The sequence below is a fragment of the Desmodus rotundus genome, chromosome 7 (assembly GCF_022682495.2).
Source record: "Desmodus rotundus isolate HL8 chromosome 7, HLdesRot8A.1, whole genome shotgun sequence".
NCBI classification, from domain to species: Eukaryota; Metazoa; Chordata; class Mammalia; order Chiroptera; family Phyllostomidae; genus Desmodus; species Desmodus rotundus.
The window spans coordinates 124,261,394-124,405,572 of NC_071393.1; the positions used below are offsets into that span (position 1 = coordinate 124,261,394).

The following is a 144,179-nucleotide window of genomic DNA, read 5'->3' on the forward strand; positions in this document are numbered from 1 at the left end:
TTATTTTAAATGGAATTGTTGGGAATATCCCAGTGGAGAGTTTTAAACAAAGATCTAGGGAAAATAAAGGAAAGGGCCAGCAGATGGCTGTGAGAAGAGCATTCAGTGTGGGTGGATAAGCATGAGATGGAAGCTAGCCCGACTGAACAGGGAGAACAAAGAATCATTGTGATTGGAGAGCCGTGAGCAAGGAGAAAGCAGTAGCGGATGAGAGGCTGGAGTTGAGAGCATCTAGGTTACAATGCAATGACTTTGACTTCTACTCTGAGGAGACAGAAAGTCCCTGGAGGATCTGAACGTAGGAGGGGTATAATCTGACTTACAAAAAAAACACAAAAACCAAACCTAATGCCCTAACTGCTGCCTTGAGACAGACGGCAGCAGAGCAAGGATGGAAGCAGGAGACCAGTTAGGAGGCCTTGTAATGACCTAAGCAAGACATGCTGGTGGCTTGGCCTTTCTTGTAGAGTGAAGATAGTGAGCCAGATGCTGACTGATTTGGATGCGGAGAGGGAAAGAAAGAGAGATCCAGAATAGTGTATATAAGCCAGCTAGTGCAACACTTGGAATCTAGAAATCACTTCTTAAACAGTCACCCTAAACATTAGTATGTACCAGAACTCCATGGAGGGACTCTATGAAAATTCAGAAACCTGAGACGCATGATCAGAAAATGTTCATTCAGTATATCCAGGATGAGCCCTCGCAGGTGTAGGGGCAAAAACCAAAAATTTTCTTCCACTTCCTAAATTTTTCTGGCCATTTTAATCATCAAATTAACATGATACAGATTAGCAGGAGAAAATAACCAAATCTATTACATATTACATATGGGGTACCATAAGAATATGGAGTCCAATGACACATTGGGCAGTTGAGGCTCATATTCCATCTGGAGCTAAGAAGGGATGCTCATGTTTAGGGATTTCAAAGGCAAGAAAGGCAATCCACCTGGAGGCAATTCACACTCAGAAACAAGAGAAGAGAGGGGAAAGACTGCCTGTGTGCCCATCCTTTTGCCATTCTTTTTTTTTTTAATTTATTGTTATTCAATTACAGTTGTATGCCTTTTCTCCCCTTCCCTCCACCCTACCCCAGCTGAACCCACCTCCCTCCCCCACCTCCACCATCCCCCCCCAAATTTTGTCCATGTGTCCTTTATAATAGTTCCTGCAATCCCCTCTTCCCACTGTCCCCACCCCACTCCCCCCTGGCCACTGCTAGACTGTTCCCAACCTCAATGTCTCTGGTTGTATTTTGTTTGCTTTTGTTGAGCTTAAAATTACATCTGTATGTCTCCTGGGGCAAAATCGGATGAAAAGTGTCTGTCAAATCTCAATCTGAACTTGGAGAGTCATACTAGAGGAGTAAAAAGATACTTTTACATCTCTTTCTTCTTACCTTTATTTTTATCTTTCTTTTAAATGTGCAAAGTAGTCAATGCTCTCCACCAGGGTTTGTCCATTTGTAGATTGAAGATTGTCATATGGCTCCTAAATTAAGATTCTTCTGTGTCCAAAATAATATGTCTTCCTAAACAAAGCCAAGTGACAATCTGTCCATTGTAATTTTTAATTAAATACCAGAGGCTCAGGAAGAAAAGTTCTCTGCATGTAGCAATTTCCCCAGATTAGCTAGTTTTCCGAAAAGCAGGAAGCCTCGTGACAGAGGTTGCTCTCTTATTTCCAGCTCAGTATATGAGATTTGAGATTCAGGAATCCCAGTTCATTCAGAAAAGGTTTAAATGAAGATCTTAACACTTTAATGCATTTGGAACCTTTTAAATTCATCCCCTCTATCTACAGTGGGAGTTGGGCATTTGTGAATAGAGCATAGAAATTGCCAGTACAGATGGAGTATGCCCACAAACATCCAGGTTAATGACAAAAAATATCTTTTAGCAATTTCTATAAATAAAAATAAATAGCATCATCATTATTTTGGCTTGAGGACACTTAGAAGATTATAAACAACCTTATTATGTAGTCAGGAAAGTTAAAGGCAGAGAGAGCCAAAAACAGCGTACACCCACTGACAAAGCATCTCGGGTTGGTGAGTAACCCAGGAAAATGTAGTTCAAATGCAGGAAGACTCACGCCAGGCTCCAATGTTTACAGATGACAGCTCAATGAGAATTACAAATGAAATGTAATTATGACTTTGATGAGTCTTTATGCCACAAGACAACTCTCTGTAAGAAGGAAACCGAGATTTTTTTCTAAAGGATAAAAAAATCTCTGGAGACAAATCGCTATGTATCATTAATGAAAGAGAAACACAAAGAAAAAGACAAATCAATGCAGCTAAGGGGTCTTAATGCCTCAGTTGTGCGTTCACTTCACCAGATCTGAACACTTGAGAGAACAGAAAACGAAAGCCGACTTTTGAATAACAAAATCCGAGATGTGAGGAATAGACATCAAAAGCCTGGGTAATCTTTGAATGGGGAGGACCCATCCTATACCCTCTGAGGTTTGCCTTTGATTAATCTAACATTAGCACGTAATGATGCTCACCAGTTACCAAATGACAGCATTGTTTTAATATCATGCTTCATCCTTTTTTTATTTTTCTCTTTTTCCCCCTTGTCAACTACAGCCAAACCTTCAAGGGACAAATAAGAATAATAATTCAATTTCTTGAGTTCAGTGAATGCATCAATTCTAGCATTGGAGCTAGTGGTTGCTAAGAATATGGCTCCACAAACAGGCTATTTGGTGGGCATGGGATGAAGGCCAGGGAGATGACAGTTTTAATCTGGAAGAGCGGTTGGTGACCACAGGCAATTGTGGCACCCAGGAGACATTTGACAACACCTGGAGGCATTTTTGGTTGCCTTGACCGGAAGAAGGTATTAGGTACGATCAGCATCTGCAGGTAGGGGCTAGGAACCGTGCTAAACACCCTACAGTGCACAGACCAGTTCCATACAACAAAGAGTATGCAATTCAGAATGGCAATAGCTCCAGACTGAGGAACTCTGGACTAGATCCTTAAAGAGGTTTCTATCTATGTACATGAATTAAACATGTGGGGAAGAATATTCAAGGTGCAATGGGAATATGTCTGGTGTCTGAGGGAGTGCAGTGTCTTGAGAGATGTGGAGAATGTGCGAGGAAGTACTTCCCACCTACAGTGATCTTTGAGTTGCCTTTTAAATATGAATTTTGGTTGACAAAGGTAAAGAAGCAGGCAACTTCAGGCTGAGGAAATGAAGCAGAAAGACATGAAATTGAGTGAGAGCGTCAGTGTCTGCTGAATGACAATCAGAAAGACCTGGAGCCAAGCAGAGGCAGATTCACTGATGAAGTGCCTACTATGTGCAAAGAAATACTCTCTGCCTTGTCAGTATAACTGATAAAGATGAGTGGCAGAGGGAACCTCAAGTTTGAACACAATAGTCAACAGCTGGATTTACTCTACAACTAACCATTTAAGGTTTTTGAACTCAGGGGTGATATGACCAACCACGTAATTTTATTTATTTATGTATTTATTTATTTATTTATTTGACTATGTTTATTAAGTGGTTGCTCTGGCCCTTCCCATAAACTTGGAAGAATCAACCTGGTTTTTTAATTAAATCATTTTAATATTTATTCTATTATAGTTGTCCCAATTTTTCCCCTTTTGACCTCCTCCACCCATCCCATCCCCACTCCCACAGTCAATTCTCACCCTGTTGTCCATGCCTGTGGGTCATTTTAGAAAGATAATTCTGGTGGCAGAAAACAGGATGGGTCGAAGGCAGAAGAAGATTGAGTATAAGAAAGTGACCAAGTTATTGGAGCATCTCCCAAAATGTGTTGCCAGACTTGTCAAAAAGTATCATTGGTTAAAAGTTTTCTGTGGTCAAATAAGTTGGGAAATGCTTGGTTCAATTACATCATACAAGGTTCTCTAACACAGCATTTCTTAAACTCTTTCCTTAGCTATCACACATTGTTACTCTTCCTATGGGGCTGGAGTAGGTGCCATTTGTCAAGCATATTTGCCTAAGAAATATTTTTCATGGCATATACAACAAGAATCATGTCCCAAAGAATGTTGCAAAAAATGTAAGGTAATATTCAGAAAAATATGGATAATGGCGAATTAATCTAAGAGCCGGTATGATGGAGAATTAACATGTTGACTTCCAGCTGATGACAATGAGCAGAGAATGATAACCCAAGAAAAGTAAAGAATCAAGACATTCCTATCAGATAGAAAATGAGGAACTCTAAGGAAGGGCTAGAACGGGGATGATGATGCATTGGTTTAAAATAGTGTGCCAATACTGCCCAATATTGTAGCTGTGTCTGATACACTAGCTGAGACAGACCCTGAGGCTCTGTCAGATATCAATGAGGATTACATGAATGTAGTAAAACCTTCAATGAAAGCAAGGAACAGAATAAGTAGTACTCATGTCACATGTTTGTCACATGTAGACCAGAAAGTAGCTAGCTGGACATGATTTGTGTAATGGTTTTAAAAATGCTCAGCTTATTAAAATTCTCTTCAAAGGAAATCTCACCTAGAAAATTAAACAAACAGAATAACTAAAGGCAAAGCTAAGTGATGCCTAGAAACTCCATCTACTCTATTTTTCCTCTAGACCTTCCTCCCCATTGACATCAGTACCCACAATAGCTTCTAGAGCTATCTAACTAGTTAAGAAATAAGGTTAGCAAATGCTAAGGGAAGCTAGATATCTTATAGGCACATACTTCTACCTTATCAGGGGAAATATTTCTCTTTCTCTTTGGTTTTCTAGATTCAGGTCCTATTTGCTCTCTATTAGCATTCAGTAAAGATCTGAGAACTCCCAGAGTAAGATTGATCAACAGTCAAAGAGAGGAATTTGGGTCCTTTTGCCTCGATGTGGACATGAAAGTAAAAGGTTCAAGTTTACAGCTGAGGGATGCAGCGGGTATAGAGAGAAAGTTGACAGTAGTAGTGAAAGTAGGAAAACCCTAAGAGAGAGAGAGATGCTAAGACATACTGCGGCAGGCAGAGTGGGCAATCTTCTCTCTTTCTGGCATTTACCCTTGCTGAACCTTAGAGATCTTGACATTTATTTAATTACTGGGAGATACTTTCTTTTAGCTTCAGTTGTTAACTTCATGGTGTGTCCTGTAAGCTCACAAGGAAGTGTAAAGCACGAGAACAACATATTTTAAAACCATACTTTGTCTTGAAATCAACAAACATTACAAAAACAATTTGTCACTTTGATAAACTTCACATAGCTAATAAAATTAGCAGATACCTGCTTAATAAAAACAAAGTTTTATTAATTTGGAGTAGCACCTTAATTTAAGAGTTTTATCTGATACATACATACCGTTCTTGCCAACAAAAGAGTCTTAATGTTTTTGCTTCCAGTTTCAACCAAACAAATTCTGAAGGATCTTAACAAGGAGAGCTTCTTATTCAGCTTTGACCCCCAGTACTAATCGTAGACACGTGTAATCATGGCACATGTGTAGTAAGTTATTATTTGCTGAGGTAAAGTTATTGCTTTATAAATGTCTAGGTTATGTGTGATAACAACAGGTATGTTAATTCTGAGATGCTTAAACAAGGTTACTGAAAAACCCGCATCTTCTTTTTGGAGACCTGTAGATATCCCTGGGGGCAAAACTTTTAAGTTCATGTAGATGCAAAGTCTGGGACACATGTTGACAATGTTTTTTGATGTTTTTTGAATAAAGGAGCTAGAGGATGCTGGGAGTACAATTCCATCCAGAGACTGGTTTAATTAGCAAAGTTGACATAGATGGGGTAATTTTTGCTACATTAAAAATTCCAACCTCTTGTAATATAAGCATATTCTAAGCAGTGAATTGGGTAGGTACTTCTTAAAACATGACTTTTTAAAATGGTGTTTTTAAAGCATTAAGTTCATGTTTTGAAGTATCTAAAATGTATTTCATGGAATATAATCAACAAAGGAAAAAAAGCAAACAAAATATAACCAGGGACATTGAAATTAAGAACAATCTAACAATAGCCAGAGGGGAGGTGGGAGGGGACAATGGGGGAAGGGTTTTCAGGAGCTACTATAAAGGACACATGGACAAACCAAGCGGAAGGGTGGAAGCAAGGGAGGTGGGTTTGGCTGGGGTGGGGGGGAGTGTTGGGGGAAAATGCAGACAACTGTAATTGAACAACAATAAAATAATTTTAAAAAAGAAAAAAAAAAGAAAGAATAAAAGAGATACCCACATAAGACGTACTTGGATTCCTGACCCATAGAAAGTGTGACATAATAAATACTTGTTGTTTCAAGCAAAAAAATATATAAAATAAAATGAAATGTATTTCATGCACTGTGGCCATGACATTTTGAAGGATTATAGTCTTGATCACCTACTGGATTTGCTTCATCCAAAGATATAAGTTTTTACAACTAATTCTAAATATCACCTTTCAGTGGTTTTAATGAACCTAATAAAGATACATGGTAATTTGCCTGCTCTCTGCAGACAGTTGTGAGAAAATTAAATTAGGGTTAAGCCATATTAATCTCATTGTGTAGTCAGAGTAATGGATATATTAATATAATTTAAAACAAATAAAACAATGTCAAATATGAATCTTCAGACTGTTTCAAGTAAACACATATAATATTCTTTATAACTCTATTTTAGATGTGATAGAATGGAAATATTCCTTACACTTTGAATACAGTGAACCAACTTGAGGGGAACTTGAAATTAAACCTGGATAGACCCAGCCACATTCTAACAATATACTAGCTTAGAAAGTTAGTGCCTTGTCCCTCTTTTTAAAAAAGCTACACCTTGTTCCATTAACATGAACCACGTCGTTAAAGAAAAGAGCTTCAGGAGGCTGTTGGGCCTGTGTCCTTGTTCCCACGTGACAGGCAGTGTAACCAGGAGGATCTTTTGAAGTTGATGAACATTTTTTTTAAAAATCATAAGCCTTAGGATCTGCTTTTTGGGACATTGGGAATCCATTTATTTTACTTCACTTTCTGGACAATGGATATTTTCCCCCTCTGGAGATGTGAACGACTGTATATATCCTATATGTATATATAGGCTCTAAATAAACAGCCTTCAATTGTATTCCTCGGAGTTCTTTTTCTGGGCAAGTTAAACGAAACCTTACCACATACATCTGGAGGTACTCAGGGGCTGTCATGTTGGAACTAAGCCCTCGGATGGCATCAAACTTGCTGTCACTGGTTTTTGACATTTGTATCAATGCCCTCCTTTAAAATGGAGGCATTTAGACAGTTCTGGGAGGGGTTCTCAAGATCTAAAGCACATTGACGTGACTCAACGTACATGAAAAGGAAATGTTTCATTGCTTGGTGGTGGTTTCCATGCCAAAAGTTTCCAGACGCTGAGGATACTGACACCAAGTTTTCAGAGAGTGGGGGTGGGTGAAGTGGCAAGGAGGGAGGGGTACGGGCAGGATATCTGGATTGTGGATGCTAAAACCAATAAAGTTTGAAGTTCCAAGTTATATTTGCCAAGAATTTAAAAGCTACGTCTTCTCCCATTGATGATCTAACTGTGACCGCTAAAGAGGAGGCTGCCAAAAGAGAGGGTGAAGGGATTTCCTTTACTCATCGTACATAATATCTCTCAACTATTTTGCAGAAACCAGTACTAGCAGTTGTATCACATTAGGGTACATCCTCACTGACTTCATGCTCATCTGCAGAATATGAAGGAAAGGAGCAAAAATCGAGATGGAGTGGGTAAGAAAAAAATGGCATGAGCATCGTAGGTCTCTAAGGTGAAAGCTGTGACATTATATGGGAAACTGGTAAAATTCCAAACTTGAGTAAAGATAAATTACGGATGAAATACTCCCAAAAGGAAAGAAATGGAATAAAAAATGTAAGTAATGTAACTTTTTGAAGAAAAAGGGCAGATTCTAAACTCATCTTATCTCTTAAGAATGAGAAATTGCACCATCTGCTCCCCAAACAGTTATTTCACTCTGGATTTCTCCTAGGTCTCCTCTCTATATTTCTCTGAATTTTCAGATTGGCTCTCCTCCTGTGAGTCACTTCCTTTCTTTAACTGATTCCATATTTACCCCCTCTTTCTGAAGATTATGTGTGACTCTTTGTTAAGCATTTCAAAATATTACATGTTACTGTGTCATAATGCTTTGCCTGTATCTAGCACCCTTTAATTCTTAGAACTCAGTAATATTCTAACAAATAATGTCTTCCTAACTGCTATGGTTTTAAAAAATGATTATTCGTTTTACAGGTATAAAGTGGTATCATAATTTCTTAAAAAGATACAATGAGTAGTTTACACTTTGATTCTATAGTACTTAATCTAATTCATTTGCACAACCATTTAAAGGTATCTTCCAAGTTACAATCAACTCTCTGACTGTGTCATTGCCTTCTTCTATGAAATTTTATATGGTATATAAATTCATACACCTATAATCAGACTTAGGGTCATCCATTGGAAGTTATCCCTCACACATTAATTAAGCCAGAAACTTGGCATCTCCCTTAATTCTAGCCAGTGACCAAAACCTTGTGATTTTACCTCATTGGTAGTTTACTAGTTTTGTGTATTTGTTTTTTTTAATGCTCCCCCAAAGATATGTTTATTGATGAGAGGGAAGGAGGAAGAAGAATAGAGGGAGAAAGCGAGAGAGACACTGATGTGAAAGAGAAACATCTATCAGTTGCCTCCTGTATGCCCCCAGACTGGGGACCAAGCCTGCAACCTCCTCTTGGTGCCCGAGACAATGCTCCAACCAACCGAGCCACCCAACCGGGGCCGTAGTTCTCTAGTTTTGCCAACTGTGGCCAGAGGGTTAATTTCTGCCAGCTGTCTTGTTTTCTAAATAGTTTTATAGGAACACATCAACACTTGTGTTTACATATTTTCCATGGCAGGGATAAGTAGCAAAAGCATGAATTGGATCTTAATACTCCCTTATTTAAAAACCTCCGATGGCTCCCAGTTTCCCTCTATAAAGCTCAACTTCTTAAATCCAACTTGCAAGCCTCATTACTGCAAGAAAGGACTCTTGACTCCAAAAGATTCTTCTGTGCTATTCCTTAGAACTGGGTTTCCCCTAATCTAGTACTTAACTACAGCGGCACTGTAATTCTTCATATCTATCTATTCCTCTGCAGTAATCTACTTCTTGCTGCCACTTTATCAGCATTAAATATAGTGCCCAGCACATAATAGGGTTTCAGAAATATTAGGTTACGTAAGCAGTGAAACACAGATACCGTGAACGTACTAAAACAGATCTATCATATATAGTTTATAACAGTAGAAAGAGAACAATCAAATTTAAAGAGAGGTAAACAAGGCTTAAGAGTGGTAGAAAGAAAATGGAAAATCAGCTAACTTTGAGTAGGCACTATGCTCCAGCTATGAGAAAGATAATGTGATAACAATACATTGTTACCGGATTATAACATGCAAGGGTCGGGAGACAATGCCATAGCTGCATTTCATGCTGCTCAATCCATTATTACAAGCATGTTGACATAATCACATCCATATTATCTTGCTATAATTCTAACTGACCCACTTCAATTATTTAGATATGCATTGTAATTAATTATTATTATTCTTTGTAATTGCTTAATTTGAATTTCACTATTTTGAAATACATGAAAATTATCTATTAGTATGAAAGAGGCAAACTTAGAAGAGAGAGAGACATTACGGTCACCAATGAATCTGGATAGAAAGTACATACTTTATTCTTCACAAACATCTTATTAATTGTGACTCCCTGTTAGCATACCTTGATTTGTGTATGCAAGGTCATTAAGGATTGCCTCTGATTCAGCCACATGCTCTTTCCCTGTATTATAAGTGTCATTCTACTGTAAGACTCACAAAGATTTCCTTGTTATCCATATGGAAGGAAGATAGCTTTCTTATTAAAAGAATGCTGACATTTGCCTTATTAGTCCAATGTCTAGCCACAATATCCATGGCTTTTCCTGGGGTGTAAATAAGTAAAGGGGGTCAAAAGCAAGAAAAGCATACTAGAAATTAGTGATTTTTCTTCCATTTACTTTATCTGGACTTCCCAAAACATCTTGGAAACTGGGATTTAATATACTCTGCTTCATATGTACAATTAATAATATTAAAACACACAGATATGATTCTGTACAAATTTCACTCACACAGTTATTTAAATGGCCTCTGTAACAGTAATTCTGTTAGGATCTTTGTTATTTTAATTTCAAAAAGCACTATATTCCAATTGACAGATGTGCTTTAAAACATAAGAAGGACAATATTAATAAAATAAAAATAAATAATAAATAATCGCAAATGGGAGGATTGTAGAGACTTTGGAAACTAAGTGTAACAAAAACACAAGGAGGGACCTTAAGCAGGTGAGTCCTAGTGAATTCTAACTCTACTCTGATTCATAGCCCCAAAGGTAGCCTGGTGTCTTTGCTGTCCAGAATAGCCCGTTGATACTTAAAAACACTTTGCCAGTAGAACGTATAAATCTGTAAGAAATAATACTTGCCTTTTAATTTCATCTGAACTATCCATAAGGAGCACTGCCAGCAGGTTTTTTTTTCCCAACTGTAACTTTATTAGTTTCCAAAGGCAAAAAAAAAAAAAAAAGAGTAGAATATTATGGGATTCACATAAATTATTTTATTTATCCTGAGAAAGGAAACCCCCCCCTACTGTTCTTAATGGTTATGTGACTGGGACAAGCTATGTTTGTACTGTTTGAATACATATCCCCTTACTCCTGCCTGGTGGGATTTGGAGTCACCTACTACGCAGGGTTAACTAATGACTGAAATGAAATCCAGTCATTTAAGGAAATCTCAAAGGCTTCCTGCAGTTAGGGTGGAAAGATGTCACTAATAGAAGGGCTGTACTTTATGCTTTTGCAATGTTTACAGAACCTATAACACAATGGAGCATGATTAATGAGGCTCTCCAAGCTCGAGCCCAAGCATAAGACTTTGTACTTGTCACATCTAAAGATCAGCCCTTTATCGCCTTCATAACATGTGAAATGTAAACCAGAACCTGATCTTTTCCTAGAGGAGTTACACTGGCTTTCATCCTGAAGTAAACTAAGGGGTTAAAGAGGAGACATTCTCATTTTTTAACGAAATGACACCTTTGCTTAGAAAAATGTTTTTTCCCTTTCTTTTACATTTATCTTTTTATTCTATGCTTACAAAACAATGGAGAGCTAGTTTGCCAGAAATTATTATCATCTATAAGGTGAGACATCTGGGACCTAAGAAAATTGGGTGGCTTTCCTAAATACTCAGTTGGGAACATATTTGAACGTATTTGATACCAGAACTCAGCCTGATTCTATTCCAAATAGACTGAAACATGTTCTTATACATAAACACATCCTATAAGGCATTGGCAAAAAACTTGGCCAATTAACAAATACTCTCATTCTCTTCAAGCCCAGTCTGTACTTTTATCCTAAAGCCTGAGAGTAATGTGAAACAGGAAAAAAATATGATTTATATCTATGATAAAATATTTTTTCATTTAGTTGGTTTAAGAGGTTGCTCTCCAAACCTTCAGAATTTTGTTTTTCTGTCCATTCAAAGCTCACACCTCATTAAACGTGCCTCCTCTCATCTCTCTTCCATCTGGGATACTGTTGTGAAGGGGTGATGGATGACTCACAGGTCCAGTAGATCTATTCACAGTTCTAACCTCTTTCATTCTATCAACAGTTTCCTGAGGCCTGAAAAACAAGATCTTCCTGGCGTAAAAAGGCCATTAAAGAACACCTAAACTCGATTTCACAACACCTAGTGGGCAAATTCCTGTTTGAGAAAAATGAATGCAGAATACCAATCAGGACCCATTTTTTAACTGGCAGAATGATGTCAGTTGTTCTGAAGCTCTGTGGGTGAGGATTATAAATGTGTAGTTGGGATTCTTCTGTGTTGTTGGAGGTACATGTAGATTATTCTTCCTGGACATTCGCATCAGCAACACCCACAAAGGCACGATGACCGTTCATCTCAGAGTGATAAACACGGCCTGCCCTCCGAGAATTTTCTTCTTTTGTCTTGGTCTGCTGTGGCAAGTTTTGTTTTTAAAGATAATCCTTCCAGTAAAATGACATGTTTATTCCAGACATTGCAGTGGAAACCATGGAGAAACACCTTTGGTGGTTTCTTTATTTATTTTCTGGTTGCTCGCAGCTCTGGAACTTCCATCATTAGAGAAAAGAAAGACCCTTGATCTGAGCTCCTTGATGGACAAGATGTTGTCTTTATTTTTTTTCTCTCTTTTGGAAGCTGATTGTGTGTCTGACTTTCTTCTTAACCCATCTGTCTTGAGCTTTTTCTTGTTTTGCCAGGAAAAAAAAATTCCACATCCTTACAAAATGATATTTATATTGCCCTAAGTGGACAGAAAGGATTCCTGATTGATGAATATTGGAAGGAACTAAACTGTTCAAAGGATATGTTAAAATAATTGATAATACTAATATCAAAGATATATTTTTATTAATAAAACATCATGTTTCCTTGAGCCATAGTAAACAAATGTGCAGTGGGCTGTAAAAATAAAAGAATCTTTGGGCAGAGGAGTCTGGTGAGAAGAGAACTTCATACAAAAGCAGAACATTGTTTTCCCTTCTTGATTCAGAGACATTTTTAAAATGTTTTCTATTTTTTCAGAGAATGAGGTGAAAAGAACATATCACTCTTCACTTTGTTTATTTTACTTTTGAATTTTATGGATCATGTGGGTGGATTTAATTAGGTTGCAAAAGGACCTGCTGTTTTGAAGAAGTAAGAGATAGGAGGAATTGTTTAGACTTGCACATTAGTTTACTATTTCTAATACTCTCCATACTCTTTATCACTCTTAAGATAGCTCAAGTCCTATTTGTTGGTGATGTGGAGGATCTAATAGAAACATTACCCAGGTTAAATTTCACAGATACTGACACCAACCTTCCTGATATTTAAAAAATAAGTGAAATAAGCCAGTCAGAGAAAGACAGATACTGTATGGTTTCACTCATATGTGAAATCTAATGAATAAACTGAACCAACCAGGAAAATTGGGGCAGACTCATAGATGGAGAGCAGAGGACAGCTAGTGGTGAGGGTTAGGGGATGGAGGGATTGAGCAAAAAGGAAAAAGGACGCATGGATATGGACAAAAGTGTGGTGATTGCTGGGGGGAGGGGCACATGAGGGCACTAAATAGTAATGGGAAAAACATAATAAAGATCAATGCAAAATAAAATAAAACTAAAAAAATTATTTAGACAGATAGAGGTCTGTCCAGAAAGTATCCAGCCAGATACTACGTATAATAGAGATATTTACTGAAGAAGATACAAGAAACATTGTACATTAGACAATGATGATTCAGTCCCCTTCAAAGTAGGCACCTTGGAACCTCACATAGTTCTCCCAGCATCTCTTTCACTGTTCAAAACACTCTGCAAAATCCTTTGTTGGAATCACCATTAGCTGCCCTGTCGTATTTTCCTGAATCTCATCAATGGTCTGAATCTCTTCCCTTTCAAAGGTGATTTCAGTTTGGGGAAAAGCCAGAAAATTGCAAGGCACCAAATCTGGGCTATAGGAGGGCTAAGTCACCTGGGCAGTTTGATGTTTTGAGAAAAAAAATTTGCATGAGACGTGATCCATGAGTGGGGCATTGTCGTGATGAAGCTGCCAATCACCAGTTGCCCATAGCAGTTGCCGTTTTTGTCACATTGCATCTCTCAAACAACGAAGAACATTGAGGAAGTATTCCTTATTAATTGTTTGGCCTGGAGGGAAGTACTCATGGTGGACAACACCTTCCCAATCAAAAAATACAGTTAACATGGTCTTGATCTTGCTGCAAGACAATTGTCCAAATTTTCCCCCATTACTCTCCACTGCCCTACCCATCCTCCACTTTCCATTTTCAAACTCCCCCCAACCCCTGTTGTCTTTGTCCATGGGTCCTTTATACATATTCCTTCACTTGACTTTTCCTCTTCTTTCCCTTGATATTACCATCCTCCCACCCCTCTGATCACTGTCAGTTTGTTCTTTATTTCCATGTTTGATTCTATTTTGCTCACTTGTTTGTTTTGTTGATTAGGTTCCACTTATAGGTGAGATCATATGGTATTTGCCTTTCACTGCATTGCTTATTTCAGTTAGCATAATAATACTGTCCAATTCCATCCATGCTGTCGTGAAAGGTAAGAGTTCCTTCTTTCTTCCTGATGCATAGTATTCCATTGTGTAAATGTACCACTGTTTTTTTTATCCACTAATTTACTGATGGACACTTAGGCTGTTTCCAGCACTTGGTTATGGAAAATTATGCTGCTGTGAACATTGGGGTACATAGGTTCTTTTGGATTGGTGTTTCAGGATTCTTAGGGTATAATCCCAGCAGTGGAATTGCTGGGTCAAAAGGCAGATCCATTTTCCTTTTTTGAGGAAATTCCTTACTGTTTTCCATAGTGGCTGCGCCAGTCTGCATTCCCACCAACAGTGTACTAGGGTTCCCTTTTCTCTACAACCTCACCAGCACTTGTTGTTTGTTGATTTGTTTATAATGGCCATTGTGACCAGTGCGAAGACCTGAACAGACACTTCTCCAAGGAGGACATATAGAAGGCTCGGAGACATTTGAAAGGATGCTCAGCATCACTAGCCATCAAAAAGATGCAACTAAAGATAGAGGTATTTTTAATGCTAACTGCTTAACTTTCTAACAACTTTAATTTATAATTTGTTTTCTCATATCTACTTCACTTAATAATCTAACACTGTAAGCTTTTTATAAAACATTAAAGTAAGAAGAAGAGGAAACCCTACTATATAAACATGAAAACACCGAATCCCTATAAATAAAAGTAAATACACAATGAAAGAACAGAACAATTCAGATCTTCCTGTGGTTTGACATTGTATTTGGGACTCACTAGACACCTGTTCAAAACACCATGAAAAATGGGAAGTTTTTTTCTTTTTTTTTAAATTTTTTATTGTTATTCAATTACAGTTGTGTGCCTTTTCTCCCCATCCCTCCCCCCCACCCCATCCACACCCCCTCCCCCCCCACCTCCACCCTCCCCCTTGATTTTGTGCATGTGTCCTTTATAGTAGTTCCTGTAATCCCCTCTCCTCACTGTCCCCTCCCCACTCCCCCCATGGACATTGTTAGATTGTTCTTAACTTCAATGTCTCTGGTTATATTTTGTTTCTCTTTTTTTTCCTATTTATTATGTTCCAGTTAAAGGTGAGATCATGTGGCATTTGTCCCTCACAGTCTGGCTTATTTCACTTAGCATAATGCTCTCCAGTTCCATCCATGCTGTTGCAAAGGGTATAAGCTCCTTCTTTCTCTCTGCTGCGTAGAATTCCATTGTGTAAATGTACCATAGTTTTTGGGAAGTCTTTTCAAAATCGAGTGCTTAATGACTTCTTCAGAGAAGAGAACTCCGGGGACTTTGTCATCTTGCAGCAGACTGGTGAGTCGCAATGGCGACTCCATTTTTAGGAAGGAGAATTTAACTCCTGCCCCTGTATTATGACAAAGAGTAAAAATCAAATGATAATAAGTTCACTTACATTTATAGTATATGACTTTCTGGCATGTTTACCAAATATTGTACCAATAGAAACTTTCAAAGGTGAGACAGAGACACTGTGTGAGGAACTATCTCTTTAAATGTTTTTAAATCGAATTTTAGTGTTAATTGTATTTTTCAAAAATGTTTCAAATGGAGAAAGTTTAAAACCTAAATTCCAAGTTGTTCCAACTGAGTAAGCAAATGAGATGACTAAATCCAGAAAACTCAGGCACAAAAATAATCTAACAATAAGATTCAAAAAAATAAAAGCATCACTTGCAAAACTTTAGTTACTTCTATTAGCTAAGTGGAGAAACTGTGGAAGAAAGTTGGCTAACTGCAATTTGTATTAATTTTTAAATGATATAGTGCAAAAATAAACTAAGAATTCTCTGTGCTGAGGAAATTTATATTTTTGGTAGTTCAAAACGTGGTAGCGAAGGGTGGCACCTAAAGTATTGTGCAGAATAGCTTCACAGAAACTAAGCAGCTTTGTATGATTGAATCTTTGAGGCATCATGCAAAACAAGGTTTACCAGAAAAGCAGAAAATAGCAACACAAATAAAACCCACAGTTTAAGGTTATACAGAGTAGAATACTTGTCACATTAAATGATGTAAAACACAATTATATAAATAATGACTTTTTATTTTGAACTTAGAAATAACTCACCTCATTTATTCTTTATACATCTACCTTAGAAGATAGTTTTTGTTTTACTTATTTGATAGAAGAGAATCTGAGGCTTCGTTCAACTCAGTGTTTTCCCTAATAAAGTAGTAGCATAGTAGTGGGGTGTTGTACCATCTCCCAAGCCCAAGTTCAGGGCCCTTACAAATGCACAAAGTTTAATGGATACAATATTTGTGTCTATAATGAGTCAGTCTTGAAAAGTCTATCTGGCCTTCTAAAGAATCCAACTGTGGTTTTCTAATATATTAACAAATAATTACAAGTGTATATGTGTGTGTGTGTGTGTGTATAAATATGTATATACTGTAATAGGAAGTTTCAAATATAAATATGTATATATTTACATGTGTAAATCTAAGTATATATATTCTAATTCAGAATCTTATATGCTCAATAATTTAAATGTGTTTTCTCAGATTAAAACAGCACCTCACTCTTCATCAGACCTATAGTGAGATATGGAAGGCTCAGTAACATTTTCTACAACGGTCATGTTCAGGTTTGAAGAAGTCCTTGGGTAGATATTTCATCTCTTCTTAAAACAATTTATGCATAAACAAATCAACAGACAAATGTTAGAGAGAATGCAGAGAAAAGGGAACCCTAGTACATTGTTGGTGGGAATGCAGACTGGTGCCGCCACTGTGGAAAACAGTATGGAATTTCCTCAGAAAACTAAAAATGGAACTGCCCTTTGACCCAGCAATTCCACTGCTGGGATTATACCCTAAGAACCTTGAAACACCAATCCAAAAGAACCTGTGCACCCCAATGTTCATAGCAGCACAATTGACAATAACCAAGTACTGGAAGCAACCTAAGTTCCCATCAGCAAATGAGAGGATCCAAAAACTATGATATATTTACACAATGGAATTCTACACAGCAGAGAGAAAGAATAAGCTTATACCCTTTGCAACAGCATGGATGGAACTGGAGAGCATTATGCTAAGTGAAATAAGCCAGACTGTGAGGGACAAATGCCATATGATCTCACCTTTAACTGGAACATAATCAACAGAAGAAAGAAGGAAACAAAATATAACCAGAGACATTGAAGTTAAGAACAATCTACCAATATCCAGGGGGGGAGTGGGGAGGGGACAGTGAGGAGAGAGGATTACAGGAACTACTATAAAGGACACATGCACAAAATCGAGGGGGAGGGTGAAGGTAGGGGAGGGCGGTGGGTTCAGCTGGGGTGGGGTGGAGGGATGGGGAGAAAAGGCAAACAACTGTAATCGAATAACAATAAAAATTAATTAAAAAAAGAAAGAAAGAAGCAACTTAAAAATGTTCATTTTTTTAATGACATAACCTTGGAAATTAATTAACTTGTAGGGTATATTTTGGTAATAAAACCTGTATTTAATATGTTTGTAAGGAAAAAACAATTCTGGTCAACATTAAAGAAATACGCAATAAAACAATTTATGTTTTTAGATCACCCTATACCCTATTTAAAAAGGCATTTCCTGCTCTGCTTATTCTTCCTCAGTGCTGTTGGGGAACGTTTGCTTCAAGTTTTTGCCAGCTTCCCTTTAGAACAGAGCAGTTGCTTAACAAATGGCAGGTTTCTATAAGAGAAAATCTCCGTGGTTCAATGCGTGTGTGTTCCTGTCATTATATACCTTCTGTTTTTGTTCCCTAATAACCATCTTGTAACTTGCATGGAAAGGCAAAGAAACCAACCCTTGGGGAAATAGATATTCAAGCAATTATTTCCTCACTGATTTTCCAATTTGGGGCCCAAAGTCTTTTCTATGAGACAGGGGACTCCAGTTAATACCTGAGGCTGCTGGATGTAGGAGGCTGGATATAAAAATGATGTTGCGAAGTCCCTTGTAAAATCAGTACATTGTCAAAATAAAGCATCATTGCTTCAATGACGTCTTCCCTCTAGAGAGAAACTATTTCAGGACACTAAAGTAATTTGCATATACCTAAATTGTTATATTTACCTAATGAGCATATAACTACTTGTCTACGTGACTCCACCAGACTGAGAGTTTTGACAGAAGAGGGACTGAGTCTATTCATCAAAGTCCTGCTATGTGTTTTGTGCTTTCTACACGTGACTATTAGATGAATGGATGCATTATACATTGTAGCGTGGTGTTTCAAAATCCGAAGGTACTGAAATAATGTCATGGATTCACACGAAGCAAGCCACACTCACCAAAAAGGTGTCATACATTAAGAGTATTGTATACGCAGGAGAGAAATGAAAAGCTACCTATCCACAGAGTGTTGACCATGAATTTCCTTACAAAGTTCCTCCTCTTGGAAGGAAGGAGGCACTTATTTATGAAATCAACAATTATGTTTTGAACATTTACCAGGAGAATAGTAAACTAAAGACCAACTCAGTTCTTTGAGATACTTAGATTTAGTCCAGAGACCAACATGTGCATAGCTATTGTCACTTTAAAGCAGAATAATATGAACACCAAACCGTCAGAAAACCATGAGTGGGAAAAAGGGCTAGGAGGTCATGGATGCCATCTTTTTACAGGGAAGTTGGAATTATGACCAATCAGATGTGGCAATGAGGACTGGACAGGAAGGGGGCATTTCAGAAAGGAATCAATTGGATTTGGAGAACGACTGGGTTGGGGAATTCTAAAGATGGGTTCAAAATACATGGTCTGATAGAAATAACACCTGCTTGCATGTGGTTAATAGGGTAATAATATGGATGTAATAATTTATAGTTTTAATTTGAACATTTCATCTATGGTGTCATATAGTGTGCTTGAGTGTATTGTTATGTTGTAGAATTGCTATGTTGCATGTAATGTTATAGAATTACATGCTTATTATTTTGTAATGAAGGATTTTGTAATAAAAAAGAAGCTTTATTTGTGTTGGGTCCTATATATAGCCAAGAGGGAATCTCTGAACACTTTCCTAAAGATACAGAATACAGGAGGAATTTCCCAGGATGTTATTCCTGGATGAATTTAATATCTGGGGTGGAGGGATGGGGGTGAGGAGTGTTTACAAATTGAAGTAGATGATTATTTGGCTCATTTTAAAATCTTAAATTCAATCAGGACTTAGTGATGCACCGCCAAAGAAAAAAGTTTGGACAAAGACACATGTTTTTACAGTGGATATGCCTTGCACACAATACCTTGCAGAGGCGTTCAACCAGTGGCCCATGGGCTACACGTGGCCCAACACAAAATCGTAAATTTACTTCAAACCTTTTTTGTGCTCATCGGTTTTCTTTAGTGTTTGTGTATTTAATATGTGGGTCAAGACAACTTTTCTTCTTCCAGTGTGGCCCAGAGATCCCAAAAGGTTGGACACTTGGAGAGTGATAACGTAATGTTATCATCAGTGATAATATAATGTTATCAGCAGTGATGTCATGCTGATACCATGTACCAGCTGATATAATGTGAGGAGAACACATTCCACCTCTGTAACCAGCTGCCTTCTGCTAAGAAAGCCAATATTCCAGAGGCAGGTGCTGATGTTAAAAAAGTGATTTATTTCCCATTGCTGGCCATCTGGGGGATGGGGGACTCATGTCTCAAAGCCCATCTCCTCAACTTGGTGGAAGCAAAGGCTTTTGTAAAGAAGGAGAGGAGAACCGAGCAAAGAGATCAAGGGAGGAGGCTGTAAAGTTCTCTACGTGCTGACTAGCACGGTGCATTCCGGTAAGGCAAGTGATGGTCCCCTGTGCATCATCCTGGTTCAGTCATCCTGGATTGATGTCATCCTGGCTTCATGGTTGAAGATTGGCAAATCTTCTGGAGCAGGGACGCCTGAAGGTTGGAGTCTGTATCTTTTGAAGTTAATTCCTAGGATTATCGTCCAAACATGCTGTTCATCTATAAGCTACATATTAGTCAGAGTCAGCACTTACAGAAACAACGGCAAAAGAATGATGGGGTGGGTTACAATTTCTCACCGTCACAATTTTCCACTGTTATACCTCCACGGTATTCTTTCCCAAAACCCATGACTAGAGTCTAATCATGAGAAAACATCAGCCAAACACAATCAGAGAGACAAAACACCTGACCATTGCCCCTCCAAACTTTCGAGTCACAAAAAAGCAAGACTGAGGGACTGTCACAGAGCACAGGTGATATGGTGACTAAAGGCAAGGTGGTCTTCTAGATGGGATCCTGGACAGAAAAAGGCCATTAGTGAAAGAAAAAACAAAAAACCGATGAAGTGTGAATAAACTGTGGCGTTTAGTTAATAGCAATGTGGCGGTGTTGATTTCTTATTTTTGACAAATGTTCCAAGGTAATGTAAGACAATCATGTTAGGGGAAACTGAGTATGTTTAGACTGATGTAATACTTTCCCTCTGTTTTGAAGGCTGGGGCTGTGTGATGCAATGATAATAATATCATGAGCATTAACAACTCAAATTTCTAAAGCAATTTTACATACACTAACTGATAATGCGACAATGTTATGAAGCCAGCAGAACAGGTATTTTTATGTCCATTATACAAATGAGTAAACAGTGACTCAAAACGAAATGTATGCAAGATAAAATTTTCAGTGCCTTGGGCTTAAACTACAATTTAGTGAATCAAGGAAACTCGTGTTATTTTTACTTTCACCAAATATTAGAAAGACAGGCCAATATATGTGTGCACACATAGATGGGGAGGGTACAAGAAACACGGAGAGGGGCGCAAGAAGATTTGAGATGCCAGTCAAATTTCAACTGACCTGAAAAGTCCATTGAGCCTTAAAGACCTAAGAATAATTAATGTGCTGACTTTCTGTTTTTTGAAGCTCACAGATTTGGGCTTTTTTTCCTCTATACTTCCCTACCCTTATGTAGGAGTGATAGTTTCCTTAATAAAAAAAAAAGTCCTAATTGTCACAGTTTTGTGGGTCTGCAAAGTCATTATGCTCTGGAGCCCCTGAGCACATTTACTATTTGCTTCTTCCTGCCCCACCATCACCCATTTCTAAAGCGGACTCACAGGCCCTGTGAATGAGAAATTTGTTACTTCAATCCTGTTCATAAATTGGTTGAGATATTTTTTCATACTTAATTTTCCTTGTTCTGATTACAACAATAGCATCAATACTTTTGAATAGGAACTATAGCCACATGACATTGTTTCCTTTTAATTTAGGAACAGCGATAATAAAAGGCAAATTTTGTATGTTTGCAACCATCCTCTCTCCCTTTTTCAGTCTTACTCATTTTTCAGGAGCATAAATCAGAAAGTTAAACCTGTGTAAATTCTGTTTTGCCTTTAAACAAAAATGCATTCTTAAGGATGAAATAATTATATTGTTATCTCAGATCAAGGTATCAAAGAAAGAGCCTCATGTGGATACTTATGTAACTTACACACACACGAAAATGAATGTTTAAAAACAGACGGATATGAGCGTTGGTCCTAAAATGTGGTCTTCTGTGTTGATTCCGCAGCCCGAGGAGCTATCCCTATGCTTTGCTGCCCCCTTGGCAAACTAGGAGGATTTACAACGGAATTCTGCACCGGGCAGGCTGGAAACAGCGCTCCTTCCCACTGCCTCTGTGGGCTGCTGGCCTGACTGGAGGCATTTGAAATGGCTATTACAGATTGCCACTGGCTTGGGTGTGTTGCAGAGAAATTAAAGCATCTTCCCGTGGAGAAACAGATTTTTCTCTTTTTAAAATAATTTAGTTTCCGCAAGATCCACGTGTTAGCCTCTGAGTTATTTTTAAGGGCTCAGTATTTCTTTCCTTCTTTCTTTAGTCCGGAGTGGAGATGGAGAAAAGAAGGAATCGGTCGAAGATGTCTGAGTTTTGCGCTCTGGGCGACGTTTTGGCTCATTTGGGTGTGACGCTGACAGCAGAGGCACTGGGCCACCCGTTTTCTAGGGTCTAAGCTTCCATTCCGCGCCCAGGAGGTGCCTGGTCTCCAACTCTGGTTAACTGGTTGAGAGTCCAGGACACTTAGTTGAAGCTGCTAAAAAATGCAAAGCATCTGGGTGGCGAAGGCAGAGGCCTGTATTCTCTCTCTCTTTTTTCTTCTTCTCCCAAATCGCTTCCAAAGGAGCTAAGGGAGTAAAGATGATCAAAACCTAAGCTCTTAAAGCTGACCCGCTGCTTTCAATGTTGGGACTGCGATCTATTTTCTGCATCGTCATTCCTGTTTGTGTTCCCTCTATTTTGCCATTCTAAGGCTCGGTGCCGCTTTCTCTGTCCCCCCTCCAACCTTTCCAGCTTCCTAGTCACATCGAAAACTCCCCCAAATCCGACTCCTCCCCCTTTTCCCGGTGTCTAAGTCTTATTTGAACCTGCGGTCGTTTAGCTTAGGCGGGCGCTGGGCAGGAGGCAGCTTGCTTTGCTGTTTTATTTCAATTCGGCGTGGGTAGGTGGGTTCCTTACACAATTCTGTAGCACACGCATAACAGTTAAAAAGCTAGGATCGGAAAGATCGGAGAGTTCCACATCTTCAAAGCGCCGCTAGGAAAGGAAATAATACGGGGACAGCGTGGGTGGGTGGGGGTTTGACATAAAGAAAGAGAACACAACTTCCCTGGCAACTTCGAGAAATCTGGTAACTGGAGGCAAAAAAAAAAAAAAAAAAAAAAAAAAAAAAAAAAAAAAAAAAAAAAAAGATTCCGAGGTCTGAGTCTGGTCCGGATGAAACGCGAGGGCTCCTTTCAATGCCAGAGTCTGTTGCTGGAAGATGGCCACTGGCGTCTTGCCATTCGAGTGGCCCCAGACAGCAACACACCCACTGGAAACGCACGTGAACAAAGCTCTCGCCCCGGGAACTGCTGCCTGCGGCTTCCCAGTCTATTCCGGCTTCTCCGGGGAGTGTAGGGCGCACAGAGAGTTAAGTTAGTTCCCTCCCCCGTAGGAGGGACGGGAAGGGGAGGGGGAAAGCAGTCCAGTGTCTCAGGCTGGGTACCTCGTAGTTAGTTGTACGTTCGAAACCTGTCGCCCTCACTTTCGAGTTTGGCATCTTCCATTGCCACCACAGAAGAACGATCGCTCCGAGATGTCAGTCGTGGCCGAAATCTCCACGCCAAGACATTGAGCTGCTACCGCGCGGGTGCGTCCCTGGCTCTCGGTCCCGCGTGTCAAGCAGCAGCAAGGCAGCAGCTACGCTCCGGCCCCCGTGTCCACCCAGCCCGGGACCAGGTTGACAGTTCTCAACGATGGGCAGGAGGGACCTTGGCGGCGACCCCTAAAACAATACCATGCCCCGGGAGCCCCGCTACTGCCGCGCCAGCTTCTTCCCTTTCCACCTCCCCGACCCTGTCGGATTCGGATGAGCCCACAGCAGGGGGACGCGGACACCAGGTACAGGGGCTGAGGTGCCAGGCGGAGCTTCCAGTAACCACCAGGGCTCTGATTACTCGGGCACCACGCGGTCTCGGGGGGAACAGGGGAAGATTTTTTTATTATTTTTTTAAACCAGAGGGGGCTGGTCATCGGGAGGGTGGGTGGGATGTTCCCGTCTTTATCTTCCATCCAGAGAGAAAACAGGTTGCTTAATTCATCCCCGAATTTAGGGAGGTCTGTTTTCAGGTCTAATCCATCTCTTCTAAGGAGTTATGTTAACTACGCTCCGAGTCAAAACGCAAAATTGTTAGCCTGCTGGAGCAACGTCCCAAACTGGGGTTTCTAAAGCCACCAGCCTTGCCAGAATCGGCCTCTCACTTACCTAGAATGGATCTGTTAACTTCTAGGAGTAGCATTTCCCCGAATCCCCCACCCTCGCGCTCACCCCAGCTGCTGTTAATGTCACCAGCGTTATTATTAAGAGCTGGCGTCTAAAGCCACCAGCACGCCCCCTGCCCGAAATCCTGGATCTATTAGTTGGCTAAGAGATGCGGGGTGGGCGTGGGGGTGGGGGAATGCTAGTTCCTTTCCCTCCGAGCTGGGGAGGGGGTTACTTCCCCCCAAACCAAGTCTTTCTCCAGCTCTGCTGGTCTTCAGGGGTTGAGCACTAAGCTAGAACCAGCACGACCTCATCGCGCATAAATCGGGTCTATGAAGGCGCGGGGGGGCATACCAGCCTGAACCTCATTGCTTTCTCCGTGGCGCGCGTGTGGGATGCGGGGAGTGGGCGGTAAAGCGTCCAGACGCTAAGTGCAGGGGCGAGGCGAGGCTGAGGAGGGCGGGAGCAGAGCGGTGCCAGCTGGTATCGCGTCCCCTCGAGGGCTTGCAGTCGGCTGGGCTGGTCCCTGCGCCGTGCAGATCAGATCGCGCTGGTCCTCCCGCTTTCAGCACCGGCGCAGTCACTTTTCTTTTGTAATCGGGCGCGAGATCAAGGTTGCCCGTTGAAGTCGGGGCACTAACCAGGGAAAGGAAGCGTCGGGGAAGAGGGTGACTGGGGCAGGCTGGATCCACACTTGATGCCGGGAAACTTCTGCAGCGCGTGGGGTTCCGGCCGGCAGCAGATGGGGTTGGAGGCGGAGGCCACTGCTGGTGTGGTAGCTGGCGCTTGGCTCCTGTTACCCCCCAGCAAGATGGCATTCAGTGTCTGCTCTGGTCCAGTTAACTCCCCCAGCCATTCCCCCTTCTCCTCCGGGCATTAGTCACACATTGAGTTCGGGCAGAAAAGCAGCTATGCATAAGACAGTCAAAGCATTTTTCTAGCCACCTTTGCATAAGGTAACAGGAACAGCAACTCCCGGGCACGAACCCCGGTCTCGTGTGCATTTGTGCCGGCTTGCGTCTCTGGCGTGCGTCTGGGTGGATCCGTACGTGGCTCGTGCTTGGGAGGCAAGTCGGGCGTTTTTCCAAGCCGTCTTAACACAATTTAGGCGCTCAAATACGTGAAGGCGGTAGACCCAACTGGGATGCGAAGAAAATAAAAACAATTGGGAAAGTGATGCCAAGAGACGCAGGCTGTGAACTGAGGACGCGGAAATCTTCGTGAGCGCGTCGTGGCCACTGCCCCTGCCCAACTCTCGTGCGGCGCTAGCCGGTCGGCTCCCTGGGGAGTTGGTCCTGAGCCAGTTTGAGGCTCTCGGGTGTGCTTTTGGCCGAGCACCACCGACGGCGAGTCGGAGCGCAGCTCAGCGGTTGGCGCGAGCTCGTTCTCCCTCTTCTGTTCAGATTCGGCCTCTCTACAGACTTGTCAGAACACGACAGTAACTTGCTGGAGGCAGGAGCAGCGGCAATGAAATGAGAGGAGAAAACCAGAAGCCCCTTTTCCCCCCAAGAAAGAGACGTGCACCTGGTTGTTTTACGTTATTCTTTCACGTTTACAAAGAGATCGCGAGTGAAACGTTGCCTGTTTACAAGTGAGGTTTCTTTAGCTGTCAAGCCTGTTTCCTAAATCTCTGAAGTTGAATCTGTCCGCTGTGATCTATGGGGAAAGTGAACAAGGGTCTTTCCAGCGGCCACGGTGAAAGGACAAAACGGGGTGTTTAAAATAACCACATTGAATGTTTTATTATATCCCCAATTAAAACTAGTGAAGACGGTCCGGGACCAGGGAACTAGCGATGGGGCGGGGGGCAAATCGCCGAGAGTGCCTGAATTTGACATAACGCCATCTTGGTTGAGAGGGTTGTAATATTTTTACCCTCTGATCTCTTGTTTCCATCATTTCTCAATGTCTCCATAATAGACCCCCTGGCTTGGAAGTACAACGTCAAGTGGGCAGAGAGGAAATTGACTTTCAGCTTTCAGCTGGCGGCATTATCCCAAGAGTTGGGGAGACAGGCGGAGCGGTGCAGGGTGGAGAGAGGAGGTGGTGTGCAGGGTCAGAGTGGCATACCCGGTGTTAGCCCCGTGATTTTTGCAGCTCACTTCAGGGAGGACAGGGTTAAGAGACTTTGCCTCTCGCAAAGCTTTGGGTTGCGGCCGCGCCTCCCAAGCATTCTTTAAACCAGAAATGTGGGAGGGACTCGGAGAGGGCGGGAGTAAAAGAGGGAGGGAGAGAAAGAGGGCTCGAGCTGGGGAGCGCGCCAGAGCGCGAGGGACGAGGGAGAGGAGGAGCGCAAGAGCGGCGGAGGCGATCCCGCGAATTCATTACTGTAAACATCTCCCGGGGGCGTCAGGAGGGGTGGGGGTGGGGGCCGCGGCGCCTACTTAGCCCGGCCGCGTCGGATCCAGGCAGCAGTGAGGTCGGAGCAGCCTCCAGACCCACGCGGGACCGACGCACCACAGAGAGCGAGCCCCGCGCAACGTCCCACGCCGGGCTCCACGCGGTGGGCACCGGGGCATCGGAGGCGCACCCGCCCGGTTCTCCACACGTCCCCCGGGGTCCTCCGTCTCCGAGGAGCCCCGGCACTACGCGGCCGCTTTGCATTGCCTTCCACGCTCGTCCTCTTTCTTTTGGGACTGGTTGGCTCAGCCGAGGCGGAGAGGGGGAGGCGGAGGAGCAGAAGGGGCGGGGGCCGCGGCGGCCGGAGCCAGGAGAAAGTGGCATGCCCGAGCCCTGGAGGCGGAGGTGGCGGAGGACGGGGGAAGACGATGCCGCGGCTCCGTAAAGGAGAAAGGCAAGAGCGAGCGTGGCGAGTGGGGTGCCCGGGCGCCAGCCGGCTGCGGGGAGGATCGCGCCGCTCTGAGGCTGCAGCCTCCGCATCCCCGCGCCCCGACGCTGCAGGCGACAGGGCCGGGCTCCAGCAGCCGCCACCTTCGCCGCTGCGGCCACCAGGAGGACCGAGCAAAAGTTTGGAGCTGAGGGAGGACGCAGCGCTGAGCGGGATTAACACCAGGGCTAGAAGGATACCTCGAGAACCTTTGCAGGTAACAGGCACCTTCAACCCTCTCTCTCCATGCTTCTCTGCTGGGCTCCTGCTCCCTCCCAGCTCCTTTCTGACCTCTCCAGATCTGGCTGAGAGTAAGAGGCAGGCGAAGTTCCCGGGTGTGGGCACCTAGCGCCGGGAGGTCTACAGCAGCGTTAGAGGGGCCGGTGGTGCACCTCGGCACCCGCTGGGCAGCTGTGCAGCGAGGCGAATCTCTCCTGGGAATGGATGAGAACCCTCGGCCCCAGCTGGTGTCTGATCTTGTAGCTCTCGGGGAATTTAGAATGTGGGTTGAAAGGCTTTTAGTATTCTTAAATCCAGAGAAATGCTGGGTGAATTTCACTCGCTTTCACCCCGATCCTCTCTTATTTAGCTTATTTAAAGAATGGTGTGAACCCATTCGCAGTCACCCACCGAATTTAGCTGATGCAGGAAAGCAAATGGGTGCGGGGGCGGGGAGGTGTGTGTGAAAATTTCAAGGAAAGGAGAAAAATTTTCCTTTCCCCCTTTGATATCTCCGTGGTCCCCCCTCCTTCCATTCACCGTCTGGCGTCATAAAATAGGAACTTCAGAAGTCACATTTTGATTGAAGGGTGAGATGAAACACACTAACCATTGGTGACGTGAATTTGCAGTGCGTATGTGTGTTCGGGGGTTGTTAACGGTGGTGCGGAGGGGTTGGTTTTTGCTAGGCGGACTGGTGCGCCGTCGTGCGGGGCGGGGGGTGGGGGGGGGCGGTGAGTGGTCCAGTTTGTATACTGAGGAGGGAGCAGCAGAGAGAAAACATTCAACGTTTCCAGAACAGCAGCCTTACTTGGGCTAAGAAAATAGCTTCCGCCTTTTACTCAGAGAGAGAAAAGATTCCAGCCCCAGTTACCCCATGTCCCCTCTCCCCCAGTCGAGTTTTGAGTTTCCAAGCGGCTCAACCTTTGCTGCTGCTATCATTTTTTAATAGGATCAATATTAATTCACCTGGAAACTCATCGTGCCTTCTCTTGTAAGTGGAAATCAGCCTCTAAGAGCTTTTGATTAATTTTAGTGGAGGGACTCTTGCAAAGCTTACAGTAAGCTAATCAAGTGCAAAGCACAAATCCGTGTCAATGCTCGCCCAGGAGTGCAAGGTGCTGATTAGATTTCTTTACATGCTGCATTTGCTATGCAAAGCCTCTTCTAAATGGGATCTATTGCTCCCCACTTAGCTGGGAGGTTCTTTCATCACACAGGGCTTTAGGGAGCTTTGGGGCATGCCCACTCTCCCTGGGGCTTATTGCTAAATTTATTATGTCTAACTTCTCCCAGCCCAAAGCTAATATGAAGACTAGCTTCCACATGGGGAAAATAGTGTCTTCGGTCTTACGCAGTATGACCTTATTAAATCTCCAGTGAAAGGATCCCCCAAACATTTTGAGGTAAATAAAATGCAGCTTAGCATTTGTCCAGGGATATATTTGGTGGTTGCAGTATGCATGTAAAATTTTAGGTCCGTATGTAAAGTGTTAGAAGTGGGCTTTATTTTTTTTATTAATCACTAAGCAACATGCGTCAGACCATAAGATTGACAGGCCACCATGTTAGAAGAGAATAAACCCTTGGGTAATACACACGCCCCGTGGAAAGCTGTTTATTTCCCCACAATCGTACTGCTCCCCAGAATACTTTTCTTCTTCCCTTCCTCAAAAGCCCTAAACAGGATAGGGTTAAACCATCTAAGGATTTCTGGTGGTCAGTGCAACACCATCCTGTCATGTTGAGTTGCAAATATCTGTGACCGGAGAAGGTTGGAGATGAAATTTCTAACGTGATTCCATGTCTCTGCCAGTGGCTATAAGACTTGTAAAAAGAATTGGGCTAGCTCTACTGTAGCTGAACCTGTAACAAACCTAGCATGGAAAGAATGCTTTTTTTTGTTGTTGTTTTTTTCTTTTTTTTAATACCCCTCTTAACACTTCAGTACTTCTACTGCAGTTTTAGAAATTTCAGGGGCTGCTTTTGACAGAAGAAAATAGATTCCCAAATGACACCATGCTGGGCACCTTGGAGTCCCCAAGACAGTCCTGGTTTTTCCTGTGTGCCTGGTTTCAGATGATGTGATCTTGTCTGAGTTTGACTTTGACCTGCTGGATCTAATTTGAAGCTCCTCTGGTGCCTCTTACATTTATATTCCGGCCTGCTGGAGAGTTTGACTTAGGATTTAGACATATCTCCCTAAGGCAACCCTCTATCTTTCCAGTTTGAAGCTGTGGTTTCAAAAAAGGCTCCATCCAGTACGTGCAAGTCCAAAAGTCTTAAACTGTAGAGACTCAGCGTGAACGTGTGGTCTAGTTTGAGTCTTCAGCTTTGTATTGTACAAGGAAGCATTTCTGCTTCTAAGATCAGCAGTGTCTGAAGTTAAAAAATAGCAAGGGTGCCAATGGTTTTGCTTTCTGTGTAGAAGATTCCAAAAAGGTCAAGGTGATGCCATTTTATTTCTATTCAGGTCAGACCTTCCTGGATAATCATCTTTGGGTATCTTTTCTCTAATTTCAATACAAGTTAATTTTTCACTAGATTACTTTAATAACTTTGTGGTTGCTGCCACAGTGATTCAACTTCAGTCCATTAGTGACCTCTGTCTGCGAGAAGTGAATACTCATTGTTTCTCTTTCTTCTCTCATCAGAGTCTACAGATTATGTGAGAAGAAAAGCAGCAGCTCTGTAGTTCTTTCTGGATATTTAGATTTTTGAACTTGATTTTTCTAATGCAGAGTTCAGTGTGGGTACGGATATTTAACAACAGTAATAAAAATGTTACATCCAGGCTAATAGGCTTGTAAACGGTTCCTCCATCCAGCATCGACGACATGATCGACATAAATAAAATGCCAGTGCTCTCCGCTGTCAATAAAGGGTTGTACGGTCAGGTAGACTAATGTTTTGAGACTCACAAAGCTGCTAGATGTCAGGGAAATTTTATTGCCCCTAAGTGCTTACATAACAAGGGAAACTTGATTGAAGCCCAGAACATGCACGAGTATGTGGTAACTAGACTTCATAGTAGCAGCGTGTGTATGCTTTTCAGTTCAGCTGTGAACTTGTGGTCCAGAGCAAGGGTGAGGTGGGGTGTGAGAAGGCTGTCTATAAACTGATGGTCTTTTATGGAGACTTTTCAAATCTGATTCCTAATCCAGCTTCGTCTTCTCAGGGTTTTCAAGTCAAAAATTCAGTTTCAGTCAATTATTCTAAATGGTAATTGAAGACAAAGTTTGCTGAATTTCTTAGGTGGGCGGATACCATTGTCAGACATTTTCCAGATGGTTTTTGATGTAGTGGTATTTGAGGATGTGGGATTTTAGGAGGTTTTCTTTCTTTTCCCTTGGACAGGTTTTGTGCAAAAGACATTTTTAAAGACCAATTATTATTATTATTATTAAAGTTAAACAAATATTATAATACCCCAGCCAACTTTCTTATTTTTCTCCACCCTCCAAATTGCTTCACTTTTTTAAAAATTATGTTCCTCTTCTAAAAACCACATGTTGGGGATTGGAGTAAGACTATCAGTATTTTTTTTTTTTTTTTAGTTTTTTCAGCACTGTGGCCTCCAGTTAAGTATCTGTTTATAGTATAACACGCACACTCATATACATATACATCAAGAGCCATTTTAAGACAGGGATTCTTTTCAAGGTTTTAAAATATGTTCCTTTTAAAGAACTATGACACAAATGTTGTAATAAAAATATCCTGTGTTCCGATGAATACAGAGACTTACTTCAGTCAGCCCCATGGAACAGTAAAACACTGTATTAGCAAAATAATCAGTAGTATTTTCAGTACATGGTCAAAATCTGTTAGAACCTTCATAGTTTTTTTTTCCCTTGGCGAATTTCACATCCACTGGTGTTTTGGGTTTTCTTTGATTTCTTCGGCTGTGGCTCTTTGAAGTGATTCAAAATTAAACAGTAGCTACTTCTTTAGGGAAATTCTTCATGTTATGTTCAGGATTCCAGAAGAGTTAATGATGCAGAAAAAGTCCTGTAAAACATCTTTCTAAAAGAAGTCCTTCTCTTGCAGCCTTCCCACTTACTGGCCTTCTGTACCATTTGCAGTGACTTGGAACTCCGTTATTTATTTATTTTTCAAATACCACCTCTAACTTAATTTAATGCGGGATGTATTTCTGCAGGAGCGTGCGGTACCGTGTGTCCTGGGTCGCCTGAACAAAGCAGTGTCGTTTTTATGGATCTGGAATAAGGGAAGGTCAAAGAAAATATCCTTGCATAGTTTGGGAAGGCAAAAGGCCACATTCATGATTCTCAAACACTGGTCAGTTATTCTTCTGATAATAAGGGCACACACATTTTTTTTTCTGGCAGTTTAGTAGTTAAAGATATGAGCCTTTTTTTTTGAAGCACTCACAAAATAAATATCTGGTGTTCCTACCCATTAAGTGCTCATTAGAACTCAGCTGTTTCTCTCACTTTCTTCCCTGGTTGCTTTTAAGAGAATATGCAAGAAACTTGGCAAAAGGTCTCCTTTCCCCTCAGGTCACAGATCATGCGTTATATTTCAGTTCTCTTTATTAGAGTTTTCAAGACACAGATAAAAGAATCTTCTACCTGAACCTTTTAAGAACCTTAGGACTTTTGGATTTAAACCCACTGAAAAATATCAGGTACCAAAGTTCATAGATGCTATTAGGTCTCAGAACACTGAAACCTGTTTCAGCAGTAGCTCTTAAAATTGGTTCACAAATTTATTGTCCATGGAGGTCAACAGAGGTCATGTGGCTGAATGGAAAGCATTAGACTCGTATCAGTCCCAAAATAGGTCCACGTGTTGGTGTCACTCTTAGTCCCAGCTGCCTATGGGCATCACTTTTGTGAAGTCCAGTGTCAAAATAGCCTCTGTGCTAGTTTCCTGTCCCACTCTACTCCAGACTTGGGACTTTATTTGGAAGAAGGAACTAATGCAGGAAATAGTAATATTCCTCATAGATACGAGATAAAGAGGAGGCGAATGTTAGGGGAGTAGATTGGCCAAGCCTTTGCCATAGAGGCTCCAGGACATTTTTTCTAGGCCCTGAGGAATAAAACTGATTTTAAAACACATTCATGCCTGGTGTTTATGTAGCTCCTTGCTTGCATTTTCCAATTCTCACAACCAGGATTTCATTTATTCATCTCACCTGCCTCTGAATTGGTATGAGAAAGCCCTACTTGCCTAGACTCTCACTGGGTAACTGGAGCCAGAAGGAAGTTGAAGCCTATCTAAGGTTATACAGAGTTCTCCTTGAAACCAATTGACATTATACAAGATGGTGGACACTACACTCTATTGCATAGATATGAATTCTCCAGATACAATTTAGAAGTCCTTCTTTTCAAGCCACCCAAAATGGTCAGAGTTGTATTTTTTTTATTAAGAGAGTAAAAAAATATGACAACCATGTAAATATTTAGATTTAAAAAATAGGATTTCACTCTCTCTCCAACATTCTATAAGATACGAATTTGCCTATTCTGGGTAAGGATAATTTTATGATATAGTCATTGTGATTTGGAACCTTGCTTGTGGTGGGGAATGAGCAATGGGGAAGTTGTTTGTGGGGGGGAAGCAAGGATGTATTTCTAAAAATAAAAATAAAAAACCCCTGCATTCTCATGTCACCACACTCCTTTCTGCATTTATGACCTTGGACGAATTACTCAATCTCTTGGAGACTTAATTTCCTCTCTGCGGAGTTCAACAGGGTTGTCCCAGGGTCAGATAAGATTAATGTGTGTGAAAATACCTTGATAACAGCACAGTTTTATATTCCCATAAAGAGGCATTATCCAGATTGATGCCATTTATCACTTTATGACTGTCATGTGCTAGGGTAGTTCCAGTTTCAGATAAGTGAAATGGTGACAAGAGAGAGCGCCCTGCTCTCCAGGAGCTTTTTGGGGGTGCTATGGGACATTGCCCAACCAGTAAAGTCCGGTGGCTCTCTTCATTACTTCTTCCACTCATTCGGTGGTGCGTTGTCTCTCTTTTGTGAGTTCGCTCTATTTTGATACAAGTACTTTTTTAAAGGATCAAGGGTAAATGGGGTGAGTCGGGCGCCAGGGCCAAACTTTCCTTCCCTGACAGCTTGGAAACTGAATTTATCACAGATAGATTCCACTGAGGATCTTTTGGAAAGGAACCATCAACATTCACTGAAGTAAAGTTATATCCCCTTTTGGCTGGGTTTGTACTTTGGCCATTCAGGTTACCTTTTGCAAAAACATAGTCATTAATAAAATATATGATAACTTCAGTGACTTTTGTTTTGTAAAATAGGCAGGTTAGTGCAAAAGACTGTCTCTTCAGTAGTTTGGCAAACCTCCTGAGCCCATTACCAATAAATGGAAAGACCTGGTTGTTTTTGACACCAACATAATCTCCAAACTTGACCTTACTTTGACTTAGTGTCACAAAACCCTTGTGGGACATTCTTTACAATTCACTTCTCCGTATTTTGTTCAGTTGTTATTATAATTGTCAGACCTGAGTGAGCGTGTTGATTTTATTTTCCTAATTTGCGTACATGTAGGCCTTTGTAAAGGTTAAATTTTGATAGATTTAAGGTTGCTTAATTGAAGCCTGCACAAAACGCTCTCAAGTGAAGTGTGTATTTATAAAATGTGTGGTTAGGTCACAATTCTTGGTCAGAAGGAAAATTTCAATCAGTGATTGGAATGTATGACAGTATGTGTTCGACGATGTTCTTTTCACTTTCTAATTTGTATTTGCCAAAGGTCCGATGCTTTTTTTTTTTTTTTTTAAGTTGATTAGTATTTTAACAGTGCATTGTAAACTATCTGGCCATAGCACTCTGTTTGAACATGATAAATAACTCTCATAGAATCTGAATACCTTTTGGTCTGGCAGTGCTGAATGATATGACATTTGAAGAAGAGAAATGTTTACTGCTACTCTGAAGAGTTCTGCTAATGAAATGAGATGAATCTGTAGGTACATGTGGAGGAAGCTAGTGTGTGCACACCCACATTTTTAAAATGCACAAACCCATCTACCGTTAGGGAGGGAGTACTGGTATACCTTTTAGCTAGGGGTGCTAATTGAGCCCATATGTCTTTAATATAATATAATGAGACAACCCCAATTATTTTTAAGTAGAGATGTTCTTTTTCAAGTAGGTCCTAGGGAAACTCTAGATAAGAGGGAATACATTTTTGTGTGAATGTCTTGCTACTCAAGAAGAAGATGCTATTCTTGTAAATGCAGAAGGTATACACCAGGTAATGAAGAAAGCTTTTTCATTCATGCAGAAGATGATTTTTAGCACTTACTATGTATCAGGCATAAAGTAAGACTGGGAAGATAAACAGGTAATAGAGGATCCCTCCATTTGAGGCTACCCAGGTTGATGAGGTCTAAGGGAGACACAAAACCTGATTTCATCACAGTTTTATACATGACTGAAAACAGCATAGCCAATCCCAATAAGTGTGCCAGGAATACCTGGCATTAATGAGATGAGCTTTACGTTTGGAAAGGGAAGGTCTTGAGTTCTAATGTTGACTGTTGTTAATTTTGTAAACTCGGGTAAAATTTTACGTGTTTTAGACTGTCTTCTCCAGTATAAAATAGGAGGAAATACTTTCTATTCACAGTGCTATTATTCTGAGGATTGAGATAATTATGTAAAGTGTCTAATTGTTTGGCACACAGTAGATGCTTAATAAATGCTGACTGCAGATCATTCTGTCTCTGAAATGATAATGTTTCCATTATGTTGCTCTCTCCCTCTACAAATATTTTTGCCATTCCTCTGGAATCCCAAAGAAAGCTTTCAACTCCTTGAACCTGTTCACTAACAGGATACAGCCTCTTCTGCAAAATAAAATGGTATTTTTTATGCATGTAACGGAGCATGAAAAGACAGCAAAGGAGACAAAAACTCCGAGCAGTGGCAGAATGAGCTCATAGCTGGTGGTGCATAGTATATGCTGATGCTGTGAATGGGGACAGCGCAGGGGGTGGAGGGCAGAGGGGACCACTTGTTTCAGTTTGGGACATCAGGAAGTGGTGGCAGTTGGGTCCTGATTAATTTTTTTTTTTGACCATTGAAAGCATAGCCTTTGGCAATTAAGGGGTGCTTCTCCATGCACCCCCACTCAGTTCCATGCACCCTTCCATGGAACCAATACATACAACTTGCAACAAGTTCTGGTCTAGACTGTGACAGTAGGCACAGTGAGCTTCGGTTATTATGTCTCTGCCACTGTTCAGAGATTTTTTTTACCAGATCGAACGTTCAACACTTTCTTCACACAAAACATCACACACATGACTCTTGGCAGTTATGAAAATATTTTATTGCAGAAGATTAACATGTAAATGTTTATCATATTTATATAATTTTTATTTTGTTCTTAGAGAATGACGATACCTTGCTTGTTGGATGAAAGATGCTAGAATGAGAATGGTGCTGTTGGGTTATCAGTTCAGTGTGAAAATATTTCTTTCAGAAAGTAATTTTCAATTAATGTAAGTAGAGGAGCTTCTTACTGCTTCTACAGCAGGTGCTTCTGAACAAAGGCAGTGCTCGGGAGCACGGTTGGGGCACATGATGCTAGGGCTAGTTTTTATCATTATAATTGCAGGTATATGTAATATAACTTGCTCATTCTATTCAGTAATTGAAACTTGCTTCTTTTTTGACACTATGAATCTGTTGATGTAAAAAGTTATATTTAACAAGATAATAGGTATGCCTCAGACCTCAAAGTTCATAAGCACAGAAGTTTTTCCTATTAAGATCACATAATTTGTAATGTAGTGTTATATACATATAACATTATGTATAATACATTTTCTATAAACTCCTTCTTTCTCTCTGCTGCGTAGAATTCCATTGTGTAAATATACCACAGTTTTTGGATCCACTCATTTGCTGATGGGAACTTAGGTTGCTTCCAGTACTTGGCTATTGTAAATTGTGCTGCTATGAACATTGGGGTGCACAGGTTCTTTTGGATTGATGTTTCAGGGTTCTTAGGGTATAATCCCAGCAGCAGAATTGCTGGGTCAAAGGGCAGTTCCATTTTTAGTTTTCTGAGGAAATTCCATACTGTTTTCCACAGTGGCCTCACCAGTCTGCATTCCCACCAATAGTGCACTAGGGTTCCCTTTTCTCCACATCCTCTCCAACATTTGTTTGTCGATTTGTTTATGTTGGCCACTCTAACCGGTGTGAGATGGAAGGAGCTTATACCCTTTGCAACAGCATGGATGGAACTGGAGAGCATTATGCTAAGTGAAATAAGCCAGACGGTGAGGGACAAATACCATATGATCTCACCTTTAACTGGAACATAATGGATAGAAGAAAAAAGGAAACAAAATATAACCAGAGACATTGAAGTTAAGAACAATCTAACAATAGTCAGGGGGGAGTGGGGAGGGGACAGTGAGGAGAGGGGATTACAGGAACTACTATAAAGGACAGACACATGGACAAAATCAAGGGGGAGGGTGGTGGGTTCAGCTGGGGTGGGGTGGAGGGATGGGGAGAAAAGGCACACAACTGTAATTGAATAACAATAAAAATTAAAAAAATAATAATAATGCATTTTGTATATATATATATATATATATATATATATATATATATATATATATATATATATATATATATTCCAGTTGGAGCAGAGAGAAGCAGTCACTAGACTGCATTTTGTAAATTGTTAATATCTTAGTAAGTAGCTTCTGAACCAACATTTGAACCAACATAAAACAATCAGACCTTGTTTTATTTCTTTTGAACACATAAGAGAGATTAAAATTCTTTGGAAAATGGCTTAAAATGTTTTTTTTACCCAGATAGGTAAGGAACAAGTCCAATAGTGCTGACAGCAGTGGAATTTAAAACTCAATTCTAATAATCTCTGAGTCCTGAAGGAATGTGAGGCCTACATCCGTTCAAGTCATGAGCTGGTAACTGGGGATTTGACAAAGATTCATCCTTTACTGTGTGCCAGGCACCATACTGAGATTCCTGTTGGACACTTGGGATATTCTTTCAAAGAAGAACTCATTCCTGATTGCGAAGAAATCTGATGGGTTGGCCCACAGTCTTGCTCTTGAAACATAACTCATTCATTTAATTAACTGAAGGAAGTGGTTAAAATACAGGTTCCTGGGCCATAAACTGTAGATTAAATCTAACTGATTAAATCTATGATGAAGCCTGGGGATGTGGATGCTCAAAAGCTCCCAGCATTGGAGACCATGGACTTAGAATTTTAGAATTCTAAGAATTCTTTAGGATTCTTACATTTTAGAATTATTTCTGATCCAGAGGCTCCATGATAATCATCTGGTTTACCGTCATGTGTGAATTTCTGAGAGTATTTTTTCCTGTGTATTTTGCCACGTAGGAAATATTGGTAGATTTAACCCAACTCTTCTAGGAAAGAACCTTCAGAGAGGCCAAATGTCGGGGCTGGCTTCATCCGTGGTAGCCACACCCTTTTGTGTGGTCCCTCCATCATCCATCAGTTTCTCCTAAACCATTGTACAGTGGTGTTCTTCGTGTTCCAGAGTTAATTTCTGAAAAAGACAAATCACATCATATTACCTTATTCCCTGTCCACCTGGATAAAGTCCATCCAAATGTTATGATACTTGTGAGATTTATGACAGTCTGGGTCTCGAACTTTCATTAGGCCTCATACTCAAGCACCCATCCTATGTAGCCATGTTCCAAAGATGGTAAAGCATGTTCCTCTCCATACTTAGCATTCCCCATGCTGCTAACCCTTCGCATAGGATATTACTTGCTTACTCTCCATCTGGCAGTCTCTCTTCCTTTAAGACCCACACAAATGTTACCTTCCCTACTGGTCAAAATGAATCATTCCTTTCTCTGGGCTTCTCCAGCATCATGTTTGTACTTTTATTAGCTCCTTCTTTGTGTTGTAATGTTTCTGTTCATGTGTCTGTCTCTCCCATTGTTCTCTAAGAACCTTGGCTTATTCATCTTGTCACCCCAGTGCAAACAGTGGTGCCCAATGCAGCAAATTCTGCACAAATGTAGTTGATTGAATAACGGCACAATTGTGCTGGCCAATCCTGGAAGAGAAGAAGAATCACAATCTAGCGGTAGGGAATGTGTCCTCAGAAGTGCTTTTTCCTTTCCATATGGGGAAGAAATTCAACCACTACCTTTCCTACCTTACTCTAAGCAGGTTTGTCAGGCAAATGACTGTTGGTTAACCTGTCCCAGATCAGCATCAAGCTCTCCAAACCACACATGAGTCAATTCAGATGCCACGCTGCAAGATCTGTTTAAAGAAGAAATGAGTTTGCTTGATAATGTATCTTTCTTGGCATCAAGTAAAACTATCGGTTAAGTAGATGTTCATGCAGCTGTGGTTTTCATAGAATGAAACATTTAGCTCATCAAATTAACCTTGTGTATCTTGACATAATTAAAGAGAGCCAAGAATTTGTCAGGAAATTTATTCAGTTTCTCTTTATTTTTAGTTTCTGTTCTGTGTTTTCATTTTGTTTATTTCATCCTAGGCACAGTATTTCCTGGTGGAGATCTCTGAGGCGCCAGGACCCTCCAGAGAGAAAAGAAGGCTAGAAATGATAACTGATTAAAGTCTGTCTCCACAAAGCAGGACCCACCTTAGCCTTCCTGATCTGACACCGAACACAGCAAAGAGCACGCAAAGGTTACAATACATTCTCAACTTACAGGGTTTAGTGTGATCGTGATGGTGACAGAGTTGGACTTTCCATCCTTCTTTTTCACCAAAAGAACATTCTAACAACATCTTGCTACTTTCACGGTGGATTCCAGATGATGGGCAGAGAAGATGTGCATGCACGTGGGGTGTGGGCACGCCCATCCAAACACACTCCAGTCCCTTCTCCCCATTCCAGCCAAATATTCAGTGACTAAAGAGAGTGGAAGGTGATGGAACATATTTTGATCTGCCCCTACCTTAACCCTTAGTGCCCTCTGGGCTGTCTATACATTGGCAACCTTTTTATGCCAATGGAAACACACGGAATAACATGTGACATGAATGTTTTGACAAGTGACTGTGCTTTAATACTGGGAGCTTACAACACCACCACAGAAGATCTTATAATTTTTAGCACTGTTTACAAACAGTATTTCTCCTGTTTCTTGAATTACACTGAATTATCAGCGAGGCCATGTTCTCATCCAGGGATAGTAGGAATAATAATAATGATAATAAGCACTATTAATTGTATTGATCGTAGGTAAGGTTGATTTCGAGAGTTGTTGATGCAGTTCATGTATATTATCACATTTAAATCTTAACAGAAACCCTGTAAGGTAGCTTCTGTTTAGTAATATTGCTATTAACCCCATTTTACACATAGGGAAACCAAACTAGAGAGAATCGCCTGAGGTTGCATACTTATTTTGTAGCTGTTATTAATTATTTTTATAAGATAGGTGAGGACTGGGTAATTTCCAAAATCAACTCTAAATTTCTTTTTCTGTGCCCTAAAAATCCAAGTCAGAGTGATTACTCACTGGTCAGTGGGTAACCTGTGGTCCAGCTCTTTATGTTTGCCTTTTTCATAGATGACAATCTAAAAAATCATTATTTATTCTTTGCCATTTTTAAGTCAAAAGGACTCTTGGTTTCCTCAATGCGTATCTGTAAAATAAGAAAAGAAAAGAATCATAATTCTAAAGTGTGAAAACCTGTTAGCATGCTTTCAGTATTAATGAAAGTCTATGGACAAATGCCTAATGATTACAGAGTGCATTTATTACAGAAAATGTGCCATTTTTTGCCTTTACCGTTTACCAGAACTACTAATAAATAGTTAAATGGATAGATTTGAGATGCGCCCATTTTTCCCTGTGGAGGTGATAATGGACAATGGAATGACCAGAGGTCAGATAATAACATAAAGTGAGTAGCCTCTGAGAGAGCCTGGAAATAGCGGAGAATTGACTGTGTTCTAAATAGGTCAGATTCTCTCCTTTTCTGCATCTGTGTAATTGCTCAGGCAGTAGACTTTATTGGGTGAAAACATGACCCAGAGATGGGCTGCTTGTTCCAAACTAAAAATTTGAAAAGAAGCATAGTGTGTGCTTGCAAGTCTTCACCTTGTTGAACTGAGGTTTTGACCATCATTCCCTGTTCCCACTTTCTGTTGATGCATTCATCTCTGTATGTGTCAGCGTCGTGTTTTATGAACTCAGAGGTTATAATTGAAGCCCTTCAATTATTTGTCCTTCCTCGTTCCATGTTATTATTATTGATCCTATCTAAATTAAGTGATCTGTTTCTCAGTTCCTTCATTTTCCCTGAGGCAGCAGGCCTTGGCTGCCCTTATTCCCGTGTCCTTTTGTCACCTTATGTCCATTGTCATGAGGCAACTGTGGATTGGGTGGCATGAGATTATTGTTGATTTAGGTCAGTCTGGATGGGTTCATTGATGCGGTTGTTTATGCAAGCAGGCTCTGCCCGGGTATAGTAGCAGTTTGCTGAATGGCTCTCTAGACAGCCAGCTCCGCGACCACATGAAAACACCAGCTCTGTTTGGCCCTCTGGTGAATTCTGCGGTCTTTCTGTCTATGGTGGCGGGAGTCTAACTGAATTGGGTGGAACCAAAATATCTGCTCTCTGCAATATGCTAGTGAGATGTGATTAGGCCACGTGAGAGAAACCTAAACATTCCAGTGTCACTCTTAACTGGAAGTAGCTGCCTGGTTTGTCTGGACCACAGGCATCTGTGAAGAATCTGCCTGTTACCCAGTGTTACTCTTCTTTCTCCTCTCTGAGTGCTGACCTTGCTGGGATTTTCTGCTGGACTTCAGTGGTAGTTTGTTTTATTTGGAATGAGGTAATCACTCCCAACGGTGTCCCATTCTACTTAATATTTCTCTGTTAAATAAATATGCTGTCTAGAAGCGCTATTTTGAGTCATCTTAATTACTCACTTTCGTTCATTTTCAGCTGTCCTATTCCTAGTTTTATGCACCATTAAAAAATTCTGTTCTTGTCCCTCTACTTTGGTTCTGTTGTGTCCCTGGTAGTTACCAGCAAGCTCTGGTGTATCTTTCTGCCCCTGACCTTCCCACCTTAGTTCATTACTCTTCCTCATTCCTGCACTGATGAGATTACCCTCCATTGTTTACAGGATCAAGTCTCAACTTCTTAGCTGGACACTCCAGGCCTTTCCTTCTGTAGCTTTTCCTAATCTGCCCCCTATGAATTAATCTTCTTTTAGTAACTAAATTTAGGGTGTGTCCCGACTTTATCTTTATAGGGGTCCCACTGTGATGTAAAATTCTACCAAGTGCTTTGTCTTCACTCTCTGTGAGCTTATTAGGACAAAAGCTTTCCCTAAAAAATGTCTGAGGAGCTAAACTGAACAACTGTATCTGACCCCAACCCACCTCTGTGAAACGTAAGTACCCACAAGCCTATGTCTCCTCTCTGCATCCTACTTCCCATCAAATTTTAAAGAGTGAACAAATTGGCATTAACAAAGTTTGCACAAATAACTCCTGTATTTGAATGGTAAAGTTATCTAATAGAAGAAGCTTCCTTTGTTCCCTCTGAGGAATCCCTTGTCAAAGCATTGCACCCTTGCTCCGAAAACAGGAAGTTGGAGAATTCCAGCAGTATCATGAGCCTTCTGTTTATATTCGTAAAACCTGTAGTCTTTCCAGGTCTTTAGGCAAGAGCAAATTCTAATAATCACGGTCATTAGAACTTGATTATGTTGAATTGGATTCTTGTAACTGAGGCTTGATAGCAAGAATCAGTGGCTTGGTAGCTTATACTGAAAGAGATGCTTGCAATATTGCAAAACCATAGACTCTGGCTTGCTGGAAACTTTGAAGACATCTGGATGTTTTGAAAAATACAACAATCACTTGTTTTTTATAATCTCTGTAATGATGTTCTTTTTAAAAAGGAGCTGCAAAAAGACTCAGGGTGAGGGGACTGGGGAGTCCGCGGAGTTTGTATTTACATGGGCCGGATTTGTTCTGCCTCAACAAGTCATGGTAGCTCAAGCATGTTCCTTCATCTTTTTTCCTACTTTCTCAATTTTAAATAGAGCAAAAACAATACATGTCTCATAGGATCATCGTGACACACAGATTAGGTGATGCCCACCACCCATCAAGTACTAGTAAGTATTGGATCCCTTCCCCTGTGCCCTTCAACTTCAAATAGTATAGATGCTGTGGCTTACAAAGGGGCTGTTTTTTTTTCCCCTCCCTACAGGGAGAAGCCAGTTCTGTAATACAGTGTCACTATTTCCCCAAAAGAGCCCTTTCTGGGGCTCTGGTGCCTCTTGCCTAATTTCTCCATAACAGCACTTATTTCTGGGGTCCAGAAGAGGATAGGCTGGCCTTGAAATAGTCATCTTTCTCTCTCAATTAGGATGCTCACTGTTGAAGAACTCTTAAAATCACTTTTCTTTCTGGGAAAAAAGGAAATCTTACCAGCAGTCTCATCCCCTCGAAAACAGTGGGTATCATGAATTATTAGAAAAGAATTACCCAAAGAAAGTGCTCTTAAAAAACAACTGCTCGCAGAAGAGTCTGACTTACCGACAGGCACAAAGGAATTTTTTTCTACTAAATTTCAGCTTGTCACTCATAAACATGAAAATTGCAGTGTTCATAATATATTCTGTGGGGACAGTGTTGTGAGTGTTTCCATGAGGTGAAATTCTCAAGTAAGAGCTTCTGAAAATGAATATTTACTCTGAGAGAACCCTGGGGAATGTCTATTTGGAAACAGGTGAACAACAAGCAAAAGCCATTATAAAAAGAGGAAAGCAAAACAGGCACATCAAGTAAATAATTCCTTTGCAGACCACATTGTGGGAAAAAATGAAGTGATGTGAGACACATTTCACTTGACATGAATAACCAATGTAATTATAATTGGCTGATGAATATTTTTTCTTTTTATGCATAATATTAGTGTCATCTGAACTGATGAAGGTGTTCTGCATATCAAAACCTCACAGTCATGCACAGTTATATTTATGGGGTTCTTTTCTGGTGAAGTCAATGTTGTTTTAGCTTTTATCTATATTTCAGTTTAAAGGCTTATCCATAGTCCGGAAGCAAAATGTGATAGATAAAGTAGATATGTACAACATGATTTTTTTTCCCCTTTAACAAATAGATATTAGAGTTTTCTCTTGATTATATTTTTCCATGTGTAGAAATATTGATCTTGTATAAAATCTAGAAAGGGTTTTATGGGGAAATTGTATCATGGCTGTCACTAGCAAATTTTATAAGAACAAAAATAATTATCTCGACGACTTAGCTTAAATTTGTTCTTTATGGTAGGCACGCAAAGTGGCCGGCTTCTCGTTGCCCTTACTTGTTCTATGAGTCAGTATTACTAAGCAGTTAATGGAATTTCTATGAAAGTAGATAGCAAACAGATTCCTGAAAAGGATTCATATGGCTCAGATACTTCTTGGTGCTTAAGTGATGGAGAGACTTATAAATAATGAAATCTAGAGAGATATCCCTAATTTAATTTAACTGGTAGTTGGATTTGATTCGGACTCTACCTTTTGACTGAATGCTTAACAAGAAAGATGAAGGGATTTAAACTTCAAGTCCCAATTCCTTTTGTCTTCAAAATTTAGAGCATGTTGCTGGTGGAGGAGTGGCAGCTGGTGTCTGTGAAATGTGAACAGGTCATAACTGAAATGATATAAGTGATGAGATTGTTTGGAAAATTAGGAAATGGCAGTGGGGGAGAAGCTTAAGAAGGGCACAGGCATGCCACTGTAGGAATGACCTGGAATCTCCTTTTCTGCATATATTAGCGCTTACCTTCTCCAAAGGATATTTATTGGGGATTCATAAAAAAAAAGGCAATGTTTTCTTTTTTCATGTCACTCCGTGATTTAACTCTAAAGCCCAAGTGATAGCAACAGCGGTTCCAATGTCACCTCCAGTTGTTCTGTTTCATAGGAAGGGAGGGGAGTGTCAGTACCCTGTGGTGATGGGCACACCCCACAGCGTTCTAAGTGGATGGAATTGCAAGTCCTGCCTGGTGGTTCTGTGTTGGAATTAGGTGAACCGAGTTTGAATTTCAGCTCTGCTGGTATCTGCCTGTGGAACTTTGGGCCGCTGATAAATTTCATCAGTCTCTTCTGTAAAATGAAGACATTAACCTCTTCCAAAGGTTATAAACATTAAGTAAAGCACGTTAAGGAAGTTATTATATGTAGCATGATCTTAGTTACATTGTTGTTGGTTTTATGTGTATTTGGCTAAATACCACTGAATTCTAAATTCTTTCATACATGGGTGGTGAATGCATGCATGCATGGATAAATGGATAAATGCATGAAATAGAAAAATATGTATATGTATTCTGCCCTAAAATACCTAAAAGATTCATTTTGTTTAAGATTGCAGTAAACCCTAATGGGATAAGTGAAGATCTAATTTAATCACTTCCAGAGATAAAATATGGTATGAAGTGAGAAATTTGAAGATGGAAACCATTTTCATAATTCTTTCCATTTTTGTAACTCATATTTCCATTATTTTGTATTTTGGATATATCATTTTACTTTCGTATCTCCTGTACTAGGTAGGGCACGTGTAATTACTTTTATCTCTTAGCCTCCTGGAGAGGAAAATGAATTAATTGCTGGAGGTCGGTCCCTTTCTGTTTTGTGGAGCTATGTACCGAATCATCTTATCAGTGATTGATGACATGAATTGAGTTGGACAAGCGGTGTGGGGTACTCAAAATATCAGGAGGTTGCTGTGCAGAGGGCCTGAGTTCTAGTTTTTGTCTTGTCTTGAAAAAAATCTTTGATTTCTGTCCAATTACTCAACTTTCTTGAGGTCAGTTCCTTTATCAGGTGGAGACTGAGCATTGCCAGGCCAGACATCCTCTAATGACGGGAATCTAGGGAGCTAGCACTGGCGGTGAGGTACACAGCTCAGGATATCATCTGCGTGGGCTTGAGCTGCCTTCATGGCATCACAATTCATCTTGGAAAGGTCCTTAATCTGTGTAAGCCTCACTTTCTCATCTTTGAGAAAAGTGCCGTTGGGATAGGAAAATCAAAACCCCCTCAATGAGCTTTGTGAGGACTAAGTGAGGTAATACTTGTGGGGTATTTGGCATAGTACCTGGTGCAATTAAATGCTCAATGAATATTAGCAAGTCTTCCAACTTGGCTTATTCAAAAGTAGGTAAGGTAAATAACACTGATGTTGTCAGAGGTACTAGACATTAATGTGTCCCTGTATTACTGACCCAATGGCCTAAGTCCTGCCCTTCACAGCTACCAAGGGCAGATGATCACAGAGGAACGTCCCACAGGCCTCTTCAAAGAGAGATATGGTCCCTCTAAAGCTCTCTAGGAGCTCCGCAAATGTCGAATGATGATAATATTAATGATTCTGTTACAGATGACATGGAGTTTCCTGGTGCAGACAGGTAAGATACGGAGACCTTTTGGATTATGGCCAGATTTGGAAGGCTGATTGTGAAAGCTTTGATATGAAGGAGCTATTCCAGAAATTCTTCCAAGAGGCCTAAACTGCCATAACTAATGAGTTTTGTTGCTCATATATCTGATGCTCCTGCCACTGCATTTAGTGTCTGAAGTATTTGCCAGCCTAACCTCCCAGATCTAGTTTTAGAAGACTGCAGGGGTAATGGTGGGTTTTTTTTTGTTTTTTGGGTTTTTTTGTTTTTTTTGTTTTTTTGATGCAATGGCTCTGTAAGACACATTCAATTTTAACTATGGGACTTTTATAAATTCAAGACTTTCAGGCACACCAGACACAGTGACTAGGACAAGGAATACTTAGAGAGCAGCCACCTTTTACCTGCTGTCCCTTTTCTTTTGATTTGGGTTAAGATTGTACAGCTATCTGCATTAGTCATAGTTATGAAATGCACACCCACTCTCCTCTGCAGCCGTCAGGCAGAGCAAAAGGATGTAATGGATATTGAAGTGATAAAGGTTTAGTGGCCAAGAAACAGGAAATTAGGACAGATGTGATGGAAAATCTTCTTAGAATGCCAACAGAATATTTATTAGTGGCCAATTTTTAAATGCCCCTCTCTCTCTCTGTCTCTGTCTCTCTCTCTCCCTCTCTCCCTCTTTCCCTCTCTTTTACCACCCCTCCAGGGGGCTGTGCACTAAGATCATCTAAAGGTCATTTCTCCTCATTGAACCCCTAGGGACCACGGCCATCTGAGCCATACTTTTAATCTCAGATCCCAGCACTGACCAGGTATACAGTAGAGGGAGCAGGAGGGAAGGGAAGATTGAGGGCAAAGTAAAAAGGGAAGAAGATTTCTGGTTACCTCCCATGGGTGATTGAAAATAGTTTTGTTGGTGATGGTAGTGGTGGTTCTGCATTATAATTTTGGGAAAGGACAGAGCTGTTTTGTCCTAACTGAGGAAATAACATAACAGATGAGGTTTGTGTTCAGCTCTGCTTATGTGCTTGACATAGTTGTCCAGATTACTATACAAGTAGAATAGATTCAACTTCATATTCATTCATTAGCTTATAGGGTGAAGTGGACACTTTTCAAAGGTAATTTTGAGGGTTTAAATTGGAAAGAAAGTCTCATCAGGAATAGAAAGCCAAGCATCCCTTCTCTTTTTATTCTCATATAGAAGAAAGGGGAAGACGTTTTATTTTATTCTTTCAAAGAGTTCAACTGATTAAAGGGCTCCATTATGCTCTGCAGGACACCATGTATATTTAAGTAAAAATGATTCATCATGGGGCCAGCAATCAACAAGTATCTACTGAAGTCTCAAATGCCAGAAAGTTCTAAGTGCTAGTTTAGTGGCCTTCCTGAGGGACTTAATAAACTGTCATTTTGCAAAAAGACATCCTAGAAGATAAACATTTGACAGTGAGTGATCACAGGCTGCAAATGCCCTTTCTTCAGAGTGGGAGCACTCTGTGTTTCATTTCCTGACGTCCTGGGACACCTGAGAAATACAGTCCGGGATGCACAACATTGTCATTTTTCCGAAGCTTGCCAGTGGCGTTCACACGACTCCGAGGTCCTGTCAGACCACTTCCGTGCAGTTGGAATACCTGTTTTAAATCTTCCACCTCATTTCTTAATTGATAACTTTATTTGTGAAATTTAACTTACTGCCTTTGACCGAAACAGTTAGCATTGTGCATATTGGTGTGGTGTTTAATTCAAAGAATGCTTATGACGCTTTAGCCATTTCTCTGAATGAAAAAAGAGAGAGCTGCTGCTATGTGGGTGTTAAACACTGTTTGCATCACTACGGGGTGACCTTTAAGGTCTGATTCTGAGGTCCTTATTCCCTGAGGTGGCTTCCTGTCCTGCAGAGTCGAAGGTGATGCTCAATCACATGCCTGCTCCCACACCCACTCACCCGTTGGGTATATATCACACCCCACAGAATGCACTGATGTGGATTAAAGACTTATAACATCATCTAATAAGGCCTGTCTAATGGAGATAGGCATCATTCTGATAATGTAATTTGGGTCCTTAGAGACTTGGTGGGTAAGTTGGAAATTTGATTTTACTCTTTGTGTAAAAGCTACCTTTATTGAAAAGGAGAGTCAGAAGGTCTACAGGTGGCAGAGCAGTGCAGGCTTTTCCCATCAAACGTCCTAGTAGATTGAGATGCTCACGTAAGGACCACGGGAAGGTAGCAGCCTTAATAATCTTGCTAATAGCTGAAGAACCGACTCATCAGTATGTCAGAATATGCCTAGATTTCTACAAAATGCGACAGGGCAGCAATGTAACTATTTCTTCCCTATCGAAAATCTTAAAGTGCATCAGGTAGGAATAGAAGAAAATGGGAAGAAAGCCAACTATTAAAAATCAGAAAAGAGATAACTGTTAAATCTTTTAACAACTTAGAGGACGATGTACATGTTGGTATTTTCTAGCAATGAGATGTTAACAAAATACGGAGAGAAGGCATATAATTAAGAAATTTACCATTAAGTTGATAAATTCAGTTTTGTGAATATAGACATTTTGTACTTACAGGAAACCGTCTGGAATATACAGATGGTTCCCTTAAAATTAAATCCAAGCAAGAATAATAAGCAGTGCTGTCTAGATGTTTAAAGTTTTTATAAAGTTTGGTATTTCAGAGACAATTATAGATTTATTCTGCAATATCTGCCCTTCGGAGACGGCGCCCACTGGGTTTTGCAGGGGGTATGTGCCAGGCACAGTAATTTCTTTGGTAAGGGCTTTATTTTTACATATTTACTTACCTTTTTGAGATCAGGTGCATTCAGGGTAGTGTGGCCTAACGTGCTGGTTATGATTTTGACTTACCTTTTGACAAGCTCTGTCCTGCATCCCAAATACCCTGCTTTCTTCCTCTATATTTCACCAACAAGGGGCATTCTATCATCTCAAAAAGTTATTGATAAAGTTCTATTAATAAAAAATTATTTTAGTTTTAAAAATTGACCCAGAGCCTGAGCTTGGTCTGGGGAGCACAGGTGTCCCTTGAGGAGAATCCATTTTTGGCCCAGGAACATGGCCTCTGCAGGGAGCACCTGTGCCACGAGGCGGCTGTAGAAAATCGTGAATCTCATCCTGGAGCCAGACTCCTTGGGTTTAAATAGCATCCCTCCCCGTACTCAGCTACCTTAGACAAGTTAGTTGTCTCTGTGTGCCTGGGTTTTCTCGTCTGGAGCATAGAGATAAAGTCCACCTTGTAACGTTGTTCAGTGGATTGAACAAGTTCATACATACAGTGTGTTCAGACCAGGACCTGGCAGGCACTGTGTGCACTATTAAGTATTAGCTATTGCCATTAGTTATAAATAATGCTTTAGTAGCACAGTTTCTGTCCCGTTTGTCATTGTTCCAGTGAATGACTTTGTGAATGCTTCCTGTTTTTTAAGTGACAGACCCCAAAACACGGACACTCTGACTCACTTGGAAGCTTACAGCCATGACTAAGTCACAAAGCATTTTTACTAGGTAGCTACATTACCAGTTTGCAGATACCTTGAGAACAAGGTTCACCATATTCATCATATGAATATTCATCATATTCATCATCTTGCAATACCTCCACAGCTCCGAACTGAGGACTGAATGAAGTGATGAATAAATCTGTTTGAAATTCTTCCCTAAGTTTACATTATGAGTATTAGGTTTCATGAGTAGGGTACCCTGATTTTCAGAAAGGAGACAGACTAGGTGCTGTTCCTACACAGACTCAGACAGTATAAAAATAAGGGCAAAATAAGAGTTTTGAGAACTATTTTGTGTATAGCGCTAGTTCATATTAGAAGGGATATGGGGAGTGTGAAAACAGCAGTTAAACTGGGGCCCTCTTCAGGAAAGCATGTAACAGTTCCATAGCAAGTGTCTCATACGATGTTCTAAGCCCAGAGGTGAGAATAGTGACACCTGGGTGTACTCAGCTTTGCTCTTGAAATACGTATGTTCTGTGTGCGTCTGTGTTTTCAGCTAGGTTATGACATTGTCATTTTGAAAGCAGAACAAGAGGCAAAGGGCGCTCAGGTTGTCAGGCAATTGGTCTTTTCACCCTGCAACAGTTATCCTTGCTTCAAAAATTAATTTGAAAAATAAGTAAAGAGAACAGAGAAAACACATTGGGTAGGTGCGGGACAGTGGGGTGAAGTCGTGGGGCTGCGTTGGTGCTTAGCTGATTTAAAAGGAGAAGGGAAGCGGCGGCCGATGTTCCTGGGTAAATGTCGATATGCATTATTAAATGAAACGGGTAAAATACAGACTGTCAGAAGCATTTTTCTTCTAGAGACACAGGGAGAATGGAAATGCACTTTCAAAGGAGAAGTTTCTTTCAGTATTCAATCATGTTCTGTTTGAAGCTTTAATTACGGTGCTCCTTGCTACCTAATGCTTTCAGTTTAAAATCACATTACAAAAGAGGGGAAGATGCAGTTGCTCAGAGAACGGCAGCTGTGGCATCGGCGTCGAGGTGTTTATTCACCACGAGGTCCTGCTGCATGATTCCTTTCTAGATTCCTGTTTTGTTTTGCCAGTGCTTTCGTACCGTGCATACTGGGCACAGCGCTTCTTCAGAGTAATTGTCATGAATCGGCCATCGCCAGAGCAGATACTAAGCTTGGGGAACTAATGTATTCTGAATAGAGGACCAGCTATCAATATCGCCTCTTCTGGAGCAAGTGGTGTGGGTGGCTGGTGCTTTCCTAAGGGTTTAGTATCCTAATCCATGTAAGCTGTATTTAAAATATGTGTATCCAGACAGATAAATGAACATGCAAGCAGTGCATACACGTGTGTGCATATAGACACATACATATAACTGTCATAGGTACTCATGCTGAAGACTTCGTCATTCAGCCCCGTGACCACATCCTTTCTGAGCACATACGCAGCCGAGGGGTACAGAGGTGCAGAGGACTCAGCCCCTGGCTCACCATTGGCCGTGGACAGACAAGGGAGCAGGTGTGATAAGCAATGATGGGGGGTTGTAGACAGCAGCCTGAAGCAAAGTAGAAATGGGGCTCATGCCCCCTCTGTGACCCCCAGGCTCCATAAGGAGGTAAACTTTGAGCTGACCCCTGATGAAGGAACACAAATAAGCAGATAAGCAAAAAAAGGTCATCCAGTTGCAGTAAGTAATCACTTTGGAGCTAAATTTATACCAAAATGAGTATGAGTTCTTTTGTTTCTGAATAGTTCAGGTGTTCTTTGAATGTGCTGTTCTTACTGCCCAGAGAAAAGGGAGCCAGAGAGCTAAACTGTAGTTGCTTGTAGAAATGGTTATATATGATATGCAGTATATGTACATACAAGTACATGTAACATATACGTTGGTAATAAAGCCCTTTTAAACTTTTTTTCCTATTATCTGTGGCAGCTGCAGCAAGTTAGATGGATAAGACTGTTTTTTCAGAAAGGAAGGCACAAAGGTGTGTTATCAACTGCACAGGGTCACATGGCTCTATCCCTTCCAGTGATGTTTTCGGGACTCACCTCTTTGTTCCCAAGTCTGTGATGCTCCTTGCCACCCTGAGGTTAGAGGGCCGGTTACAGGTGCGACCTCTGACCCTAGGATCCCTCTGGCCATTAGCAGTACTTAGTCAGTGACTTTCCTGGGCCAGTGTCGGTCACTCTCACTTCCTGTCGAATGGGTGATACTTTGTACCTGCTGCAGGAAGCCCAAAGGATTTGAGCAAAAATGTGGACTTTCTTGCGGCTCTGTCAGGTCTGCTCCCTTCTCCCCCAGGCATTTAGATGGATCTTTCAAGGCTTGGTCCTCATTTCTGTATTTCAAAGTGTTTCTGCAGACGGACTTTGTCCCAGCTTAACTCTTCAGGGATGGGTAGGTTGATTTACTCATTATAAATTTTACTTGTCTCTGTGTGGATTTATAACTGCCCAGGTGAAACAATTTTGTTTTTTCTCATTTTTTTCCAGTGAGACAGTGTGATCATATGATTTATTTAAAGTAAGTCCAGAATCAGGAGGCATGAAGGAGAAAAACATCTTAACCTATTAGAATTAAAAATATCACATTTGAAAAAAAGACTGACTCCTACTAGACTGTCTTCACACATAGACTCTATGCTGTGACAAGGAATTTGTAACAGCTAACAAAAAAATTATGAGAAGAAAATTGAAATGTGCTATTTACCAACGTGACTAGTCTGGCTGCTTTTGGGTTCTATGATGCTCGTGAGAAATTTAAAAAAAAAAGTGAAGAATGTTCTTTTCTTCTCTTTTTATCTACAATTAGATCTTTTTGACTAAGAAAAATGCAGAAAAGCAATTACTCTGTTACTTTAATTACTCCTCTAATTATAACGATAACCTTGTCACATTATCATAATTCCCCAAACACAAAATGCAAGCTCCAAATTGCACCAATATTGGGTAATTTCACCTTGTTAACGGCTCACTGTCAGTGCCGAGAACACTAATTTCCCCCATTACCTTTCTGTTGTACGGCATACTGTAGATTTCTTTGCCCCCGAAAATGGTGTTGCGTTCTTTACAGCATGTTTGTATCCCACCACCCCGTGATTTGAATGCGGCTTTTGAACATCTCCTCACCGTTTCAGAAGCGAACTCCCGAGCAGTGCGTAATTCTCTCCCAGCTGTGTGATGGTAATGGGAGCTGTGCACGTATCCGGAGAGAGCAGAGTACAGCCTGGGGTGAGAAAGTAGCTATTTATCAAGGTATCTTACAATCTCAGTTTATGTTGTTGTAAAACGTTACTGTGCATGTTCTGTGAGATTATATCCGCCAGAAATTTGTCAGCCGTTGTCAACATACTGTAAGGAATGAGGTCGTGTATTATTCTAGTCAACTTCATTTTATTCTGCATTTCTTCGCCCTCAGTTTCAAAAAGACTGACTACCAGGGACTCTTACTTAATGGTGCCATCTGTTAGATTATGAATTGTGCAGAACAAGGGCTGGAAATACACTTGAACGCTCACAGAACCCTGGCAGGTTGACGGCAAGGCATCCTGACGCATGGCCTTGCCTGCGTGGAAATTCTCCCTCCATTAGCCAGCAGATGATATTGTTGACAGCCAAGGAAGTTGCAGAATGGCTGCCTAGTACATGCAATGATAAAGTAGGAGTGAGACAGAACAGAAGCCTTTAGAGCCCTGGCTGGGCAGTTCATTTGGTTAGAGCATCGTCCCCATACACCAAGTTTGGGGGTTCGATCCCCAGTCAGGGCACATACAAGAAGCAACCAATGAATGCATAAGTAAGTGGACCAACAAATTGGTGTCTCTCTCTCTCTACCTGCTCCCCCTACTACATCCCCTTCTCTCTAAACCCAATTTTAAAAAAGTGGAAGCCTTTTCAAATAGAATGGTAGATTTCCCTTATTTTAAAGAATGGAAACAAGGAACAGACTGACAGTGACCAGAGGGGAGGGAGAAGGGGTAATGGTGGAAAGAAGGGGAAGGGTCTAGTTAACGATCATGTATGAATGATGCGTGGACATGGACAACAACATGGGGACTGACTGTGGGAGTGGGGGGATGGGCAGAGAAGGGCAGAGGGAGGAAAACTAGGACAACTGTAATAGAACAACAATAAAAAAATCTTTTAAAAAACATACAATAATTTAGCTTTAAAATCATCAGTTCTTTACACAGCCCCCGGTTTTGGTAAAGTTCTGAGATTGTTTCTGTTGTCATTGTTGTCTTTGTATTTTATTGTTGTTGTTCGGAGTTAATGTTCCTAGTGTTGCAGAGCCCTCCCCGTTCTCCCCTCTGTGGGACACTTCTGTCACCACATTTCTTTTCTGTCTTCAAAGCTGCCTAACCAATACAACCAGTCTCCAGATACATTGGAAACTGATTCTCACTATAGTGACTATGACTGACACCAGTGCTAAACGTTAGTTTTCTGAAAGTATTTACATTTTCAAACTATGAGTAAGGCCTTAGAGTAAATCCAGGTAGTTTCTGAAAGGGAGTGTTCAACAACTAAGGCACACCTGGGGAGAAAGTTCATGGCAGGAAAGGCGTGTTCTTCTGAAAGTTTCCTGTTCATTTGGTCCGCTCATTGCGTCCCTCTGACTTAGGTTTTCAAAAGGACATTTCGCTTCACCCAGACATAGATATTTCTTCAGTTTAAACCAAGAAAATTAAATTCCTATTTGATTTCTGGATTTTCTACGGGAGATGAGCTGCTGTTGGCATCAGGGAAACCAAGCTTGGGTGGAATCATCGTCATTTTTTTGGCTGTGGAAACTAAATGCAGGTTATTTGATTTTTTGGAAACCCAGTATCCTTTTCTGTAAAATGAAGTTAATAATACTAACTTACAGACTCATTCTGAGGATCAAGTGAGACACTATTAGGATTTGGAGTGAGGGAGAGAGTAGATGGGTATACAATGTAATAGCAGCTACTTGAGGTTAATTCCTAACGATCCTAATTTATTTCATAATTGAATTAAAGGTTATGACATTCACAGGCATCAATTATTTTTGTTCTTTGAGTAATTCTTCAGGAAACAACAGTTCAATAACAGGAAAGAATGCCATCCCGTGATTGCAGCATGTTCTTCAAAATGAAATCTATTGATGGTCAAACAGTATAAACAGCAAGGATCATAACTGGTCAGAATGACCCAGGGGAAATAGCCCAATGAAATTAAGCAAAGGAAATGTTATGCCATGAGGAAAAATCAATAGATTGTAACAGGACCCTGCAACAGACACGGCTCTTGAGTCCCTGAGACCTAGAGGCGATTGAGAAGCCAAGTGCCCTAGAGCGCGGGCTTCTTGTTCTACTTTTCCAAGACTATTTTCACAGTGTTACATGCAGAAATAAATTCTAAATAAATGCATTTTTAAAATCTGTTTTTTCTTATATAATGTTAGGTGCCCAGAAGCATCTATAGGATATCCACTCCTTAAAAGAAACATATGTCATTTTTGAGGATTATGGTTTTCTGAACACTGTTGCCTCCATTTAACCACTACAGAAGCATTATGAAGTATAAATTATCATGGTTTTGCCCAAGTAATATTACAGCAGTTATCCCTCTCATCAGGGCCACACAACCAGGAAGGGATGATGAGACTGGATCAGGGCCAGCTGTATCTGATTCCAGAGTTTATGCTTTTTATCAAATGCCGGATGCATTTAATGCCCGTCCCAGACGCGCTGAGCCTTTTACGACTGACGTGGTTGAGATCTTCTGTTATTTCCAAACCCAAGTACTTTATGTGATCTTGGGGGAGAAAACAAACACAGATAAAGGGACTTTCCTCTGAAAAATGTGAAACGTTGTATCAATTTTCTCTGAGATGGGGGTATGGATCTGTGTAATAGTTGTATATAACTTAATAGATGGTAGTTGACTCTAACTCTCCTTGAAGATACTACAGTTAAAAGAGAGATGATGTTGATGTGTAAAAATCCTAGCATGGGAAAGCCCTGAAAAAGGCTGTCTTCAGGCCCTGGATGGGTAGCTCAGTTGGCTAGTGCGTTGTCCTCACACACCAAGGTGGCAGGTTCTGTCCCCAGTCAGGACACATAAAAGAATCAACTAGTGAATGCATAAATAAGTGGAACAATACATTGGTGTTTCTCTCTTTCTCTGTCTGCCTCTCTCCCTCCCCCTCTTCCTCTCTTTCTCAAATCTTTAAAAAAAGGCAGTTTTATATATAACACTTGAATGGACAGACAGAAGTCGGGTCATTGGCCCCCTTCTTTTGATTGATTTGTAATATGATATTATCAAGGGAAGTGTAGGGCAGGCAGGCCATTCCATTATTCAGTGGCTGTGTTTTCAATGTTTACGTGGCAGAAAACCAAAGTAGCACTTAACAGTTAGCTGCCCGCACTTCTCTGCCTGTATATGGAGAATAGTATAGGCAAGTGACCCTTATTTCAAGTCTCCTGAATTGATTACACCAATGACTATATGTTGCTTGAATGGGGTAGATAGGTTCGCAGGCACGAGTGACTTTTTTAAACCATTTTGGTGAGTAGCAATTTGGGAGTGTTAAAAGAAACATTGGTTTCCCTCGTTTTACAAATGAATTGTCTTAGAAAAAGAGAGGATAGTAAAGAACTAAACAAATAACAACCATTACTAACAACCCAAGTTAAAAACATATTTAGGTACTTGAAAGTGTGAATCATTCCAACTCTATTGGGCCACCCAAGACCATTCCCAATGCATTCATGGAGCATCAAAGTGAACACATTTAGACTTTGGCAAAAAGGGCTGGTTTTCTGAGTGCGCCGTTGGACTCAGAAAACGTAGAAGAAAGTATTCGAAAGTAAGATTCTGTCATACAAACCATTTTCTCTGTCTTTTGTAGACACGGGTAACACTATTACAGAAAACTACTACGATGCCTGTCATGATTCAAACAAATGACATGTAATTTATGTAATAGTTCTTAAATTGTGTCACTCTACATTCTTTCTGCAAATCAGCTTCTTCATCTCTACGATGAGGGCTAAAATAGTGCGAATCTCAAATTTTTTTTGTAGTTATCTGATGTGAGACTGTAACTAAAAGTAATTTGCAAGTCGAAGACAACTATTCTTCTGTAAGTCCTGGGGTGATTGCTATTGTGATTCTACGGGACAGTTCATACATTATGTCATATTTCATGTGACTTATCTTGTCATATCTTTAGTGTATATAATAGGACCCAATGAAAATTTATTTCCTTTTGTCTCACTAAATTACTCTCTCATATTTCCTGTATGGCCATGAATTAGTTCTCAAGTGCAATTCTGGACTTATTAAAAAATTTAATTTTATAATTCAATCAACTCTTTGGGATTTTAACATATTGCTGTCTCAATATTAAAGAAAACTTAAGCTCCTGAATTGATGGGTTCCACCTAATTTATATTCAGTAATGGAAAGCTATGGAAAGTACACTGGTCATATTATAGTAAGAAGATATATATTATATATACATATATAATACACACACATATATATAGTAAGAAATTATATATACGTGTGTGTGTGTATATTTATAGTTGTATTTATGGTTGTATCTTTTCTCCGTCTTACCATTTCTAGGACAGCAAGAAAAGAATAGTAGAGTCAAGAACAATGTCAGTTTCAGGAACAGAATTGATAAGATATTACACAGAACAGTCAAGGTACAAAGCCACAGGCACCCTAAAGTTTATTTTAAACTAGACTTCCAATTCTCTCATCTCCATTCTTTTCAGAGATCTTAAGAAAAGTAAATGAAATCCTCTGCTTTAGCAACTGTAGTTTCTGGGATTGAGCACGGGCCTGCCAACCAAAGTGTTGCTGGTTCAATTCCCAGTCAGGGCACATGCCTGGGTTGCAGGCCGGATCCCCAGAAGGGAGTGCATGAGAGGCAACCACACATTGCTGTTTCTCTCCCTCTCTTTCTCCTTCCCTTCTCTTCTCTAAAAATAAATAAATAAAATCTTTAAAAAAAGGAAAAAAAAAGAAAGAAACTGTAGTTTTTGTCTTCAGAATAGGGACAATGGGGATAATGGGGATAAAGTCTTCCTGACCCAATGGCATGTATGTAGAATACATATATATGTATATAGAATATATATGTTTTGCATAGGTAGAGTGACATTAATATCCTCAGTATGTATGGAGTCATAAAAATAGCTTTTGTCATAATATTTCTTGTGTGCTGTTACTTTTCTCGAACGATACCTGTCACATTTATTTCAAGTTGCAATGCAGATATGAGACAAGTGGGTTCTGCAGTCGTTGGAATGGGCTGGCTGTGAAAATAATGACCTTGATGAAACTATTCAGAGTAACATTTGGCATCTGGAACTCCGGTAGTTTCTTTATTTTATTAATAGACATATTACCACTTCTTTAATATGCATGGCTGGTGACCAAATTTATTTATTGTTTTAAGATTTTCAAATTATTTCAGGAACCAAATACATAGAGATGTATTAAGATGTACATGCTTGAAAGGCCTTGTGCTTATTAGGTTATTGGTTTTAAAATACAGGTTGTTAGCTCATAAAACAGAGTTGCTATTTTGAGTTTATGCTCAAAAGACACTTGGAAATAGCATAAAAATACTCCTAGACTGAAAGAGCTGTTCAAAATCAGGAGGGAAAATATATTTGAGGTAACTGCTATATTCATACCTATTGAATCCATGGGGCCTTGGGAAGGTTTAGAACCAATAATGGAATTTATTACAAAATGCCTATCAACAGGTCATATCTTAAGGCAAAAAAAAGTAATTTATTTGTTCGTCCTCCAGAGGGAAACTTCACTGCTTGGAAACTCCTTTCACTAGAGGATGAACAAGAAAATGTCCCAGTTTTTGGAGGGTTCTCTCCTGCAGCCCATCATTAGTATAAGAAAGGTGGGTCTGCATCCTGCCAGATCTAGGCCATGCTGACAGATACACCAGAACAGGAAGATGGCAAATGTAGGGGAATTGGCAAATGCTACTGTGCCAGCAGTAGTTTTCCTATGAATCATCCTGATGATTCACTCATGCAACAGAGAGTAGAGGACAAAGGAGAATTTACCTGGGAGACCCACTCCCATATACACTTGCCTAATTCACCCTCTTCGAGAGCCTTCAGGAGTGCGCACGAGCCAACAAACTACACTTTCTAGATGTTCTAGAGGGGGAGAAATATCAGAAGTGTTGTGACCAGAAGCACCTGGCAAGCCTTGCATGCGTGGGTCAGGGAATATGATCGCACTGGGTGATTATTGAGTCTGACTCTAGAAACTCGGAAATTTCATGGAGAAATAAAAGTAACACATTATCACTCCATTCAAGACGGAAATCAGAAGTGGTTCTCTAAGAATAAAATGGCTTCCTAAAGGAGTCCAGAGGCTCATCCTGATTCGTCAGCCTGAAAGAGCGCATGTGGTCAATTCTCAAGTCTCCTCCTGAAGGAGCTGTGCCCCCGTGTGGTGCATGTGAGTGTTTAAAAGAAAGATGGAACTGTCTGCTTCTATTTTGGTGGGAGCATTTGGAAAATGCAGTGTTTGGTATTGTTCAGTAGTTGATCCAAATGAGTATGGTAGAGCACACTGGGTTTATATTCCTGGCCTTGTTGCAGGGAAAGAGAATGGCATGTGGTGGCTGAAAAAGAGTCTGTGTATTAAGCACTATCAAATCTTTGGCATGAATAAGAAGGAACATATTCCTTCTATGTATCAGCTTCCCAGGAATGAGGCAAGCGTAAATATTTTTCAGTTTGATGGGTTGTGAATTACTCATGATGAAAAAACAGTCCGTTTCTGCCAGATGAAGGGTAATGCGGTGTAGAACTTTCAGACAGTATTGGTATTTGTGTTGGGACCAAACAGTAATGAAAACGGTTTCTGCCGCTAACATCACGCCAAATTTCTCATGATTCAACCAGTGTCGTTGGAAGTTGCAGGAAGGACACAGCTATTGGAAACCATTCAAGGGAAAAATGTGATAATACTTGTGCTCCATGGTCAATTATTGTTTTGTGAAAGAGCTGGGGTCGGGGAAGGTGTGTGCAGACACATCATAAATTGGGAGAGTGTGGTAGCCTGAGCTTTACAGAAATGGTCGGAGCCACCCCAGTTCAGCTGCCGCATTTGACATGCCCCCTCAGGAGTCCCATGGACCCCTGGGGCCGTGTCTTGAGCACCAAAATATTCTCATCACTGGCATGGTGTCTGCACATAATACAAGCTCCAAAGTTACTTGGAACCTCTAAGCTTCCTTTTGCACGCTTTTCTGTTGGCCCAAAATGGAGCTTTCTAGGAAAACGTACACTGTTTGCATGCATATGCCATGTGCTTGCTCTGTTGCCATATTATATGGATTAAGAGCATGAGTTCCAGAGCCAGACTGCCTGGGCTCAGACCTCAGCTCTGCCCCTTAGCTAGGGGGTTGGGCAAATTCCTTTATCTCTGTGCTTGAGTGTCTTTCTCCGAGCAATGCAGATGCAGTGCCTATTCACAGGGTTGCTGGAGGGATCGAATGAGTTAATATCTGTAAAGGGCTCAGGGTGGGGCCTAGCACCAAGCAAATACATTATAGGTGAAAGTTATCTTCCCAGAGCAGAGATCAGTTAGCCCGATTAACTCTCCTGCACAGCACAGTTTACTCTCGTCCCAGCAGGTGAGTTACAGAAGGCTTGCACAGAATCCAATCACAAGGAGGCTCTGTCACTACTTATGTGGAAATCAGCCATCCTGTTCTCCTTGTTGTGGGCACCTTGGGCATTTCACCTCTTCCCTGTGTCAGAAGGGGACAAATAAAGGGTAGTCAGTACTGCTTCTTATTCATAGAACCGTGTGGACCTGTGGGAAGGAGGGTCCTGGGGGAAGAACATGGGCCTTTGAGGCAGAGCATGGGTTTTTTTTTTTCTAGTTCTACCCTAGATAAGTCACTCAGTTCCCTCCTGGTCAGTCAGTGGACAGGGTTACTGTAAAGAGAGTGATCACCAAAATTAAAAGATGATTCAGAAACCTAACAACCCTGTGTGAAGCATGAGTACCAAGACAACGGTCATCGCTAGGCATATTCCCAAATGAGTATAATTTTACTTCTGCTATATAATGAAGATGGGGATTTTCCTTAAAAATGGGCTCATATTCAGGAAGCCTGGAGCAGTTGTGGACCAAACAGCCCCAGAGATAAGGACTGAACTTCATACCCTGTTTACCTGCAGTTTCTTTTGTCTTTTCTTCTCTGTTTTCATGAGCTGCCTAAGGGACCCAGTGTCCCCTCGGATTAACAGGACACCTCACTGTGGAGCTCCACCTTGTCTGCTTCTCCCCCTGGTCTTGGGATCTTTACCTTTCTCCTGTCAGTTACTTAACCCTTTACAACCCAGGGTCACTTCCATACAATGAAGGAGCCGTCACCGTCACCCACCGCAGAGGTTAATGGATATGGTGCGTTCACTGTCTAGCTCCCTCTCCCTGCCTCTCACCTAGTCCATCTCTTTTTTCTTCTGACATATTCTTCCAAGGATTTGCAGGTCAGCTTATCTTTCATCTTAGAAATCTGGCTAGGATACCAATGGATCAGTCAACTCTTTCATGATAAATAATAACATTGTAACAGTAATTTCTTAGTAGCTGCAGCCTTTGCTTACAAGAAAGACTGTATTAACGGTGAAACTTTTTGACCATTGTGGCAAACTAGTGAGGGCTCCAGGGCGAACAGAGGGCACTGTAACCATTACCCATGACTGTCATTTTGCCTTTGGGCACTGTTCCCCTAGCAAAAAAAGAGGAAATGTGTCTGCCCAAAGCAGCTTTGTCATTACACCACATTCTTGGCAGCTGACCACCTATTGTTCAGGCCATGATCATCTCCGCAGGTTTCCTTTCTCTTTTTTTTTCTTTATTTTATTTTCTTTATTTATTTTTAGAGAGTGGGGAAGGGAGGGAAAAAGAGAGCTTGAGAAATATATTTGTGAAAGAGAAACATGAAGCAGTTGGCTCTTGTCTGAACAGGGACCAAACCCACAATCCAGGCATGTGCTGTGACTGGGGATTGAACCTGTGACCTTTTGCTTTGCAGGATGACACCCAACCCTCTGAGCCTCACGGGTCAGGGCTGGATTCCTCTTTCTTGTCTGGGATGGAGTGAAGGGGAAATCTGAGGTCCTCTGGTTCCCTGGGCTGACTAGGAAATGACACCAGGAACGATAAGGAGTGCAGAAACCAGTGTGGAGTCCTCTGTGCCAGGACTGTGGATCCCAGGGCGGGGCAAAGACAGCAGATGCAGGAGATCATTTCCTGCAGCAAACACCGCATTGGATGCATTGCACTTGGCCCTTAGAGACAAGGAACCATTAGAATCAGGGCATCGTGAGTGCACTTTAGACTTCTAATAGAAGTCTGCAGACGGTCACACTGAGAAGTATGTTTTCAGAATTTCAGATGAGGTTTATTTTGTTGCCAAGCCCTTTGGTTACCATGGTTTGCTTTGGTTTTATCAAAGCTATTAATGAATATGTTTATCTTGCGAAAAACCAGTGACAATGGCAAAATACCAATCCTAGAATATTATTAAAACATTTTTTCCTGTGCTTTTGGAGCAATTTTACATTAGCTATAGAAGTGATCCCTAAGGTTGTCATTGCCAAGATTATTTCAGTTCTGGGATCACGCTCATTGAATGGCACAGTGAGCCTTAGTGGCATTTGTAAGATGTTGGTGTGTCCATTTCACTCGCCACAGTATTCCTTAAGCAAGCTTTCTCCAAACGGTCGTATCAGCTTCCGGCCTTAGGAAAAAATCAAGAACAGAAAGTGACAAGCTCTCACACCAAATAAAATCGTGTATCCCCAGTATTCTCTTCTCTAGTTTCTAGTGTTGACAACTGTCACCCAAGAGGCTAGAGCTGTCATTTTGACACATAAATTATACTTTGGCTCCTTCAAAGATGGTCTTTCATTCATTTTCCCAAGTTTGCATTGAGTATGAAAGGGTAACCCCCTTGGTTATGCTAGGTTTCAAATTCCAACTCTGAATTAGAATATATGTGAGAATGTTGTAAATAACTCATAGATATATTTGAAAATTAAACATAATGATTCAACTCCTCTTTCATTTTCAGCATTAGGTTTCCTAGTTTTACCTTCTTACCTCAACCTGACCACAGTATTGGCAGCGGTTAAACGAAATCACATTTAGAGGCCATTTTTTTTTTGAAACATCGTGTAGATGTGCTTTAATTCATATACTTACACTTAATGGAAAAGCAAAGGGCGAAGTGTGTGGTTTCACGGTATTCTTTATGCTTGTTTTCCTTTGAATTGTCATTATTTCTTTAAGAACATTTCTGGTAACTTAATGTATTTCATTATCCCTCTCTTTTCATTGTGCTCTACACCGAGTCAAGAGTTTAGATTTCAAAGCATTTGTCCCTTCGAGTGTCAGTAAGACCCGTCTCTTCAGAAAGTGTCCGTTCCAGTTCTCGGTGGCATTGTGTTTGAGTGCTGTAAGGTGAGAGTCGTGTGTCTTGGGTCCTGGTGACATCTTAAGGATTTGAAACCCAAGTTTCTTCATCTGTTTTCCTCAAGGCTGAAGTGGTTTGAGATGGATGAGGTTTTACCTCCACACAGGATTAGCTGTCTGCTAATGTGTTTCCCCAGAAGATCTCAGCATTTTAAGCGTTGCCATAGTGTTACCTTGGGTCAGCTCTGTGGATGCAAACAGGGTGCTGCAATAAATCATAACTTCCTACCTGGGCAGGTCGTGGTGGATAGGCATGCCCTAGGCATGTAACTTCTTAGCTGGAGGTTTTTCTTTGCCTTAAGCCTTCTCCATTTTCATGTGTGCGTGTGTGTGTGTGTGTGTATCTAGGTTAACACATCTTTGAGATGCCCTTTTTCAGACCACTTCTTCTAAAACCTGACCGCCCATTCAGACCCTTCCTTCTAAAGCACGCCCACTCTCAAGAAAGTACCTTATCTTGTTAACTCTCCTGTGAGTCAACCCACACCTTGCCTCCTCCCACCTCCAGGTAATCTTCCTTAAATTACCTCAATATCAAATGCATAAAAGAAACTATAAAGCTGTTATTCTCTGGAGAATTCCCAGTATGTGTCATCGGTTTGGTTCAAATAAACTCTTATAAAAGTTCTTTACAGGTTTGGATGTTTCTTACATTGGCAGCTATAATGTTTTAAAATTTGATCTGCTGTACAATTTTTCAATTCCAGAATTTCTTTTAAAATGGAAATTATCATACTAATACACTAATTTTAGAAACGTTAACAAACTGTAAGCATAAGGGAAGTTGCGGAGTAGGGAGGACATGGATGTATGAGGTGGCCCAGTTGTGCATGTTATGCCATGTTATGTTATGTGCATGTTATGCCATTTTTATGTAACAGTTCCAAATTGACAGTTTGAAAAAGTATCACCCAATGGATGGGGCTATTGGTGTGGGCATAAAAAAGGGGGAATGGGTTACCTAATCTCTGGCTTTTTCCCTTCTATTGAAATGTCCAAAGGCTAGATCAAACATTCCAAAAAAATAAAAATAAAAAATAATCATTATCCATCTGGCACTAAACGTTTCTTCGACTCTCCTCCCATGGTGCAGTGGCAGGAACCTTAACGAGGTGGGCTGGCCCAAATCTGCCGGGGCGGAGCCACAGAGGAGGCGCGGTCCTTCTCTGACTGTACATTTGAGGACAGAAGAACACAGCTAGCACCTTCTGTCCTTATCAAGTGTCTCTTGATTGCACTTACCAAAGCTCTTCCTGGCTCCTGTTTCCCAAGGCAGCCAAGAGACACCGTTGTTACACAGGCAGTAAAATGGAAACGTGTGTGTGTGTGTTGAGGGAAGAGGATGTTCATGCCCGTGGACTAGGATTTTATATAATCTACAACCAATCTTATGCAGCCCCCCCAAATATTGGGGTGAAGCCTTGACAATAATCACTGTTATCTGACCGTGGTAGAGCGGTGAGACGAACAATGCGATGCTGAGAACCATGGGCCTAAATAACAATGGTGCAACTTTTGTGCCTGGCTCTCAATGCTATAAAGGACATGGGTAACGGACCAGATTTTTCTATGTCATCCCTTAGCCCTGTTTTCTCATTTATGTGGCTTTCTCATATCAGAAACCTAGGATTCCCTCCTCTTGGCCTAACTAAATCCTACTCTGTTTCCAAGGCCAACCTCCAGTGGCTTATCTTCCATGAAGAATTCCCAGACTGCTTTAACTCATGGTGGTTCTTTTTCCTTTGATTCATTGGCAGTATCTTCTCTGACTATTCATCAGCTATTCATCAACTGCCACTTCTACTTCTATGTGCCCTTTTGTTGTTGTTATTTAACTGTCATTTTCATGAACTTCTGAAGCAGGTGTGTGTTACCTGAGCAACCAAGACAAGGGGAGCAGGACAGCGTGTTTGAGAATTTTTGGGATTGTCTACATCAATGAATTGGGTTGCGTGTCCATGGCAGGGGTTGTTATTAAGCATGCATTGACTAATTGCTTAATGGATAATTGATTATAAGACAAGTATGTGCAGATAGTTGGTAAGTCTTGATATTCTTTTATAGCTCATTTGTTCTGCACATAGCTAGACACAGAGTAAGTTTGTACCTAAGTTACTGGCAAATACAAGATGGCTTGCTGACCCACTGAGTCCATAGAAATGCACACTCTTGCTTCTCATTCTTCCCAGTTAATAAGCCATGTGCCATATCCTGTGGTGGGTACTTCCCAGATACGGTAGCCCCCCACTGTACTGACTTCCATTGCATACAGGCTTATGCCTCAGTTTTATTTTTCCAGTTCTTGTTCATTTATCACTGATTAGCCACAGTTTCGGTGTTAACATCTCTCCTTGCTTGAGTCATCGTTTTGGACATTTTGAACCTCAGAGTTAGCAACCCATGGGAAGAGAGTTCTTATCAATTGTAAATGGAATAGTGGTGAGGAGTCCTTTTCAATGGCCACTGTACCACAGAAAAGAGATTTTGCTGGTGATTGGAGAAGAAAATACTCCCTTCTCCATCATTCCCTACCAGAGACCATGCACACACCACACGCACACACACACACATCCTTGGAAGCAAAAAGTAATTGAATTTTATTTTCAGTGAAGTACAATTAGATTTTTCTTTATTCACTTCTAATGCTATATTATTAGCATTTACTCATACAAAGAAGAAGCAGCTTACATCTGTTGAGGTAATTTTCCGTTCAAATATGGATTTATTTATGTTATATTTTGACTGGACAGTTACTTTGTAGTGAAGTTTACACATTAGCTAAGGGGAGAAGAATGTCTCAGCTCCTTCTGCTGGGTGTGCCAACTCTCTCAGCTGTTCAAGGAACAGGACGTAAGGAGTACTTGTTTAGAAACGACAGCATGAGATGAATTCTGGCATCAGGTGTCAGATTCTATTCTTGGTTGTGCTTCTGGATTGCCAATTTAGAGTGAGTGATTTTCCTTCAGAGTCCTCATCTAGGAAATGTAGAAGAGGTCCATGACAATACTTATTTAACCAGTATTTGCATATTACATTAGATCTTCCTGACACTCTCAAGTTAGCACTGTCTTACGATTTAAGGCACCTGAGCCACTTCTAAAAGCCTAATGGAGTAATTTAAGCCATCAGAGAAATCTGGCTTCTTGTGTCTTCCTCATTTCCTTTTAGTATCCTGGGTTAAAACAGTTCTTTCGCAAATGTGTGTGCATTAAACCTCACCTGGGAGCTTGTAAACGTGCTGGTGTCTGGCCCATAGGAGAGCTAATCTCAAGGGAAGGGTCCCGGGAGTCTGCATTCTCAAAGAGCTTCCCAGGAAACCATGAAGTTCACTAGTGATTAAGGAGGCCCTTTGGTTGCACCATTATCCGGGTCAAAAATAGTTCATTCGAAACTTGCTCATGACTGCTTGATTGTTCTATTATAGGGATGATAGATTTAATAAATAAAAATGTAGAGTGCCCGGTTAAGTTTGCATTTCTGATAAACAGTAAGTGTGTTGTTGCGTACCTCTGCCCCGGGAACTGTGTCTTATTTTCTTTCACCTGGTAACCTTTCACGCCAGGACAGTCTCTGGTTTTTTCTGTGTTAGTACCGGGGAGTCAAAAAGAATCCTGAGCCAAAGAGATGTTTGTGGAGGCCTTTGTCCTGCCCTGTAACTGTATCTCGATCCTTTTGGGAACCATAATATTAGAAAAAAAATTCAAGATGCTTTTTAAAAATCTTTCATTCATTTTCTTCCCTTTATGCTGCATTTTGCCATTACTGCATTCACTTTCATTTCTTAATTAATTGGAGGCTTGTTTTTAGAGTGCAAAGGAATTTAGACACATGGCTCCTATTGAGCCATCACTTCATGTGGAATTTTTTTCCCCAGTGTTTCTTATGTGGGTATAACCACTTTCTCCTAAATTGCACAACTCTATTTTGATGTGAGGTTTTACGAGGAATCTAAGACCTCCCTGTTTACCAAGTTGTTGTCTTCCCAAATAGTTATTCTTCCAAGCGGAATGTTTTCCACTGGTGTGGAACTGCATCTCTTTAGTCTCTTTTAGAAAACATTCACTGCGGACATACCGGGGAAGGTAAGAAACAGAGGTATTGGCTCTTGTTTAAGAGCAGACCAGGTCAGCACTAACAACACTAACAACCGTTGCCACTGAACTTGATCTCTGGGCCCCTACCTCTTGTGCTTATTATACACTGACTTAGCAGAAAAAGCTCGTGGCCTTCAGTAAGCAAATGTTCTTTCTTTGGCATTTATTAATAAGTTATAGATGGGATTTTCTATGCATTGAATGGGCACACTTGTCTTGTAAATATAGTGGATACTAGCAGGAAGCCTGTAATGGGTAGCGGTGATTGCCAAGTTCAGCTAACTGGGTAACCTTATTATCTGTCTGTAGGTTGTTTATTCCTGACCTTTGCCCCCCCCACACTTCTGCCTTCTCACTGAGATCTTTAACCGCAACCCAAACCATCCTAGGCAATCTTCCTCTAAGACAAGCCCTGCATTACATTGCGGGTAAATACTAAATATGTATGTAGGGTACATCTCAGTACCTGGGAGTGGAGTGGGGGTCAATGGAATAAAAGAATTTGACTTAGAGCCCCCACTTCCCACTTCTTGGGGCTGATGTCAGTTTGATTTGTTCTTACTGAAAAATTTCTTCAAAATTAAAACTATCTATCAATACCTCTGTTTCCTCTGAAAACATTGTTTTAGGATAGATTAAGGGTTTTGTAGGTCTAGAAAGGAGTAATGTGTCTCCAGATTGACTCACTTTTTTTTAAGTACATGCTAAATTAGAACTGGGGAAATGAAACAGCTTCACCAAAATAATCTTATGCCAAGGGTAGCTAAATGGAATAATGAGATATGAATAGCTTGGATCACTGAGGCCCCAAACCAGCATTGTTAACAAAATATTGGGAACCCTGCCACAGACTGCACTTCTTTCCCTCGGGGCTGATGGGCTAAGGAATGAATAACTTGCGGCAGCAAGGCCACGCCCTCCCCTAAGAGCTATGTAAAATTAGAGTGTGCGGGTGGGAAGACCCAGGGGAGCCCGCCTTTGTTTGCCCTCAGCCACCTTCTAGCCATAGTTCTGCTACTCAGCGCCTTCCAAGTGTCCAGTTGTTCACCTGCAAAGGAATGATAATACTGACTACTTGGCGGGGCTATTCCAGAAGATTAGAGCAAGTAATACATGTTAAGTGATTAGCACAACGTCCGGGAGGGACGTGGCTCTTGTGGAATTCAGTAAACCTTAATTCCCGCTTGCTTGTAAAATTCCATTTGTGAGGGCATACTCTGGAATTGGGAAGAATGTTACTGCACGAACTCTTTAAGGGATTGTTCACGGACTTGGTTATCCTCTGTACTTCCTCTGATTGGCAATCTACCGCAGAGTTCACCAGTCACCAATCTCGAGATGAAATGATCTTCCTTTACTCTAAAACTCTGCTGTATGCAATTATTTATTTTTAATTTTTCATTACTAGAGAAAAAGAATAACTTTATGGTTTTTTTATAATAAATATTTCTTTTAAGAATGTTGTTGAAGTATAACTAGCATGTGCTATCCTGGGAGTTCTAGGTGTGTATATCATAGTAATTTGATATTTACTAATGTTATGAAATGATCTCCACCGTAAGTCTAGTTACCATCTGTCACCACACAAAGTTGTTGCAATGCTGTGGACTATATTCTTTATGCTATACTTTACATGCCCATGACTTACTTATTTTGTAACTGGAAGTTGATTATACTATGTTTAAAATTCTGGCTGTCAGAGGCAGCAGCCTCAGAAACTCCTTACTAAACCCCCAGTTGTTTAGACTTCTTTCAGATGTGTTGCTATTTAATTATAAGTGTTGTCTTAGTTTACTTTCAGGATTAGAACTATGTCTTTTTATCACCATGGGTATCTTCTGATGCCTCACAGCATTTGACTGTTTTCCTCTATTCGGGCAGAGAGGCAGAGGCATTATAATTGGTCTAAACGTATTTTCTGTCTCCAAACAATAGACAGAGTGTCTTACATTTATAAAGTGCTGAGCCATTATCATTGTTTTGCTTGGTGCTTGCAAACTCAGAACTTTATATGTTATTAAGAGCTTTCAGCACCTTCTTTTCCTCCTTCGAAAAATAATCAGTGTATTCCTTGCCTCTGGCATTCTTTCAAGGAAAGCCAAAGACTGTTTTCCAATTCTGAAAATCTAATTCCTAAAGCAGAGGCAGTGTGAACTGGTTGCACTTTCTGTGGGCAAGTTAACAAGCCATTTGTCCTTCTGCTTTCAAACTCATTTTGGATGTGCAGCTCTCCATATTAAAACTAATTGCTTGCTTGATGGCGGAAATAGTCTCTTGCGCTGGAGAAACGGCAGGGCAGACATACCTTAGAGGAGTTCCAGATGTGTCCCCAAGAACATTCACACCCTGAGCTCTGAGGGGAGCAGAAATCCTGATGTCAGACCCAAGCCCTGGACGTGAAATGTACCCAGTGTGCGCAAGCTCTATGTTTCTGTTAAGAGAGAGTGAAAAGCCAGCTCTGGCCCTGTGTGCTCCTGATCTTAAATATTGCTATTCCTCTAAATATAGCTCAGGACATTTGTCAGTGAACCGTGAAGCTCTTGTTAAAAATAAAATGGAAATTCAAACCTCAAAATAAATAAGGAGCAAGTGATTTGTAACACTTTGCCATTTGCATTTTTCATTTTGGGTTTGGTGAATCTGAGGTCCCTGGAATTCCTTTGTGGGTGACCCCATTTACATAATTATTCAAAGGCTATTGGATCTTACAATTTTGATGTCTGCTTTTGCTGTTGGAGGAGAAAACTACAAAGCTCAATCGATTTCTTAAAAATCTATTTTTATATTTTGTCAATATGTGTAAAAATCGAGGAGAGGAAGTGAAATGATTCGTTTTAAGTGACGTGTGCATCCACTTTCTCCTGCAGCGCTCTTACAGGCTTCCTGCCGACGTTAAGGAGAGTTGAGTGCATGTGTGAAGAGAAGAATTCTAGTCACAGGCCCACTGCCACTGACTTTTAAAGGAGATGTGTGGAGTTGTATTGATTTCCTGCAGCCTCGCTCCACTTGATTATTCTGCTTTCTGGACAGCAGACTCCCTTTTGGTCAGTTTATCAGTCTCCCAAGGCCATGGATGCCCCAACTTCAATATGTGTGTTCTACTTCCCCTACTGTCAATAGGGGTTGACAGTGTGAAGGTCAAGGACAGATGTTGGCCTTTATTCAGCAAATGGCAATCACGACCCTTGGAGAGTTTGTCAGATTGTGAGTTGAGGAGCAAAGGGCCAGCCACTTTAAATGGCACGTGCAGTGCATGCCTTTTTATTGTTACCTATGTATAAAAGGACACCCAGTTTGTTAAAAAAAAAAAAATACATTGGTGCCCTGGCCAGGTGGCTCAGTTGGTTGGAGCATCACCCCGTACACCACAAGGTTGCAGGTTTGATTTAAGGTCATGGAACATACCTAGGTTGCAGGTTTGATCCCTAGTCAGGGCACATGACAGGAGGCAACTGATTGATCGAAGCTTTGCCCCAACATTGAAATTCACCCCTCTCACCCCACCCATTTTCTTTCTCTCTAAAATCAATAAATATATCCTCAAGTGAGGATTAAAAAAATACATTGGCACCTGTCTTTTCCCCCAGTGCTTTGTATGACCATTAAGAAAACTGCTAATCATTTCACTCTATCTGTCAGCTTTTGTGACTTCTGCCAGCACAAAAATCATAGGCACACTGTGTTAACTTGGCAGTGTAGAAGCATACTGCAGACATTATTATCAGAGAGCATCTTTGTTAGTCTATAATGGTTTTGAATGATATTGGCAGCAGTAACAATGATAACCAGGGGATGATAAACCAAGACTGGATGGCTAAGTGTCTGTCTCTAAGAAGTCACCTTGTAAATCACAGACAGCACAGAGGGAAGGATGCATTGGCCCAATTTCCAGGCAGAGCCTCCAAACCTCCAACACAGGCAAAGAAAATAGATAAGGCAGCAGTGTGTGGCAAGTGGGGGTTGGGAATGTAACAAACTATTTTAAGGGACTTTCTGATTATCTGGCATATTTACTTGGTGTGGTTCAATTCAGGAGTGCTTGCTTATAGTAAAGTATTGCTTCAAATGATAGAAATGCAGAAAGTCACAGATGGCTGTCTTGGAGCGTGAGATACTGCTGTCTTGCCATGGAGAAAGGGGTAAATTGAGTCTAATTGACTTCTAGGCGGCTGTCTCTGCTCCTCAAACACAGACTGGCGCTCACAAACCTGGAATTAACTTTCAAACCTGGGACATTTCTGGGCAGCAGAAACACATCCCTCCCAGTTGGACCTTCATGCCTTCTGATCCTCCCTGGCGGCCCTGATAGAAATCAGCTCTTGGAAAACACTGACATTCTTTTTTCGAGATCGCTGGCATCTGCAGTGAATCTCAGTCCTTTTCCACCCTCCCCCAGGCAAGAGGTCCTTTTTCCAGCTGGCACTGAGCGAGCTCAGGCTCCTCCCTCCTTGGCTATCTTTGAAGTCAGGGGAGGCTGTGGCGGTGGCTGATGGGAGTGGGGAGCAGGAGGGCAGGGGTGGGGGCAGCTGAAATTCACACTGCTCAATGGGATCATGGTTTCTCTTTCTCCTCCGTAAAAAACAATGTATATTCACTTTTATTCTGAAATGTGTGCTTTCTCTGGGATACAGTAGAACAGGGAGAATCGGTCTGGTTTTAAAGAACACCTCCAGAGCCTGGCTATGTGCCTAGAATTGATGGTGACAGGTAGCCGCCAAAGCCATGAGTGCCAGGGTTTGGAAATTGGACGTATACCCGTGTCATTTAGGCTTAGGTGATTCAGGGGGTGGAGGAGGGCTGGGAGGTGTCGGAAAATGTATAAAGGACTCCTGATGCGCTCTCCTTTGTAGGGTCTCATCCCCAGCTAGCCGAGGAAAATTACTTTACCTCCCAGAACCTCAGTTTTCCTACCTGTAAAACGAAAATAAAACTCTCGGCTGGCGGGTTGTTCTGAAGGTTAAGATGTGCAGCATGCGAAGCACTTTCACACAGGTTCTGGTTCATCTTAACTGGTGAAAAGTTTGCATACTTTGTTGTGATCAGGACTGTATTTATAGGACAGCAAATTTTGCTGGGTCTGGCAAAAATTGACAGGGTTCTCTTCAAAAGCAACACCCCTGGAATAATAATGAATACTCTTGTGACATACATACCATAGTCCGGATTATGAGGGAGAGCCCCCCCCCCAATGGAATTTATTTATAAAAAAGTGTTTGTGTATTCTTACACATTTCAACTTTAGTCACCTTCAAAGTATTCTCTATTTGATGCAGTACACCTATCGAGACATTTTTTCCACTGTTCAAAACAGTTTCCGAACTCATCCATTTTGATGCCCTTTAGTGCTTCTCCGGTTTGTTGTTTCATCTCTTCCACAGTGGCAAAAAAAAAAAAAAAATGTTGTTCAGAGGGAGGTCAGGTGAATAGGGAGGGTAGAGCATGGGGTTCATGCTGTTTTGGGTCGAAAACTGCTGAACACTCAGTGCTGGGTGGGCAGGTGCGCTCGTAAATCACCCATCATGAAATGGGCAAATGCATTGAAAGTCTTCAAAAAAAATTCACTGAAGCTGAACACAGCCTCTCACAACAATGCCAGCTGGTGCATTGATACAGATGGGTTCCTAGAACACTCACCTAGAAGGGGAAGCCTGTTCTACAAGGGGCCCACCCTCCAGAAGATAATTCCATTTTGGGGGTGGGTACCCCCTCATAGGAAGGGGTGGTCGTTCAATGCATAGGCTGTTAGTATTTCCTAAACTAAGTAGTAATCAAAAGCGGATGCCTGGGCCACATGTAGGTTTGACCTTGAACGTTCCCCAGTGTCTTTGGAGTTGTTTCAGGTTTGTCACTCAGATTTGCATCTTGTCTTTCTTTCTGTTTGCAGTTGTTTGGATTTCTCCCAACGTATTTGTAGCTAAAATTCCTTTTGGACTCCGAGCTGCCTTTTTTGCATAACCTTTGGATTGGAATCAATAGAATGTCAAGATGCCAGGCACATTCAGCCTAATAGCAGGTGGATGTCTGCTGGCCAGTGCTTCTGATTTGCCTGACAGTAGCAAATTTAGGCCAGAATTAATGAGCCAGTGAAGGTGCTGTCAGTGGTGCAGGTTTTCTGGAGTGTTTTCAGAAGTAATTTTGTTTTTGCCGAACAGGATCATGTTTGCTTGAGAAATAAGTGTTCATAGGCAGGCTCGTGCGCGTGTGTGTTTGTGTGTGTGCACTTATTATGCTACTGAGCCACTTTATTCTTGGAAAATAATATTCACACACACTGAAAAATCTTGCTCAAAAACCTGAATCGAGCTTAGTTTAATAGTTTGTCTCAGCCTGTCTAACGTTCAAGGGCAAGAAACCACTCAAATGCTGAGTGAATTGCTGAAGTTTTTGTTTACGCTTATTAGGACACATTTCTGTTACATGAAGGGCTAATTTCAGAAAACAGCAGGTCAGCAGAAGGGGTCACCTGGAGTGGGGTGAAGGGAATAGGCTACTGCCTGAATCTGGCTTCTCTTGCTTAGAGGATGTTTGACATTGAGAAAACCACCTGCCTGTTGACTTTCTTTTTCCTCTGGGTCTTCAATCTGTATCAGAGACTAAAAACAGATTAAATGTGGACCTGAAAGTAAAGTGTCTGGTGTAGATCATAGTCTTCTTTAAATAGTGACTTCGTAGCTCATTAGTAGAGATTGAAGACCCTCGCAATGGTTCTGGTTTCTTCCATGTTTATACTTTAGCTGATCCTTTGTTTTTCTTCCTTTCTGTATTACAGCAGGCTGACTCTTGTTTCAGCTTTTAATTTCAAGAAACTCTACTCTGGAACCCATGCCTTCTAACTGTTGACCACAAATGCCCTTTAAATTGCCACAACCTCCCACAGTGGGATGTTAAGCATCCTGATCTAGACTTGGGCAGCGGGTGAATGAAATGAAAATGTGACTTATTCAAATTAGCTTCCCATTTGTTTAGAGATGGTCCGGAGGCAGCAGCAAGTCGACCAGTTGTCCAGGATTCTAGGACAGAGCAGGCAGTGCTCAGAATGACAAGCCTGTGGCTTCATATGGCTTCATTACAGCTGCCACTTATCCCCAGAAATATAGACCAGCCTCTATATTTAGCGGCCAGAGAAAGGAAAACAATAGTTGGACAGTACCACTGAATCTTAGTTCAAGCAGTTTAGAAAATTCTACCAAAGTCTCCACTTGCAACAAAATGGTGATTGTTCCCTTCTTTTAGGTTCAACGCCCCAAACCTCAGGGGCGTTCGTAGTCACGAGTACAATAATGTTAGTGTTGGAGATTGATCCGGGATGAAGTCTTCCATGTTCTTCTGAAATAAAATAGTAAATTCTCTCTATACAACGGGAACATTATAAACATTTTATAATATTTGTTTCATGCCATCAATTATTTTAAAATCCATAGAAACAGATTGTAAGTGTTTTTTTTTTAATTTTTGAGCCAGAAAAAAAAATGTATGTTTATTTATGGGGGTGGGGGTATAATGAGGATGGTGCCTACAAGTTCCTTTCTATATTTTACTTGAATGAAAAAGGTCTGACGTTTGGGGTTATTCTGCAGTGCAATTAGGATGTGTGATAAATGTGATTCTGTCCTCTCATTTCAACCTGGGCCGTTGCCTTTGGCGGGATGAAGTCTTGGCTGTGGGTGTCGGCTGCACCGACGAAGATGCTGCAGCTTGGCACAGACTTATGTATTTCCTTTCATGGGCCATGGTGTAACATTATGCGGTATGGCTTTCTTTTCATGGAGTGCCGAGTTTGCACTGGCTCGTTTTTCCTTGGTGGGGTGGCGAATGGGGAGCAGAGTTGGTTCAGTCTGTTAGTGGAAAGAGCACAGGCTTTGGAGGAAGAACTAATCGTAAATATGTATTTGATCTTATTTTTCTGAGTCTGGGATTTTGTGTTTCTAAATTGTACATAAGAATTCTTTCTGGCATGCTCTCACGAAGTTTATTGAGAGGGTATTTATTGGGAATGGCACCTCTAACGACGGAAGATAATAGCAAGTACTGCTCCATATCCTGTGTCATATACCGGGTTTAAAGGCCTGCTCTTGGGCCTATGGGCTGCTTAAAGCGGAAACTGAAGAAATACTTTTAAGCCATTCCGAATCCTTGCTGCTGGTAAGCTGGAGTGGCAGATTCCCCAATAGTAGCAACCAAGGAGTTAATCCATTGAACGTCAGATGGACATGCTCTGTCCCATGAACAGAATTCAGATATGGGCGACAGCAATGAGTTTTAGGGGCAGAACACTCCTATTTTGGCAACAGTTACTTGGAAGCTCCAGCTATGCCCAGAATCAGGCAGGAGATGCCAGGGGGAGAAGCTCCAAGCATTGCCTTGTCAGCAGAAGTCAAGATCAGACACCCGGCCAACTTAACCATATTTCTTAGAGGCATTGTGCAAGGAAGAAATGGAGCTACTTTCTATGACAGGATTGCTGCCTGCTGATTGTGGCACTCTGGTAGCTCAGCTACCCCCTGAAAATCAGAGAGAAGGAAGAGAAAACGGCCCTTTTTTAAGGTAATCGGAATCTGACAATGATTATATGGATACTTTAAGAATAGGTGGTGATTGGCATCAGAGTTTTGTTACTGATTGGTTCCTGTGGGGCACTGGACTGTTTATCCCTGCTAGAGGATTTATTTATTTACTTATCCCTCAAGGCATCTGGGCTCTCACCTGGGAGCTTTCCATCTCTGGAAGAGTCTGCAATTAAATTGTTCTGTTGTCCTAACTTCTCTATTTAAGCCCAGGTGAGCTACGTCCTCCTCAGCTACGTGCCCCACAAAATGTAAGGGTTGATTAATATTTGCACAGGACTAGGAAACTCCTCTTATGAATGAAATGTTCACATACCCGGCCACGTAGTATTGACTCAGCACATTGCACTTAGTTCCTTGTTTAAATAATTAGCAGAAGAAATTACACGAAGAAAAATCTGCTGAAAAGTGTAAATGAGACAAATGTGGGAGCCAATGAAAGCCATGAAAGGCTTTTTCTCTATGATGGCTTAATTCTGTACTTGTGTAAAGCAGTAGACTTGGAGTGCCTAGGCTGGGTGACTCAAGACACTCAGAATTGGAAGTTCTTAGAGATTTCTGTACCTCTTTCTCTCCTTCCCGCCTTTCAGGACACGACAATATGCCCTCCAGAGCCCCAGAGGACAGCCATTCTTCTTTGGGCTCCCATGCCCCTTCTCTGCTCACACGGCAGCCCTGCCTGGGCTCAGCAGAGAATTACTCACTGTGCGTGGGCCGGCGCCTCTGCAGATGCCTGCTAACACAGGGTTCTAAGTGGTGCTGAAAGCTGCTTTATGAGCCTTGCAGAGTCAGTGTGCATGTCTGCAGCTGCACATTTGCAAGAATACTGGTGGGTTCAGGCGTCTCTGGCCCTACCCTAGTCAGGCCTTCTGTGTGGGAGCTATATGAGGCTTTTGTAACCCTGCTTACTTTTCATTGCAAATGGAGCAGCATCCAAAAAGCATGGAAGGGGGGTGGGCTGGAAGGGGGAAGCATGGTAGAGACCATGAATAAAGATATGAAAGGGCTCAGGAAAGGCACGGGAAAAGGATATTCAACTCAGAGCCCGGAAATGTAGTTGGTATTGTACCATGGCTGCTGACTGGCTATGTGACCTTGAACCCTGGTTTCCTTAGTTGCAAAATGAGGGTCCCAAGAGCTCCCTATAAGGTGGAGATGAGATGAAGGGAGATGATGCTTGTCAAGTCATCTGTCATCAACAGTTAATAAGTGTCTCCAGCCAAGAAGCCTTTTGAAGCCACCGCTCCTCAGGTTTGAATGAACTGAGTATCTGCCGTCTAGTTAAAAGAGCAAGATCGTTTGCTGAAATGTTTTATTTCTCTTACTAATATTTTTCACATTTGTTTTATACCAGACGGTCATTTCTCAGGGCAGTATTTATTTCCGATCACAAATGTAAGGCAAGCTTATTGTAGATAATTTGGAAAATCCAAACTTAAAGAGTTAAATCACTAGCAATTATAATCTCAGTATACAGAAAGAATCATTATATACATGTATGTGTGTGACTGTATTATATATGCAAGAGAGTTAATATGGCATGTATTACATTACTTACTATATTATTTAGGGTTCTGGATCCTGAAAAATAAAGTTTTTTGAGGTTGAGGATGCATGGATTTTATTTTCTTCATATTTAGATATATCTATCACAAGAGATTTGCCAATTCCATTTGATCCTGGAACCTTCCAGAAGTCTAGGTAAAGAGCTGAGAACCCAAAAATGAATAGTGCATTCTTCTTTTACCACCTTCCCAACTTTATTGAGGCATAATTTACAAATGTAATTGTATATATTGTACATTTTCCTTTCTTAATTAGCTTTGCTGGTTGTCAACGGTAATGATGGTGAATATTTTTATATAATGTACCTTCTTGGCATTGGTTTGACATGCCACACACACATGCATTTATAATACATACACACATATATGATATACATACATATACACACATTTTTAACCTATATGTGATTAATTCTTCTCATAGAAGAGTGGTTAAGAACTTGCCCATGGGTCCCACAACCAGTGGACACTGAAGCCAGGCCTCCATCCCAGGGGTCTGAGGAGCGAGTGCTTTCATCTACTCCACCTCCCGCATTAACAGTGCTGGGCTGAGAAATACCGTAGCTCAGTCAACAGACAGAACATTCCCATCACGCAGGACGAGTAGACTCCAGGCATCTGCGGTACAAAATTCTTCCTGGACTAGCAATAGTGCGCTGTACACTTAACATTTGTTCAGAGAATGTATGTGAAGCAGTCTCACCCCTACAAGGTTAAATTTTTTAAGAAAAGAACATAAGCGATGCCCCAAATTGGTGTTTCACTTCTATTTGTCAATTCTTTCACAGTTTAGGAACTGAAAATATATGTCTCGAGGGAAAAAAAAGTAAAACGGAGTCTTTGTTTCATATTATTTTAAAACAATTGAAGGTAGAACACCAGTCAGGCCAATAAATTCGTACGGCCAGGATTGTCCAATGTGGCGGTGATATTTCTCGAAGTCAGAGCAAAGAAGTTCACATCTGAAAGGTCAACACAGGCAGGTAAGCTAGTTCTCATGAAGTTTAAGTAAGTCAAAGAAATTTCCAGGTAGTGTATGAAAATTTAAAATAGTGGATAGCTTTTTTTCTTTTAATTTTTGGAGTTGGCTTTCCTGTATAGATCCTTATTCTCTGGTTTGGCTGTAGGAAAATCTATACTATTTTATATAACCAGTATCTTAGTTAGGTGTTGTAACTTCCAATTTTGCCATCAAATTGGGAAGCTCAGTTTTACTCTGTTTTCAAAAGGATATTAAAAAAAAAAACTTACCACGTTTACAATCTTTCAGCATTTCAGGAAATGGGCAAAAGTAGATTTTAGCCTTGAAACTGCTTTGTCATCAATTCGTAGCTGGCTAAAGGAAGGACAAAAAGCAGAGCTCATCTTGGTCACACTAATTGGCACCGACAGCAGACACCAGTGTGCCCACAGTTCCAAGGAAGTCCTGGGGAAGAGTGACTTCTGCTCGCCTAGCATTGCCCGATTTGTTTTGTTTGCTCATTTAATGTATAATCTTGTGGTTTCTGGCCCGCTTCACCACCTAAAGCAGAAAAACATATTTGATTCTTAGGTCGTTTGAACTGGAACTTGCTCTTCAAGTTCTAACTATTTCAACAAATTAAAGGACCTGAGTGTGGAGGTTTTTTTTTTTTTTCTTTCTTTCTTAAGTGAACACTGCTGTTACTCAAACCCTACCACACGTTCAGTGGACAAATGCAAACTGTCTCTTTAGATGTGGTCTTCACAGTTGACAGTTCAAAAGAACGAAATCCAAGCCCTTAAGACTTGAAATAAAAGTGCATCTTTGGAATGAGAGCTCATATTTCAAAGATGATATTAAAATGATAATAATATTTAACAGCCCCTTTTAGCATACATTTTTCCTGATTAAACTCTACCACAAGGCTACATTATCTTTGCCACCCTACTGAGATAGATCTCTGCAGCTCTCCCATGGTGAATGATGAGGGAATGTTCTGGAAGATTTTTTTTTTTTAACTGATGGTGATGAGGTTAGATTAAATGTTCTAGAATAAACCAAATGGGACTATTCAAGTGCTGAATTGTATTTCTTAATACTATCGTCAATATAAAATGAGTGATTATTCTTGGGGTGTTTTGTATTTTTCTTTTCTCTCTTCATGTACTTGTTCAGTGAAAGATACGGGCATTATTAGTAGTAAAAATAATAAAAATAATTGCAATTCAATGAGCATTCCAGGACCTGGATAAAATGCTTTGCTTGTTTTATCTCTTACAGTTCTCTGACCCACCCTTCGAGGTAAGTACTGCTATATTTATTAATATTATACAAAGAATGAGTCTTGGGATTCCAGAAGTTCAATATCTTATTCAGTGTCATAGCACTAGATCAGGGTCAGCAGTTGGGATGAGTGGGTCTTAGCTGTGGGGAGCTGTGCGGTGCCTTGCCAGAGACTGAGCAGCACTCACAGTCTCTAACCATAAATGCCAGTGTCACCCTCGGTCAAGACAAACATTTCTCCAGTATTGCCAAATGCCCCCTAGGGGAGGAAGGCAGGATTTCTCCTATTCAGAACTATTGTCTTAGGCATGGGGCAGAGCTTGCTTTAGATGAATTCCCTTCTTCATAACTCTCGTACGATATCGTTTCTGTCTTTATACAGTGCATAACTACAGTTATCACCTTTTCTTATGTCTCCCCTCCCCTTTCTCTCTCTCTCCCTCTCTCTCTCCTGAACAGAGAGAGCTTTAGACCTTAGTAAATGACCACCAATGTCAGCTTGTTATCTCGCAGATAAGCTCAGTGCATTAATAAATACCTTCCTATTCTCTTTGTGGGTGTAGTCAGTTAAAAATAGCAGAGATCTACGCATTGTGAAGACGACACATAGGCATAGAGGCACAGGTGAGGAGCCTGACAGGAAGCATTTTTTACATTGCTCATCTCTCTTCCCTTGCTGAACGCATGCTTGGGGTACAAGTCATGTGTTCACTGACACGTTTGTTTTGTCATTGTTTCCTCAAAATTGTGAATGACCTTGAGCGAGTCACTGAATCATTTGTGTTTACTTCTTTTTATTTTTCTGGCAAAATGAGAACCATGGTTCTATCATAAGGCTGCTTGCTTTTGACTTTAGAGAGTGGTGGAATATTAACTGCAAAACACTTTGAAAGGAAGTCTAAGATATTCCATTTATTGAAAAGTAAATATAATTTTTGAAAAAAGGCATTGTTTATTGGAATTAATTTTCAAGATGAAAATATCTGTATTCCATGGGTCAGGCATCAAAATGCAAAATACTGTACCAAGAAAGTGAAGAGGGAGCACACTAGTCTTTCCCAAGCTACCCTTAGATTGGTTTGGGCTTGCTCAGTGGTATGTGGCTTCTCGCCTTTCTAGTCTCTGAGTGTTTGGAGAAATACAAAACCTTTTTGGAAAAACAGGATGAAAGCACACGTCAGTGGTGTGTTGGTGCTAGCATCATCTGTGCATTTCGCAGAAGCTGAGGACACGCGGTGTCCTCTCTCAGTCTGCGTGCGTTCGCAGTGCATTGTCTAGGGGGGATCCATTCTCCAGGTTAGAAAGGCTGCGTGGAAAAGAGCTTGGACTTGGATGACCTGAAGATGCGCAGGCAGAGGGAAGACCACAGCCCTGCCCCTTGCTTGGGGCAGTCATACTGCAGGTTCTGATTCAACACTTGAAACATAGATGAATACTTAGGTGATCAGAAATCCCATCATGCCTGGATGGTGTGGCTCAGTGGATTGAGTGCTGGCCTGTGAACCAAAGGGTCGCCAGTTAGATTCCCAGTCAGGGCACCTGCCTGGGTTGCGGGCCAGGTGGCATGAGAGGCAACCACACATTGATGTTTCTCTCCCACCCTTCCCCTCACTCTAAAAATAAATAAATAAAATCTTAAAAAAAAGAAATCCCATCACTTCAGGCCTGCAAAATACCCATCTAATTGTTGTGCAAAAAAGTAGTTTGCTGAGCATAAAACAAATCCTTGTCCATCCACCTGAGTAGGCAACGAAAATGGTTCTTCTGAATTGCTTTGTTTTGTTATTGAGTGACAGGATTACCTGGCTACCTGATTTATAAACGAGTTGGAGTTTTGTCCTCGGAATATATAGCATTTTTATTGCTTAATAAATATTTTGTGAGCTCAGTCCTGACTCTTAATGGATGTGGGGAATACAGGGGCATTATGCTTACGTAGAATGGTATATAACTTTAATCTGCATTTATCTTACTGTTTTAAACATATAAATGTAAAGAAATGAATGACTCTATTATATTGAAATAACAAAGTAATTGCAAATTTATTTCTAAAATGTCCAATTAATATTTTTCTATATGGAAGTTGATTTCACTCTTCCTGAGGTGGGTCATTAAAATCAATGTGACAAGAAGAGAACAAAAATCTTCTTTTTTAAAGATTTTTTTTTGAAAAGCAAGTGATAGGATAAAGATGGCTTTTATATTTGTTAATGTTTATCAACATGCACAGTGATGAGGGAAGACAAAATAGAAAAGGAAGGAAATGACTAGAGAAGGAAGCTCCTCCTTTTTTCTGTTCTTTCCATCCAAATAGGCACATTTCTGTTTTCTCTCTGAATTTGGTAGCAACTGGGGCTCACAATAAATGGAGACCTCCCCTTCTGTCTTTATCCGGTGAGATAACTGGTGCTCCCTTTTCCCTTTGGTGACAAAGTGTATCAACTCTGAGAAGAATAAGGGTGTGGTGTGTGCCAAGAAGTATCGGCATTGCTTGTTCAGTCAAAAACTAGCACATCGATTCTGCACCTGTTCATTCCGGATGCCACACAGAATGTTGTGGGGGAATCAGGGATGGAGAACGTTCTGCACTGGAGTTTCATGAGCCCAGGGCGTTCTTTTTGTCAACCCATCACATTTTCAAATCACATGAGTAGTAGGCATACTACTTTAAAGTCAGTGGATGGGAAATACACAAAATACATTTTTTTCCACTCTACGCATTCGATCTCAGTTCACATCTGGATAACATTTTCTTTTTCTCTTATGCTACATAATTGCCACTGAGTTATACTATGATTCCTAAAGAACATGTAGGTTAATTTCAGAAGAAAGGAGAAAAAGGTTATTTACTAGGTGTCTATATAGTATCTGTAGACTCACTTTTCCTGTCCTTGTATGTGGTTTTCATGAGGTTAATTAATGAGTTTTTGAACTTTTCTTAAAATTTCTATTTTTTTTTCTGTGATGTCTTTGTAGCTTCGTTCTGTGTTGCTTTTGAAATTGCATTAAGTTAACGGCTGCCTCTTCCTCATGATATGCAAACTCTTTTTTCATACTTCATCTCCTGGCTCCATATGGGGCCAGTAGGTTAAGTGAAGGCTGGCCATGTCTGCCATATGATTTCTCTTCAAGTACTAGTGAAACCCTTTTGATCTGATATGATTGAAATGTGTTGAGACAAAATCAGTAAGTGCTGGTAGGATTTTGAATATGTCATGTATTTGTAGGGGACTGAAACCAAGGGATATTGGTGGGTATTTACAGTCTGCCTGGGAAGCAATTACTAATGTTTTATAGACCCTGAACTCTTTACACCATTGCCAACCCTAACAATGTCTTTTGGTTGTATAGCACTATTGACATAGTTCTTAGTTTCCTGGGTTCTTTTTTTTTCCTTGAATTAAAATAATTTTACACCTGGGCTTTGAGCATTAAAAGTACTCAGCATCCGATTTTTAAAAACAACGCTTTTATAATTCTTACTCACTTTATATTCTGTGAATCCCATCATTTGTCTGCTTATTTACAATAAAATATTCAGGGCACAAATATCTATTAGTAATATGTTTCCAGATGTATCTAACAATAATGTTATTTAATATTAAGTATCTTTTTATTGAAATAACACCAAGCAAACAAATAGTGAAACTTTGGACACTGTATGAGCACAATTTTTTTTACCCAAAATAATTTAAGGTAACACATAATTTCAACTGTAGTAAGATTTTAAGTCTGTTCAAATTGTGGTCTTCTGAACATTTTAATGAACCGACTCTAGCTTTAAGCTCCCCAATCCAGTTTATCTAGAAAAATTCAAATTGCAGTTGGCAGATGCAGGTAATTCAGCAGTCTGGTGAAAAATAGATCAGGTTCTGCCTTGACATGACCGAGATGAGCATCTTCCTGTGGCTGAGAACACAAAGTGTGGGCTAGTGAGAGGAGACACATGGGCTGCATGCCCTGCCCCAGACACCAGCCCCGCTGTCTGTTACCCCTCAGCGTGGCTTCCTTCCTTTGCATCCCCAGGGCTTTTCTGCAGATAAGAATACACTTTAAAATAATTTATCTTGATTAGCGAGGGAGCCCTGATACTAATGAGCCCTTAAAAATGGAACAACGTTGACTTCTGATTTAGAAATAAGAATACGCCCAAGAAAGGATTCTGGGGAAGAGGACAGACGGAAGCATCCATCTGATTGAAGGACAGCAAAGGAATAACAGAAGAAATTCCACAGACACGAGAGACAGGGGCTTGGCCCTGAGGAAAGCTACAAGTCTGTAACAGGAAGTGGCGCTCTAGGAGCACGTAGGAAATGCAGGTCACGATGGAGTGACTGGAGATGGGTACAAGGGTCTTGTTCAGGTCTTGTCTGTACTTCAGATTTGCCCTCAGTGAAGGGAACTGTATAATCCCAAATTCAAGACCTGATGTTTATAATCTGTGTGGATTTGAGCAAATTATCTTAATTTTCTTAAAGTTAGATTTTTAAAAGAGGTCTGAAAAATGGGTTATGAATAACGACTTACCCATGTTTTGTGAGGATTAGTGAGAAGATGTAAATAAGTGCCCGACATGGCTCTTGGCATTGACAGTGTGCTCAGTCCTTGGTAGGCACGTATTTTGAATGTACATCTATGTTTGTTTATTATGTCTGTGTGTGTGCACATAGCTATGAAAAATTATGATTCCTTTCCAAGATAAGGACAAATCTTTTGAAGTCTATATGGAAAGAACTTGGGGTTAATGTCTTGCTTTTATCCAATGTATAAGTGTCTACCATGTTCGAAGGGCATCGGTAGGATTAATATCCAGAATTTTCTTTGAAGTCCTAATATAGACAAGCCTGAAAGTAAAACCCATGGCTATTTCTATAGCGGGTAAGTTCTCAGTATCAAATAGCAGGCCCAGTGGGAAAACTGGGCCATTTCTGGTTCACTGTATTTTCCTGTTACAAATACATACTTTCTTGGTGCCATGAAGAAGGTTTAGAACAGTTCAGTTAACTAGCAAGAGATGAGAATGTTCCTGGCTTGGTATGTCGCTCAGAGTCAACCTCGACAAGTCCTGTGGGGAGCTTTTGGAGGTCTCTGAGATTTCTGCAGTTGGAATCAGGCTATTTTTCATTCATCTTTGGACAGGATTGTGGCCACATCTCTCAGGAAATTACAGTTCATTTTTGGACTGTTCAGGAAGAGCTTTTTTAAAATACTGGTGTCTAACAAACAAACAGTCTTCTTCCCTGCATAGGGCAGTGAGGCCACATCTCACCCAGGGGCCAGGAAACAGGCTCCTCTGAGTTTTACAGTTGTTTGTTTTACATGTTATCTTCTTGTCCACATCTGGAGAATGACATAGAACCTGTCCTCACAGATTTAGGTGGGGTCAGTTACATAGCCGCCAGCCCTCATCTTCACAAGAAATTTAAAATGAATCACGGGTTTTTGTAAATATTAAAACACTTGAACATATGCTCTTTATGTAGAGTTTTTTTTTTTTCTCTCTCTTTTTTGGGATGCTCCAGCACCCTTATTTCTATTTATCACACTTATGCCTTGTACAATAGTGGACTAAACTAAAGGTTAGACACAAGAAAGGACTTCTTTTAATTGCCTTTTTTTTTAATGTGATAAAAGGACTCCAATATGAGAACTAATTTCCTGGATTTATTCAATGTGTAAGAGGATAAAAGAATTTCAGATTTAGACATTGTAAAGTAACTGAACCCATCATTAAATTGAAGTGTTTTTTTCTTTTCTCTCTCTCTCTCTGTCTTTCCTTTTTTTTTTTTTAACCTTTTCACTGTTGAAACTCTTTCTGCCTATCCCCGTGGTACCAGGGAGAATTTAGATGTTTCATATGCGAGTCGTCACTAGGCTACTGCTCAGATCGGAGTTAACTGTGCCTTGTTATGTGAGGTGCCCACTTCCAGCTGATTTGAAGCACACTTTAAACAGTAATGAGCATGTAGAGCTTGGAGATAGCATACGGTTTTAACAATTTGATTCTAAGAAAGCAAGCAAACTTTAAAAATTATCATTCATTATTCATAATACTGCAAGTCAAGGTAAAATCAGTGTTTGATTTTAATTGTATAGACACTTAAAAACTGTTCTCTTTTCTATTATTTTTAGCTATGGCTTTATTTCACTGTATTGATAGGAAAATATAAAGAGGCAAATCAGAATTTGCTACTGAAATCTGGATCATATTAAATATGACATAAGGCTTTGCTCAAAAAGTATGGCTACTTTGGTGCTCTTCAACGCAAAGCATCTTTTCAAGCAAAATTTAATATGAAAAGTTAATTAAAGTGTAATATGGAAAAAGGTGGTTCAAGGAGCTGGAAAATGAGAGGGAAATATGTCGAAGTATGAAAGAAAGATGAAGAGAAAAATCAGCTATTTAGGCATGAACTACATTTCTATATATTACCTAGTACATAGTATCTCATTAAATGAGAGAAATGTGTGAGTAACTGAGGTGAGCCATTAAGAGGTACTTGACTTCCTTATAAGGAAAGACACTATAGAGGTGCCATTATAAGTTTCGTTTTTAATTTATTCTACTCGATTTTGCTGGCAGCCATTCCCAGCTGAATGACAAAAGTCAATGAGGTAATTTTTACTTATGCTGCACTATTTTCATAGTTTTGAGCTGAATACCAGAAATGACAAAATGCACTTGACTTTAAGACATTTAGAGGGTGTAAAGAATTTGTGAGAAGTCTCATCATTTCACAGAGACACGATGCTTTTCTCCAGTTCAGTCATTTCTGCTTCTGCAGAAACCTAAAGGCGTCAACAAATTATACAGTAAGATGTGTGGCTTAGAATTACATACTGACTGACAGGATGTTAAAGCTGAGCAGGTCTGCAGAGATGATAAGGTCTGTTGGCATTTTTTACACCAGCAATATTGACTTATTTACAGTCCTAAATATCACTGTCTGTGCTTGGTAAATAAACCCTTGATTCCTTCAGTTTCAGGCACTCTTATTTTTTTTTCCCATTACCATTTATCCCCCGTATAAGCCCTGCCTGCCTTCAATCACCATATCGTTGCCCATGTCCACGAGTCCTTTTTCCTTTTTGCTGGATTCTTCCACCCCCTAGCTAATCCCCCAAGAGATGTCAGCCTACTCTCTATCTATGAGTCTGTCTCTATTTTTCTTGTTGGTCGAGCTTGTTCATTAGGTTCCACATACGAGTGAAACCATAAGGTATTTGTTTTTCTCTGACTGGTTTATTTCACTTAGCATAATGTTCTTCAGGTCCATCCATGCTGTCACAAAGGGTAAAATTTTCTTGTTTTTTACAGCCAAGTGGTATTCTGTTTTGTAAATGTCCCATAGTTGTGTTATCCACTCATTTCTGACACTTGGGCCGCTTCCGTATCTTGGCAATTGTAAATAACGTTCCAATGAACATAGAGGTGCTTATGTCCTTTTAAATGAGTGTTTTGGGTTTCTTCGGATAAATTCCCAGAAGTGGAATCGCTGGATCACAGGCATTTCCATTTTTAGTTTTGAGGTCTCCATACTGCTTTGCACAGTGGCTGCACCAATTTGCATTCCCACCAACAGTTCTAAACTTCCTTAGATTTTGGTGTGAATTTGGGTTGCAGTGCATAAGTGATACTTACTAGACACTAGACACTGGAAAAAGTTTCAGGAAACCAAGTCCCCTCTATCATCATCATCAACACTTGATGACCACTCTAATATCATAGAACTTAGCGTCTCTGCTGGTGACATTCAGATGCACTGAATTTTTCAAATCTTAAAGATACTTCTCAGCTGGACACAGTAAGTGGCAGTCCATTTCTGGAGTTCATGGGGTTTTCAAGTTGCAAGAAACCATAGGCATTATAAAAATGCTCAAGTCCAGAGAAATGAAATGACTTTCCCCAAGGCCACACATCTATTTTGTGACAAAGCTGAGACAAAGACCCAGGTCTCTGGAATCTGTGACTTCACCTCTTTCTACAATTCAGATAGTGTCTCTTTAAAAAGTAGTGTTGAGCCATAGATCTAATCATATGCAAGGCATTTTATGTGGCCATGCACTAAGATGAAATAAGCGAAAAAGTTTTTTTTTTTTTTTTTAAATGCAGATGACAAAAGAAAAGGCTTTTGGCCCCTTGAAACATTCTTCACCCAATGGGCTAAAAATATTTTCCAGTGTCAGAGATGGTTGCTATTTCCTTAAACCATTCTCAAAAATAATCTTAATAACTAAAATCAAGTTGGCCACAGATACAACCTGTTGCTACACTTAATTTTTAAAGTAACCCTGTAAGTAAGGTTATCCCCATTCACCAGGAGAAAACCTCGACTTAGTGATATCAAATGACTTCAATATGGCATACAGATACTCATTAGAATGTTCAGGAATTGAACACTGATTTCTCCAACTCTCAAGGTTACGTATCTCCCTCTGTACCAAATTGGACTAACAAAATTAAAGCTAAGATTAAAGTTGAAGAATTATCAAGTAAGTTTAACAATGCAATGCACAATAAAATTATTTCATTTTTATGTTGCATCTTAAATATTTAGTTTAATCCATCATTCATCAGTGAGTTAGCAAATGCATGTGTGTTTTACAAATGCGGAAATTAGGTCACAGGAAAAGTAAGTAACTTCCTCAAGGTCACACAAGAAAGTGGTAAATCTGTGATTTAAATCTGAGACCCCAATAAAAATACAAGCTGCATCCCACAATAAAAAAGTTGAAAAGTAAAGTTTTGAGTTGGGCAAACAATGGTAGTTTCAGGATGTTTACTTTTAAGAAGTTGAGGGTGACTAGGAAAGAGACTGGAGACTATGAGGTACAAGGCAAGTGCAGGTTCAGCTCATTTATGGGGGAGGCAGGAAATATATAAAGAGGGAGTTGTCAATAAAAAATTGTCATCACTAGTGACTCACTTTGATGGTAAGTTAGGAGGACGTAGGAGGGGTGGTGACCTCTGTACTGTGGGTAACAGAGAGGATGTCAGTGCCATTGGACAAAATGGAAAAGTCACAAGAAGGGCCTGAAAGACTTGGTTTGAGCTCCAAATGCATGAACGGCTGTTCATGTCCATGGTTACGGAAATATAGGACTGAATCTCTGATTGGATGTTGGAACTGGTTGAAGATTTCGGATCCTGCTTTCTTCAAACTTAAGCACTAGCATTTCATCCTGTATCAAAGAGAAGGCAGGTAAGCTAAAACTATGGGGACTGTCTTCATTGAGAGACTGGATAAGAAACAGATGTGGTGAGAAAAGTAAGAGGAGATCAGAGAGACTGACAGAGGGGAGAGTTCAGGGAAAGGAAAAGAGGTCGGGAATATCAATCCTTGCAGGGAAATCAACACAAAAGATCGAAAGAATCCTCTAGATTTTGGATTTTGAAATCACGTGGTGGACCTTTTAGGGAGGAATTATAAAAGAATTTCTGGGTGTATAAGACTGATTATAAGGAGCCAGAGAGTAGGAAATAGAGATAATTTACATGCATGAAAGGAGGAAGACCTAATTTGAAGTCAAGTGTTTGACTAATGCTCAGGAAGGCAGTGAAGGTGCAGAGATAGAGCCAAATGCTAATGGGTGTGTAGAAAGATATTGAAGGGAAGCAAAACATGGAAGAGACTGACTGATAAAATGTGGCCCAAGGCAGGGTCTATAGGGGCGGTCCAGACCCATCAGGGCTGAGTTGAATTCGCCATGGACTCAGTCCATTCTTGAGCCGCAATAACAGCATTGTTTACAAGCCCCATAGAACTTTAAATGGCACAGCATGCTCGTAATAAAGAAATCTTGGTGCACAGCCAGACTGCCAGGACTAAAATTCTGCCCAACATTACCAACATAACTGCAGGCCTCTGGATAATAGAGGTCAGCAGGATGGATGCCCTAGCTGCTGGTAAATGACAAGCTGCAGAGAATTAGTAACCTGGGGAGAAGCCCTAAAGATCACACCCCAAAGGAAGGAACACAAGCCTATAATCACTTGAACTTAAATCCCAGTTCTGCTACCCACTACTTAGGTGAGCTTGAACAAACCTTTGGAACTGCCTGAGCCTCAGCTTGTCACTTTTAAAATGGGATCAATGACAAGACTTGCCTTATAGTGATGTATAAGTAGGTGCATTGCAAGTTGTAAATTCTGTGCCAGTATTGACTCTTTAATAAATTATCATTATTATTAGTAAAGCCACAGAGGTGTGGAATTCCCAAGAAATTGTATTCGCAAAGGATAGCCTGTGTCTGACATTGAATATTCAGAAATGGGAGACCTATCCTTGAATCCACCATGGTATATTTTGAATACCAGCCTGTGTAAGTGGTCAATCCTCCGGGTCAGGTAGAAGAGTTCATTGTCAATGACAAACAGTGCTTCTTGGTTGGTATAGAGGAAATATTCTTTTCACAATAGACACTTTATTAAAGCATATTTAAAATTTGTCATAATATTGTAGCAAGGGGTAATAAAATGCATCTTTTGGATATAAATGTATTTGCAGATATATTAATATATTCACACAAAAGCATATAAAAATTTACATGTGTGTTACATGAAAAGATCTGTATAACTACCTTATTTTCTTTGCTCACTCCTAATAAAACAATTTACCAGTGATGATACATTTATCCTGGTTTCTTAATGTGAGCCTCTTGCTAAAACAACCTATCTTTGTGCTCCAATGGAGTTGTCATTGCAGAATCATTCCTGGTAAGGAATGCTCCTGGCTCCTTTCCCTACCCAGCTTCCTCATCAGAAGGCGAGGTGGCACTTCCAATTTCAGGAAGACACCCTGAACCTCGGGGAACAAATTGGAGAAATCAGGATTGATTACGTTCTCTGCTCTCTTTGTCAGGGTTGGTCAAAGCCAAGTTAGTTTCCAGAGCGAGAGTAGCTTAAGGGGGCTTTACATTCAATGTAAAAAAAACTATGATTTGGTAAAACATTCAATTATTATGAAGATGGGAATGGAAAGTTTAGGCATAATTTTGTCTTTGGAACCATTCATTCACATCAATGGCAAATTCGCTTGGTAGCTGAATAGATTTTTTTATTAGGAACCAAGTTGCTAGAATGTTGTAAGTGGATGCTATATCCTTTGATGCATGTGAGTCTGCATGGGGACGCTTCATTCATGTATAAAATAAAACTAATAACCATTTGGAAGACATATTGCAGAGAAAATCTCCCATAACCCCAGATTAATGATCATCGCAGTTCTCAGATTTATTTTTGCAGGTTTGGGGAAATCTTGATTTGATTTTCTTCTTTACAACTCAAATGATACTTTTATTTCAAGTCTTTCAGATATTGCCAGTCAAACATTCCCTCTCTTTCCCACCTGTATATAATTTTGTGTATACCTCTACTTATTGAATTTATGACCTTCTGCCTTCCGCTATTCATCTATCCAACTTCTTTGTCTTCCTCTCTCCTAAGGAACTTGCAGGCAAGGACTTGAACTGATAGGTTAGTGAATTCCCTGAAGGCCCTTGGTACAGAGCCCTGCACTCAGTGTGTGCTGACTTGGTAACTGAGGTAGCTGCTCAATGACATGAGCTCCAGAAAACAACAGAGAGGGGCTCCTTTGCCTGTGTCTGCGTGGAAGAGCAAAGTTGAGGCTGTGGGCATCGATCACCGGCGGTGAAAGAAAAGGACTGGTGTGATAAGGCTTTCTAGAATAATGGCATTGACCGAATAACTGATAAGCTCAAAACCAGCATATGAAGAATGAGCTGTCTTATTGCTCATTGATGAGTGAAGCCCTCTGCTCAGGACAAGAAAAGAACTCATAAGAAACTTCTGATAGAAGATGAAGGGGTTCCTTCTTTAATATTTCTTCTTCTTCTTTTTTTTTTTTTTTTTGTTGGTGTTGTCAGAACTTGGCAAGGTATTTTCACCTGGGTTAAGAACAGAGAAAAGTTTAGCAATTAAAATTATACAGACTTCTGGGTAACCAAGAGAGTGACTTTTCATTGCATCTTGATGAGACCATTTTGATGTGGTAAAATGTGCTGCTTCACCCTGACTGGTGTTGCTCAGTTGGTTGGGCAGCGTCCCACAAAGCAATAGGTTGCCATTTTGGTTCCTGGTCAGGACACATGCCTGGGTTGCGGGTTCAGTCCCCAGAAGGGATGCATAGGAGAGGCAACCGGGATGTTTCTTTCTTTCTCTCTCCTCTTCTCTCTAAAAATAAGTAAATAAAACCTTTAAAAAATATGCCACTTTCATTGAAGCTGGCATTGTATTGTAGATTGCAATACAATGATTGTAGATTCATTGAAGATTATATTGTCTTCTTTAATATGTTTCTATGAACGCAAGAACTTCTGATGCTATCCTCCTAAATTAATCTCACCCTGCCTTATTATTTAAAAATAAAAAACAGTGTTGTGAGGGCTTATTTTGTTGACTGCAGGGGGCTTATAAATTTCACTTATTTTAAAATTGGAAAGGAGCTTATACATAGTTGAATCCATCTCCTTCCAAAGAGATGCAAGACATGAAGCCTAGGAGAGTTAAGTAGCATGCCTGTTAGTGGACTGTTCAGGGGCAGTGTTTCCAAACTCTAACCCCGTCCTCCTTTAGTTACGCTTTATTTATTTCACTTATTTTCCACATGTCTATCTGTTGCCTGGTAATCTTCTCTAATGTGTGTATTTTTATTTACGCAACTAAATCGTAAATTTTTCAAGGACTCCATATCTTTAACTTCTTTTGATCTCTCACAAACAAGCCAAAGTCTTTGAACATTGTTATTCACAGTAGGTCACACTTTAAGGATTAATGATAGCTGTGGGCAGCATTTGTTTGCAAAATTGCTGTGGGTGAAGGAATGGAGAGATAGAAAACTTCACTGAAAAGGAGAAAAAAACACATTAGAGGCAAGATAAATAAAAGATTATTTTAAAAACTGAGAATTGTTTTTTTTTTGTTCTTACTGTTTTTGAAATTGAACTCATGGTAGAGGAAATAAAGGATGCAGATAAACTAAATTGCTCTAAATAGCTGTGGTTCAGAGCAGTACTTGAGAAATATCTTCAAAGAGAGTTTAGAACACGGGAAGAAATGAGTTTTTCCTGCTGTGGGTGTGCACTGAGTGGTGGAATGCAGGGATTAGCCAAGGAAATGGGGAGACCCGGCCTTGGCCGTCCCAGCCTGGTCTGGCTGTCAGTGCTGGTTGGTTAGCAAAAACTTGACCCTTTGACATGAAGAGTTCAGAGTCATCACAGGTTACAAAGAAGACACCGCTTAGAACCCATAGCTCTTTGGGGCCTAACTACAGTGCAGCTGGTATGAAATGCAGGTAGTCCGAAGTGCAAGAGTGTAGAAGACTTCAGCTGTGCCGTTTCATTGCTCTCATTCATATCACCCCAGGCCTTTCCCACTAGTTGTATTTAAACCTACACCTCTCCCTCTGTCTCTCTATCTCTCCTCCTCCCTTTCTATCATCTCTATCTCTATCAGTTTCTGTCTCTTCTCTTTTGATAAGGAACACAACTTGAGGAGCCTAGTGTTTTGTCTTCTCTCAGCTACATTTGGCTTTCAGTAACTCAGATATACAGTTGGAAATAAGGAGCATTACTTATTTTGGTAATTGTAGCTCTCTTCATTGGATGATGCTCATCACTTTTGCTTGAGTTTTGTCCCCAAGAAACCACAGGTTTTCTGTTTTAAGGCTGGTAGAGTCATGTTATACATTTGAAAATGTATATAGGATATGATTCATCTCATATCCATTGGGAAGTTATTTAGTTAAATAATTGGGAAATTAGTTAAATTAACAGCTCGTTAAATATTTAATAATAACATACAGACACACACACACAAACATTTAAATAGGCATGAATTTGCCAGGCTTTTGATGTGTAGTGCCCAGGTATTTGTCTGCCTATGGAACCACTGATTGAATTAATATTGTTTTCTCCACCAAAGGCATCAGTTCTGATTTCCTGTTTGCATTCGTATATTGGAATGAAAACATTTAAACACTTGAAGAGTGATCTGATTATAGAATCTAAACAGATTTTTAAGATTCTGTTCTCTCACCCCCCGATAATTTGCCAGCAACTGATTTGCCATGAATGTTTTCCTAAACTACTCAACTAGGTTTCCATACAAGTAACTCCCTTTTTGTATTCTTATTTATTGCTTTACCAAATATTTGCTCTTTTTATACATATACAATACAAAAGCATAACTGGCATAATGTGGTTTGAATCTCTTGGTAAACATAGGGCTGCCAGTCAAGAGCATGTGTGAAAGCGCTAGAAGAATACTGAGCAGCTGCAGCGACTAGGACGTCACGGGCGCCGTCAGTGCATTCATTTCATTAGGGTGCACCAGCACAGCACTGTCTGGCACACGGAGCAAAATATCGATCGAGTGAAATAGTGGTAAGAAACTTTCTGCTGCATGTGTGCCAGCTACTATATACCCAGGTTGTGTAATTTGGGGCAAGTCACTTAAACACTGTATGCCTCAGTTTCTACATCGCTGAAATGGTAAAATGATAATACTGTCTATCTCATATGGTTGCCATGAGAATTGAATCAGTGGGCAAATCTCAAACATGTGGCCTTGTGTTTCACAGTTTCACACGGCACTCAGCACGATAGCTGTTATTATTCGTGCTTCCATGCTTGGTAGGCTATGGCAGTATCTCTAGAACATCATTTCCTTATTGACCCCCGTAAAGAAGTTGCTTATTTTCTTTTTCCCTAAAGATCCTGTTTGCTCATGACATTTTAATACTGCAGATATATTGTATATCTGTTTAAGTACTGCGACCGCTTGGAGGGCTATAAAGTCTCATAATATCTAAGATTTTCTTCCTCTTTCCACAAGTCCAAGTTTTTACCCATTGGGGGTGATATTACTGTCACCGAGAATGCATAATTTATTGGATTTCAGATGACATCTCTCCCACCCAAGAGATCAGGGCACTATGTCAGACTAGGGTTGACTCTATAACACAAGCTTAAGCCAGATTTGACCTAGGAGCCTGCTGTTTCTTCCCATGCATGTGTCCTTCCTGAGACAGACGTTCAGATGGCAGAGTAATGGAGTTAGGAGACTCAGGAGAGGATTGAGGCACATCAGTGGTTTTTAGATGTGCGATTGCAATTATGGTCCATTGTTCCTACTTATTAACCAGACTGGGCACCTCCTGGGGTACTGGGGGGTCAGGAGTTCAACAAATGAGCTTTGGGGGACACAATTCAGTCAATAATAATCCGCTACCTGTCATGCAGTGGGCATTCAACAGTGAATTAATGAATTTTTGCTAAATTGGTTAAATTAGCAATTTTGATATTTGAGAATATTGATAGGTTTCTTAAAATGTTCATTTTTCTTTCAGCCTGAAGTATGCTTAGGAGATAAAATACTATAGTGATGCTTCTGTTTATTCAGTAACTCATCAGTGAAGAACCACGGCCATCAGCAGCCTGCCCAAACATTTGTAGGGCCTTGGGCAAGGGTGAGAGAGTGGCCCACCATAGCTCTAATCTTTCAAAAGTTGTAAATCTTATCAACAACTGGTTTTAACCATGTGCAGTTCTCCTGTGTAAGTGATCAGCCTTTCAGAATGGCCTGGAAGGCCAGACAGTTTAGGCTTTATAATCCTCAAACTGCCAAGTTCTGCGTGGAAAGTGAAAGCACAGAGAGAACCGGTCCCTGGCCTTTTCACCCACAGTGCAGGTTCCATCCTGAACCCGAAGGGGCCTTGCACACACACACCAGACATGTACTCTCCTTCCCCTAGATACGTGGGCCTAAAGGTGTCATAAGCTGGGAAGAGAGACACACTGAAGAAGCCTACGCAGGTCCTGGGAAGTTTGGGACAGCAATTCTGGAACTTTTCTACTTAAATCATAGCCTAGAGGGGTTCTCCAGGTTTCAGACATTTATGCCACCTTTGCCCTGTGCACCCCTTGTCCTGATGGGAGGGTGTGGGTCACAGGTCTGTGTGTGGTCCTGTGGTCTGTTGCAGATCCTTCAGGAGCTCCCACCAGTTTTGAAGTATTCCCATGCTCTGACTTCCCTGGAGTGGGAAGGAGAGTCAGGGAGACAGAACATTCTGAGACAACGGCTGGGTCAGGGCTTTGCCATACCCAGGGCTAGTAGGTAAGGCAAGGCAGCCGATTCACCTGGGAATTTACTTCATTAATCCCTGACCCTAAAGACCCACGGTCTCTGCACCTATGAGTCTCCAAACAGACCACGTCACCACTTGTGAGGTGACTTGGGTCTGGAAAACTGTGAGCAGGTTTCAGGTAGAAGCAGATAAGGCTCCGGAACCCTTTGAGTGGGGCCCACCCTCCCCTGCAGTGAACCTAGGCAGCAGCTCCACTCTTGTGCTCTGGTGAGACAGCAGAGAATCTCATGAATGATGCAGCCCTGTCACACCCTGGGCCACTCTAACAAGGTTTTTGTCACCCAGGTCACTAAATGCAGCTTTTTCAAATTATCTATGGTGGTTTCTCTTTCTGTGCTTATAGCTTCAGGAAAAAAAACCCAATGCTTTTGTTCACCACATAGAATAATTTATAGGTGAGGACCAATTTACTTGTTAGAGAACAGCGTGTGGTCTGCACCTTTCCCAGTGGAAGGGACATTGTACTAAGCAGGGTGGCAGGCTTCTGTTCTCAGGGCAGAAGGGGAGAGACCCTTCTAATTAATTACATGGCTGTCTTTACTCAGCAGGGGTGTCTCACTTTGTCGTCAGAGTTCTTGTTTAGTCAAAGCTCTATTTCTTTTATTTATTTACTATTTAGACATCATCTATTTCCAAAGAGAATTGCGGCAGTTGGAAAATATATGCGTTTGTATGGGGAGGGTTTGTTTTGGGGAGGCTCTCAGGAACAGAACTTTTGAAGAGAACATTCTGAGAGAAAACTGAAGCTCCCTTTTCTTGATAAAATTACCTGCTAGAGTTCTTCATTGCTTTCCTGTGTACCGGCATCTTTCAACTGTTGCTGTACAGATGAAGGTGGTTCCTTTTGATCTTTATCTTCTCTCGCCCACCCTCCCTGCCCCAGTCCATTTAAATGCAGGCTTTCCATTGCCCTTAGAACAACACCCAAGAGATTCTTCAAATCCAGGAGTCTTTGCTTGAGCAGGCCCTGGGAATCCTTGCTCCCCCACTCTCCCCATGTCTCACAGGACGTCCTCAGACACAGTGGTCTTTCCTGGAAGTGGTCAGGCTTTTCTTCCCGTACACCTTTGCCCCTGCTTTTACATGGGCCTGACAACTATGTTAGCCTTTCTCCTCCCTCGCACTACCCTCCCTTGCCCTGGATCCCCCAGTAACAATTCCTGGCTCTCTGGGAATTCCTTCCCCGTGATGCCATCCGAGATCTAAACCCACACCTACAGCCTCCCAGTATGATCTGTAATACTTCGTTATGTCCTTCCTGACGTGGCTCACAAGTGTATTATCTCTACTCTCAGGACTGTGGTTTTCATTTAATATTTTTCTCTGTCTTGTTCTCTTGCCGTCACCTTCCCGACGGTTGGGACTTCCTCTGTCTTGTTCACCTTGCAACACAAGGGCCTTGTACTGCATGAGGCACAGAGTGGCCCTTCAACAGTTTCCGACGAGCGAATGGATGTGAAGTTCCAGCTTTTGGAAATGGTCTGCTACAGTGCATGTGGCTTAGAATGTCTGCCAGAACATATTCTTGTTTATAACTGATAGCATTCTAACCCAAAGGAGTTGGATGATAATGATAAAATTTTAAGTGCCAGGGAACTGGTGAGAAATGGTTTTGGTAGCAAGAGGCTCATTGCGAAACCATATTGCATTAAGTAGTTGCTCACTCACTTTTTTCTTGAACTGTTTCTTGAGTGATATAAGACCAGGTCTGCCATTTCCAGGTAATACTTTAGGAGGTGAATCCTGTTAGACCCAATACGTTACTCCTGAGGACTGGGGGATGTGTGTCAGTCCATTGTGATTTTAGCTAAGGAAGGAATAAGTAGTCCAATTTGATCTCATACGATGCTCTGTTTACCAATCTCAAAAATTTTAATCTGCTTATCAACTTGAAATTTTCACTAGTCTTCAGTATTTCAGTTTTTAATTGTACTTACAAATGAAGATTAGAACTTTTCTGGACAGACATCAGGTGACTGAAACAAAGATGAAAAACCAGTGAAAATGATCTTCTCGTGTGACTCCCGTGTATGTGTGAGCATTTGTGAGTGTGTGCACATGAGTGTGTGTGTACTTGTGTGTTAAGGGACCATCTTAAACTGCGTTGCCTCCCTCTGGTGGCAGCTATGTGCACGGGGACCTGGGTGGCATGGACTGAGTCATACTGTAGCTTGCCTTTTTTTTTTTTTTTTTTTAAAAAAAAAAAGGAAGTTCTACTGATTGTGTGTGTGTGCGCGTGCACATGTGTTTGTAGCAGGCTGGTCTTTTTTGGAAACAGAATAGTGTCAAGGAAATAAAATGATCTTGGCTTTGTGGTAAAGTTTAAAAACTGCAGCGTCATAAATGGAAGCAACGCTCTGCCTGTGGACAGACTTCTACAAGGGCCTGCTGGCGTGTTTGAGTTCCTCTGTGCTTGGGGGACACATTTCACAATTTGCTCAAATGAGAGAGACCACCAGAACAGTACTTTTAAATGTGCCTTTTAAAATCTATTTTGTTGTTTACTATTTTCCTTTTCATTATTTCTTATGTGATCTGTGTAGCTACACTGGGTATAATACTGATGCTTCGCATCCGGTGTTTTATTTTGTATTTGAAATCACTTGATTTTTTGTCAACCTACATGTGATTATGTTTGGGGGGGGGATGTCCTTGAGGGAAGGAGAGGGTTAAGGATAAGACACAAGCATTTTTATTCTGGTTTTTTTGTTCCCTCTTCTCCCCTAAATTCAGGAATAGTCCACAGAACTTAGCCTGACGCTTCCGCATGACAGCTGTTCTGAAGACAAGAAGCTGCAGCACAAAACCCATTTATTTAGTGGGGAAACTTTACAGCATTTACATTCAGAAATATCCCAGGGACACCAAAATAGGCCACAGCAATTAATTTTTTATATTTTAGACTCAAAACTAGGTAACTCACCTGGAAATATACACTAATTTTATTCCATGTGCTCATCAATATCATAGACTGAAATCTGTATTGTTTTTCTGAAGGAGAAACCCAACCTTCTGTTTCATTATGCATATTATATTTATGGTGCAAAATTTTGGTGGGAATCTTGGCCATGTTTATATTTTGGGATACAGTTTCTATTTTTGATAACTTTTTTTGCTTGCAAATATTTTTATTTTTATTGGATTAATTGGGGGACCTTGGTTAATAAAATCATATAGATTTTACACATACAATTCTATAATGCATCTAGTATATCGTGTTGTGTGTTTATCATCCCAGATCAAGTCTCCTTCCATCACTGTTTACCTCAGTTTTACACTCTTTCAACCTCCCTCCACCCTCCTTTCCCTCTGTTTACCACTATACTGTTGTTGGTGTCTATGAGCATTTTTTTTTTGCTTAATCCCTTCAATTTTTCCACCCAGACCCCCAACAATCCTCCCTTCTGACAGCTGTCATTCAGTTCTCTGTATCTCTGAGTCTGTTTCTGTTTTGTTTTTTAGTTTGTTTTGTTCATTAGATCCCACATATAAGTGTAATCATGTAGTTCTTGTTTTCTCTGACTGACTTATTTAACTAAACATAGTGCTCTCCAGGCTCATCCATGCAGTAGCAAAGGGAAAGATTTCCTCTATCCTGTAAGGCCAAAAAGTATTCCGTTGTGTAAAGTTACCACAGCATTGTTATCCGTTCACATATGATGGGCATCTGGCTGCTTCCAGGTCTTGGCTATTGTAAATAACACTGCAATGAACACGGGGTTGCATGTATTCTTTCAAAGTAGTGCCTAAGCATCTTTAAGGCTCTCCAATATGCAGGACTATTTTGTATTGATTCTAACTCTCTGGAGTGGTAAACTGGTGTACAATTAAAGTACAGTTCAACTGTCAACGCTGAAGCTTTGTAAAAATATAAATTATTGGTGTTATGTGAGCAAAAACATTCTTGTGGTAGATCATAAAGACTTACCTGCACTGGGGACATAACCATCACAGCACTGCAATGTCAGGTGTCCGGTGGGATCAGACATGCCTTTCTTTCAGCAAATGCATTTTACAACAATGGGTCTGACTGACACAGTTCAGCTGTACTGTCAGTCAATGAGGACACAGAATTTGATGTGACTTTGTAAAACAAAAATAGTGCTGTCGTAATTGCAAGGACTTTCCAGTGGAATGTTCGACACCTTTCTCTAAGGTCATTGAGCTTCTTTGTGTTCAGGGACTATTCATGCATTTCTCCACTTATCCCTCAATCTATCTGGATAGATTAGAGTACTTAAACCCCCCTGAAGTCTGTTCTGAAATAATATCGTGATGATTCCTTATGGGACATCAGATTGACGCTGTCAAAGAGTTTTTGCAGATGGTCTCTTCAAACAAAATAATCATCTGAAGGTCATTTTTCATTTCTTCATTTATTCTACAAACACTATTTGAATGCCTGCCACATGCTGCTCTAGGCTCTGGAGGAACAACAGTGAGCAAATGCAGAGCCATCTCTGGATGTGTGGAAATTATAGGGAGGCAGGACATAGGTTAGGAACAAGGCTGTTCAGCTCATGCCCAAGTTCAAATCCCATTGCTGTCACTTATTTGCTAATTGGCCTTGGAGTAGCTACTTAACTTGGAGCACCCATTCCTGCTTTGGGGCTAGTAACAATATAAAATGCATTGCTTTACTAGGGGACGATGAATGTAACGATATCTCAAACCATCGGTGGTAAATTGGAAGTGATCTTGAAAGACCATAGTGAATAAATCAAGTGGGTGTTGGATGTAGAAGTAAGGAGCTGAGAAGACAGTCTAAGATGGAGATTTAAGTGTATGATCCATTTGCATAAGATGACAATTTAATCTTCAGGCTTGGAGATCATTTCCTAAAGAGGGAAAATAAGACCAGTATGTGACCCAGGTTTACTGGACTCACACTGAATGCGTAGAATTGAAGAGGGAAAGCCTGCAGAATAGAAAATAGCAGAAGGAATAGGAAGAAAGCCAGCACCCTTTGATGTCATAGCAACCAAGGAATGATGATGTTTGAGAAGGGCATGCACAACAAGTCTCAATGCTGCTGTGACCTCAAGTAGGACGAAGACAGGCACAGCCATTTGGATTTAGCAACCTGGGGCTGACTGTTGACATCAGTGAGAGAGGCTTATGGGAAAGTAGGGCAGGAACCAGTGTGGACTGTGATGGTGAAAGATGTTGGGAAGTGAGATGACAGAGGTATTGATGACACACTATTTTCTATTAGGAATCTGGATAAAGGTAAGGAGAGAAATGTGACAACAGCTGAAGGAAGGGATTTTGGGTCAAGGGAGTTTAACAAGTGGAGAATACTGGAGAATTTAAAAAAGTGGATCCAGTTTGAGAGCAAGAGATTTCACACACAGCGAAGGAGGCAATAGAGAATTATGTTCTGGAGAGGCGTGCAGGGCATGGGCTCCAAGGAAGCGATGATGTTGTCAACCATTACAAAAAGAAAGTGGGTGCAGATGCAGGTAGACTCATACGTTTGGCAACAGGAAGACAAGGCAGATCCTGTTTGATGCCTTCTAGTCATCTGCAGATGAAAATGAGGCTGTCTACAGAGAGTGAGGGGGGAAGGTTTGAAGGTCTAAGGGTGAATATTGACACCATCTTTGAGAGACGTGGGAGAAAGTATTTTCCAGAGAAGTATAATAGGCTTGGTAGGTGGGGAGGTCTCACATTAGGCTGATGATTTCTTATTTCAGGTAGACCTATTCTGGGCTGTTAGTTGACCTTCAGTCATGAGAGTTTGAAACTCAGGTAGGCAGAGGGGAGATGGGGCTTGTGACTGGGTGGGAGATGCTTGCCTGATGAGTAGAGAAGGCCAGGGAACCTTGGGTGTGGGCAGAGTTTGTGAAATGACAGATTGTGAACTCTAAACTAAAAGGGAGGAAAATGTGGTATAGTGGGAGACCACTGATTTTTGTTGTTAACGAGGAAAACTGAACTGGATTATACCTCTAGGATTTGCTACTATTTGAACTTAAGTCACACATTTCTCCCAGGGTGTTTCCTCATTTGTAAATTAGGGGTTAAAATGTTTTATTCTTCATAGCTCTGTGAGTATTTCACAATATTAGCCATCGCTCATGTTCAGTAGATATTTTAATATTTTACTGCATCTGAAATCAATTTAGAAATTATATGGGAACCCAGGGGTGAATTATATGAGTATAGTTACTTTTTTTTTGAATTATCAAGAAATGTATAAGCATTAAGTTCAAATCTGTGTTCTATATCAGCCTAGTTTGCCTTCCTAAAAAGAAAGGGAGAGGCAGGATGACTTCCTCTGAAGGAGTTCCCCACTCTGGGCAAATGCTGGCAGATTACACTCGGGTGAGTGACAGCTTGCGGGCGGCATAGAAAGGGACACTCGTGTTCAGAATGACCACTCTTGTTTAAACTCTAGGGTGGAAGAAGGGAGAAGAAAGCTTTCAGACTTTCTGGAGTTCACTGTTCTTGTGTGAATGGCTGGACACTGTCTTTTGTAGAGAAAAAGCAGATCTAGCAAGATTTTCCCTTTATTCGCTGTTTAGCAGAATACTGCCACTTCCTAGGAACTCATGATACCTATGACATTTCATCCAAGGAGGTGAGTAAATGAAAGGTGGCCATGTGTTGGGCGGTTGGTGAATAGTTTCAGCTTCCACAGCTTTTCCCTCAGTGGCCACATGTAGAGACCTTTCAAGCTGTAGAATGTGGTGGCAGGAGAGTTGGGACTCATTGACACTGAAGTAGGCAAGGGGAGTTTGTCTGTCTTGCTACCATCCTGTAGTTAGCCCATCCAGACTTTTAGGCACCTCTAATCTTTGATACCTTGAAGCTGCTTATCAGCTGGGCAGCCACTTGATTTCCCATACCTCTGAGCCATGCAGTAGTGTGGGGAGATCCCTGTCCTGTTACCCTTTATCTACACACAGGTCCAGCTTGGAGGTGTTACCCAGTTCAGTGCTGTGCTATTGCTAGTTTTATCAATTTAAGCAGTGGGAAGGGGCTTTCATTTTGGCAGAGAAGTAGATGTTGGTTTTAATACTATTATAATTAATACCATTCATAACATCACACCTGAAGCTAGTATTTTCAAACAGGAAATCTATAATGCCATCCTTTACCCAACACAACTGTATAGCTTCAGGCAAATCAGTCTGATTTCTGAGGACTTCATTCAAGGTTGATGTACATATTTCTTATGGGTTATGAGATTACATGATGAAACATAAAATAATTGGGGAATTAAACAGAGCTTTATGCAGAAAACGACTAGATCTGGCATGAACCTCTTTTCAACACCAAGGGCCATGTGATAGTTATCTTTTTAACAGGCACTTCCTTCCATTCCTGGCAGGAAAGGTGCATTCCCCAAGGATTTATGGGGCTTTGCTGGTGCTGGTCAGGCAACATTGTGAGTCTTGTTTTCCATTCTTGGTAACACATACTAAAAAATGTATTACCAGTGAAGGCATTAGCATTGCTAAGAGTCTGGAGGACATGATAGAAATGGCGTATATACGCAGGAATGGAGAAGATCTCAGAGATCCATAAATATCTCCACTTATTTGCAGGGTTAATGGATGAGAAGGTGTATGTGTGTATCGATCGCCATAGAATGAACTATGATCACAATAGTGAATGAATGTTAAAGGATAGTAAAATTTGAGGGATTCAAACAAACGGACTCTCTACAAAATTTGAGACAAAAGCTCCCCAGAGCAGGAGGCTTTAGTTACTTTTCATTTGTATTTTTTATTGAGGTAAAATTGGTATATAACATTTTGTAAATTTCAGGGTTCTGACATGTTAATTTGACATCTGTATGCACTAAAAAGTGATCACCACCAAATCTATGTACCATTTTCACCATAATGTTGAGTCCATTCATCCAATTTGTCCTCCCCTAAATCAACACTATTTCCTTCCAGTAACTATGAATGTTATCTGTATCTCTGAATTTGTTTTTGTTTTGTTTTAGATTTTTGCGTATGAGTAAAACCATGTGGGATTTGTCTTTGACTTAATTAGATAGCATAATACCCTCAAGATCCATCCATATTTGCAAAAATGGCAAGCTTTCATTTTTTTGATGGCTGAGTGTATTCCATTGTTGTTGTTATTGTTTTGTTTTTAAGCTAATAGCAGGAATGACTAGCAAGTAATTAGTCTGTGTTTTCCATGTGTTGGTAATATTCTAAATGATTTATAGCCCTACAACAACCACAAGAGATTAATACTGTTGTTTTTCTCCACTTTACATCTGAGTATAAAGTGGAACATAGGGAGGTGAAACAAAGTGCCCAGGTTAGCATAGCTGATAAATGGAAAAGCTTTTTAGGTCAACTAAAAGCTTTTTAGGACAGAGCCTGTCCCTGTTCGTTATATCATCTCTACTTCTCTTAAATTACAGTTTATTGAGTTTACTTAATCACTACTTGGCAGTTTTAGTTACTTTACATGCATTATATCTAGTTTTTCCCACAATTTCTTCTCTTGAGATGAAAACAGTGGGATTCGGAGAGGTTCAGTCATGGGCCTATTGTCATGCTATTAATGAGCGGCTGAGCTGCAGTCAAAGCTGAATCTGATTCCAGACCTTTGCTCTGTACTCACCTCTCCCATGTTGGTTTGATCCAGCAGGAAGAGGGGCCAGTTGTCTCGATGCCCTGAAAGCAATTCCCAACAGGGGGTGTCTGGGTAATAGAAGCTTACAGTGGCTGGTCGTCATGCCCACCTGGGGACATTTGACAAAATGTACGTGCCCAGAAATCATTTTTCATCATCTTTCCCCAGTGTTTTGGCAGACTCTCAAGTTTGGGAAATCACTGGATCAAATATGGAAAAAATCTCTCCCAGAGATAAGAGTCTAAGAAATTAATTCTTTTCATTGTCTGGAACATTAGTCTCTCCGTATCTGTTTCAGCAAGGACATGTGAATGTAGGAACAAATGAACTTTAAGGAACCCTTTGAAATGGTTTGAAAGTATGTAGATATGAACTGTAGAAGGTCCATTTGTTATGTACCATGTACTTTTTTCTTTCCTTTAATTCTATTGGTGTTGTTTCAGTAAAATTCTTCTCCATTAGTGTTTGTTCACCACTGGGTTTATTGAACACCCTGAAGGTCTGTCTGTAGTTTAGATTATGCAGATTTTAATCCCAAGGGATGGTCAGTGGGAGCTCCCTAGTGGGTTGGGAGATTTTGAGCAGCTTGTGGCAATAATTAATGTGTCTTTTAAGTTTATGCATTTGAGTTTTAATATTGGTTGCTTGTTCTAAACTTGTCCTCGTTATTTGAACCAACAGCATTGGAAGTCTTGGGAGAACATCTCTTCAAATGTGTTAGAGAATTTTATGTTTGCCTAGAGAATGCTTTTTTCCCCTCCAATTTTAATGCTTTCAATTCCAGATGGATTAGAGCCAGAAAATTGTCAACTGATTAAATAAAGTGTTTCCTTTTTTCCGTCCCTTTTTCCCTCCGCCTCTCTTCCCTTTTTTCTCTCTTTTTTTTTCAGCAAAGAAAAATATTTGCCTAATGAGAAACTTTAAGGGGTTTGGTTGTGGTTTAATGAATGAAACGGAAAAATGATTTCAAGTTACTGGGTGGCTATTGTTGTACTTTCCCCGAAATTCCTCTGCTGATCCCCGCATCTTGACCAACTACCTACAGAACTCTCCTGACTGTCGTACGCACAGTATTTATAACCTATCTTCAGGGATGTGGAAATGTGCATAAGATCTAAAATTGCTTTAGTGTTTCCAGATTGTAACCAAGACATGTGTAGGGTAGGGAGGCCTATAGATCCTGTACCTGTGTGTTTCTCATTTTAAGCACAAATTGCCTAACTCCAGAAGCTCTAAATTCAGTGCAACTTAGGAATCTTTACTTGGAGAATCCCTCTTCATGTCATTTTTCACATTCGTAATGTTACCAAACCAAATTGGGGTTCTGCTGTCCATTGCCACCAGAAGGCAAACTCTAGGGTCAGAGGTTAGTGAGATATGAAAGAGATTTTTATTCCAATGCAGAATGATCTGGGACAAGGAGGACTCCCCATCTCCTTCACAAAACCCAGCCAGAATCTAGCCATCCCCAGCAGGCCCAAAATAAAAAGCAGTGCCCAAGATTCCTGCTCCATTTTAAAGTCCAGTCCTTTGAAGCCCTAGGCAATTTGTAGGCATTTATCGAGTCAGCGTAGCTTGTTCCCACCTGTCAAGCTGCAGGTTCCCACCTGGAGATGGAGTGTGTGGCCAGCACTGCCACTGGCCATGTGGCTGCTAGGGCCACGAAGTCTCAAGTCCCATGCCGGTGAATGCTCCACCTGGTCAGCAAGATAGAGAGAGAGACTTCCTCCCGCAGTCACGGGCCCCTAGAGAGGACAGTCCAGTACACCGTCCAAGTGCAGGTCCTCAGCAGCAGCCATAAGCAATAGTGTGACCTCTTTGTTCCCGTGGGTTTATATTAACTTTGGGTTTGGAACAGACCAGATGCTTCCTCAGAATAACTAACTTTCTAAACTTTCCCTTTATTTGCGTGGGTTCATCTCCCAGCCTATCCCTTGTTTTCCCCAGGCTAGACTGACAGGTATGTTTTGTCCAGTCCTCCCCGCTTGCTGCCATCCTGATCTCTAAGTGCACATGCCTGCCTTCCCCCTGGTCCCACCCCCAATGAGGTACCAGAAGGGAGTAGGAGGGCTTTTCTTCCTATCCAATTATCACCCTAGCCTTCCTTCTGTCTTCATCTTGCCCAGGGGTGGGGGAGATTCCTGTGCATTTCAGTCACCTCCATGCCCCGTCCCAGGCCCTAGTTCCCACATACAGCAAGTTGCCCACACTCAAGGCCCACCAACAAAGTAAAGGGACCCTGGAAACCCCACCTGGCCTCTCAGGCAGAGCGAAGGACTGGACCTCGAAGGATGGGGGTGGGAATCAACAGTCAGGAGCAAAGCACTCAGTATCAAGGGTGCATCCTTCACAAGGCAGGGGCTCAGTTACCTGGGCAAAGCAGCTAGCCCGTGGGAGTGTTGTGAAACTCAGTATCCTTACCATGGCTCCAGGTGACTCCTGACGGTACTGTCTGGCAGCACGCCATGCCCTCGGTCCATGCACAGCATCCAGACAACCTGTCTGCAGCCCGTCTATTGGTATCAGCATCGCACCCTGCACTGTACTATCTTGTCCCAGTCCAGCCATGTTGAAACCATTAAGATTTTATTAGGTTCGGCCCAGTGTCATCATATTATGCAATCGGCACTGCTTATTGACAGTTCCTATTTTCTGAACTATGATTTTTTTATAGTCTGAGTTTATTAAGCGCTCCTGGAAGAGAGGATCCTGGAATTAATTTAAAAGAACCAAAAACCTTCCTAGGTAGCACTAGGAAAGAAACACTTTGCAGCAAGCTTTTCCATGATTTGTGTGCTTCGAGTTTCAGTGCTGATGAAAAGAGTTAATAAGTAAAGTAGTCTGCAACAACTTCTGCTGTTACTGTCATCTTGAACGGACTGGCAGGGCCCCTCCTGCTGTCTCCAACGTGCATCGGGTGCGTGTTGATTTACACCCATGCGTTTGAAACTGTGTTTTCAGCTTTTCAACAAACATTTCTGCCTTCACCTAGCACCTTCTGTGAGGCCGTTCTTCATCATCTCCTGCTTCCTGGAGGGGAAATGCAGTCAATGCAGCAAACAAATAGGAAAGAAAAAAAGAAAAAACACAACCGTTGCTGTCCATATTTTAAATTTATCTTGTATGGCTAAACCTGTTTATTCCTAACAGTAGAGACAAATGAAATGGCGAATGATTTTGAAACATGAGCTTATTTCTGATCTTCTGAAAACAGGACTGCCTCAGTGAGGAGCAAAGTTGGGGGAAAGTCAAAGTTTTCTTCCTTTTCTCAGCTGGTCTGGGATTTGCCCCTTGATCCACATTATAACCAGCTTGGGTCCATGAGCAGAACTTTTGAATCATCCCTGGCTTCCCCTTTCTTATCCTTCAGATCATCACTTCAACCGTCCTTATCCTTCAGTGTTTTTATTCTGATACTTCGCAGGCTAGGTTAGAACTTTGTACGCAGTGTGTGATTCCCTGATGCCCCACGGGTAGTGCTGCTTACCCAGCACTGTATTCCCTGTTCTTCCGTGTTCTCCTCTCACTAAACACCAAGCCTCAGGAAGCCAAAAACCACATCGGCTCTGCAAAAGACTGTATACTCATTCTATGTCCTATAAATATTGATTGAATAAATGAATGAAAAGCATATTGCGTTTTCAATGTCCAAAGCAAGGAGCATTTTTAGCATTTATTAGACACCTTCAATTTCTACTGTAACAACAGAGTAAAATGTTACTCTCCTCAGGTACTTAGAAGATGGGGTAGGAGAATGGTTCTCAACTTGGGAGATTTTGCTCTCCCAGGGGACACATGGCCCTGTCTGAGGACATGGTTGGGTGCTCACAGCAAACCTGCAACAAAAGCCTTAGCGGATTCGAAGTATCAATAGTTCTAAAGTTGAGAAATCCTAGGGTAAGTGAAGGGGCACCAATGTTAACAGGTCACGTGTGATTTTATTTTCCTCTACATGTTGGAGTTTACATCTTTGGACAATACTAATAATAAGTACACGGAGAATAACTGTTTATAATATTACATTTTTGACATTCATAAGGCACCATATAAGCTTTTCACCATATTGTCCAATTTAATCCTCCCAAGAGTCCTGTGATTTGGGAACTATATTATCCTCATTTCTCATAGGAAGACACTGGACTTAAAAGGTTGGTTTATCCAAAGTCCCAGAGCTACTGAGGGTCAGAGGTGGGATGAGCTCTCAGGGCCCAGCCTTCTGACTATAATTTAGTGCTCCGTCTCTGTAAATAGTCTCCAGCTTAAGGTCTAAAAGGATTTCTGCCTTAGGTATTCAGTAGGAATTAGAGCTGAACATAGAGAGGAAATTTTAGCCCACTGAAATTCAAAACTATTTTTTCTACATGTTTGTAATGTTACGCTTGTGCTACTGGGAATGCTGTCATTTTCACGTATTGGTTTATTGTTTTCAGGCCCGAAAACCTTGGCGTGTAAACAGTTAAGCATCAGTTCTTTGTACATAGAAACTTACTCAGAGACCTTGGTGCAGCTGTTTCTCCCCCTTAGGAAATTTTATGCACTGTGTGTTCACATCACACTTTGAAGATTCTTGTGGCGTGCTCAAAAATATACTCGATTTTCGTTTCGTCCCCATATCCTACCCCTTTTGAAGAGTAAACACTAACAGCACCAAAGAGCTTCATGCTTTAGAAAGCCATGCTTTAAATAAGTCATGCTTTAGAAAATTGGACTCCTCTGATTACCAGTGACTCCTACAGACATTCCTTCTTGTCATTCAGATACACACTATTCAAGAATCCGTGGAGGTGACATTTCTAGACAGTGCACTGCTCCACTTATAAAATGTCATTTGCATGTAAGATGCAATTGGAGACTATCTGTTGGAGATAGAAGTGGTGAGTGAGTATGCCTTCTGCCTTTGCTCTTCCTGAAAGAGTCATTTGGCATGCTCTTTCATTTATTTTAGGTGTGATAATTTAAAACATTTGAATGTATAAATAAGATGGCACTCTTTGGGGGGGTGTTTGTCAAATTTTAATGTGCCCATCTGAGGCTCTCACTAACCTGTAGATACTGTGTTTTCAACAACGGAGGTCAAGCTCATGCTTCTGGACCAAGGATCACACTTGAGTAACAAGCTGTTAGGGAACATTGAGATGGTTTGGAAATTTGAACCTGAGCTAAAAATGGCAGCAAGCTTATGCATCAAACTCATTTTTCCTACACTCCCTTTAGTTGTACTGCACACTATTCTTTAAGCATAGAGGGGTTTTGCTAGAAGGGAATGGTTAATGATCAGCCAAAACAGATATTTGTAAGTTCAACAAATTATTTTTTTTTATTTTTCAAAGTATCACACACATCTGTCTGCCTGCAAAGAGACTGCCACCCCTACCCCAATTTAAAATAACTCTGAATAATAAATAGGGAAGTTTACCACTTCTGATCATCAAAGGCATTTTTCATATGGTTCACACACTTTTAGATTGTAGAAAAATATACAATATCCTTGCCATTTAAATGGCACTTACACTTTTTTTCTTTTTAAATTATGTTTCTAAAGAAAGCTAAGGGAACAATTTCAAATAGTTTTCCATGCTTTTTGATGTAAGTCATTTCAATCTCTGGTTATTGGTGAGAATTAAGAGACTCATAGCTTTCCATGCCCTGTCATGTTAGCTTATTTTGTAGGAAAATCAAATCTGGCACCTTTCAATTAACTTCCTTACCTCCCTAATCTAAAAGCAGTTGGGACAAGTTCCAGGACATGAAGGCATGAGTACTGTCTGTAGGTTGCCTTTACTTCCCTAGCTGTGTCTTCTATCATTTCAAAGTTTCCTGAAAGTCCTACTTTAAAAGCAGGAAAAACTCGCGGATGGGAAGAAGGTCCTGTTGTTGAAAAGCAATGTGTTCCCAATCATGAGCCTTGCAACTCTCAGAGGGGTCACAGGTGCATGTCATCTATATCTAGAGGTCCGAAAGGAGGGCATGAGTGAAAATGAGTCCTGGACTGGACTGTGGTCATTCCCTTGGTAATGGGGATGTAAGCTATTTGAAAGGAACACCAAAGATGAGAAGAGGCAGAAAATGGGGAAGAAAAGTCTTCTCTCTGCCTTCACACATGCTTCTGTGCCTTAAGTTTATGGTGTTTCCTCAAGGTGTCAGATCAAAAGGCTGCATCTTTTGAATTGACTTTGTTGGTTCCCAATTTGCATTGGTTTGCTGATAACTTGAAAAGGTTTTGCATTTTTTTTCCTTAAATGTATTAGTTCCTTATTCACGTGTTTCACCTTGAAACAAGTTTTCACCCAGTTGAACTTGTAGGTGATCTCCTTATTCCATTCAGTGGACTCACTGATGTGCCTATCTACTTGGACATGCAATAGGTACTTACGAGATGGTACTGATGGGGATTGTAAAATTCACAATGTAATAATCATTGATAATGAGAGGTAACAGTATGGCTTTGTTTTGAAGATAATTGAGTCATTTCATTTCTTGAATATCTTTTCAGTGAAATTATTGTCACTTAAATATCACTTAGTGCCAATCACCTGCCTCTAGTCATCTAGTCCCAATCACAGCATTCTTGGGAGGAGTAGTCAGGTCAACACTTCTTCCAGTACTGCCCTCACCTGACTCTTTTTCTCTCTGCTTTCTTACACAGATTGCAGATTGAGCTTAACCAAGAAGTTCACAGACGGACCAACGCTGTTCTGACGTACAACGGAAAGCAGGTATTCTGCCTGCTCAACAGGGCCCCTGTTGACCACCGAAAACTTGGTTCATTGCTGGCTTGTGTAGAAAATTCTCTCTGTTGAATTTCTCTTTCTTTTTCTCTTTTGCACATGGAGGACAATAGCAAGGAGGTCAACACAAGCTGATAAGACCAGAGACCACAGGAAGATTCTTTAACCGTGGGCCTTTGGGACTTCTCTAGTTGGATTTCTGGACTTTGACAGAACTCCATCCAGTCGTTTTGGTTTTGCTTCCTATTTTTTTCTTCTTCGTTTCCCCACCACATTGTATTTTATTTCTGTACTTCAGCAATGGGCCTACAGACCACACAGTGGCCCAGCCATGGGGCTTTTTTCCTGAAATCTTGGCTTCTCATTTCTCTGGGGCTCTCCTCACAAGTGTCAAAACTCCTGGCGTGCCCCAGTGTCTGCCGCTGCGACAGGAACTTTGTCTACTGTAACGAGCGAAGCTTGACCTCAGTGCCTCTTGGGATCCCGGAGGGCGTAACCGTACTCTACCTCCACAACAACCAAATTAATAATGCTGGATTTCCTGCAGAACTGCACAACGTACAGTCAGTGAACACGGTCTACCTGTATGGCAACCAACTGGATGAATTCCCCATGAACCTTCCCAAGAACGTTCGAGTTCTCCATCTGCAGGAAAACAACATTCAGACCATTTCACGGGCAGCTCTCGCTCAGCTCTTGAAGCTCGAAGAGCTACACCTGGATGACAACTCTATATCCACAGTGGGGGTGGAAGATGGGGCTTTCCGGGAGGCGATTAGCCTCAAGTTGTTGTTTCTGTCCAAGAATCATCTGAGCAGTGTGCCTGTTGGGCTTCCTGTTGACTTGCAAGAGCTGAGAGTGGATGAAAATCGAATCGCTGTCATATCAGACTTGGCATTTCAGAACCTCACGAGCTTGGAGCGTCTGATTGTGGACGGGAATCTCCTGACCAACAAAGGCATTGCCGAGGGCACCTTCAGCCATCTCACCAAGCTCAAGGAATTTTCAATGGTAAGGAATTCACTCTCGCACCCCCCATCTGATCTCCCAGGTACGCATCTGCTCCGGCTGTATCTGCAGGACAACCAGATAAACCACATCCCTTTGACAGCCTTCTCCAATCTCCGTAAGCTGGAACGGCTGGATATATCCAACAACCAACTTCGCGTGTTGACTCAAGGGGTCTTTGATAATCTTTCCAACCTGAAACAGCTCACTGCTCGGAATAACCCTTGGTTTTGTGACTGCGGTATTAAATGGGTCACAGAATGGCTCAAATACATCCCTTCATCTCTCAATGTCCGAGGTTTTATGTGCCAAGGCCCTGAGCAAGTCCGAGGGATGGCTGTCAGGGAGTTGAACATGAATCTTTTGTCATGCCCCACCGTGACCCCCCACCTGCCTGTCTTCACCTCAGCCCCAAGTACAGCTTCCCCAACAACTCAGCCGCCCACCCTGTCTGTCTTAACTCCTAGCAAAAGCTATACACCTCCGACTCCTGCCACCTCCAAACTTCCCACTATTCCAGAAGGGGATGGCAGAGAAAGAGTGACCCCACCCATTTCTGAACGGATCCAGCTCTCTGTCCATTTTGTGAATGACACTTCCATTCAAGTCAGCTGGCTGTCTCTCTTTACTGTGATGGCATACAAACTCACCTGGGTGAAAATGGGCCACAGTTTAGTTGGGGGCATTGTTCAGGAACGCATAGTCAGTGGAGAAAAGCAGCATTTGAGCCTTGTTAATTTGGAGCCCAGATCCACCTATCGGATTTGTTTGGTGCCACTGGATGCTTTTAACTACCGAGCTGTAGAAGACACCATTTGTTCCGAGGCCACCACCCACGCCTCCTATTTGAACAATGGCAGCAACACTGCTTCCAGCCATGAGCAAACGACCTCCCACAGCATGGGTTCCCCTTTTCTGCTGGCGGGCCTGATCGGGGGCGCAGTGATATTTGTACTCGTGGTCTTGCTCAGCGTCTTTTGCTGGCACATGCACAAAAAGGGGCGCTACACCTCCCAGAAGTGGAAATACAACCGAGGCCGGCGGAAAGATGACTACTGTGAGGCGGGCACCAAGAAGGACAACTCCATCCTGGAGATGACGGAAACCAGCTTTCAGATCGTCTCCTTAAATAACGATCAGCTCCTTAAAGGAGATTTCAGACTGCAGCCCATTTATACCCCAAATGGGGGCATTAATTACACGGACTGCCACATCCCCAACAACATGCGATTCTGCAACAGCAGTGTGCCAGACCTGGAGCACTGCCACACGTGACAGCCAAGGCCCAGTGTTACTACACAGGCAGACAGTGAAACTCCCAAGAACACACACGTGTGTGCACATAAAGACACGCAGATTACATTTGATAAATGTTACCCAGATGCATTTGTGCATTTGAATAGTCTGTAATTTATACGGTGTACTATATAATGGGATTTAAAAAAAAGTGCTATCTTTTCTATTTCAAGTTAATTACAAACAATTTTGTAACTCTTTGCTTTTTAAATCTTAAAAAATATATAGTTGCTGAAGTACTGTACAGGGTTGTACAAAGAGAACCCAATGCCAAGGCAAAAGAACGAGTGATTCTTCCTTGTGATGCACATTAACCACTTTGCTGTTGAAGCTGTCAAAATGAATTCTTTTCACAGAGCTGGTGGTCAGATGAGAGGGCAGATGAAAATGGATTCATCAGGGTAGGCTAAATAAAAGGGGTCAAATAAAGAAGGACCCAGATATCTTCATGCTATTTCTATACTTCCTGGTCTGGAAGAAATGTAAAAAAAAAAAAAAAAATCCAAAATACATAAGAATGGAGGTAGTTACCCTCATTTGACCCAAAACAGGAAATGGAGAAAGCATCAGGAGGAAGTCAGTTCCTGTGAGATAAGTTAGAAGCCTGGCAGAGTCAAAAACATGAGATGAATTTTGGAAAGACCCTCAAACCTGGGGGTTGGCATTCTTACCAGGAACTTCAAAATCACTCCTCATGCTTCCCTGGCCCTTTGTGATAACAGAGTTAGAGACCCGAGTCTGACGTTAGTCATCTTCAGGGACAGGTAAAATGTCCCAGCAAGAAAATTCCCTTTAAAAGTGTTGCTCTTCAAAAGTCTATGTCAGGTTGAATCACATTCAACAGAGATATATTCTAGAATACTTTTTTTAGAAGATGCTAATAAAAATAATGGGAAGATTATATTGAATGGAATTATTTTTGATAATGAGAATTATTTGTTTGGGTAGATTCATTGCAGCTATGCCAACATGATATTTACACTAACGAGGGATCAATGTTTGAATATCCTAGAACAACTTGTTATCAATTACCACGTAGACAAAAGCAAGCGATCAGTGTTTCTGCTATACTGTGTCCATTGCCTTTGTTAGTATCATGTGGAAATAGCTTGAATTAATACCTTTACTCCCTCACAAATTCCTGTCTTCCAGTCACCTCACATATATTTTCATAATTAGCTAATTATGCTGTTTGGTTTTTGCCCTCCTCTCCCTGTTCACAATTTGAAAGAATTTTATGATGCCAGTCTTGGTTGCATAAAGTTACTCATATATACTTATACAGTTAAAAACAGATACTGAGTTTAACTGCCAAAACTCTGTAAGGACAGATAAAATCGGGCCAAAATAATGTAGTTTCTAAAAGCATTATCGCGTTTCCCCCTTGGACATTGATCCTGTCCCATTTTTTAAAATTTTATTTATTCCTTTCAATTTTAGATATTTCTCTTCTTTGGGAATTGTGGAGGCATAATCAATCTTCTATTAACAGGATAACAGATGAAAAACAGGCAAGTCAGACGGGGTTTGTTCCCTTAATCTTGGCAGAGCTGGGCACAGAGCAGAGGGTGTAGAGAAAAGAGGGGATGTCCACACAACACCCTAGAAGGCATACAGAATTCATTCTTTCCTTCCCTTAGAGTTAGAAGGGCTATAGATCACACATGTTATCTAAGAAACACACCCTTGGAAAATTCTTTTCAAAATCAAATTTAGGCATTTCGCTCTGTGTTATGTATTTCCTCTACCACTGGCCATTGTTATAGGGACCCAGAAAGTTAAGGTCACAATCATTTTGTGTACTTGCTCGCTCTCTCGCTTTCTCACACACACTCATTTAAAAAAAAATAGAACTGTGATGTGTCTTACTTGTAAAATTTTAGGTATAAAATGCTATGCAAGATTTTTCTTTGTAGTAAGAGCTTTATTTTCTTTAATAATAGAGCCCCAACTTATGTTTTACTCTCTCATCACTCCAAATCAGCAGAAAATAAAACCGAAGATACAATGTTCTAGACACAATCATTGAAACTCTGCAGACAGTTGAGCCAAAATTAACTAGACTTACTGCTACAGTGCTTTTGGTCTCCATTTGAGTCAATTAGCTAGTGCATTCTGGCTGCTGGTGGTTAGAGCTAGGTCCGCTCAGTGAAGGGGGAGGACAGTCCATGAAGGGGATTGGTGAAGCAGTCAGCCATCTAAAGTCAGGACAACAACGTGGGGTCTTGTGTACTTAACTCGGTAATTCCCTCCCACTGCCCTCTTCCCCTTGGCTGTGTAGATAAAACTATGTGTTAAAATGATGGTACTTTGAGGTTTTCTTTCTTTCACCCACAAAATAATCATTCTTATTTATTGGTGTTGTGCGTATACCCTCAGTGGGATATTTGGCTGCTGAAATCATGTGCTGTGGGCCAAGGCGACCAAGGCTACAGAGGAATCTTTGCTGTCTTATGGGATTCTCAGAATGATTTGGGGCCTCAGGGGTGCCTTGGGGATCCAGTCTTGTGAACTGGTTAGGATGATCTAAAAAGGAGCCTTTGCTAGAAGGTGTTCCTGAAGAGGTAGAATCTGATGACAGGCTTCACTTTCATCCTGTGCCCAACATGACAAACCAGACAAAATGAAATTCAGCTCCTGTTTGCAGTGACATCCCTGAGGCTCCCACCTACACCAGGACACAAAGCACATCATGAGATTTGTAACGTGCGTTAGGAAAGCTGCTGAACACCCCTCAGCGGTGGACTGGGCTTTGACTACCATTTCTGGTCAGGAGGGTACCGTTTGTTGATCCATCCGCCCTGTATTTAGCCCGCGTTGCAGACCTTGTTGTGTATTTTGAGGTGTTCAGTCGAGTGACAAGGGTGAACGAAGCCGTACTCACTGGCTTATAAAGAGCTCGATGCTGTCTGTCCAAGGGAGGTGGTTTCAGATAGGAGGCTGCCCCTGTGCAGAGGAATTTCTAAAGGAAAGGGCACAGTCACGATCATAGAGATCATGCTGACCATTGTTCAGGCCCAGGGCTTTCTTTAATCCCTGCTTGCTTAGGGAGGTGTGTTTGATCAGGGAGAGACCCTGGGCTTGCCTGGCAACTGTCAGACGCATTAACGGCCCATCCCGCGGGACAGTCACAGGCAGAGACAGGACTGTGTCCCCAGCCTATTTTCCTGGTAGTACAAGTGGAAAACATTATGCCCTGTGAGAAATATTGCAATTTCTAATTATCCGGATGCTGGCTGAAAATACATTGGCCATATTTTCCTGAGGTTAAAAACGAGCGTCGTGTGCCCAGTCTGATGAGTTAATGAAGTAGCGAATGTCAGGGCCCCATTTCCTGTTGGCGCAAATCACGATGGTTGTGGACGTTTCCCAGGAGTCAGAACTTCCTTCACCACGGAGGAGAACGCACTGTCCCTGTGAGCAGAGCATCCGTTCCAAACACAAGCACCTTTGTGGCAGGCAGTTCCCAGGCACAGATGCCGCCTATACCAGCCAACCTCAGCTCAGAGCCCATTGCAGCTTCTGACAGTGAAGTGGTTAATTTCCGTTGGCTTCTTTCTTCATAACATTTTCTCTAAAACCTATAAGAAGGACACATTAAGTTTCCCTTTTGAAGGTGAGAATAGTGGTCTTGCTCATGACTTGCCTTTCCAGCTGTGTGGGAGGGCAAAGCAGGAAAGAGTGCCCAATTGGGGAAAAGATACATACACAAACACTCAAAAGACCCTTCCTAGTTCTTAATCTTCTTGTCAAGTCTTTCCCGATGCTCTTTCAAGTCAAAATACTAACACAGAAAGCTGTCATTTAATCCCTTCTCTGACTTCTTCAGCAGGTCAAAAGGCCATGCTGGCACGGGGATACCTGTAACTGATTGTGGGGAGGAAATTTGTACACGTATGATACAGTTGTTATAACACACAAATCGGAAGTTTTGTTAACTGTCTCATTTTCTAGCAGCACACCCACCAGAAGAGCACAAAGCAAGGTCATCGCAACTGGCATTGTCTACATGTGTAAAACATATGGGTGCACATGGGCAAACACATGTACTGGGGTGTCATTATAACCTTTAAGAGGCAAGGTGAAGGCGCCTCCCCTGCGCGTCCCTCAGAGGACCAGCACATCTTCCCTGAAAGCTAATCCTGACGATTTGTTCTTGTTTGAATCATTCGTTTTGCTGCTGGTTTGTGTTTAGAATGTTCCCGCTGACAAGGGACTGCGAGGGGCTGGAAGGTTCCGCGTCACTCTTCCTCTGAGACCTGTCGTGTGGCACACTTTGTTAACTGCACACTCACTCTACACTATACAGTACCTTGTTGATGTATTCAGTAAAGGCTTATTTTAAAAGAAAACTGCATTGTGTTTATCTGAGTAAGTTTATTGGTTTAAAGCTGGTACTTTTTAATGATAAAGAGAAATGAAGGATAATTGAGGACGATACGCAGGTGGGCAGAAATGAAGGAGTTAAGAGGATTTTTCACTTTCTCCTACATGAAGACAACATCGGGGGTAAAAGGTCATTTGATTGTTTCCATGCGAGGGATTTACATGAAATCTTCATATTCTCTTCTATTTCCTAAATTGTGTGTTCCTAAAAATAGCTTTGAAATATACACATTTACCATGAGCACACTATTTTGCATTTGTGAAACCCACGCTGTTGAGTCTCCAAGTAAGTAAATAGCAGTGTCGTCACCTACGCGGAGCAGTGTCTCCCTCCGCACACTGTTTGTTCAGGTGTCACTTTCCCTCAGAGTTTTCCCGGTCCTGCTCTGCTTCAGACTTTCTCATAGTTCATCCGCCTGTACTTCCAATGAGCACGAAGGAAAACGGAGCTATTCGGATGCTGAAGTGTGGGTCTGGGTTAATCTCCAATCGTCCAGAACACTATTTTTTGTTTCCCGCTTGGCCTTGTCATTTATGATACCTTAGACAGAGACCGAATCCTAAAATGTAATCATGACACTTCGGTTAACTAGTATTCATTATTTGTACGTCTTTGTTGGAAATTAAACGAAAAACAGTGGTAACAAGTGAAATTTTATGTAAAATAATATGCGTTTTTGGTTATCATATCAAGAGTTACACCCCTTATTCTATGAAGGGCACACCCTTAGTCTAGGCTGTAATTCTGTCAAACAAGTTGATTCAACTGCTCAGCTCCAGGCACTGTGCTGAAACAGGTCTCACACACAAGTAAAACACCGTCTTAGCCGAGCCAAGCAGACCTTCCATTCTTCATTGTCCCCAAAGAAACATGTTTGTTCTCAATGTATTGACTCCTCTCCAATCTCACTGAGGACTGACTGTGTGAGGTCCTACTGGGGACCCAGACAAAACTGCGACTCCACTGCTAAGGAGCCCGCAGGTCATGTAACAGCCTCACGTTCTAACTGTGCGCGGTGTCTCAGAGCCCAGGCAGTCATTCCACATTCACTCGTTAAACTCAACAAAGCACCGGAGGCGACGGAAGGGACAGATGTACTATTGGTAAATCTGATGACACAACTGTCTTGTATATTAGATGATCTTGGTGCTTAACAGATGAAACAAAGTGATAGTGCCCTGATAAAATCAGATTGCAATTTGAATTAAATTTTCAAATTTATACCAAGCAAGTTAAAATGTAAGAACTGTGTTTCGTAATTACACCTGCAACTTCTAAAATGCCCACTGAGCGCGGAATGGAAGTCGCACTAAAAGAACAATAACAGCACCTGACAATTATGGAGCATCTATGTTTCCTATAGATGCTGTCGAACTGCTTTGATGCACCTGATGCATATGTCTTCAACCAGGTCAGGAGTATTCGCTCAGTTGTTCAGACTTTACAGCTCAGCTTCCTGGGAGCGGAGGAGTCAGGACTTCCCCACAGCGTAACTCATGGGTATTTAACTGTGTACTTCCCTTCTAATAAATTAACCAGCCCTAAGGCTGCCTGGCTTTTAGGACAAACTCATGGTCAATGTTTAAGATCTTTGATGATGGAGGTATTATAACCTCAGCCTGGGTGCATAGATTAATTATTGTTTTTGAAAATCAAGGGAATCTTTTCTAAACCTGAAAATATCTCTGTCTTTGAAATCCCTTGGTAATCCATTCCCATGTTTTTCCAGAAATATTGTTTTGTGATTATCTGATGGCTGCACATTTGTCTGAATTGCAAGGTTAAGATAGAATGTGGAGATGTCTACACCCATGGGGTGAGCTGAGAGAACTCTTAAAGGACTAGAGTCAGGTTATTTTTTAGGAATGAACTGGTTTTATACTTGAGACTTTGCTCAGTATTTTGTAGATTTTGCTGAAGATGCTCACATGTCTGGAACCATTTGGCCATTAGCAATCCGGGCTCTGGATTTACACTATTATTTTTTTGTAGCACAGATAAAGAATGTATGCTGTGGAGTATATTATACAAACCTTATATTTATTAGTTATATAGAAAGTTAAGGAGAAATAATTTTTAATGTTATGTTTCAAATCAGATGCCGTTTTAGCACACAAAGCAACTGATAACTCCATTTTCTTGATGTGAATTTTAACTAGATAAAATTTTCAATATATCCTTAGGGGGATTCTTATCATTGTAATGACATGTTAAAACTCCATATTGGGTCAGTCTTTTCCTAATCAAATATAAAATTATGCCAGCTTAGTCTGGTAAAATCCCTGGTTTGGGTAGTATAGGCCTCTGTTAGCTTTGTTTTCATTGAGCACATATTTGTTGCATAAGCCTGTTTTCCAGGAGAGTTAACTTTCTATCATCTAAAATCTTTCCAGGCACCTGCTGGTACTCAACAAACATGTGGCCTAGGTCATTGCCACCATTTTGCCGTCTCTGTGTGCTCGCCCTCCCTCATTTAATCAGCCACCAGTGCTAGTCCTGGCCTTGCATGCTCTCCCACCTGTGTCTGCTTCTCTCTGTTGCCCGGCTCTTACAGGACTTAGATCCTTCCTCCAGGTTGCTACCACCTTAACCTTCCCTACACGCTGTAGGACAAAGGCTGCTCTGTAAAGAATGCCTATCTACTTATTATTTTCAAAAATGATTGTCTTATTTTCAAAAATATCCCATTGCCATTATTTTCAATATGGCGTTCAAACACTTTGTGACATGTATGTCACACCACACACTTCTCCCAGGTGTGCCTACCATTATTTCCTCCTCAGTCATGTGTTGTGTTTTAGATCTATATATTTTAAATGAATAAACCAGCTTTCAGGCCACCTCCAAGAGATCTCAGACTCCTCATACTGCTGTAGTTTTGCTCAAGGTCTTTTATTCTGTGACATTTACTTTTGCCTTTGCCTGGTGATACATTTGACTTTCAAGAAATAATTCAAGTGTACCTCCCACCAAAGCTTCTTGAATCACACCTGTCAATCTCGTGACCCCTCTGGTGCAGTTAATAGAACTTTAAAATACTTTTATTTGTAGCACCCCTGTATTCTAATTTTTCCTGGGTCTGCCTGTTGTCCGGGCCCCTGGAGACAGAGCACCTATTCTGTCCATTTTACATCATTCCGTGCTGAGGAAGGTGTTTAACCTCTGATAGGTGCCCAGTACATGTTTTTGGAGAACGTGTGAATGGAGCACATTGGGCCCGGCAGGCTCCTTGCGGGATAAGGTCTCCACTCAGCAGCAGCTCACATAGCAGCTAATTTGTCCACCTCTACATTTGGATGACTTAAAAATAAGCCTCAGAAAGAGTTGTGAAATTCTGAAGTATGTGAAAGAAGCTTTGCTCAAATGCCACAGTATGCATTTTATAAGAAGAAGCAGAACAGATAGATTTTCTTAAAAATCTCTTGGTTACCCTTTACTATTTTTACATACAGTTTGTGTTTGGGATTATTTGCTGGTCACATATTAGTCTGACTTGAAAGTTCATGGAATCAGTATGTGTCTATTCCCATGAAGGCTGAAAGAACTATTAAAATGATTTGAAGAACATCCCTTTCACATTTCACAATCTCAAAACTTGAGCCATCTTACCAAAAAAGCATGTGAAGAAATATCTTCGAGAGTTGTTCTAACAAAATGTCATCATCGTGAGAAGTTGGTAGCCATGAAGTCAAAGTCCAACGTCTTGACAGTTTGCTAGTCCAAATGAACTTTCCACGTGTAAAACAGAGATAGATTAGTTTTTTGGTTTGCATCACAATGTCAAAAGATACAGTCATTATTCACGGTGCTGTATCCCACACCTAAAACACAGCATACATTATTAAAAGTTATTCGTCGTAATACTGGAATGTAAATAATTCTTTTCTAGAAGTGATATTTCCACACAGAAGGGGGCCTTGGCCAGTGGTGGTTATTAAGAACTCAGACTTGAATCCGACTGACTTATTTTGGAAACATGCCTCAGCCACTGACCTGCCAATTGGCCTTGTTAATAACTTACACTTTATGGTCATTGGTTTCTGTTGTTGTAAACGGAGACAGTTATGCCTAACACATGTGGTGGTTCTCAGAATTGGAGGCATATAGAGCAGTTAATACAGTAGCTGGCTCTGAATAAATGTTACCAAGCACCATTTATTTTTCAGCCAAACCCAAGTCACACGCACAGGGTGACATATTGCCAACTTTATGTAATGACCCAAACTCCTTGAGTATTCAGATTAGAACGAAATGTAAGGATTCCTATAAAAAGACAAATGGCATCCCCAATCATGGAGATGACATTGTAAGTTGGGTTTTTAAATATTTTCTACTCAATTTTCTGGTTCTCGTTCCCAGCTAAATGACAAAAGTCTATAAGGTTATTTTTTTTAATCACACTATTTTCATAGTTTATAACTGAATACCAGAAGTGGCACAATGCATTTGACTCTAATATATGCAGAGGGTACAAAGAACCTGTGAGAAGCCTTGTTTTTTAAGAGAGACACCATGTGTTGTCTCCAGTTCAGTCATTTCTGCTTCTGCAGAAACCTAAAGGCATCAACGAATTAAACGGTAAGATGTGTGGCTTAGAATTATGTACTGACTGACAGGATGTTAAAGCTGAGCGGGTCTGCAGAGATGATATTCTCCGTTGGCACTTTTTATACCAGCAATATTGATTGACTTACAGTATAAATATATTTGTCTGCAGCTGAGAAATAAATGCTTGATTCCCTCCATTTTAGACTCCTTTAATGGCTTGTCTACACTCGCCACAATTTCACTTCAGTTGTTTCATTCAAAACTGTTAATCTGGTTACTTCATATAGACACTGACTGTTCTAATGACAAATACAATGGTTACCATTTACTGAGCACTTACTCCATTCAGACCATTTTTACTACACAAAGGCTTTGCCTCATTGCCCTCATTTAATCTTTGTAACCATGTGGTAAGGACTTTTTGGATTGAAGAAATTATGCGATTTGCTTAATATTTGCCCACAGTTCATGAATGCCAAAGAAAATGTTTACAAACGCCAGTCCATCTGACTACATTTATTCATCCTGGAATTAAACAGGTTTCTTAACTGAACAACCGCATTACCATGGGTTGCAGTGCATAAGGGATACTTACTAGAAACTAGACACTGGAAGCATATGGAGGAAACCAAGTCTTCTCTGGCCTCATCATCAACACTTGATGGCCATTCCATTCATCATAGCACTTAGCTTCTGAGGGTGACATTCAGATGCACCAAAGTCTTCAAATCTTAAAGACATTTCTCAGTTGGACACAGTAGGTGGCAGTCCATTTCTGGAGCTCATGTAATTTTTTAGCTGCAAGAAACCATGGGCATTATAAAAATATTCAAGTCCAGAGAAATGAAATGGCTTTCCCCAAGGCCACCCATCTATTTTGTGACAAAGCTCAGGCAAAGACCCAGGTCTCTGGAATCTGTGACTTTACCTCTTTCTATTACTCAGAGAGCCTCTCTTTAAAAAGTAGTGTTGAGTAACAGATTTAATCATATGCAATGTATTTTATGCAGCCATGCACTAAGATGAAATAAGGAAAATGGGTCTTTGGTTTAAATTCAAATGACAAATGCAGACAACTTTTGGAGCCATGAAACACTTTTGATCCAATAAGCTAAAAATATTTTCCAGTGTCAGAGATGGTTGCTATTTCCTTAAACCATTCTCAAAAATAATCTTAATAACCAAAATCAAGTTCATGGCTACCACAGATACAACCTGCTGCTACTCCTAATGTTTAAAGTAACCCTGTAAGGTAAGTATTTGTATCCCTGTTCACCAGGAGGAAACCTTGACTCAGTGATATTAAATGACTTCACAATGGCATACGGATACTCATTAGAAAATTCAGGAATTGAATACTGGTTTCTCTAACTCTCAAGATTACATATTTCCCTCTGTACCACATTGGACTAACAAAATTAAAGCTAAAGACTTTATTAAAGTTGAAGAATTAACAAGTGGGTATAACAAGCTATGAACAATAAAATTATCTCCTTTTTATGTTGTACTGTAGATATTTAGTTTAATCATTCATTAAACCTTACTTTCTTCAGTGAGTTAACAAGCGCGTGTGTATTTTACAAATGAGGAATCCAAGTCACAGGAAGGTTAAATAACTCCCTCGAGCTCACATAGCTAGACAGTGTTAAATCTAGGATTTAAATCTGGGATCACAATAAACAGATAGGCTGCATCTAGCAATAGAAGAGTTGAAATGACATTATCCTCAGAGGCAGTACAAATGAAGTTTTGAGTTGGGCAATACAATGACACTTTCAGGATGTTTACCTGCAAGAGCATAAAGTGACACTGGAGACTGTGAGGTATGAGGCAAGTGCAAGTTCAGCTCGCTTATGGTGGAATCAATATGTATGTGAAGAGGGAGTTGTCAAGAAAGAATTGTCATTGTCATCACTAGTGACAATTAAATGTGGGAAGGGTAGGAATGAAGAATGCACAGTCAAGGAGTGCCTCTTCATAAAGGAGCAGGTTCAGTTGATACCAGTCAGAGGCTAACGCTCAGGAAGGCAGTGAAGAAGCAGAGAGAGAGGCTAAAGTGCTGAAGGTAGTGTAGAATGACATGGAAAGGAAGCGAAACATGGAAGAGACCAACTGATAGAATGTGGCCCAACGCAAGCAGTATAGGGGCAGTCCAAACCCATCAGGGTTGGGTTGGACTGCAGTGGACTCACAGACCATTGTTGAGTCATTATATCAGCATTGGTTCCAAGCCCCTTTGAATGCCAAATGATGCAGCATGCATGCTCCTAATAAAGAGGTCTTGGAGCACAGCCTGGCTAGCAGGACTTAAATTCTGCCCAACATCACCAGTTCCCCAGAGAGATTGTAGGCCGCTGGATAATAGAAGACAGCAGGCTGCCCTGACAAACCACAGCAAATTAATGGCCTGGGGAGAAAAATGCTAAAGACCTCACGCATGGAAAAGAGCACACCCCTAGAATCACTTGGGCTTAAATCCCAGCTCTGCTATCCACTACCTAGGTGAGCTTGAGCAAAACACGTCTGTGGAACTACCTGAGCCTCAGTTTGTCACTGTGAAAGTGGGACTGATGACAAAATTTTCCTTCTAGAGATATGCAGGCTAGAGCTTTATAAATTGTAAATTCTATGCCAATACTGTCTTTTTAATAATTGTCACTATTTTTGGCAAAGCCACAGAGGTGTGGATCTCTTAGGAACAGTACTAGCAAAGGACAGCCCTGTATCTGACATACAGTTCTAAGGATAGAGAGATTTATCCTGAGTCTACCATGGAATGTTGTTAACACCAAGTTTTATAAGAGGTTGATCCTCGAGGTCAGGTAGAAGAGTTAATTTTCTATGACAAACAGCACTTCTTGGTTGGCATGAAAGAACGTTTCTTTATACAAAGACATATTTTAAGCATATCTACAATTTGTCATTAAACTCTTATTTATAGTAAAAAATAATAACATGTATTTTGTGGGCATAAATGTATTCATATATATAATATGTTCATGCAAATGCATATAAAATTTACATGTATGTTACATGAAAATATCTATGTAACTACCTTATTTTCTTTGCTCACTCCTAACAAAATGATCTTCCACTGATGATACACTTATTCTGGTTTCTTAATGTGAGCCTCTTGCTAAAACAACCTATCACTGTGCTCCGATGGAGTTGTCATTGCAGAGTCATTCCTGGTAAGGAATGCTCCTGGCTCCGTTCCCTACCCAGCTTCCTCATCAGAAGGCGAGGTGGCACTTCCGATTTCATGAAAACACCCTGAAGCTCAGAAACAAATTGGGGAAATCAGGATTGATCATGTTCTTTGCTCTCTTTGTCTTTGTCAGGGTTGGTCAAAGCCAAGTTAGAGTTTCCAGAGCGAGAGTAGCTTAAGGGGGCTCTACATGAACTACAAACAACTATGATTTGGCAAAATATTCCATTGTTATGAAGATGGGAATGGAAATCTTAGGCATAATTTTGTCTTTTGAACCACTCATTCACATCAATGACCAATTTGTCTGGTTGCTGAATAGATTTTTTTATTAGGAACCAAGTTGCTAGAATGTTGTAAGTGGATGCTATATCCTTTGATGCATGTGAGTCTGCATGGGGACGCTTCATTCATGTATAAATAATAACTATATGTAAAACTAATAACCATTTGGAAGACATATTGCAGAGAAAATCTCCCATAACCCCAGATTAATGATCATCTCTGCTATCAGGTTTATTTTGCGGGATTGGGGAAATCTTGATTTGATTTTCTTCTTTACAACTCAAATGATACTTTTATTTCAAGTCTGTCAGATATTCCCAATCAAACATTCCCTCTCTTCCTGCCTGGATATAATTTTGTGTATACCTCTACTTATTGAATTTATGACCTTCTGCTTACCATTATTCATCTATCCATCTTCTTTGTCCTCCTCTCTCCTAAGGAACTTGCAGGCAAGGACTTGAACTGATAGGTTAGTGAATTCCCTGAAGGCCCTTGGTACAGAGCCCTGCACTCAGTGTGTGCTGACTTGGTAACTGGGGTAGCTGCTCAATGACATGAGCTCCAGAAAACAACAGAGAGGGGCTCCTTTGCTTGTGTCTGCATGGAAGAGGAAAGTTGAGGCTGTGGGCATCGATCACCGGCGGTGAAAGAAAAGGACTGGTGTGATAAGGCTTTCTAGAATAATGGCATTGACCGAATAACTGATAAGCTCAAAACCAGCATATGAAGAATGAGCTGTCTTATTGCTCATTGATGAGTGAAGCCCTCTGCTCAGGACAAGATAAAGACCAATAATAAAGAAGGGGTTCTTTCTTTAATTTTTCTTCTTTTTTTTTTTTTTGTCAAATTTTGGCAGGTAATTGAGACCTGGATCCAGAACAAAGAAATGTTTAGACATTAAAATTGTACAGATATCTGGGTCACAAAGAGAGTGACTTTTCATAGCATCTTCATGGGACCATTTTGATAAGTTAAAATGCGCTGCTTTCATTGAAGTCTGCATGTACTATTTTGTTTAAAATATTTCTATGAACTCAAGAACTTCAAACACTATCCTGTCTAAATCAATCTCACTCTGCCATATTAGTTTTTAAAAAACATTTTTGTGAGAATTTTTTTGTTGATTATAAGGGTGTGGGTCTGGTTGGAAATTGTCATTACTTTATAATTGGAAAGGAGTTTAGATACAGTCGAATTCTTCTCCCCCCAAAGAGATTCATGGCATGAAGCCCAGGGAAGCTATGTGACATGCTTGTTATGGACTATGCCTGTTATTTGGGCAGGATCCAAATGTCTCCAAAGTCTTATTCAGGTCCTCCTTTAATTATAATTTATTTCACTTATTTTGCACATATTTATATTTTTATTTCTTTTATTGTTGTTCAAATACAGTTGTCCCTATTTTTCTCCCATTTGCTCTCCTCTGCCCTGCCCACCCTTGCCCCACATTCAATCCTCTCCCTCATTGTCCTTGTCCATGGGTCCTTTTTACCTGTTACTTGACCCTTTCCCTTCTTTCCCCCATTATTCCCCTCCCCCTTCCCCTTTGGTCACTGTCAGATTGTTCTTTATTTCCATGTTTCTTTTCTATTTTGCACACGTTTATTTTTATTTACCCAACTAAATTGTAAATTTTTGAAGGACTAGATATGTTTAACTTCTTTTGATCTCTCACAAACAAGCCCAACTCTTCAAACATTGTTATTCACAGTAGGGCCCACTTCAAGGATTAATGATTGCCATGGGCAGCATTGTTTGAAGAAATTGCTGTGGGTGAAGAAATGGATAGACAGCTTCCCTAAAAAGGAGAAATAAATACGTTAGAAGCAAGACAGATAAAGGATTATTTTTAAAACTGAGAATCTTTTGTTCTTAGTGTTCTTTAAATATTTTATTGTTTATGCTCTAAGAGTTGTCTTAATTTTTCCCTTTTCCTTCCCCACCCCGCCCCACCTAGCTTCCCCCATTCGCTTAGGCAATCCCCAGATCCATTTCCATGTCCATGGTCCTTTATGTATGCTCTTTGGCTAATCCCTTCACCTTCTTTCAACCAGTCCCCATCTCCCCTCTCCTCTCTTAGAGCTGTGAGTCTATTCCATAATTCTATGCCTCTGATTCTATTTTGCTTGTTAGTTTATTTCGTTCATTAGATTCCACATATAAGTGAGATTACATGGTATTTGTCTTTCACTGACTGGCTCATTTCACTTACCACCATAATCTCTAAATCCATCCGTATTGATGCAAAAGTTAAGAATTTTGTCTTTTTAGTGCTGCATAGTATGCCACTGTATAAATACACCACAATTTTTAATCTACTCATGTACTGATAGGCACTTAGGCTGTTTCTAGATCTTAGCTCTTGTATATAACGCAGCTGTGAACATAGGGGTGCATATATCTTTTGAATTGGCGTTTCAAGATTCTTAGTATATATTCAGAAGGGGGTCAAAAGGCAGTTCCATTTTTATTTTTTTGAGAAAATTCGATACCATTTTACACAGTGGATACACCAGTCTGCATTCCAACCAACAGTTCACTGGAGTTCCCTTTTCTCCACATCGTTGCCAGCACTTGTTATTTGTTGATTTATTAATCATAGCCTTTTTGGCAGGTGCGAGGTGATATCTCATTGTGGTTTTCATTTTCATCACTTTGATGGCTGGTGATGTTGAGCATTTGTTCATATGTCTTTAAGCCATCAGTATGTTCTCCTTGGAGAAGTGTTTATTTAGGTACTTTGCCCATTTTTTAATGGATTGTTTGTCTTCCTGGTGTTGAGTCATATATATTTTGCTGATTAAACCCTTGTCCAATGTATCATTGGCAAATATGTTCTCCCACACAGTGGGCTCCTTTTTCATTTTGAAGATGGTTTCTCTAGCTGTGCAGAATCTTTTTAATTTGATGTAGTCCTATTTACTTATGTTTTCCTTCACTTTCCTTGACTTAGGAGATATAATGACAAAAATACTGCTACGTGACATTTCTGAAATTTTACTGCCTATCTTTTCCTCTAGGATTTTTATGGTATTGTAACATACATTTAAATCTTTTATCCGTTTTGAGTTTGTTCTGGTGTATGGTATAAGTTGGTGGTGTAGTTTCATTTTTTACATGGATCAGTCCGGTTTTTCCAACACCATTTATTGAAGAGACTGTCTTACTTCACTGTATGCTCTTGCATCCTTTGTCAAATATTCATTTACAATAAAGGTGTGGGCTTATTTCCAGGCTCTCTGTTCTGTTCCATTGATTTATATATCTGTTCTTATGCCAATACCAGTCCGTTTGATGACAGTGGCCTTATAGTATAGCCTGATATCAGGTATTGTGATTCCTCCAAATTTGTTCTTTTTTCTCAAGATTGCTAAGGCTATTTGAGGACTTTTTTGGTTCCATATGAATTTTGGAATATTACTTCTAGATCTGTGAAATGTTCCTCTGGTATTTTACCAAGAATTACATTGAATCTATAAATTGCTTTGGATAGTATGGACATATTAATGATGCTAATTCTTCCAATCCATGAACATGGGATATGCTTTCACTTATTTTGATCTTTTTTCTTCAATTTCCTTCTTCAGTATCCTGTAGTTTTCCAAACACAGCTTTTTTACCTCCTTGGTTAAATTGATCCCTAGGCACCTTTTTGTTGTTGTTGCAAGAGCACATGGGATTGGTTTCTTTGTTTCTCTTTCTGATAGTTCATTATTGGTGTATAAAAACGTCATCATTTTCTGAGTATTGACTTTGTATCCTGCTACTTTCCTGAATTCATTTATTAGGTCTAGTAGTTTGGGGTGGAGTCTATAGGGTTTTCTGTCAACTGCAAATAATGACAGTTTTAATTCCTCCTTATTTGGATGCTTTTTATTTCTTCCTTGTCCGATCACTGTGGCGAGGACTTCCAGTACTATATTAAATAAGAGTGCTAAAGATGGACATGCTCACCTTGGTCCCAATCACAAGGCGAGCGCTTATAGTTTTTGACCATTGTGTATGATGCTGGCGGTGGGTTTTTCATATATGGCCTTTATTAGATTGAGGTATGTTGCCTCTATTCCCATTTTTTTGAGAATGTTTATCATAAATGAGTGCTGGATTTTATCAAATGCTTGTTCTGCATTTATTGATGTGATCATGTGGTTTTTTACTTATATTTTTATGTGATGAATCACATTTATTGATTTGTGCCCATCATACCAATCTTGCATCCCACTCAATTATGGCGAGTGACCTTTTTAATGTGTTTCTGGGTCTTGTGTGCTAATATTTTGTTGAGGGTTTTAGCATCTATGTTCATCAGTGATATTAGCCTATAATTTTCTTTCTTTGTTGTGTATTTATCTGGTTTTGGAATTAGGATAATACTGACCTATTGAAAAGACCTTGAAAATCTTCCCTCCTCCTGAATTTTTGGGAATAGTTTGAGAAGAATAGGTGTTAGTTCTTCTTTGAATGATTGGTAAAATTCTCTTGTGAAGCCACCTGGTCCAGAACTTTTCTTTGTTGGGATTGTTTTTTTGATTACTGCTTCAATTTCATTAGTATTTATTGGTCTACTCAGGTTTTCTGTTTCTTCCTGATTCAGTTTTGGAAGAGTCTATGTTTTTAGAAATGTATTCATTTTGCCCCGCTTGTCCAATATCTTGGTATATAATTGTTCATAGTATTTTCTTATAATTCTTTGTATTTCTGTGATATCAGTCATTACTTCTCCTCTTTAATTTTTGATACCATTTATTTGGGTCTTTTCTCTTCTTTTCTTGATCAGTGTAGTTAGAGGTTTGTCGATTTTGTTTATCTTTTCAAAAACCAGATCCTGCATTCATTAATTTTTTGAATTGCTTTTTATAGTTTCTATGTGATTTATTTCTGCCCTGATCTTGATTATTCCTTCCTTCAATTTGCTTTGGCTTTTGTTTGTTGTTGATTTTCTAGTTCTTTTAGTTGTAAGGTTAGACCATGTATTTGAGATTTTTCTTGCTCTTTTTGTAGGATTGCATTTCTATGGACTTTCCTATGAAGACTTTTCACTCTGTCCCACAGATTTTGGGTTGTTTATATATTTTTTTCCAGGTAACTTTTTATTTATTTCTTGACCTCAAATGATGACTTATTCTTTACTCAATAGCATGCTATTTAGCCCAATGCATTCAAATGTTTTTGAAGGTTTTTTAAATTGAGATTAATTTCCAATTTAATCACACACACACACATATATATACACACATATAATATATATTTTTAATATATATTTTATATATATATTCATGTTTTCTTATCCATTCAGCCTGCCTCTGCCTGCTGGCCTGCTGTCAGTCTCAGTTGCTGAAGTGACTGTTTCTGAAAGGACTTTTGGTGAATGAAGAGGATAAGAGAAAAATTAACACAAAAGAGCAAATAATAAGAAAAGTGAAATAGAAGATTAAAGGAAAAAAAAAGAAAGATATGAGAAGACCAAAGGAAATAAAAATGTTTATGATAGGAGCGAAGGAAGAAAAACAATAAGAATAAAGAATAGGGAGAGGACAATAACAAAGGACAAAGACAGAAAAAGAATAAAAAATAAGATAATGAAAGATGAAAACTACAGAGTAAGAAAAGGAGAGAGTAAAATAAGAGATATAAAAGAAAAGGAGAGAAAAAAAGAAAAAATACAAGAAAATGAAAAAATACCTAATAAAAAAGCAATGAAAAAAAGACAAATTAATGAAAAAGAACAAAGTGGAATTCATCTCAGCAGAGTTTAGCATCTGCCTGCTGGGATCTCCCTTCGAATACTGGTCTAATGATGTCTGAAGCTGGTGTAAGCCAACATCACATGCCTTCCTCTTCTGGCCCTCGGCAGTCTTTTTGAAGGTACAAAGGGTACGCGGTTTGTGGCTGCCTCTGCTAGGCGGGGCTGCACACGGGAGCAGCCAAACAGCCCTGCCAGTCTGGCTTTTATCAGAACATGGCCCAGGGGTGGGTCAGCAAACTTCCCAAGGCGACTGCCTCAGCCTGCCTCTGCCTGCTGGCCTGCTGTCAGTCTCAGTTGCTGAACTGACTGTTTCTGAAAGGACTTCTGGTTGAATCAGGAGGATGGGACCCCTAGATTTCCTGTGGGGGAGGTGGTTGTCATTCAGAATTCAAGGAAGGTGGTGAGTGTGATTTCCCACCCACGAGCCACACATCAGAATCTATCAGGGATTATTTCCTTTAAGTAGGCTGGATAGAGGCCCTAGTAGGCAAGTGGGTGGGGTGTATGGTGCCCAGAGTTTGGGTCTGCCAGAAACTAGGAGGGTGATTCTATTAGCTATTCTATGAGGGGGAAGCACCAGTCTGGTTCCCGGGAAAGTGTAGGGAATGGTCGCACCACAAAACCAGTCTCTGACACCCCCTCAGTCAGCGTGTGTTGTTGTTTCTGCAGCAAGAATAAGAGAGAGGGTGGGGAAAGAAGAAAAAAACGATGCAGGGTGAGGCCAGCAGGATTCCAGAGGGTGGGATGAGCAGTATCCCACAGGGTGGGGTAATCGTTTTTCTCCAGGCTGACTCCACATGGGCAGGCTTGCTCTTCTCAAGAAAAATGGCCTTCTGTGATATCAGTGAATGAGCAACATAGCGCTCCCAGCAGCTGTTCCCACACATCTCTCCTCAATGCCTTGCGCCCTCCCTTTGCCGGAGGCCAAGGTGAGTGGCTGCCAATGAAAAATCTGTGCTTTGGCCCTTTAAAAAAAATAACAATGTAGTTTTTTCTCCGTCTCTCCGCAACAGATAAAAACCTTGCCCCTGCCCCTACCCTGCCACCTTTCCCTGCTGGATGCTACCTGGGCAGCTGATCCAAGCTCGGGGACTCTGCGTTCTTTTGGGAGCCCTCTCTGGGATCCTGGATTTACTCTTCTCTGTGGTAAGCTCCCAAGGCTGTGTGCCATCTCTCCACCACCTCAGCCTGCTCTCTGTGGGAACAGGCTGGCATCTTTTCCTACTGTGCCCTTCCTATAAGTCTGGAGGTGGTTTCTGCCTGTCCTTTGTTAAAAGACTTCTCTTCATGTAGTCTTTGGTTGGTAATTCCAGGTGACGGTTCCCCTTTATTTTATTGCCATTTTGGTTTGGGAGCAGGTATTAGAAAGATCCTTCTATTCTGCCACTATCTTGTGACCCCCACTCTGTTTTTACTGTTTTAGAAATTGGACTCATGGTAGAAGGAATAAGAAATGCAGATAAATGAAGTAGCTCTAAATAGCTGTGGTTCAGAGCAGTGCTTGAGAAATATCTTCAAAGAGAGTTTAGAACACGGGAAGAAATTAGTTTTTCCTGCCGTGGGTGTGCACTGAGTGGTGGAACGCAGGGATTAGCCAAGGAAATGGGGAGACCTGGCCTTGGCCGTCCCAGCCTGGTCTGGCTGTCAGTGCTGGTTGGTTAGCAAAAACTTGACCCTTTGACATGAAGAGTTCAGAGTCAACACAGGTTACAAAGAAGACACTGCTTAGAACCCATAGCTCTTTGGGGCCTAACTACAGCACAGCTGGTAAAAAGTTCAGGCAGCCCAAAGCGCCTGAGCCTAGAACAGCTGTCTCCAACTTTCTTGGAACCAGGGACTGGTTTTGTGGAAGACAATTTTTCCATGGACCAGGGTGGGGGATGGTTTCAGGATGATTCAAGCACATAACATTCAAGCTCCTCTCCTTCTGTGAGGCCCAGTTCCTAACAGGCTGGAACCAGTGCTGGTCCAAGGCCCAGAGGTGCTATTTCATCTCTCTTGTTAATATTAACTCAGGCCTCTCCATCTGATACTATTTAAACCTACCCACCTCTAACTCCCTCTCTCTCTGTCTCTCTCTCCATCTCCCACTCTCTATCATCTCTGTTTCTGTCTCTTTCTCATTTTTCAAGAAAAACCACTTAGGGAACCCAGTGTTTTGTTTTTCCTCAGCTACATTTTGCTTTCAATGATTCAAAAATATATACGGAAATAAGGAGCATTCTATATTTTGGTAATGGAAGCTCTCTCCATTGGACAGTGCTCATCACTTTTGCTTGAGTTTTGCCTCAATAAGTCACAGGTTCTCAAGGTTTTAAGACTGGTTGAGCCATGTTATACATTTGAAAATGTATATAGTGTACAAGTCATCTAATATCAATTGGACATAATTAGGAAATTATTTTAGTTAAATCAAGGACTCATTAAAATATTTAATAACAACTTATACAGACACACACACACACATTTAAGTAGACATGAATTTGCCAACCTTTTGATGCCCCACCTCCACCCCCGCAGGTATTTGTCTGCCTACGGAACCATTGATTGAATTAATATTGTTTTCTCCACCAAAGGCATCAGTTCTGATTTCCTGTGTGCATTCTTCTACTGGAATGAAAACATTTAAGCACTTGGAGAGTAATCTGAGCACAGAACTACAATATATTTTTAAGATTCTGTCCTCTCGATCCCCACCTCCCACTGGTTTGTCATTAATGTTTTCCTAAACCATTCAACTAGGTTTCCATTCCAGGAACTCCCTTTCTGTACTCTTCTTTTGTGTTTTTTTAGAAAATATTTGTTCTTTTTTATAATCAGAGTACAAAAGTTTGGATCTCTTGGTAAGCACAGAGCCTGCCAGTGAAGAGCATGCGTGAAAGTGCTAGAAGAGAACTGCGCACTGCTGACCACTAGTACACCATGGGTGCAGTCCATGTATCTCACTGGGGCCTGGGCGCACAGCGCTTTCTGGTATATTGGTCAAAATATTGGTAAAGTGACACATTGGTAAGGAACTTTCTGTTACATATTTGCCAGCTACTGTATATCTAGTTTGTGTAATTTTGGGAAGATTACTTCTGAGGGTGGACCCTCCAAAACAGGAATCTATTTGTAGAAAATTGAGTATTTATTCTTACATGTTTAAACTTCAGTCACCTACAAAGTCCTCTTCATTTGATGTAATACATGTATCGAGACATTTTTTCCACTTCTCAAAAGTTTTTGAACTTGTCAATTTTGATGCTTTTTTTGGTGCTTCAGTTATGTGTTGTTTCATCTCTTCCACATTGGCAAAATGTTTCCCTTTGAGGACTTTTTTCATCAAGGGAAACAAAAAAAGTTGCTCAAGGTGAGATCCAGAAAAAAGAGGGGGTGAGGCATGAGGTCATGCCCTTTTTGGTCAAACACTTCTGAACACTCAGTGTGATGGGGCAGGTGCACTGGTAAATCACCCATCATGAAATGGGCAAACAAGCTGAAAGAGTCTTAAAAAAAAAATTCTCTGAAGCCAAGCACAGCCTCTTGAAACAACACCAACTGGTACATTGATACCGATGGGTTTCTAGAACACTGACCAAGCAGGAGAAGCCTGTACTAAAGGACCCATACCCTACGACAATTCCAGTTTTTAGGGGTCCCCCACCGTAAACACTTTACGCCTCACTTTCTACATTACTAAAATGGTAATAGGATAATGATGTCTATCTCATAGATTTGTCGTGAGAGTTAATGAGTTGGCAAACTTCAAGCATGGGGCCTCCCGCATTTCACAGTTTCATACCACACTCAGCACATGATAGCTATTATTCTTCTTCCATGCTCGGCAGGCCATAGCGGTGTCTCTAAAACACTCTTTTCATCATTGACGCCAGTAAAAAGGTTGCTTGTTTTTTCCCTGAAGATCCCCTTCGCTCACAACATTGTAATATTGCAGATATATTGTATATCTGTTGAAGTACTGTGACCATTTGGAGGGCTATCAACTCTTGTAACATCTAAGGTTTTCTTTCTCTTTCCACAAGTCTCAGTGTTTACCCATTGGGGATGATAAAACCCTCCTTGAGAATGCATGATCTATTGGATTTCAGATGACATCTCTCCCACCCAAGACATCAGGGCATTATGTCAGACTAGGGATGACTCTTCATAATACAGGGTTGAACAAGCTATGACCTAGGAGCCTGCTGTTTCTTCCCATGCATGTGTCCCTCCTGAGACAGACGTTCAGATGGCCCAGTAATGGAGTTAGGAGACTCAGGAGAGGATTGAAGCACATCAGTGATTTTTACATGTGCGATGCAGTTACGGTCCATTGTTTCTACTTATTAACTAGACGGGCACCTCCTGGGGTACTGGGGGGTCAGGACTTCAACAAATGAGCTTTGGGGGACACAATTTAGTCCATAATAATCTGCTACCTGTCATGTAGTGGGCATTCAACAGTGAATTAATGAATTTTTGCTAAATTGGTTAAATTAGCAATTCTGATATTTGAGAATATTGATAGGTTTCGTAAAATGTTCATTTTTCTTTCAGCCTGAAGTATGCTTAGGAGATAAAATACCATGGTGACGCTTCTGTTTATTCAGTAACTCATCACTGAGCAGGCACGGCCATCAGCAGCCTGCCCAAACATGTGTAGGGCCTTGGGCAAGGGTGAGAGAGTGGCCCACCATAGCTCTAATCTTTCAAAAGTTGTAAATCTTATCAACAACTGGTTTTAACCATGTGCAGTTCTCCTGTGTAAGTGATCAGCCTTTCAGAATGGCCTGGAAGGCCAGGCAGTTTAGACTTTATAATCCGCAAACTACCAAGTTCTGCTTGGAAAGTGAAAGCACAGAGAGAACCGGTCCCTGGCCTTTTCACCCACAGTGCAGGTTCCATCCTGAACCCTAAGGGGCCTTGCACACACACACCAGACATGTCCTCTCCTTCCCCTAGATACGTGGGCCTAAAGGTGTCATAAGCTGGGAAGAGAGACACACTGAAGAAGCCTACACAGGCCCTGGGAAGTTTGGGGTAGCAATTCTGGAACTTGTCTACTTAAATCATAGCCTAGAGGGTTCTCCAGGTTTCAGACATTCATGCCACCTTTGCCCTGTGCTCCCCTTGTCCTGATGGGAGGGTGTGGGTCACAGGTCTGTGTGTGGTCCTGTGGTCTGTTGCAGATCCTTCAGGAGCTCCCACCAGTTTTGAAAGTATTCCCATGCTCTGACTTCCCTGGAGTGAGAAGGAGAGTCAGGGAGACAGAACATTCTGACACAACAGCTGGGTCAGGGCTTTGCCATATCAGAGCTTAGTAGGTAAGGCAAGGCAGCCGATTCACCTGGGAATTTACTTCATTAATCCCTGACCCTAAAGACCCACGGTCTCTGCACCTATGAGTCTCCAAACAGACCACGTCACCACTTGTGAGGAGACTTGGGTCTGGAAAACTGTGAGCAGGTTTCAGGTAGAAGCAGATAATGCACAGGCTCCCAAACCCTTTGAGTGGAGCCCACCCTCCCCTGCAGTGAACCTAGGCAGCAGCTCCGCTCTTGTGCTCTGGTGAGACAGCAGAGAATCTCATGAATGATGCAGCCCTGTCATACCCTGGGCCACTCTAGCAAGGTTTTTGTCAACCAGGTCACTAAATGCGGCTTTTTCAAATTATCTATGGTGGTTTCTCATTCTGTGCTTATAGCTTCAGGAAAAAAAAATCCAATGCTTTTGTTCACCACATAGAATAATTTATAGGTGAGGACCAATTTACTTGTTAGAGAACAGCGTGTGGTCTGCACCTTTCCCAGTGGAAGGGACATTGTACTAAGCAGGGTGGCAGGCTTCTGTTCTCAGGGCGGAAGGGGAGAGACCCTTCTAATTAATTACATGGATGTCTTTACTCAGCAAGGGGTTCTCACTTTGTCGTCAGAGTTCTTGTTTAGTCAAAGCTGTATTTCTTTTATTTATTTATTATTTAGACATCATTTATTTCCAAAGAGAATTGCAGCAGTTGGAAAAAATAAGTCTGTGTGTGGTTGGTGTGTTTGGGAGGCTTTCTGAAACAGAAGTTTTGAAGAGAAAATTCTGACAGGAGAAGTTTGAAGCTCACTTTTCCTCTCCAAGCTCCTTTTCTTTTTTTTTTCCACCCAAGTAATTTTGTGAAAAAATTTTGTTCAAGTACAGTTGCCTCCATTTCCTTCTCAGCACTCTCCCTCCGCCCCCACCACTCCCACTTCCCACCCTCAATCCTACCCCATTCAGTTTTATCCAAGCTCCTTCTCTTGGTAAAATGTCCTGCTCCAGTTGATCAGGCTGCCGGTCCTGTTATTTTTCAACTGTGGCTGTACAGATGAAGGTGGTTCCTTTTGATCTTTATCTTCTCTCACCCACCCTCCCTGCCCCAGTCCATTTAAATGCAGGCTTTCCATTGCCCTTAGAACAACACCCAAGAGATTTGTCAAATCCATGAGTCTTTGCTTGAGCAGGCCCCTGGGAATCCTTGCTCCCCCAATCTCCCCATGTCTCACAGGACGTCCTCAGACACGGTGGTCTTTCCTGGAAGTGGTCAGGCTTTTCTTCCCGTACACCTTTGCCCCTGCTTTTACATGGGCCTGACAACTATGTTAGCCTTTCTCCTCCCTCGAACTCCTCCCTTGCCCTGGATTCCCCAGTAACAATTCCTGGCTCTCTGGGAATTCCTTCCCCGTGATGCCATCTGTGATCTAAACCCACACCTACAGCCTCCCAGTATTATCCATCATACTTCGTTATGTCTTTCCTGACATGGCTCACAAGTGTATTATCTCTACTCTCAGGACTGTGGTTTTCATTTAATATTTTTCTCTGTTTTGTTCTCTTGCTGTCACCTTCCCGACGGTTGGGACTTCCTCTGTCTTGTTCACCTCGCAACACAAGGGCCTTGTACTGCATGAGGCAGAGTGGCCCTTCAACAGTTTCCAATGAACGAATGGATGTGAAGTTCCAGCTTTTGGAAATGGTCTGCTACAGTGCATGTGACTTAGAATGTCTGCCAGAACATATTCTTGTTTATAACTGATAGCATTCTAATCCAAAGGAGCTGGATGATAATGATAAAATTTTAAGTGCCAGGGAATGATGACAAATGTGTTTGTGGGTATATGTGAGATTTTTTTTTAAGAAACAGAATACTCTTAAAATACAACCATCATGCATTTGTGGTGAAGTTTGAAAACTAGAGTGTCATAAATGAAAGCAGCGCTCTGACCATGGACAAACCTCTAAAACGGTCTACCGGGGTGTTTAAACTCCTCTGTGTTTGGGAGACATGTTTCAAAATTCACTCAAATGAAAAATGTCACCAGTATAGATTTTTTGAAGGCAACTTTTAAAATTTATTTTGTTTTTTACTATTTTCCTTTTCATTATTTCTTATGTGATCTGTGTAGCTACACTGGGTATAATACTGATGTTTCTCATCTGGTGTTTTATTTTGTATTTTGAAATTACTTGATTTTTTGTCAACCTTCATGTGATTACGTTTCAAGGGGGAGAAATGTCCTTGAGAGAAAGAGAGGGTCAAGGATAAGACACAAGCATTTTTATTCTGGTTTTTTTGTTCCTTCTTCTCCCCTAAATTCAGGAATAGTCCACAGAACGTAGCCTGACGCTTCAGCATGACAGCTGTTCTGAAGACAAGAAGCTGCACCACAAAACCCATTTATTCAGTGGGGAAACTTTACAGCATTTACATTCAGAAATATCCCAGGGACACCAAAATAGGCTACAGCAATTAATTTTTTATATTTTAGACTCAAAACTAAGTAACTCACCTGGAAATATACACTAATTTTATTGCATGTGCTCATCAATATCATGGATTAAAATCTGCATTAATGAAGGGGCACCCAACCTCCTGTCATTATGTATATCACATGTATGGTGCAATATTTTGGTCGGAAACTAGATCATGTTTATATTATCATGTTTATATTTTGAAGTCAGTTTATCTTTTTCATAAACATTATTTTTTGCTTACAAACACTTTTATTTATTTTTTATTTTTATTTTTTGAATATATTGGGGTGATATTGGTTAATATAATAATACAGGTTCCAGGCATATAACTCTATAATAAATCGTTTGTATGTTGTATTGTGTGTTCACCATCCCACTTCAAGTCTCCTTCTATCACCATTTATCTCTGCTTTACACTCTTCTACCCTCCGACCCCTCTTTCCTGTAGTAATAACCATACTGTTGTCTGTGTCTATGAGCTTTCTCCTTTCTTGCTCATTCCCTTCACTTTTTTCACACAGGAGCAACTCCCCTCAGGTAGCTGCCAGTCTATTCTCTGTTGTCTATGAGTTTGTTTCTATGTCGTTTGTTGATCTTGTTTATTACATTCCACATATAAGTAAAATCAGGTGGTTTTTATCTTTCTCTGACTGGCTTTTTCCCTTAGCACCATATTCATCAGATCCAGATCCATTGATGCAGTCTCAAAGGGAAGAATTTCCATCTTTCTTTCTGCTGCATTGTATACATGTACCACAGTTTTTTTATCCACTAACCTGGTGATGGGCACTGGGGTTGCTTCCATCGTGGCTGTTTTAAATAACACTGCAGTGAACAAAGAGGTGCATATGTTCTTTCAAATTGGTGCCTAAACCTTTCCTTAGCTCTCAAACATGCCGGCCTATTCTGTGCTGATCTCACTCTGTGGGGTGATAATGTGGTATACAGTTAAAGCACAGTTCAGTTGTCAACTGACGCTATGTAAATACACATGTTGTTGGTGACATATGAGCAGAAACATGTTTGTGTGTGTGTGTGTGTGGTAGATCATAAAGACTTACCTGCATTTGGGACATAACCATCACAGCACTGCAATGTTAGGTGTCTGGTGGGATCAGACACGCCTTATAGCAAATAAAGTTTGTACTAATGGGTCTGACTGACACAGTTCAGCTGTACCGTCAGTCAATGAGGGCACAGAACTTGATGTGACATTGTAAAACAAGAATAGCGCTGTCGTAATTGCAAGTACTTTCCAGTGGAATGTTCGACTCCTTTCTCTAAGGTCATTGAGCTTCTTTGTGTTCAGGGACTATTCATGCATTTCTCCACTTATCCCTCAATCTATCTGGATAGGTTAGAGTAGCTTAAACCCCCTGAAGTCTGTTCTGAAATAATATCATGATGATTCCTTATGGGACATCAGATTGACACTGTCAAAGAGTTTTTGCAGGTGGTCTCTTCAAACAAAATAGTCATCTGAAGGTCATTTTTGATTTCTTCATTTATTCTACAAACACCTTTTGAATGCCTTCCACATGCTGCTCTAGGCTCTGGAGGAACAACAGTGAGCAAATGCAGAGCCATCTCTGGATGTGTGGAAATTATAGGGAGGCAGGACATAGGTTAGGAACAAGGCTGTTCAGCTCATGCCCAAGTTCAAATCCCATTGCTGTCACTTATTTGCTAATTGGCCTTGGAGTAGCTACTTAACTTGGAGCACCCATTCCTGCTTTGGGGCTAGTAACAATATAAAATGCATTGCTTTACTAGGGGACAATGAATGTAAAGATATCTCAAACCATCGGTGGTAAATTGGAAGTGATCTTGAAAGACCATAGTGAATAAATCAAGTGGGTGTTGGATGTAGAAGTAAGGAGCTGAGAAGACAGTCTAAGATGGAGATTTAAGTGTATGATCCATTTGCATAAGATGACAATTTAATCTTCAGGCTTGGAGATCATTTCCTAAAGAGGGAAAATAAGACCAGTATGTGACCCAGGTTTACTGGACTCACACTGAATGCATAGAATTGAAGAGGGAAAGCCTGCAGAATAGAAAATAGCAGAAGGAATAGGAAGAAAGCCAGCACCCTTTGATGTCATAGCAACCAAGGAATGATGATGTTTTGAGAAGGGCATGCACAACAAGTCTCAATGCTGCTGTGACCTCAAGTAGGACGAAGACAGGCACGGGCATTTGGATTTAGCAACCTGGGGCTGACTGTTGACATCAGTGAGAGAGGCTTATGGGAAAGTAGGGCAGGAACCAGTGTGGACTGTGATGGTGAAAGATGTTGGGAAGTGAGATGACAGAGGTATTGATGACACACCATTTTCTATTAGGAATCTGGATAAAGGTAAGGAGAGAAATGTGACAACAGCTGAAGGAAGGGATTTTGGGTCAAGGGAGTTTAACAAGTAGAAAATACTGGAGAATTTTAAAAAGTGGATCCAGTTTGAGAGCAAGAGATTTCACACACAGCGAAGGAGGCGATAGAGAATTATGTTCTGGAGAGGCGTGCAGGGCATGAGCTCCAAGGAAGCGATGATGTTGTCAACCATTACAAAAAGAAAATGGGTGCAGATGCAGGTAGACTCATACGTTTGGCAACAGGAAGACAAGGCAGATCCTGTTTGATGCCTTCTAGTCATCTGCAGATGAAAATGAGGCTGTCTACAGAGAGTGAGGGGGGAAGGTTTGAAGGTCTAAGGGTGAATATTGACACCATCTTTGAGAGACGTGGGAGAAGGTGTTTTCCAGAGAAGTATAATAGGCTAGGTAGATGGGGAGGTCTCACATTAGGCTGATGATTTCTTTTTTCAGGTAGACCTAGTATACATATTAACCTCAAATCTCTGTTCTGGGTCAGCCTAGCTTACCTTCCTGAAAAGAAAGGGAGGGGAAAAGGGAGAGGCAGGATGACTTATTCTCTCCTTCCCCACTCTAGACAAATGCTGGCAGATTGCACTTGGGTGCGTGACAGCCTGAGGGACAGCATAGAAAGGGACATTCACATTCTGCATTATCATTGTGTGCTTGATTTGTAGGGTAGACGATGGAAAAAGAAAGCTTTCAGACTTTCTGGAGTTTAGTGTTCTTACCGGACTGGCTGGTCACTGTCTTTTATAAAGAAAAGTCAGATCTAGCAAGATTTCCCCTACATTTGCTGTTTTGTAGATTACTGATGCCGTATTCTACAAGTATTTTTCCCTTGGTATTCCAGGAACTCATGATACCTATGACATCTCATCCCAAGTGATTAGTAGAAGTGAGGTGGCCATATGTTGGGCAGTCGGAGATTAGTTTCAGCTTCCACAGCTTTTTCCCCAGTGGCCACACGTAGAGACCTTTCAAGCTATAGAATGTGGTGGCAGGAGACTTGGGACTCATTGGCACTAAAGTAGGCAAGGGGAGTTTGTCTGTCTTGCTACCATCCTGTAGGTAGCCCATCCAGACTTTTAAGCAGCCCTAATCTTTAGCACCTTCATGGTGCTTATCAGCTGGGCAGCCACTTGCTTTCCCTCTCCCATTGAACCAGGTGCTGGTGTGGGGAGAGTGGATAATGGATCTCTGGCTAATTACCCTTCATCTACTCACAGGTCCAGCGTGGAAGTGTTACCTAGTTCAGTGTTGTGCTACTGCTAGTTTTATAAATTTAAGCAGTGAGAAGGCGCTTTCATTTTGGCAGAGAAGTAGGTGTTGGTTTTAATACTATTATAATTAACACCATTCATAACATCACAGCTGAAGCTCAGATTTTCTTATGGGAAATTTTGCCCAAATCATCTATATGTCTTCAGGCAAATTGCTTTATTTCTGTGGACTTCATTCAAGGTTGATATATACATTTCTTAAGGGTTATTGTAGGATTAAAGAAAACATTAAAATGTTTTGGGAAATTAAACTGAGCTTTATAGAGAGAATGCCTTGATCTGGCATGAACCTGTTTTCAACACCAAAGGCCATGCGATAGTTATCTTTCTAGGAACTACCTCCTGCCTGGCAGGTTGTGAACATTCCCCAAGTATTTGCTGGGCTTTGCTGGTGCTGGTCAGATCACATTGTGAGTGGTGTTTCCCATTCTGGGTAACAGTACCAAGAAAGCAATTACCAGTGAAGGCATTAGCATTGCTAAAAGTCTGAAGGACATGGAAGAAATGGGACATTTACACAGGAAAGGAGAAGACCTCAGAGACCCAGTAAATATCCTCACTTATTTGCAGGACTAACGAGTGGAGAAGTGTATGTGTTTATCTTCAAAGGAAAGAGCAATGATCAAAATAGTGAATGAGAGAGGATAGTATAATTTGATGCATTTAAACAAACCAACTCTCTACAAATTAGAGACAAAAGCTCTCTGGAGCAGACTTTCATTATTTTTTGTTTTTATTTTTTATTGAGGTAAAATTGGTATATACAACTTTATAACTTTCAGGGGTACAGCATGCAATTTGACATCTGTATGAACTATAACATAATCACCGCTAAGAGTCTTTTTATCATTTTTACCGTACAGTTGACCCCATTTATCCAATTTGTCCCATCCCCACCAACACTATTCCCATCCAGTAACCATCAATATTATTTTCATTTATGAATTTGTTTTTGTTTTGTGTTAGAGTCCACATATGAGTAAAAAATGTAGTATGTTGCCTTTGACTAATTTAGCATAATATCTTCATGTTTCACCCATGTTAACAGAAATGGCAAGATTTCATTTTTTTTTATCACTGAGTAATATTCCATTGTTGTCCATTGTTTTTAAGCTACTAGCAAGAATTACCAACACATAATTACTCTGTTTTCCATGTGTTAGGTAGTATTCCAAGCGATATATAGCCCTATAACAACCATGAGAAATTAATACTATCATTTTCTCCACTTTTCATATAAGTTAACTCTGGCATAGGTAGAAAAGCAAAGTGCCCAGGTTAGCATAGCTGATGAGTGGGGAAGTTGAATAAGTCAACTGTCCCAAGAGCCTGCTCTTGTTCATTACACTATCTCTGCTTCTCTTAAATTACAGTTTATTGAGTTTATTTAATCACTACTTGGCAGTTTTAGTTACTTTACATACATTATATCTAGTTTTTCCCACAATTTCTTCTCTTGAGATGAAAGCAGTGGGATTTGGAGAGGTTCAGTCATGGGCCTATTGTCATGCTATTAATGAGTGGCTGAGCTGCGGTCAAAGCTGAATCTGATTCCAAACCTTTGCTCTGTACTCATCTCTCCCTTGTTGGTTTGATCCAGCAGAAAGAGGGGCCAGTTGTCTCGATGCCCTGAAAGCAATTCCCAACAGGGGGTGTCTGGGTAATAGAAGCTTACAGTGGCTGGTCATCATGCCCACCTGGGGACATTTGACAAAATGTACAAGCCCAGACTTTTTTTGAAGACATACCAAACCCGAATCTCCAGGGTGGGACCCCTGAATCTTCATTTCTCATCATCTTACCTTAGTGTTTTGGCAGACTCTCAAGTCTGGGAAATCACT

At 40.9% G+C, this 144,179-nt stretch overlaps 1 protein-coding gene across 2 annotated transcripts; it reads left to right on the plus strand.

Moving 5' to 3' along the window:
- The first annotated feature begins 23,066 nt into the window (after window positions 1–23,066).
- Window positions 23,067–116,429, plus strand: FLRT2 (fibronectin leucine rich transmembrane protein 2). Of its 2 annotated transcripts, none has more exons than XM_053928722.2 (2): window positions 23,067–23,572; window positions 110,359–116,429. In XM_053928722.2, exon 2 carries the CDS (start codon window positions 110,741–110,743, stop codon window positions 112,721–112,723), a length of 1,983 nt encoding a protein of 660 aa, XP_053784697.1. In that variant the 5' UTR covers window positions 23,067–23,572; window positions 110,359–110,740; the 3' UTR covers window positions 112,724–116,429. The 2 variants fall into 2 exon arrangements, with proteins under 2 accessions (XP_053784697.1, XP_045057806.1); XM_045201871.3 differs by lacking the exon at window positions 23,067–23,572 and adding an exon at window positions 26,216–26,977.
- The last annotated feature ends 27,750 nt before the right edge of the window (window positions 116,430–144,179 follow it).

What these genes read in the sequence shown, in the direction of transcription:
- FLRT2 (XM_053928722.2), top strand. Translation starts at nt 110,741, where the DNA reads ATGGGCCTACAGACCACACAGTGGCCCAGCCATGGGGCTTTTTTCCTG.